The sequence below is a fragment of the Salminus brasiliensis genome, chromosome 16, assembly GCF_030463535.1.
Source record: "Salminus brasiliensis chromosome 16, fSalBra1.hap2, whole genome shotgun sequence".
Classification (NCBI taxonomy): Eukaryota; Metazoa; Chordata; class Actinopteri; order Characiformes; family Bryconidae; genus Salminus; species Salminus brasiliensis.
In genome coordinates this window covers 7,654,784-7,774,047 of record NC_132893.1, presented here as the reverse complement: position 1 = coordinate 7,774,047, position 119,264 = coordinate 7,654,784, and the positions used below count along the sequence as shown (strand labels likewise).

The 119,264-nt window shown below is 40.6% G+C and overlaps 6 protein-coding genes across 16 annotated transcripts in view; 3 read left to right on the top strand and 3 right to left on the bottom strand.

Moving 5' to 3' along the window:
* Window positions 1-3,483: 3,483 nt before the first annotated feature.
* clip1b (CAP-GLY domain containing linker protein 1b) lies at window positions 3,484-29,849 on the bottom strand. Of its 7 annotated transcripts, XM_072658418.1 has the most exons (23): window positions 29,446-29,849; window positions 26,377-26,533; window positions 25,800-26,284; window positions 24,063-24,187; window positions 23,770-23,965; window positions 23,274-23,471; window positions 23,078-23,181; window positions 22,885-22,945; window positions 21,234-21,338; window positions 20,449-20,574; window positions 19,727-19,843; window positions 18,531-18,588; window positions 18,218-18,274; window positions 18,024-18,178; window positions 15,445-15,507; window positions 9,608-9,714; window positions 7,237-7,357; window positions 7,038-7,090; window positions 6,272-6,332; window positions 5,903-6,059; window positions 5,769-5,821; window positions 5,553-5,665; window positions 3,484-4,624 (listed from the first exon to the last, which is right to left on the bottom strand). In XM_072658418.1, the coding sequence occupies exons 2-23, from the start codon at window positions 26,453-26,455 to the stop codon at window positions 4,396-4,398; spliced, it is 2,823 nt and encodes a 940-aa protein (XP_072514519.1). In that variant the 5' UTR covers window positions 26,456-26,533; window positions 29,446-29,849; the 3' UTR covers window positions 3,484-4,395. The 7 variants fall into 7 exon arrangements, with proteins under 7 accessions (XP_072514519.1, XP_072514514.1, XP_072514518.1 ...); XM_072658413.1 differs by having other exon boundaries at window positions 18,024-18,274; XM_072658417.1 differs by having other exon boundaries at window positions 7,038-7,087; window positions 18,024-18,274.
* A 1,132-nt stretch (window positions 29,850-30,981) lies between these two features.
* dusp26 (dual specificity phosphatase 26) lies at window positions 30,982-43,722 on the top strand. 3 transcript variants are annotated; one of them, XM_072658331.1, is made up of 5 exons: window positions 30,982-31,225; window positions 31,846-32,007; window positions 33,189-33,400; window positions 34,717-34,745; window positions 34,872-39,676. In XM_072658331.1, the coding sequence occupies exons 1-5, from the start codon at window positions 31,128-31,130 to the stop codon at window positions 34,917-34,919; spliced, it is 549 nt and encodes a 182-aa protein (XP_072514432.1). In that variant the 5' UTR covers window positions 30,982-31,127; the 3' UTR covers window positions 34,920-39,676. The 3 variants fall into 3 exon arrangements, with proteins under 3 accessions (XP_072514432.1, XP_072514433.1, XP_072514431.1); XM_072658332.1 differs by lacking the exon at window positions 34,872-39,676 and adding an exon at window positions 43,635-43,722 and having other exon boundaries at window positions 30,983-31,225; XM_072658330.1 differs by having other exon boundaries at window positions 31,137-31,225; window positions 31,806-32,007; window positions 34,717-39,676.
* LOC140536488 (RING finger protein 122) lies at window positions 43,655-47,392 on the top strand. The gene is made up of 5 exons (XM_072658335.1): window positions 43,655-43,785; window positions 45,223-45,268; window positions 45,364-45,405; window positions 45,483-45,565; window positions 46,062-47,392. The coding sequence occupies exons 1-5, from the start codon at window positions 43,655-43,657 to the stop codon at window positions 46,165-46,167; spliced, it is 408 nt and encodes a 135-aa protein (XP_072514436.1). The 3' UTR covers window positions 46,168-47,392.
* ppiab (peptidylprolyl isomerase Ab (cyclophilin A)) lies at window positions 46,691-51,230 on the bottom strand. Its single transcript, XM_072658334.1, has 5 exons — window positions 51,035-51,230; window positions 48,371-48,401; window positions 48,181-48,269; window positions 47,901-48,073; window positions 46,691-47,168 (listed from the first exon to the last, which is right to left on the bottom strand). Exons 1-5 carry the CDS (start codon window positions 51,101-51,103, stop codon window positions 47,036-47,038), a joined length of 495 nt encoding a protein of 164 aa, XP_072514435.1. The 5' UTR covers window positions 51,104-51,230; the 3' UTR covers window positions 46,691-47,035.
* A 2,050-nt stretch (window positions 51,231-53,280) lies between these two features.
* On the bottom strand, window positions 53,281-91,779 carry zmiz2 (zinc finger, MIZ-type containing 2). 2 transcript variants are annotated; one of them, XM_072658328.1, is made up of 19 exons: window positions 91,309-91,779; window positions 70,887-70,992; window positions 66,728-66,842; window positions 65,216-65,409; window positions 64,203-64,386; window positions 63,334-63,558; window positions 62,927-63,121; window positions 61,704-61,805; window positions 61,103-61,271; window positions 60,560-60,701; window positions 59,309-59,519; window positions 59,078-59,183; window positions 58,800-58,957; window positions 58,548-58,615; window positions 58,289-58,357; window positions 57,732-57,976; window positions 57,404-57,573; window positions 56,931-57,170; window positions 53,281-56,770 (listed from the first exon to the last, which is right to left on the bottom strand). In XM_072658328.1, the coding sequence occupies exons 2-19, from the start codon at window positions 70,934-70,936 to the stop codon at window positions 56,663-56,665; spliced, it is 2,751 nt and encodes a 916-aa protein (XP_072514429.1). In that variant the 5' UTR covers window positions 70,937-70,992; window positions 91,309-91,779; the 3' UTR covers window positions 53,281-56,662. The 2 variants fall into 2 exon arrangements, with proteins under 2 accessions (XP_072514429.1, XP_072514430.1); XM_072658329.1 differs by lacking the exon at window positions 91,309-91,779 and adding an exon at window positions 71,103-71,174.
* A 19,458-nt stretch (window positions 91,780-111,237) lies between these two features.
* Window positions 111,238-119,264, top strand: part of pargl (poly (ADP-ribose) glycohydrolase, like) — an 11,567-nt gene continuing 3,540 nt past the window's right edge. Inside the window, exons 1-13 of one of the 2 annotated variants that reach the window (XM_072659376.1) lie at window positions 111,238-111,479; window positions 113,182-113,700; window positions 113,825-113,911; window positions 114,086-114,175; window positions 114,260-114,331; window positions 114,760-114,846; window positions 116,222-116,382; window positions 116,899-116,978; window positions 117,945-118,017; window positions 118,102-118,177; window positions 118,309-118,456; window positions 118,823-118,901; window positions 119,152-119,260. In XM_072659376.1, coding sequence (XP_072515477.1) covers window positions 113,182-113,700; window positions 113,825-113,911; window positions 114,086-114,175; window positions 114,260-114,331; window positions 114,760-114,846; window positions 116,222-116,382; window positions 116,899-116,978; window positions 117,945-118,017; window positions 118,102-118,177; window positions 118,309-118,456; window positions 118,823-118,901; window positions 119,152-119,260 — 1,581 coding nt within the window. In that variant the 5' untranslated portion in view covers window positions 111,238-111,479. The other variant, XM_072659377.1, reaches the window with a different exon arrangement.

Here is a 119,264-nt window from a genome sequence, read left to right as displayed (position 1 = left end):
GGCTGGCGTTGGGGGCCTGATGGATATGTAAGCAATGAGATGTGAGGGAAAGCTTGAAATGGAAGCCTGAGAACACTGGACTGGACACTTTTTTTGTCAACCTGTAAGATGCTACTCTTGGCATTTGATATTTATTATACATTACAATATAAGTCACAGTTCCAATATTAGCGATGCTTCCAACATGCAACATTAAGGTATCTACCTAACACATCAGCCGATGTGGCCTTGTTGGACAGCCGACATGCTTGGGTCCCCAGCTCCAACATCACAGCTAACAGTCGCCTGTGCCAGCCAACATGGCTTTAAGACTGTTGAGGAGAGAGAGCTTCATCTACCCACCCGGAGAGAGACTGGCCAATTGTGCTCTCTCTGACTCCGGCTGCTGATTTTTCACCCTCTTCTCCATCCTTCTGCTAGTCTAGTTTTAGGGAAAGGATGTTGTAGACAGGAAGTTCTTTGCATGAATGCAGGGAATGAAAAGGAGCAACCCAGTAGAGCTGAATTTTTTGACCATCCGCCATTCCACTGTGTTCTCTAGTCATTCTGTAGTGACATGGCCGTTTGATCAGGGGTGGAAAATGCACTTTATTATGTATTAAATACATTTAATGTTTATATATGCATAAGAAACCCCCTTGCTGGTGTACAGTTAGAGATAGTAGCCCATCTACTGATGTACTTATATTTCTGACCACAGAGCTGATGTTGGGATAAAATCTTTTTACTTTGCCCCCTTTTCGTTTTCCTGGAAAGTTGCCATTTTGGAAATACAAGGTTTTTACATGACAGCAATGCAAACTATCCAACCTTTAGGCCATGGCTACCCCAGCAACACTGCTCTGTCTGATGCACTTGGACCTGTGCTATACAATGTCATTACCGTGCCACTGTCACTGTCACTGTCATACTGAGAATGATTCACCACCCAAATAATGTGGTCCACAGTGGTGCTGAGGGCAGAACAATAGTGGACTAATACAGTAGGTGTTTCTGGTAAAGTGCATCGTTGGTATATACTCTCTTTTCTAGGACTCGTGAGAGTACATTTGGCTATCTGGTGTACCTACTAACCCACAAACTAAAAAAAAACCCAACCCAGTCAGTTCTTTGTGGGCTTTGAGTCTTATTAACCAAGATTTTCCTTAGATTTGTTCTTAAGAAAAGTCCAAACAAAAGCTTTATGAAATATTAATGATGTGTGTTCACAGCTCTGCTCTTACAATGATGGATCCATTGTCCTCGTAAATTGAACAAATCGGGTGTTATGTTAAAACTGCACAAGTGGATTTTTAAGAACGATGAATGAGGCCCTTTGATTGAGACATTAGAACCTCAAACAGGGCTGTTTAGACAGGGGGAGGATGCTGTGGATCAGACTAAGGCTGCACCATATATACAGTGCCCTCCATGATTATTGGCACCCCTGGTTAAGATGTGTTCTTTAGCTTCTAATAAATTGAGTTTTTTTCTAAATAATATAGGACCACGATGGAGAAAAAGAGTAAAATCCAACCTTTAACTCAAGTGAATTTATTCAGTAGGAAAAAAATCCCACATTAAGAAATAATTGTTTAACATCAAATCATGTGTGCCACAATTATTGGCACCCCTGATGTTAATACTTTGTACAACCCCCTTTTGCCAACAAAACAGCACCTAATCTTCTCTTATAATGTTTCACAAGATGGGAGAATACAGATAGAGGGATCTTTGACCATTCCTCTTTTCACAATCTCTCTAAATCATCCAGGGACCTGGGTCCTCTCCTCTGCACTCTCCTCTTCAGCTCACCCCACAGGTTTTCAATGGGGTTGAGGTCTGGCTTGATTCTGTGTGTGGTGAACCATTTCTGTGTAGATTTGGCCATATGTTTTGGGTCATTATCTTGCTGAAAGACCCAGTGACGACCCATCTTTAGCTTTTAGGCAGAAGCCACCAGATTTTGTTTTAAAATGTTTTCAAAGCATTCATGATGCCATGCACCCTAACAAGGTTCCCAGGGCCTTTGGAAGAGAAACAGGCCCACAGCATCACTGATCCTCCCCCATATTTCACAGTGGGCATGAGGTGCTTTTCTGCATACTCAGCTCTTGTGTTACGCCAGAACCACTTAGATCATTTGTTGCCAAAAAGCTCTATCTTAGTTTAATCTGACCGAAGCACATGGTCCCAGTTGAAGTTCCAGTGCTGCTTAGCAAACTCCAAACGTTTGCGTTTATGATTGTGCGTGAGAAAAGGTTTTTTTCTGTGCATGCCTCCCAAACAGCTTGTTGGCATGCAGATAGCGCCTGATGGTTGTTTTGGAGACTTTGTGACCCCAAGAAGCTACCATTTTTGCAATTCTGTAACAGTGAGCTTTGGAGACCTTTTTATTTCTCCTATCATCCTCCTCACTGTGCGTGGTGGCAGAATAAACTTGTGTCCTCGTCCAGGCTTGTTTACCACTGTTCCAGTTGTTTTAAACTTCTTAATAATTCCTCTGACAGTAGATATGGACAGGTGGAGGTGAGTGGCTATTTTCTTGTAGCCATTGCCTGACTTGTGGAGGTCAACACACATCTGCCTTACTTGAATGGTATGTTCCTTTGTCTTTCCCATGTTGAAGAGAAATGGCCTCTGTGTCACGTCATATTTATACCCCAGGGAAACAGGAAGTTGTGAATTACTAATTAAATGTTCCTACATACTCTGATCAACTTCGTAAACTACTGTAGAATTGACAGAAATACTTTAATTACATTTATTTCCTAAGAAATGTTAGGGGTGCCAATAATTGTGAAACAGGTGATTTTATAAGAATAATAATTTCTTAGTCAGGGATTTTTTTTCCCTTAAAATTCACTTGAGTTAAAGGTTGGATTTTACTCTTTTTCTCCATCGTGGTCCTATATTATTTAGAAAAAAACTCAATTTATTACAAGCCAAAGAACACATCTTAACCAGGGGTGCATCTTAACCAATAATTATGGAGGGCACTGTATATATAGTTTCACCATTGTAATGTATGCATGCAGAATAGTCCCATTGCAGGATATGCACTGTCATGCAAAGCAAATTAAATGAAACCGGTCATGCCACAAATTCCTTGATATAAAAGGAAAATCTGCAGTTTCTCATTTTCCATAACATATCTACCAGATATCAGGCCAGTATTTATTCTACTCAAAACATAGATACACATGACATGTTGGATCATTGACTTCTGGAGAAATCTTGTGAAAATTCCTGTATTTTTTTAAATCGCAATTTTCATTGCAGAACAAAATATTGCAATGTCAGTTTTTTCCCCAATAACATGCAGCCTTAATTAAGACCCCAGGAAACCCGTGGAAAAAGGGGTATAATGTATAAAGTTTTAGTGTTCAACATTATGAAATATGAAATTTTCACAACATTTGTGGAAAACCAAATTTCTCACCTTTTAGAAATAAAAGAATTTATATAAAAAAGAAAATTAATAGTCAGTAAATACACAAAACCTGATTTGGTATTATTTATACAGTTAGTGTGTATGCATTTCATGAACAGTACAGACTGTCACAATGTAAGAATAGAACTTAACCATACTGAACAGCTATTACAATTGCTTGCCAATGTGAACAAAAACATACAATCGTATAGATAAAATCTCATTTAAACAAAGCCAAGAGAACCCGCAGACTGTATACAGGTACCTTTGCATAATGTGCACAATGTCGTTGCAGAAAAACCAAAGGTCATTTTTGCAGTTTACCAGGTTACTTTGTAAACGTTGTCATTAATATAAATATTACATCTATACAGGGAGATACAATATGATCCAAACTTTGTGCTTTAATAAATCTAGTGAACAGGACGTAAAAACACTTAAAAAGCCATTCATAGGACACAGTATCATGACTACCTCTTGGTGACATTTATTATAAAAGAATACATTATATACCCTTAAGACAAAGTCAGAGGAATGGCAGTTAAAAATATGTGCTGAATATGTAACAAGGAATGCATTTAAAGTGAGCAGTGCAATAAGTTACTATTGGTCAGCTTAGACTTCTTTTGAGTGCCTGCACTGGAGTGAAAGCTTCCCTGTGGCTGTGATAATGCTCCATTTGGATTCTTCACCAGCTGCTCCAACCAACTCCCCAGCCCGGAATTTAGTCAAATAATGAAGTCACCTAGGTCTTTCAAAACATAAGCTATGCTATGTACAAAACAGTATTAACAACACACAGAAAGATCTCTCACCTGCAGGACAAATCCAACCAAGCAGCATCAACACTCTTTGCCTCAGTTGAGAGGAATGTAAAGAATGCTTGAACGAACAAACACATTTAGCTTACAAAAATAGGAGCTAACTTGTTGAAAGCATTTGTGCATTGCCTGGTTTTCTGACACAGGAAAAGGGTGGGGGGTCTAGAACGTTTGGTCATCGTTGCAGGAGTCTGTCCAGTGGCCGAATGCCTCGCAGATGTCGCAGTAGGGCCGTTCCCCGCTTCGGCTGCCATGGTACGTGCTGTGAGGTGGGGAGTCGGGAGACTGCATTTGGGTGGGACAGTCTTCGGTGTCATGGAGGTCAAAACAGTCACAGATATCACAAAAAACACGTGGAGGGGGTTTCTTCTTCTTCTTAACCTCACCAGGACTGAATGAAAGAGCAAGAAAGGAAATGGGAGAGGTGGGTTAAATGTGAGTGATAGGTTACATTGTGAATGTGCAATCTCAAACTTTTACAAAAATTTAAATACTCTTACAATTCTGTCCTATACACATTATTTACACATTAAACATGTAAATCTATACATAATATATAAAAATATAATATATAATAATAACGTTTATAGCATCATGCCGTGTGGGCCACTTTGCAGCTGCCTGGGGTGTCGCTGTGGCGTGGTGGTTAATACCGGTTTATATAACCAATAATCACAAATTCTCACTATGAACTATTGTGATTAAAAATAAGATATCATCCAGACCTAGTTCAGGTTAACAAAGTGCTATTGAATTAGAAATTTACTCTAAATCTTTCCTGAATATTAATTAAAATATTAATCAAACAATTTCTAGTTTAATTGCAAATTCACCCCAAAAAAACAAACAAAACAAACTGCAAATACTGAAAAAGCTGCAACAAAAACAAGAATTTTACCTTTTAACAATCACCAAGGAGGCCACTGTATTCTGTTATGACTGATTAAACTAGTGCTTTACATATTACCATATTACTAAATCATAAAATTAAATTAAAAAAAAAAACAAATTAGGTGGAAATCCTTGTCACAACAAGTTGAGTCAATTGCGATTCTTTAGGGGACGACTTAACGTATAATGTAATCTTAATTTTCTTCATGATTCAATCTGATTTGATTAAATACAATTTCTCTTTTCATTTAAAATAGGGAGAAATGTTTTTTTGGGTAAAATAACCAGAGCATTATTAATTTCTTGATAATAAATATTATTAGAAATATAATTATAATTAAATATAATAAGTATCTATCATTTCAATGCATCAGTTCAGCTGAAATGCCTTTGTCAAACCATAGTATTTTGAAATAAAGTAAACGCACCCATCATTCTCTTCATTTCCATTAAACTCAGCCAAGGCCATTTTCTTCAGCTTCACCTTCAGCTCCTCATTCTTCCTCTGTAGATCCACAATGACCGAGTTGAGGAAGTTGATCTGATACACAGGAGAAAGAGCTCAGCATATACAGTGAATCTTCAAAGAGACAAAGCACTTCAAAGCTGAAGCTGAAGCAAAAGAAAGGGTTGTTTTTTTCTACCTGTCCCTCAGCGAACTCTTTCTCTTCTCTAAGCTGGTGTAGAGCTGCATCACCTATGAAGAAAACATTAAACATTATTATACATCACTGGGATAATGGTGCATCGTACACAAAGATTCGACAAGCTAACCCACCTGTAGAACCCTCTTCTTGGTTTTCAACTGGCCTGCCCTCCAGCTTTAGCTCCAGGCTTTGCACTCTGCTTTGAAGCTGCACCTTGTCCCTCTCCAGAGACTCCACTGCTGTCTGCAGCGTTTTAGCCATGGCATTTTCCCCACGCAACACTTCAATCTGGAGAACACCATGTTTTAAGGTCAGACAGAACATACACACTTCTAGCTAGGACAAAACATGCTAAATGCAACACAAACAGACACATTCTGACACTGGCTGGACTGTAACCCTCCACCATGTTTAACAGCAGAAAAAAAACTAGCTTGAAATGTACTGACTTTTGCTCAATGTTAAGACTACCCAAGGGTTAAACAAAAGTCAAATCTTACCTCATTTCTTAACGCCTCTAGTTCTTTGTCCCTTTCAGATACCAACATATTGGAATTTTCCCTGCGAAAGCAGACAACGTCTTAGCATTCAGCAAGTAAACCGAGACAGCAATATCTATGTAGATTAAAAGTAAAACAACAGAAATCCGTGCAAACAAGCCCATCATGAGCTCCCCCAATGGAACTCAACAGATTAAAAGCTTAAGAGAACATGCTGAACATATGAGCTGGAAGGCAGCGACAGTATGAGCTATTTCAGGAGGTATTAAGAATAAAGCTGAATCAATTCTCATTACAAAATTAGAGTAATCTTAATTAGCAATGTTTTTATTAAACAAAACATCCAGAGGAACTCATGTACTCCAGAATACAGTGTGAATCCTGATGCAGCATGACGTTTCTTTTTAAGCAATCTCAGAGGAATACAGTGCTCTGTTTTTAGCCTGTCCTTCTTAGGCCTCTCTTCATTTCCCAGCAAAACTTCCTCTTTAAAAAAAGCCTTCTTTCTTTGAACACAGCTGATAGGCAGCGATAAGATCTGGTTTAATATTTTCATCAGAGATAAAACACATAAAAAGCCTTGAGGAAAATCTTTCTTTCCCTATTCAAAGCATCTCAAAGAAACTACACATAATTTTAGCGTTCCACACAAATCCGAGGGCCCTTACAAGACGTTAGTCTCTCGAAATAACAGTAATTCCAGGGCGCTGTAATTATCACTGCATTGAATGAAACTACGTCAGGGGGACACGTCATGGCCGCTTACCTTTCATTAATCTCCAACTGGCTGTTCACAGTCAGACTCAGCTCACTGTCCTGCTGAAAAACGAGAAGAAAATCTATTTCAAGATTTCCAAACTCAACTCACAGATGTCAAAACGGATACTACTCATAAAGCACCAGCTGATAAGATCCTGTTGCCAATTTGTAGAGAGAGATGTAGAAAGCGTGTAGTAAATACACACCGTCTGCTGCTTATTGCCCTCCTGCCGGCTGCTGTCCAGCTCCTGAGCCAACCTCCCATTCTCCTCCTGGAGCACAGCCAACCTCTGTGACTTCTGATTGGCTGTGAGCTTCAGCTCCTCACTGCAGAATGAGAGAGATAATTTTTTCATTAATACAACTATTTGGCACTCATCAAACACTCACGGTGGGTTCAGGAATGCTCGAGACTGTAATGGCTGTAATAGGGAAAATAGCCTCTCTATTGTTGCTACTCTGGACTTGGCACACTGCTAACTGCACTATGTAATTCTGACTGTGTAATCTGCATAAACATTGACTGTGGAGTAATATTTGTGTAAAATACTGTACCACATCAGTCCACATGCTTCTTTCACTTTCAGTGACAGTACTGTTTCTCTCAGCTTTTTCAGACATGCATGTGTGTCCTGTAGGGGAGTCTTGAAGCGTGAATTACACCTTCTGACTGTAGGGGGAGCCCAGCAGCAAGAAATACCAATTTTCATGTAATGCTGCTTTAGAGAAATGCTAAGCAAAATGAATGCTTTAACAATGACCATAGTGTCTTGTGGTGTACATTTTATGTGTCAATATATTTTGTTTTGACAAATGTAATTGGATTTCTTTTCCCTTTTTTTCCCTAATTTGGAGTTGCCAATTATCCCACCTGTACATAGCTACCCTTAGCACTAGCATGCCCATGTAACTGGATTTTAAGGTGAGCTGGGCAATATGGAAACATTTGATGTCACGATATTTAAAGATATTTTTTACGATATACAATATTTATCACAATATTTCATCGTGAAGACAAAATGCACCAACAGCATAACATAAAAAAAAAACTACAATCCAAATAATCTCCTATACTGAGTACCATGATTTTTACTGAAAACATGCTGTGCACAGAATTAGACTGATTACACTCTTTGAAGTTAAATGAAACATGAAGATAATCAGTGCTCTTTAAGCACTGACGATATCCATGATACACTCAAAATAGCATATTGTGTCCCACGATAACAAGATGTAGTTTTATTACGATAAAATATTGTTATATTGCCCAACTTATATTATTATATAATTTTATTGCCTAATTTTAAGTGCTTTTGTATCAGTCTGTATGTCTGTTCATCATAACATTTAGTTGGACAGCAAATGTTCAAGCTTTTGTTCCCTTTAAAAATAAAGACAATGATTTAGTGCTTATTTCTATATAAAATACACTATTAAAAGTACAACCACCAGAGTTGCACCTGAGTTAACATTTTGACTCAGATTCTAGTTGGATGATTGCATGCAGACTCATCACTGTCCTCCTCATGTGTAACCAAGTGGCATTCTATTTTTACCATCTGTGCAGTCTGATGCAGGGTGAAATCCAATTGAGCACGCTTAAAAGGATCGTACAGCATCAGGGCAGAGTTCAAAACGCTACGAGAAAGTCATTTTGAAGTCTCCATGACAAATGTGCAGCTGTGTGTAAAGTAGACAACAAACACAAACTGCAAACACAACAATGACTAATGTATAACCATTACACTCAATACCAATTTGACATGCAAACAAAATTCAACCCAATCCTTCTAAACTAAATGGAAACGAGCAACTATGCGTTCTATACACATCAGAGAACATCTGGCTCTTTCCCAGAGGAGGCAAACCAGCTCCATAGTGTATGAAACAGTTCCCGTTCCTCTGATGAGGAAGCTGAGGTCACAGGCCAGACGGCCACGCTGCGCAGGAGCACGTGGTGAAATGAGAAATGAGCTTACGTAATGCTTCCTGGGAGAAGAGGCTGGGACATGGCTCTGAGGCTTTTAAGAGACCCATTATGGCCCATGTTTTATGAGTTAACTTGATGGAGCAGGACTTGCAGGTACATTCCTACAACACCATGCTACTGCGGACACTGTACTGAACAGGTGCTGGACAAGCCCTTGTGTGGGTTTAGGGATGTCTATGAGATTTGATTAAAAAATGAAGGATGTTGTGGCCACCTGCCCCCTTACGTAATTTTTCATCATTGCGTGACTCACTGCAGCTCATTAAAGCACAACAGACTCAAATATTCTGCAACTGAAACACAGAGGAACCGTAAGAACCGCAATGTTACAATGCTGTTGTAACAGACCTCCAATCACTGAAATGGTAACTGTAATAAACACAAATGTAATGAGAATTTAAGTAATTTTGAGACATTGTTCATCAAGAAATTGTCCAATACAAAGTTCAGCTGGTGTAAAACTAAAAATAGCTATGAGCTATGAGATTCTGATAAAAAAAAAAAAGTAAAAGTCCTTAAGCCCTCATGATGCAACTGAAGTTAAATTCTTGCAGCCCGCACAGGTTCACTATTGAAAAGTGGCTCACATTTCTTTGCACAGGCTTCCTATGCGCTGGTTCTCAGAGGTGAGCTGCTCCTTGGAGAGACTGAGCTCCTCCTGGTACTTGGAGTTCTGCTGCTTCAGGGCTTCAAGCTAGAAGAAAGAAGATTTGAAAGAGACAGAGGACGTCAAACAAGCAAAGTGGGACAGATTAATGACATGACAACATGTTCAAATGTCAAAAGCCAGACATACTGTAGATGTGTGTGAGCACAAGAGCATATGAAGTTCACAGCGGATATATATATATATATATATATATATATATATATATACAGAGGAGCTTATTTTCAGCTTAGTCAAATGGCTTTTACTTGTTTCCTTTTTCTCTCAAGACCCGTAGTTCAATCCAATTTAACCAGTGGCCGACTTGAACAGCTTTAACAAACTGGGTCTATGATGCATTCTACACACCACATGCCATGACAGCAACTCAAGTCAATAATTCATTTGATTTCACATTCAAACAATCAACAGTGTTTTGATCAATGGTTTGTTACTCTGTTGCATGTTATAAATCAATCATTTTAGCCATTCTTTTTTCCATTGAATTATCCTTACTCATCTCCCTGCATCACTGTATCATAATCTGTTAATATTAAGAAAACAAATTGGCGGCTTTATGTACATATTCAAATACTCAAACACAACTATGTTTATACATTGTGATTCAAAGGGTCCTGGATACCCCTTCTAATGCACTCATTGCAGACACAGATGTGCAAATACACACACTTCTTGTCTAGCCCCTGTTAAGGAGTATTGCCAATAGAATAGGACTCTCTGGAGCAGATAAACATAAACCTATTTGCACCATTCCTAATACCAGAGGGGTAGAGGGGGGTCTAAAGGGGTATAGAGGGGTATGAAGTGGAACTGTGTTATCTTGAATGATGGTGCTAGATCGAATACTTTTTCTGACCTTACTAACAGTCTTGTCTCTGAATATAATCAAATCCTCAATGCTCCACAATCTAGTCAAATGCTTTAGTTGAAGAGAGTAAAGTCAGTTACTCTTGATTTTCGAAAGAAACAACAAATGAGCGGGTCAGGTGTCCCAACACTTTTGCCTATATAGTGTTTATGAATACACACACACATATTTATATGTATATAAAGGTATATAAAAAAGAAATTTGGTCACTATCACACAAAAACCTTGTAAAAAAGGTTGTAAAAAATCTTGTATCTAGAAGGAAAAAAACTTCTGGACTTTCAATGCAAGCATTTGGGAGCGTTTTTTATTGGTCCTTTTATCATGAAATTTACAATATACAACTAAAGAACAACTGCCAGATTCAAGCTGTTTCAGAAAGTGAAAACGGCAAAAATAAAGAAAAGTAAAGACAAGCTTTTTGTGTGACAGCAATATGACACACATGAATATACAGTAAGTACCTATGTGTAAAGATGTCTATCCCTAAACATAACCTGCAAGCAAAAAGAAATGACACATGGTCAGACACTGCAGACTGCTACTTATTTTGTCAGTTTTTCTTTCTACAGTTGGAGCATTTCCGTCCTGTAAACACACAACTTTGCAACCCGTATTTTTGAAATCCCGTCTACAATCAGCACAAGACTTCTGTATCACACATGCCTCTGCGTTTTCTTCCACAAACTACTCTACACACACATTCTCAATCAATACCCTTTTCCCGCCGCTTCACATCACAGTATTCCAAACTGAGGCACAACAAGCCCGCCATTCAGAGTACATCCTACTCCACGCTAAGCTCTACTCTGACGGTGCAGTACCTGAAAGTGGGATGTATACATGCTTCCTGAGTAGCTCTGGTGCAGGGCTGCCACATCCATGTCTGTATTCTCTTCACGCAAAAACACCAGCTGGATCAATAATGCATTGCCCTCGACCCCCTGCTGAGCGAGAGCGAGCGCGAGAGCGGCAGAGCAGCTTTCCTAGCTGTTGTCGTCCGAAGCACTCACATTCACACCCACTCTGACGTGATCTGTGGGTTCGGCTTTATTATGTAAGCGCTGCCAAGCTCCTCCCTCCCTCTATGTTTCTTTCCCCCTCCTCCCAGTCCTTATTCACCTTCACTGTTCCTCCATCACCATTCCCTGCTTTTTCGCACATCAACTCTTCGCCCTCAGCTCCTGGGCATCCCGTCCTGCCACTGCATTGACACTCAGCACCTGTTTCTCCTTTCATTGTGGTCAGCCTCCATATACCCTTCACCAATCCACTGATAGTAGATTTTGATTCACAAACTCGAGTCACTCCAAATTCAGCTTTGTTGTGCTTTTTTGCACCTCCCCCTGATTTGGCATGTTTAACCCTTTAAAGCTTCTGCACCATTAATGTGATAAATAATTAGTTATCTTAAACATGTATTAAATAATATCCAAATAATAATGAAATAATATCTAACTAATGAATAATGAGAATTATTGTAATTAATCACATAAATAATCAAATAAAATCAGATGCATGTTTTCTGCCCCCCTGGGAGGATTATCTGTGCACTGCATGCACCAGAAAAATACATACAGATTTTAAGGTTGAAACTAGATTGAGACTACTTCAGTCAAAATTTAAATGCAACTTGGAGTATAAGGGGTTAAACAGTTTTGTGTTCTTTAAGGGTTTATGGGTTACTTATTTATTTATTGAAAGAATTGGTCAGAAGAATTTTTGGCAATTATCTGATGGTTCAGGCTTTGAGGGGTTAACAGACCTTCACTACCAGCAGCGTCAGAATATCATGGATTCCTAAATCTTACCTACAAGACGGAAAACAGGCTGGTTTAAAAATCGAATGAGAAACAAAATGAGGGGGGGATGCAAATTCACAATTGAGGGCAAAAATTAGGTTAGCACGTGACAGCTGTCTTCACACACATAAGGGCTCGCAGCTTTTAACCCCCAATAGTTCTGCCCAGCCAGGCGTACAGAGGCAGGCAGCCACTATGCCTGACGGTAGCATGTGCATGATTGCATCGCGCCTGTAGAGAGCTGGCGCAGAGAGAGAAAGAAAAGAAAGAGAGAAAGAGAGAGAGAGAGAGAGAGAGAGAGAGAGAGAGTGGGAAAGAGTATCCAAAGCTGAGCCTCAGCAGTGCAGGAGCCATGCTCAGTCAAAATGCTGCTGCTTTAGTGTCTAAGAATGGCTCGGGCTGAAAGCTCTCTTAAGAAGGTAATCACTTTAATCTGATGCCGTACTTCAAGATGAAAGCCTCATCCAAACTCTGAATGAACATGATTTCCGTAATCTGAACACGACTCTCATACCGATGGAAACGTGTATTTCTTTAATCTTGCAAAGACTTTTTAGTATTTAGACGGACGAGGGCAAATTCTGTCAGTGGGTGCATACTATGACAGTTATCCCAGAATTCTGTCCCTGGAAGTGTATCACCGCAGTTTTTCAAAATTCTGTCATTGACAGTGTACTACCACAGTGTCTCCAGAATTCTGTCACCGGCAACATACCCTACAGTTTCCCCAAAATTCTATCACAGGAATGTGCCATCACAGTTTTCCCAAAATTCTGTCACTGGCAGCGTACCACCATAGTTTTCCCCAAATTCTAACACCAGAAGTGTACCACTACAGTTTCCCCAAATTCTGTCAATGACTGCATACCACAGCAGTTTTCCCAGATTTTTGTCACTGACAGCGTACCACCACAGCTTTCCCAAATATCTGTCCTTGTCAGCATACTACCAAAGTTTTCCCAAAATTCTGCCACCAACAGAGTACCACCACCGTTTTCCCAGACTTCTTTCACAGGTACCACAACAGCTTTCCCAAAATTCTGTTATTGACAGTGTACTACCGCAGTGTCCCCAGAATTCTGTCATCGGCAACATACCACTACAGTTTCCCCAAAATTCAATCACAGGAACGTCCCACCACAGTTTCCCCAAAATTCTATCACAGGAACGTCCCACCACAGTTTTCCCAGAATTCTGTCACCGGCAGCATACCACCACAGTTTTCCCAAATTTTGTCATCAACCCCAAAAACCCAATAATAACAAATACAAACCCTGGCATGTGTTCAAACAACTTTAAGAACAAAATAGTGGCAAACACCATCACCTTGCATAGCTATTCCAGCGATTCCAGAACTATTCTAACAGAAGATTGGTTCATGCTTATGATAAAGCTCCATCTGATTTGTTTTAAGGCTTCTTTCAACTTCTTTAAAAGTTGGTGCAGCTCACGTTTTCTTCAAACAAATGTGGAGAAAACAAGGGAATGAATCTGCTACAGTGGGAGACCCTTACCAGTACTTGTTCTTAATGATCATCCTGTGCAAAATACAAAGTAAACCTTTTTAGATGATAAGCTGAAAATACAGGCAACATCTTTTAGTAAACTAATCAGAGATTATTTTTTAACAGGAGACTAACATGCTTTGTTGTAAGCACAATTGTCCTTGAAAAAGCCTACATTAGTCTGGTGAAAATTATTCTGGCAACTCTCCCTTTGGTTACTGCAGAAATTGTTTGTCGTTTACGAGTACTTCAAGAGTAATAAGGGTAGAAAGTGCCATCTTCCCACCCGGACAGAGCATGGACAATTGTGCTTTCTCAGACTCTGGCTGCTGATGGCAAAGCAGCATGGCTCGAGATTAGAACTCACAATCCCTGGGCTATCGTGGCAATGCATTAGACCTCTTATTAAAAATACTTTAGCATGTATACATTAAAAATCATAAATCAATAATTTTATCTGTTGCCTTGCCAAATAGCACAGAATTAAGAACATCCCTCTGATTATGTCTCCGTACACACATCTATAATCTGAACTGTTCTGTAACAAGTGCCCAAAGCCCTAAACTTGATCTTAAGTTCCAAAAAGATAATGCCATTTGTACTGTGGTTGCTATGATCAAGCACATCCCAACCTTATCAACGTCTCAGTAACAGACACTGGGGAGAAACTGATTATTTTTTATGAGCTCCAATGGCAAGCAAATGGTGACTTTTTCAGACCTATAGGAGCAGCAAAACCCTACAGGCTGAAGTCATCCCGCATAAGCTGAGCCTTTTTGAAACCTTATATAATCACACACGAGTGTACAAAACATGCTTTGCATGGAGCTGGAAGGCGAGCCGTGCACAAGTTCCTGACACATGCGAGTTGGGTAACAGCTGTGTGACTGCTTCGTTATGCTACTCATGGAGCAGTTTCATTCTTAATGGTTCAGTTAACAAAAAAGCATTTCAAAGCTTGTTTTATGGCAAGTTCAGCCCAACCCATAATATGAGCTCAGAAGACAGCTGGGATTTTACATCATTATTTTAGTGACATTTAGAGAGAATGCGTCACTTGAGGATTATACAAAAATCCTGCATAATGTCATTTATACTCAAGCTACCTACTTAGTTTGTAGTCATAATTTTAATGAATAAAAATAATTGATGTTTTAGGTGAACGTGGGTTTACATTTTGTGATTCTCTGAGCAATTAGTAAAAGAATACAGAAGTTTTATTACTATTGTTTACTTGTGACAATGTGTCAATACCAACAGAGAAATGCTTAGTTTGCTTTTAATGTGCTGCTCATGTCTAATAATATTCCTAGTTCTAGATATATGACAGCTTAAGGGCTTTTGTAAAATACTTGTGGAATAATTGTGGAACACCCGCCCTAGACTAATAATACGGTAGGCAGCTCCAGCATAGAAAACTAGAATGCACTCCAAGTTCAGGCCAATGATCCTCAAAGAACAACCCTTAGTCACAGCATATTATCACGCCCTTGAAAACAAAACCACACATGCTCCCCAGAAAGTCAACCTCACTTGGTAACAGGTCTGGTTATCATAATTCAAAAAGTCATCAGTTCCTTACCTCTTGGTGCAGCTCTTCAACTTTCTGCTTTAGACATTCCAGAATCTCTGCAGATTGGGAATTCTGTGGGGACAAGAAATCTCAGCATTAAAAAAAAAAAAACATTCATGACAGGTCATACTTGCCATGCTGAATGTATATTTCATCTGTCATAACGTAACACTGTCTTATGTGCTCAACACTTCTTTTTCCCAAAGCAACATCAGGAAATCACAATTTTGCATTTCAATGTCATCATGACTGTCAAAAAATACAATAAATAAATTGTATAATTTACAGTAAAATAACAAGTAACAAGGACAGTGAAGAAATATTTTCTTAACACTGATCATCGTAATTAAATTAAGAATGGTGAATGAAGCTATTAGATCTTTGTACAGTAGTTTTTACTTTCAGTTTGTTGACCCACTTCCCGGCACAGTATTAGCTTATTATATTAGGTTATATCAGGTTATTAGCTGACAAGCTGGATCGGGTGTGTTGGTAATATTTGCAACTAGGCAGTGTAGTGGGTCCCCAGGTCTGAATCTTGAAACACTGTTCTGAGGCACTACTGGTTACTCCTTAGTTACTGTTCTCTTTGACTGGCTAGGTGAAGCAAATGACATGCAGTGTTTAATAACACAATCAAATGTTTGAAGAGTCAAAAGTATGTGAGTTTTAAATATTCTTTCATGTTAAGATGTCAGTTACTACTGGCCAAATTATTGTTACAATGGTTAATATTACCATTCCCAAAAGACTTTCCCACCTCACTAAACACTTTTATTTAGAGACCAATATCACACCCTGTTACCAATCTGTTTAGCATCTGCTTTCCATCTAGTAATAGCATGGGGTTTCAGTAAATATTGCAAAAAATAGTTTCTGAAACAAAATTATCTGAGAGGGTAAACATGCTATGCTTTGCAGACTAGGGTGGGGAGAACAACAGATTATTAATAACAGATGAAAATGTAATTTACCAGCTTCTTTAAAGTTTAAATGATGTCACTCAACCTGTATCACATCACTTAATGTGACAGAAATAGGTTGGTGTGACAGAGTAAAATATAAGGACACAAATAAATAATAATACTGTAATTTATGTTTTTATGTTACATCCACATGTGTAGTGTAGTGAAACCAAACTATATCTGAGCAGAATTTCAAAACTTAGATCTTTATTTCACTTGAAATACTTGAAGTCCTAAAGTATGTCTCTAATAAACTACATCAAATGTTTCAGACTCAATTGGCAATGTTTCCCTTACTTAGAACTCAAGTTCTTAAAAATCTTACAACAGCACCCACTGGACATATTACAAAGTTTCACATCCATCTAATTGTTTCCTCAGTCCTTTCATTTCTCAGAAGCAGAAGGACAGCGCAACAAAGCTTCGCTGTAATCTGCTGCATGTTCTCCTTCCAAATGAAGTGTGCAAAAATGCCAAGTGAATAAGCTCAGCTCTTCAACTACATCCAACTACAACCTAATCCTTTTTAACTTCAAAAACTAAGCTGATCCTGATGACATGCCTAGATAGTTGACAAGAACATCAAATTGATGGTATGTGTTTGTGATGGTAAACTAAGGGTCCCCACATAGAAGCATAAACATTAGTTGGAGGATGCCCACTTATGTTTATGACTTGGTATAACACCAGTCCTTAGGAGTGCCACCTCTTTACTGACTAACTCTGAATTCAGTGTTATAGTTACAGATTTTAAATTTTAATGTTAAGAATGGCCCACTAGAATCCTTGAAATCCCACAAGCTCATTAAAGGTTAAAATCTTTGTTTATATTCTAAATCAATGGTCTATAGTATAACACCTTTTATACATCTACTTTTTAATGCACACTAATAATAAAGTAATGGATAATGAAGTAGGGATTTCCCAATCTAATGGATCGGATATCAGCTATTTTAATTCCAATTCAGTTCTGATTCTTTGTTTTAACAAGAGCGTTCAAACACAAATATCAGATCCATATCAGCTGATAGTCAGGATTAAGAGACTTTGATTAGAACATTAACTTGCCTGGGACATTCCTAGTCAGAAGGGGGTAGTGCAGTGCAACTTACAGTCTTTGTAAGTTCAGAGTCTAATAATTGCTGTTTATTTCGTAATGTTTATTTCCTTTTTGGCCAGAAATATTTTTGTACAAAGTTCAAAGTTCTAACCCTTCAAGAACCATTAAAACCACCAATTGAGACTCCTTAATGTGCTTTGCCTCCTTGCCTTGTCTTTGATCACACCCTGAGTGTTTAATAACATTAAACACCCCAGAGACAGCACATGTGAAGGGTGTGTAATGAAAATACTGAAACAGGATGCAGAGAGGTCACTGTACAACATGGAAAACACAGCAAACTGAAAAAACAGTGAAACTGAAGTGGTTGCTGTTTGCTTGTGTAGCCATGAATACAAAGACCTATTCTACACAAACAACACTAATTCCTTTTGAAGGTCCAGAGCAAAATCTGACTCACAATTCCTAAAGCTATAAAAGTCATGTAAAAGCCACCTAAAAGTCACCTTTACCCTAAAAGCTAAATGCCTCTGTTCTGCTCTGGTTTTCAGGACACTTCTCACCTGGGCTTTGTCTTTGAACAGCTGCAGCTCTGCCACCTGCCGTTCTAGCTCCGTGTTCCCCTCCTGTGCTTTGCTCAGCTCCTGCTCCATTTGGCCTAATTTCTCTTGCAGCTTCTTATTTTGTCGCTCGTGCTCCTCGTTAAGTGTCTGCTCCTGCAGCTGCCTAGAGGCCTTCTCCTCCTCCAGCTTCTCCTTCTCATTGCATAGCTGCTTCAGTCTCTCTCTGTCCGCTTGCATACTCCTCTCCATCTCTACAAGCACAGGCACAATGCAGTGATCTCTCCCAGCACCATGCACACCTTCTGCTCAGGTCGGCATTTGAAAGTGTAAACAGGACACAAATATGATCCGTGGCAACGGAAAGTAGAATTATTGTGCTACTGTTACGCCTTATCTAGTGGTATATGCAAAAAGACCTACTGTACACATACAGAACTAATACAAAAAACCTTCAAACACTCAAACAGTTCAGATGTTTCAAATGAGGCATGGAGGTGTGCTGTTTACCTTGCATGGATAGTGCTGTGTTTTTACTTTCTTCAGATACCGTCTCAAGGTTTTGTTTCTAAAATCAAACACAAATAAGCTGAACATGCTGGTCATGCAGGACACATCTAATACAGTTAAGGCAAATCATTTTAGATTCCTCACAACCTGGACACAACCTTTTTCGACTCCTCTCCCCCAACAGGTGCTTCAGAACCCAGTATACCAAGATGTCTAAAGTTTCTTATCTCTGCTAGAAATTTGCTAACTCTCCCTGCGTCACATCCAGAACACTATTGCTGACAATTTCATACCCATAATTGATGTACACTACTGTTGTTTGCATTGAGTATTTTTGTCTATGAATTACGTACATTATTTGTAAGTTATTGTCCTTGTATGGTTGGCACACACATGTATATATTATTGTATACTGTGTTGTGTACCGTGGTAGTGTGTGGAACAAATGTAACATTCTTGACTTACAGACTAATTTTGTATTCCATTGGTTTGCAATGCCATTGTGCGTGTATCTTGTGTTAAGTAGGAACGGTTCGGGCGCATGTGAACTGTGGAATAATCAGTTTTACTGCCACTGTTACTTTTTGAAGTAATAATTCTCTTATTCTGGACGCAGAGCTGCAGTGAAAATACACAGACTGAGCAGCTGTCTGTCATGTGAATGGAGCATGTGGATAAAACACTGTGCCACGAGAGCCATAGGGAAACACACTGGACACGGCCACACATCTGCAGCACCATCTCTCTGGTGTGTAAGTGGAGAGTATTTATATTAGTATGATGTGTGGGAGTCTGAGAAAAATCCTCAAGTATGTCAACCTCAGAATGACAGACTCCACTTTTAACTTTTAATGTGGAACGGAACAAAAGAAAATAAATTACTTGCAAGAGAGAGGCAATCACTCCACTCAACCACTACATCACAAACGGACCACGTGAAAATAAAAGTCTCTCAAACAAACGCAAAAAACCTTCTCACATTTACTGGTTTACTTGCTTTGACATTAAATTGCATTGTATCATCATTTTTGAAGAATAGAAAACAGCAAATCATTTACCAAACTGAAAATACAGTCATAATGTCCTTTTTCCATATGGTGCCATGTGGACACTGGCCAGGAGTCAACATAAACTAGAAACTGTAAATCCTGGATAAAATTGAATTAAATATTCTTTTAAAAAGGTAGCATACATACCAAGTCATTTAGCTCATGTTGAAGGGAGGCGTTCTCCTGATCAGAGGAGCTGAGTTTCTGCTGGAGAATAAGCACCTCCTTGTGCCTGGCTTCTAGCTCACTGCTCAGCTCCTTAACCTGTAAGACCAAAATACATATTGATCAACAGATGGTTTAAATTATCACCAGCACCACAAGAAATAACTTAAATTCTAAAGGAAATCACATTAAATTAATTTCCTGTATTGATTATTATGCCTGCTACTACTAAAGCTATGTTCACACTGCAGGTAAATTTGGCTCAACTTTGGAGGACAAACAGTAGACACCAAAACCAGCACTGTTCAACAGAAAAAAGATATGAACAATACAAAAGAGTCAGTGTGAGAAGTCAAACAGTAAAAGGTCTAAATGTCTAATTGTAATGGATAAAGAGACCTGATCTGAGTAAAGTTCCCTTTTGTTTTTATTCTATATAATCTGCTGGACTGATGATGAAATTGCATAAATTGTGACCTGTTTGAGGTTTTAGCTGCATTTCAAATTTAACACATTATATGTAAAGGCACAAATCTAAAGTCAAATTGTCAGATTCAGTGGGTGTCAGGGATTTTTGACGTTTTCACTGACACAAAAAACAGATACATGTCAATTTAAGCCAGATTTGGGCTATTCTGGGTAACCTGCAATGTGAACATAGTTGACTGAAGCCATGAACCATCAGTGAATGAATAAAAACAGACCCTTTTGTCCTGTAATGGAGGAGAGGCTGATCCAGCTTCTGCTCGCTGAGATCGCAGGCGTAGCTGCAGCTCGGCCACTTCCTTTTCCAGCTCCATTATCCGCGACCTCTCAGATACCGTGGCCACCTACAACATAACATTTACGAATTGACATCAACAACTTAGCACTATCAAACACACAGGTCATGGCCAGTAGTGGTATCCCACACTGGTTTCACTGTTCTTTACATTAATTAACATGTTTGCCTGGATGTGCTTGCACTACAGTTTAGGGGTTTGGACAAATACTATGTTGATTTATGAACTTCATATTTCACACTTATAAACCATTGGGACAAACAAAAATTCTATGTAGATTTTGGATGGTTATAAAATAGTATTTGGTATATTGTCACAGTCACACAAAAACCTTGCATTTCCAAAAAGGCAACTTACAGAAAAAGGGAAAAAAATCTTCTGAACTTTCAACGGAAGTGAATGTAAATACACTTTATTGCTAGGAATTTTTGGAGCATTTCTACTGATCCAGATGCAAGGTTTTTGCGTGACAGCGATGAAATAGTAAAACAGCAAAAGCATTTCTATTATGGAATGCATCCTGGGGTTCCTGCCATCTTGTCAAACACTTTTTTGAAATGGAAACTCCAAACCTACCTCGCTCCATCATGCAAACAAAGGCAAAATGTGACAAACACACGAGGAACTGACACGAGTCCCGAGAGACAGCTCATGCAAACTCGCTCGTGGAGACGCCTGCCTTATTTGATAGTGCGAGACTGAATTACCCTAGTATCCTCTAACTCCCTCTGGAGTTTATCAGCTTTGGTCTTTTCAAAGAGAAGGCTCTGTTCGAGCTCCTTAATGTGGGCATGCTCCAGTTTGGTCTGCGTCTGTTAGTAGAGAGAGGAGGGGAGAAAGAGAGAAGAGCAGTGCTGCAGTCACATGCAAGCCCAAAGCCAAGTACGAAGAGCCTCGCGCAGGCCTTGACATCATCCTCTTCTATGAATGAGGACAAAGAGAGCGGTGGCACAAGGGCTATGTGAGTGTCAACTGGAGATGAAGGAAGACGTCTGGAATGGTGGAAAGGGGTGCGGAGAAGCCAGAGCAATCCAAAAGAAATCAAAGACCAAGGCAGCAGGGAGGAGCCAAAAGTGGAGACCAAAATAAAAGAGAAACAAGAAAATGAATGAACTAATGAATGAATGAATGGATGAATGAATGGATGAATGAAAAAGACAAAGACATGAAGGAAACATCAAGTTGATGTCTCTAAAAGAACATGTTAACGTCTTCTAAGACAAATTTATTCCAGCATTAACTATAGCATTACTGAGCAAAAAGGAAGCAGAGTTAAATGCCTTTCTTTTTGAAAAAGGAATAGTGCTGTAAACATTTTTCCATGTAGTGAGTTATCAAATATAAAACTGTGAGTTTGTGTAAAAACGTTTTCTGTATGTTTCTCTGAATTTAAGAGCATTTTTCAGTTTGTTTGAACAATTTTGAACAAAAAATAAATAGGAAAAAACCCACCTTTCCACCTAATATGTTAGATTAGGCAAATAAACTGTTGTTTTATACATTAAAATATGCAGATTTTCACTTACAGAGTCTACACTGTGTCATTTTGGTTACCAAAACAAAAACATTTATATGCAATGTAAATTATTCCAATTATTCCATTAGGAACCCATAGAAAGTTCTATGCTTGCACACATTAAATGTCAACTGATAAGACACTGATCATACTGAACAGAATTAATAGGTAATAGACCACTATCACACTTCTGCGTTCATTAATGCGGAAACGTAAATAATAACGGTCAGCGCTCATCATGTGTCAAATAACAACGCTCATCATGTGTCATCCTTAACGAGTCAGCCAATAAAACGAGAGGTAACTAAAGCGGAGGGACCACAGGGCTGAGCGATGGGACAGGTTATCACAGGTTTGTAATTAAAAATGCTAAACCCGATGGTAGATGACAATTCTTTTAACGTTAATTCAAATAGATATCAAATTGATACCTTGGTAAATAGTTCAATGCAGAAAAAACATGCTGTGTCTCTTCGCTAGTTTTGGTGTTCAGGGCGCTTGCAGGCGTGCAGGGTCACACATCACACATTATTCTGAACTTTTGTGTGATGTGCTTTCGCCCATGTTGCAGGGAGTTCAAGACAGACGAAAGTTTGATAACTCTACTCAGAGCCGGATAAGCCAATGCAGTGACTGTGATAAAGGTCTATTTTTGGTTAGTTTTTGTAGTCTATGGCCTTCTGTATAACATTAAATGATAGATGGTAAATGATAGACACTGCCAAATACAAACATCAATCAATTAAACAAATACAACATTTTTGATTACGCAAATTTGAATAAAATGTTTTCTCATAAAAATGCATTTAATTGCAAATTGGGAAGAGAGAGTATCAGTTTACCTCTAGATCACCTTTGGTAATGCAAGCTTCCTCTACACGAAACTGAAGATCCTCTACTTTCCTGTACAAAACAAAGGGTCCTTCATTAACATTTTTTTGTTTCCATTATCAAAATGTAGAATGAAAAACTCAACATTAGAATTATCTTATTTTAAAGTCCTTATATCCATGTGCCCCCAAGGGAATACTTCACCTTTTTTCCTCTTCTAGCTGATTTAACAACTCCACTTTTTCCCTGTCTGCAGTCTCCACAAGCCTGCGCAACTGGTCCAACTTAGTCTCCATCTCCAGGGCATACTTGAAACAGAAACACATTTGACTTTGAATATTATAAATAACCACAGACCACAGAAATAACAACATAAACAATCCATAATCTAACAGCTAACCTGCTCCTGGCCTTGTCTGAGCAAGACAAGTTCCTTCTGCACCTCTCCTGCATGGCTTGTGGCTTTGGCCACCTCTGTTCTCTCTAGATCTCGCTCAGCCAGGAGCTGTTCTATGTGCTGCTGCTTCTCTTTCAGAGCCTCCTGCATAGCCGTGGTCCCCGAGATCTTCCGATTATAGCGGGCTGACGTCTCTGTCAACTAGGCAAAGTAAAGGTCCACGTAAGAGTGGTAATAGAAGCATGAACAGAGCATAAGACATAAAATTTAGGGGCAGATGTATTATGGTTTAGTCAGTTTAGCTAGTAGCCTTTAGTTCAGTCAATACTGATAACATGAAAAACTTAACAAAATTAAAAGTTTTCAAAGATTTTTTAACTTTTTTTTTTTTTTTAACAAAACTTGTTCATCAACATTGTAAATGTAACCTAACACCAGAATGTAAGATCTTAAATGGATGGAACTGACCCTAACAGTAGTTTGTGTGACATAGAATTACCAGGCCTGCACGGCTGGGTTTGCCTCCTACAGAGGAGGCAACGGAGCTCAGGGTGCTGGCAGAAGATGCGGTGGGGCTGTGCTGAAGGGTAGACCTGCGCCTTGAGCTTTTGGCTTTACTGGTGGAGGGAAAGCCAATGCGGGTCACTTTGTGCGTAGGCGCAAACAGGCCATACTTTGGCAAACACTGGAAATATCTAGGAGACATAAATAACATTAAGTTATATGTTAGGGATGCTAATTTAAGACAACCACAAATGTTCATGTTCATGTTCTTAAGTAGCATTGCCATACCTAGCACCAGCGACTGCTCCATCGTTCTTTCCAAGAGGCTCATCAAGCTCCACCCCACACCACTCGCCCTTAGCAAAGTCAGTCTCACCAAGGAAGCGCACAACACCTGCCTTTGTTCCTCCAATCTGCACAAAAGCAATACAAATGGATCTGTTACTCATTTAAAAACGATATACTTCACACAGACAATCGCCAATAGCTACTTCTCTCCCAATTTAGGTTTCTCATAGCCAACTGCCACCGTCTTGTCAACCGCCCATCTCATGATAGCTAACAGTCGTCCTCAAATGGCTAGCATTGCTCTGTATCAACAGGGTGGGAGGAACCGTGCCAGCATTCCTACCCGGCCACAGATGGCAGTGACATCGCTATGAAACACAGGTCTCTGAAAAAGAACCTTGTGCTGCACATTTAGAAACACTGTCTTAGCTGGGTGAGTTGCTCATGAACCACTGCCAGCTTTTAAATGAATCATGAATATTTATTATCTTTTCTTAATACAGACAAAAACCTGGGCTAACACTGTGCCTAGAGACACAGCTCTGGTAGTCTCACTGTCACTCTACTAATCATTCTACTAAAAGAAGTCCTTTGTCACCCACACAAAAGCGTTTTATGTTTCCTGATGTTTGAAAATGCTGTGATGAATCACAGTTGAGGGGGTAGACACCAGCACACATACAGTGTGTTTCTCACTGGACATTTCATTTTAAAGTCTTTTTTAGTCCATAGTGTATCACGTTAACTTAAGGCTCAATGTCTGTGGTGACCTACAGAAGGTATAGATAAAGTAAGTATCGCTCTATCTATGGTGAAAGCTTAATGCGTATTTGCACAGACTATTTAGTTAGTTGACTCAATAATCCATCATTTGAAACTGTGGGTTGCAGTCGACTTGACCGCTGTATCTGACGTACAGGGGTAAAAAAGAGAGTCTAGGTATTGTTTTTTCTACTAAACTCAAGGCCCAACGTTTTGTTTTTTGACAGTGGAAACACTACACTGCAAGCTGTGCAAGATATACCCTTGTAAGCCAGTCCGGGTACATTTAGAGAACGGCTGCGTGTGACTAAACAGGCTCATTTGACTGATGCACAAAATGACCAATCACAGACCACTGAGCATTACGCACCCACAAAAATAAAACAACTCACATTACGCTGGAATGCAATGACTAGTTGACTACTTTTTGCATGACTAATAACCGTTAATACTATGCAACCCTTACTGTCCACATCACAAAAATAATACAAATAAATATTTCTGTTTTTTACTGGCAGTTGTTCTTCGCATTATGTCAAAATTTCATTTTAAATGGACAAATAGAAATGCTGCAAAATGATTTGGTAAAAATCTTTTTACACTGATTTCCTTTGAAATTTAGGAAAGTTTTTGCTCTGCTGTAAAGTTGCTTTGCTGCTTTGAAGATTGTTATGTAACAAAGATGCTTGGTTTATTAGTTGGTATATGAAAATACATATATACTGCTGGTTCTCAAAAAAACTCTACATACTAAAGTACAAACTAAAAGTAAAAATGCAACAAGCATTAATACAGACTAGAATTCATTGTACAACGTGCAATGTACAAAAGCTACAAAGCTGCTATAAATGTTCTTGGTATATACCCCACATTGTGTCCTTGATTTTTATTGTTGGTTTAATAACAATTTAAATGTACTGATTCCATGTGCAGTCACCCATTTTCAGTGTCTAAGTGGGCTAAAACAATCCTTACCAGCACACGATCTCCCAGCTTCAGCTCCCGTTTCCCCTTCTTAGCCGAGTCTGTCTCAGACAGGTTGGTCGCAGAACCACTGGCCACTTTGGCCAGGTTGGTTGAGATCTTGCTAGCAGTGGCAGCTTGACTGTCAGTAGCAGCGGGGACCGCAGAGGACACCTGGCCAGAAGAGGCTTGCGTGCCATTTGTCTCACGTTCTGGGACCGGAGTCTTAGAGAGTTTGGAAGGTCGGGTGAAGATACCTCGTAAGTCCTCACACTGAAAGTACCGCACTCCAGCCACAGAGCCATCATTCTTCCCTATGGGTTCATCCAAAACTATGCCTGCCCACTGGCCTGGTGCGAACTGGGTCCCGCCGATGAACTGAACATAGCCTGGCTTATTTCCGTTCACCCACACACGTTCACCTACAGAGAAGTCAGCCACTGAGTCATTAACAACAGGTGTGGCTGTGCCTGGAGATGTCACGGCTTTTGGAGTAGCTGCAAACACAAAGAAGAATCCAAAAGTTACGAAATCAAACAATATGTGCTTACTTTACACAGAAACTTAAACTCTAAGTTTACAGTCTTACCTGAGGACTTGGCTGGTACAGCAACAGGCTTACCAATCTTACTGGGCGGCTTAAGACCGCTTGGCTTCCCTGTACTCATGTTGCCCTGCCCTGTGCATGTGCTATTCTTGCAGGGAATTGGGGAACATTATCACTTTTCCAACATAGGGAGATATTCCTTGAGAGGGAAAATAGCAGTAGTCAGAATACATGAATACAGTCATGTGAAAAACTTAGAACACCCGATAAAAACCTTTGTCTTTTTTTATATATATATACATATTTTAAACATAATGACACTTGATCTTCACTTGAACAATATGGGACATGAAGGGAAAAGAAATGTATTTTAAAAATCAGTTGTAAAATGTAATTCATTGAAATGCAATTTCCTTGTGAACATTTATTACTACTTCAGATGGCTTAAATTAGAATGAGAATAGAACTAGAATCTTTCAGAAAGAAGTTGTAGATGCATGACAGTCTGAGAAGGGATCTCAGAACACTTAGAAATCAGCTGTTCCACTGTCCTCAAAATAATTTACAAGTGCAACATGGCTGAATCAAGCCATTCTAGCAAGTTCAGTCCAACAGCAGACCACAAAATGTGTAAAGAGGTCTCCAACAATCCTAAAATGTCATTATGGGGCCTACAGGTAGCTCTTGCCGCAGCTGAATTTACAGCATCTAAAGTGTGCATCACTTATAACAATGTACTTACATTAAAGGCCTGCATTAGTGACAAAAACAGTGTAAAACAATCTGATGTTATATTTACTTACACAGAAGATACTGATCAAACCAACAGTTGGAAATTAGCAAGATATTAATTAATAGTACCAAGGTACTAGAGTCATTACGTAAGTCATTGTGTAACAATAATAATTAGGGATGCACTGATACCACTTTTTCCTTTCTGATACCAGATTTTCAAGTATCTGCCAATACTGAGTACCGATACTAATAATTGTTGAATGGCTATAATACGTAAATACTTGTTAAATGGCTATAAATCCTGATGTTTATAGTTTTCCACTTTTTAAGATATAATAAGATTGAAAGAACAGCATGTACTGTTTGATTAAGTGCACATTTGGAAAGTTACAGAGCTATGAAATAAAAAAAAACTGCCACAATGCAGAAACACGTGTAAGTAAAAAGGCATAATCTTGCCCAGCTTCACCAAACAACTTTTAACTGGTTTTTAAAATTCACATTTCAGAGAAGAAACAAAAAAAACGTATGCATCAATTTTACATTACTTGTCTCTACGTAAAAGGATACTTAACTTAACTGGTTTCAGAAAAAAAAAAACACAAACATTGAAACGGAAAGTGCTGTAATGTAAAAGTAATTGTTTAATGGTAATAACTGTTTATGACTGGCTTTTAAAAGTTGTTTAAATGTTTGGTTTCATTAAAAAGTATGTAGACAAAAATGTAGGGCATCATTAAACTTCATGGTCTTGGTGCTCTCTACTGCCGATACGATACTGTGTGTAAGTGCCAGTATGGGCGCCGATACTGATAGCACTGTTTTATTCGTTTAACACGTGGTTGGTGTGGCGCATAATATCGCCTGACTAAGATAGCACTTTAATAAGCAACAAATCTGTGTGAAGATTCGAAACAAGTCAAAACAGTACAGACTACAATCATCACAATGCAGACAGATACTAGATTCTAAGAAAAAAGATAGGGCCAAATCTTTTCGCGACACATCTACTGAATAGCCAGGGTCTAATTTGTTGTGACATTTCATTTAAATCACCACATCTTGGATTTACTTCCTTAAAAGCTTTGATTTTTGGGGTTAGTCTGTAATTATTTTGCCACTGTATAATACATTTACATTACATTTATGGCATTTAGCTGACGCTCTTATCCAGAACGACTTTCACAGTTACTCATATTACAGAGGAGGGCCAATGTAGTGTTAGGAGTCTTGCCCAAGGACTCTTATTGGTGTAGCGCAGCATAGTCACCCAGCCCAGGAATCGAACCCCAGCCTCCGACGTGGTGTGGTAGCTCAGCAGCAGGTAGTGGTGTTATATCTGTTGCGCCACACCAACCACAATAATACTGACCTAAGGATGTATATTAAACAGTACAAGTAAAGCTGTTTTTTTCTTTTAAAGTGAAAATGTAAAGTTAATACATGTTCACTGTTTTATGCTTGGTTTTGGCCTAAAATGTATTTTTAAACATTCAGGGCCTTGTAAGACAACACAGTACCAATAACAGTGTAATTAGTCTGATTGACCACTATTGTACCATCAATAATATTACATATTAAAATGATATTTACTGGATGTTTGGGATAGTAAAGCTGAACACATTATTATTTTAAACCTCATATACAAGGATTTTGTAAGCAGAATAGTACCAAAGGAAGTGTGATTAGTCTGATTTACCACTACTTTATTAGTATCAATATTACATGTAAAAAGTTGACTAGTTGTAGGCCAGTTTACTGGACCAGTCAGAGTAATAACACTTTAATAAAGCTGTACACAGGACACCCTCCATATGAAGACTTGAATAAACAAGTCAAACAAACAAAAAAAGACTACCATCATGCCATCGCCATACAGATGGATAGTCGATTCCTTAGTTACAGAGCAATGATCGCATAAAAAAGGAGGTAATAAATAGTCAATAAGGTGTAGATTAACACCTGACTCTAGTTTCCATCGTCTTAATGTTGAGGAACTGACAGCGCACACAGACACACACACACACACCGTGGTCTCTCTCTGCCCACACCAAAACAAACGGGACACCGAGTCTGCCCGTTTTAGTATACCTGCATTTCACCTAGGCTAAAAGCTTGTTAACAGTTATGATAAATATCAATTTTGTGTGCGGAACTCTTAACAGTCTTAATAATGCTGCCATTTGAACTAGCTAGCTATCTATCTATCTAGCTGCAATAGACGATGCTATCTGGCTAACCAGCCACGTAACCAACCCCTGAACACGATCATTAAAACCACTGTGTTGTGGACGACTTCGCCTTTTCACTATTTTGTGCTAACCGCTAACGTTACTTTAGTAGAGCTGTAAAAAAAACACAGCTCCCACATCTTACCTTTAATGCCAGGCAGCACCCCACCCCGCCAGTGCAGGAATGTTATGGCTACATCCCAGTGGAATGCTCCGCTGTTTAGCTAGCTAGTTATTCCCACACAGGCCACTGAAGGGTGAGGCCGAGCCCGAGACGTTACGCTAGCTAGCAGACTATGCTATGCTACAATGGCTATGCGAACCACAAAGCTCCATCCTCTCACAGCCCCAACCAACCCGCCTCGGACTTAGCTTAGCCTAGCCTAATGTGGCGCAGAAAGTCAGGTTAACCTCGCCACAAAGGTCAGGTTATATCTTTGCTTGAAAAAAGAAAATATGAAATCGAGACATTAAAAACATTCACTCAGAAAACTGAACTGAGCTATCGATCCATCCCCTGCACCGCCAGCTAGCCGCTGCCATGCCCGAGTCACGTTGCTATGACAACAGACGAGCTGCCAGCACCAGTGTTGTGTTGTTTGGGTTTCCTACCTGCATTAATGTAAAGCTCCAGGACAATTATTATTATTATTATTATTATTATTATTATTATTATTATTATTATTATTATTGAGTTTTGCATTGATTTTATTAGCTACCTAAAAGTCAAGAGCATTTTACAGGTGCGGCGGTTGTCGCTAGTGGTCGCTAGAGATGGAAACAGCTTGTACACAGGAGGGCGTACAAGTACAACAAATGGCACATTGAAGGGGAAAGGATTGGACTATTATTATATTATTATTATTATATTTCACACAGAACAAAGTTACGTGGTGCTTAAATATATGCATTATCATGGCAACAAAAATAAACAAAAACAAACTAATTAATTGTAATAAAAAAAAACATACACACACCTTCATCATACATCACGTCTCCAGACAGTTGTGATGATAAGTGTACATACACTCATTAGTTCAACAACTTCTCAGACATTAAACTGTTAAGGTTTAAACAAGGTAGCTAGCTAATTCAGAATAGTTTGATGTGAAATACTGTAATCCAGAGAAGCTCACAGAGTATATATCTATAGCTACAGAATAGTAATGAAGGCACTACCTGATGCATGGGACACTGTTCTGTACTAGTTTTAGAAAGGACTGGCCTAAGATGCAGGACATATAGCTGAGGCAAAATTGGAACAAAGTAAGCGTAATCACTGTAAGCACTAATTGCTGTAATTTGCCACTACTTTATACTTTACCATTACTAATATTACATACAAAACTCAGAAGCGTACTGGTGGGTTTGAATAATAAATAATGTTACTTGACTATAAAGAAATCCGTGTTTTTACATTTCTCTACAATCAAACCACCAGCCTTAATGATTCTGTTTACATCGTAAAGCCTAATTGAATAATAAAAAAACGATGTAATTTCCCGTTAAAGGGACGAGTTCCCCCATCTTGTACTGGTCCTGGATTGCCCCTACCATACAGCACCTTCGCCGTGCCAATGTTAGTGTTTTTTAATTCTCCAACACACCTATTTTAAGATCGTGGATGACACGGTAATGAGCTAATGGATTAAAATAGGGAAAACCATTAAAACACTGATTGGACCAGAACGACCAGAGCTAGGTGACAGTGAGCAATAATAAAACGTCGGTGTTGTCTCTTTAAATCCGACCTCAGTAGGTGGGCGTTTCTCCTGCTTCTCTACAGGCAGCAATGACACTACTTAGACAAATATGACTCACTGAAATATGCCGAAATATTTCTTCGCAAGATATTATCAGAAACAGAAAGTGCGACCAGAGGAACTGTTATTTCGTGGCGTATTTTGGAAAGATCCGAATGGAAGGTAGGCTGGAAATCGTCTATTTTTTTCCTACTTCATCTAGCTACTACTTTAACAATGAATGAATAGCGATGGAGCAAGTGGATTGTCCAGCTTATTACTATTGGTATTTACGCTGGACCTCGTTTTTAAACGATTATTTTATAGTCAGATGTGGAAACACGAGTATTTATCTCATAATTCACCCCAGCACATTCCAGCAGCTTCCATCCATTGTGCTGTTTACATCCACTCTGCAGTGGGCCTCGCTAGCGGGATAGCTGCATTTGTCATCTTTTCAAAACACTATTGCCTTTTTATTATATTGTTTACTACACAGTGTAGACTTAACTAGGTCTGCTAAAATCCTCAAATATTCTCAATTTATTAACTAAAAATAATTATAAAAAAAACATGTATTATGTATTATTATACATGATACGTAATAATATATATATGTAATAATATGCATTCTGTATTCAGTTCTATATTCATTTATTAATATTTATACATTTAAAAAAATCTCGTATCCTGCCACCTGTTTGTAAAGCTAAGGAAACCCTTTTCTCCAGGTCTGCTGTTCTGCTGTTTATTTTCTTTACAGAGTTCCACTAAAAATCACCACAGATGGCGTTTATGTCCAGATTCTCACGGTCACGAAGCAACTCTAGATCTCCAAGCAGAAGGGAGTCAGATAAAGGGTCACCAGTGTTAACCATTGCTGAACTTGAGCGTCTTCTCTACACGGGGAAAACAGCCTGCAATCATGCAGACGAGGTGTGGCCCAGGCTGTACATCGGTGACCAGTGAGTATTTTAGTGTTCCTAGACCTTCCTATACCTCAGATGTACAAACCTGTTGAGTCCAAAAGTCTAAAAGTGAACTACTTTACTTATATTTAATCAGTTTGTCAGTCAGCTTTAACATTAAAACCACCTGCCTAATATTGTGAAGGTCCACATCGTGCCCCAAGAAATATATCTCGGACCCTTTGAGGTATAGACCCCATAAGACCTTTGAAGGTGTCTTGTGGTATCTGGCACCAAGATCAAGTTAACAGCAGATCATTTAAGTCCTGAAAGTTGTAGGGTGGGCATCCCATGGCCAAGAGCTGTTTTTCGTTTGGTGGTTATTGATTGATTGATTGATGGCTATGATTGATTTATTTGGTGGTATTGCTGCATACCAGGAACATTCCACAATACCTGCCTGATGTTTTGGAGATGTTTTGACCCAGTTGTCTAGCCATCACAATTTGGTCTTTGTCAAACTGGTGTCTCAGATCTATCTGTCTAATCTAGGGCAATAAATGCATCAACAAATACTGATATCTGAAGCTACTGATTCTAAATAAATCAAGAAATCAGTGTGGAGCATAAATGAATTAAATATTTATTTATATTGCACAACAATAATAGCTGTTTCTCACCTGATATTATGAACAAAACAGCTAGCTAACAAAAACTAAACATAAAGATAGCAATGAGGTCTAAAAAACCTGTGCTCAAATTTAGTCTATAAAGTTCATTTAAGCAATATAAGGACAGCATAGAGCAGCATGACAGGTCACCAGCAAAAAACAGCGTTTGTTGTGTTTGGAAATGTGTGCTGCAATTGTTTTCATTTTAATGGAATCATAGGTAATATGAATATGGTGTAATATGAAAGTAATGCTAGATTATTTGGGTGTAACTATACAAAAAGGAATGACTTTAAAACAGTTTATAGCATTTTCTTTGTAATGCTACATTTAGATTTGACACAAGAAAAACTAATAATTTAACACAGGGCAATATCAAGAATGACAGGAATGTCCTTTGTGTTAAGCTCTGTGTTTTCTTCATTTTTGATGTTTTTCACTTTGACTTTTACATCCATTTAGAAGTTAAGAAAGTGTTTTCTTTATTATAGCTTGTAACATTGGTGTGATTATTGTGAGTATTTTTGTCTTTATGACAAAAACTCATCTGGTTTATCATTCTTTCAGAGACATCGCTTCAGACCGGCGAGAGCTTATAAAGCTTGGGATCACACACATTCTCAACTGTGCACAGAGCAAATGGCGGGGCGGGGCAGAGTACTATGAGGGCATGAACATCACCTACCACGGCATTGAGGCCCATGATTCTCCCTCCTTCGACATGAGCGTCAACTTCTACCCTGCCGCAGAGTTTATTCACAAGGCGCTCAGCATGGGAGGTTAGATCAAATTCAACACATGACCAGATATTTTTTTAACCCTTTAAAGCCTGAACCATTAAATAATTGCCAGACAATGCAATGCATTTGGAGAGGATGTGTGCCAATGGTAGCCATGAAGAATTGTCAGACACAGCTGAAAGATCTAGTCGGCTGTGTGACTGTGTGGCAGTGTGTGACTGAAGGTTGTGGTGTGCATTTGTTGTTGGTGTGGCGTTATCAAAGTTGTGAGTAATCTGGCGAAATCCTGTGAAGTGAGCTTGGAGGGGAGTGGGTCTGGAATACCAAGTGGGTTCTGAGCCTTCCGGAGGTGTTGTGGGCTTAATTCTGATCACTGATGAAGAGAGATGCCTACCTAAAGACCCCTTTAAAGAGCTTGTAATGCAATGGTTAGTAAACAGATAAAGGGGATGGTGTGTGGGTTGTTTATCTGTTCTTGTAGTATTTGATTATAGTATTGAATTGAATCGTTTCTGTAGGTCTGACTACTTGGTGGTTGAGACAATGGACCAGTGTTACGCTGTGCTTCTGGATCTTTAAACATTGCAACATTAAAGTGCAAAGTATTTGGTAGTTGGTGTGAGCTTATCCCAGCAAAGCACTGATAGAGGGAAGTGCCTAGCTGATTACCTTAATGAAGAGGTAGTAATGTAGTGGATAAATAGAATAGGGGTAACCCCAAGTATAAGGTACAGGATCTTTTCCTGTAGTATTTCATGTGCATGTAAAGTCCTGTATTATGTACCATATTTGATACACTCGGAATGTACAGCAGGTTTTTTTTAACAACCTAAAATACTGTTTAACCCTTTATACTCTAGCATAATCAGTAAAACAGTGTTTTAGGTTGTTTTTTAATATACTATATGTTCTGTATGTATTTTTGTGGTGCACAAATAACATTGCAGGGAGCAAAATATTTATCTTGATTTGTTTTCTTATTTATATTATATATTATTATTTATTCTTTATTTATTTATATATTTCTGTTATAATTTATTTATTATTTCATCATTTATTTATTTAAAATATGACACAGGTGACTTTAATAGGTCACGTTGAATTTGCTGAAAGGTTATTGCTGAGCCTATTGCTGAGTGTTTTCATAAACATTTTTTCATAAACATTTTAAAGTTAAAGGTTTAGACTCTAGGTTTAGATCTGTTGACGCAGACAAAGTAAAATGACTATGAAAGTATATGAGTTACATTACAATTTAAATAACTGTGTAACTACATTCAAGGAATATATTAATGTGATAGTAATAGTTTTGTGTGTGTGTGTGTGTGTGTTTTTGTGTGTTGCTTGCTCTGCAGGAACGGTATTGGTGCACTGTGCGGTTGGGGTGAGTCGCTCAGCCACTTTAGTGCTGGCCTACCTTATGATACGTCAGAACATGACTTTAGTAGAGGCTATTAAGACTGTCAAAGACCATCGTGGTGTTATCCCTAACCGGGGTTTCCTCCGACAGCTCAACGGCCTGGATAGCATTCTCCGCGCCAGCCGCAGTGCTACATGAAACCACTGGTAAAGGCTGAACTTCGCACTAAAACCCTTGCCTTGGCCAGTGCTTGTTTTAAAACAACAATACGAGTGTAAGAAGTATGGTACAGTAATTCCCACTGTTGTCCTGTGATCAGTAGAAATGCCTTACTACATTAAGACCTCTTGAGGTGTGCATACTGCCTTATTCACTACTAACGTTTCACGGCTCACATGACCACGTCACAGAGCACTTCCTGCCAGTTCATTTTGACTTTTCTTTGAGCGACAGCCACAAAAGGAGCCCCCTTAAGGCAAACCAAGAATCCAGTGCATTATAGGGACAATGGTCCTGTGCATGCCTAGCAGTATTACTGCTATATCAGTATATATCAATACTGTGCAAAAGTTAAAAGTGCAAGTTATTCATTTTCCAACATTAGATTTGCTAAAAAACAAGAAAGCATAACATGTATTAACAGTAAATCCCACCGAAGCCTCAGCAGCTATATAATATCAGATTTTCAGTATTAAGGGGACAAAAAAGAGGTTTTAGAACATGTCCTATTCAAATGACAGATGATTGGTTTGGGTGAGGGGCATCATGTGGGAATACTCCTCTATCAGGTCATGTTACTCATGAATATTCATACTGACCTTGATAAAACTGAATTGTCAGTGTGTGATTTTAAGATGACTAATGGCGACCTGCCATTAAACCTTTCATTCTGACCCTTCTGTCACTGTATTCACCTGTCTATCCTAGAAAGTACCTCAACCTTAACTCACCTTAAGAATTCTTTCTTTCCACCAGCTTGTGCATTTTCAATCTACCCCAATTTAGTAAGAAAATTCTGGGAACCCTGCAGGGGAATGCACCAGCAAGTGAAATCCATGATGAAAGCTGCATAGTGTTTCTGGTTGCTAATGCCCTGGAGCCTAAAATTGAATCTGTTTTCCAAATTTTCAATACAGTTTCACAATTGCGGCTGTTTTTAGACTGTTATAGCAGTTTCACAATGATGTTGTTATATTATTATATTATGTGTTTGGCGCTAGCGCTGTTTGATTTTTTTAGTAAGGGCTTCATGATCAGTTCCACGTCCTTTCAGTCCTTCAGCGTTGTGTTGTCTTCTGCTGTTTATCCGATGGGGGGCAGTTTTAATGGTCTACCGGGTCTTGCATGGCAAGTCCCATTTTCTCTGGATTATTCAGTCATTTTTGAACGTCAGTTTAGCTCATTTTTATTTCACTTAGCTGATATATAATCCTCTCAGATTATGTCTTGAAAAATTAATAACTTGTACTTAATGGGCGTATTGACTGGTAATTCAAGGTGGTGAAGACTGATTGGTGGCGAATTTTGCACAGTACTGCATGTTTTTTTTATTATAAAACAAGACAAAGCTCACTATCAAAGAAACAAGGTTTGATATGTAACAGTATCCAAAGAAACACAAAGTGGAAGCAAGTATGGGACCATTACATTAGATGGATGGAACGTCTCTTCAACCCTTTCCATAAACTTACATATATTTGTATAAAGCCCTCCAATATTGTGCTGTGGAGCAATGAAACTGCGTTCTCTTGACCTTACTAATGCTCTCGCCACTGAAAGCAAATCAAATCCTCACAGCAGTGCTCCAAAACTGAATAAAGAGCATACCCTGGAGAGTAGAGACAGTTACTTCAACAAAAGTCTTTTTAATTCCCTTAAATTCAAAATAGGTAAATGAGCAAGTGTCCCAATAATTTTGATCTATGCCCAAGCAGTGGCCCTATTTGGAAATATGGAAGGAGAAGCTTTACCTAATCATTATGTTATACTTATTTTGCAAAGAAGTATTGCAATATTTGTTGAGTTTTTCACTCTCAAAATTAATTATCTATTATAATTAACATCAATTTCATAGACCCTACAAAACTGTTCATAGTAGCTTCTGCCTTATAAATAATAACAGAATGAAAAACATCAGGTTAAAAAAGTTAAAATGTCCATATATTGTTATGAATCTCTGCAGGTAAACAAACTGACCCTAGCAGTACCACATCATCCCACTAGGAGACCAAAGCCCCCTGGAGGAAAACCACTTACCTCCTGGGCCCTGTTTTGTAGTGTTAAGGTCATCTTAACTGGTCATCAACCCTTTAAGAATCATCTTTGATCTCCTCTTTGAACAAATATCTGCCATTACTGACATGATTACAGTGCATCCCTAATTTCAAACAAGTCAGTGGTTTTCCTGGTCTTTTCTAAGTGCAGGGAAATGTGTGGAAATGATTGTCCATCAGGGCTGTGTACTGACAAGAACCTGGTGATCTGATGTGTATCACGATACAGGGGTTACGATTCAGTATATTGCGCTGTTGTAAGCAAGGTGATACACACACCACCATGTGCATAAAATCTGAGTAAAAGAAAAGTTTACAGTGGATTCTGAAGACAAAGTACAACACTGCTATGTAGTGGTCAGGGTATAAACACAACACAAAATTAACCATTGTCTGCCACCAATCTTTGCATATAAACTATTAATAATAAATCGATACAGTATTGCAAAACAGTATATCACTGTACTCAACTGTATCAGTATATTCTTACACCCCTTCTTACACCCCTGTTGTCCATGGTAATTAATATTCTGTCACAGATTTGGCAGAGAGAGAGATTTGGTTAAAAATGCTGTCATATTCCTGTGAGGTTCATTAACTTAAGACACGGTATCATTTTAACATGATTCAGGCATCATTTATGCAACTGTCTTGGTGTTTTGCAGCTCCTAATGTAGCAGTAATGTGGCACATTTTTGTACTGGGTGCACGCAATATGACACAGATCTGCAACAACACTTCGTATCTAAGACTTTTTGCTATAAAGCAAGCAAAGTTTCTACATTCAGTTGCAGTATTAGAGTTTTTCCTCTTAAAATCACCAGGAAATGTAAATTACCAATGAATTTTATAATGTTTTAAATGTAAGTTATCTTAACAGATGCCACTGTTAAGTGTTCAGTGTAATCAGGCTACTACTAGTCTTATTACTGTTATTTATAGTATGTGTTTATTTCTTAAAATTCACCAAAACAAACAAACAGACAAAAAAAACATCAGTGTTATGTGTAATGGACTTGAATTTAAGGAACTGGGACCACTAAAACCCTGTACGTCGATAAGTGGAACTCTACTGCACACCAATCTGTGTCTTGAACAGTTTCTCTGCACTCTTAAACATCTTACAGAGAGAAAAAAACTGATCTCATAGAGTAGTGGTTATACTCTGTGTGTGCACGTATATGAACGTAGGTGTTTCTAAAACAGTGAATCAGAGTGACAAATACCTCAGCTGTGCTGTTTCACCGTGTCAGTATTTGTACCATGCTACGTTGTTTAGTCATCACCCGGAAAATTTAGATGTTGTTAGTTTGCCACAGAGTTGTGTAGCGTGAATAAGCCTGGAAGTTGTTATAGCAAGTTGTTAGAATTAGAATTGTGGTCGTAAACTGTAGATCTCTTTTTTTCAAGTGTCTTGTGAAAAGTTGTGTAACATAGTTGTTTATGGTGTTGTAACAGAAGGACATGTTTATGTATGTATCGTATGTACCATATGAGATCAACTGTTTGATTCACAAGCCAACCTGCATGATATGATAAGTCTTAAAGGGCCCATATCTTACAATTTAGCTGTATTTCTTTTTTCCCTGAAGTTCATTTACCTTATTTGGCTTTAGGGACCTGAACTTAATTTTGCATTCAGTCTATTTGTGTTACTGTGCCTTTAAAGGAATAGTTCCGTAAAAAATCAAGTTACAGGATTTATCATTTCCCGCACATTCAGTTCATCAGCCAAGACTTTTCTGATATCTAAAGTTTGCCTTTGTTTGTGTAGAATGGGAGATGCTAGGCTAATGTTGCTAACAAACACTGGATTTAAACTGTCACCAAGTTCATCTGCTATTTCAGCCTCTCCAGAACACATGCACATCTTAACAAGTTTTGCATCAAATTTTTTACAGATGAACTGAATTGGTGTAGAACAATGTATGATGTATATAGCCATAGAACTGGGCAATATGACAATAAGTTATCGTATTGTGATACATTTTGTTACCATGTTACACAATATGCTTCTATGAGTGAATTGTATATATATATATCGTCAGTGCTTAAAGAGCATCGATTATCTGCCCGTTTCATTACAAAGAGTGTAATCAGCCTTATTTAATTAAATGGAGTGCAGAATATTTAGAGTAAAAATCACGGTACTTATGGGAAAGTATGGAGAGTATTTGGATTGCAGTTTTTTTGTATTTTACGCTGATATGGGTCCTTTAACTATTGTCATGAATCCAACTTATCCTTAGAAAGTGTTACCCTTAAGAATGTCATCGCTATCAAAAGCAGCTGGATGCTGTTTTAAAAACTTACTAAAAACCAGCATCTTCTGATCCAGTCTAACAAAACTGCCTACATCTCTCTTTATTGATACTATTTGTGTAAAACCAGGACTTTCACTTCACTTTTAGCTGAAGAATGACTCATTAGCATACCTGATCACATCTGAGGTAAAATAAAGTATTGCATTGGGTTCAGAGTCTTGGTGCTGTATGTAATCTGTCAGTGCATAACGTTGGTATTATATCTGGATTTCATGTTGTGTGGTGTTCTTTTTTGTGCCTGATTGTGTCCTCCCATTTTAAAATGACCCTTTCTATAGCTATACTTGAATTATTTTTGATGGATTTATTTTTTTGTATTACTTGGTCTATCGTAAATAAAATCAAGGACAAAACTGAAGGGTGAATTCTGTTTATTTCAAATACATGTTTATTATTCTTAAATAATTATAAATAAACACTTATGTACACCTACTCGTTCATGCTCTCATTCAACAGTCTGTAGAGTTTACTCAGAATGGTGTTAAAAAGAAAACACATCCATGATACCAATTAATCCAATCCAAACATTTCGAGGCATTATGTGATGCAATCATGTCAACATTAGATTCCAGGCTTTGTATTTAGTTCTAAATGAATTAATGTGACAATAGATCTTTGGGGCAAGGAGCCCCCCAAGGAATGAGACAAAAGGCCTCTTTTAGCATATTGCCACAGAAATATTATGATTTTTTATTATTTAGTTAGATGTACTTCTTCTTTATTTATAATCACAGAATGACTAGCTAGCATAAATACATAATCATAATAATAATAATAATATTAATATTAATATTAATAATAATAATAATGATAATGATAATAAATGTTAAAAACTTTTTATTTAACTTTTTATTGCATTACATGTAATTAATATAAACATAATTTGTATACTTTTAATGTACTTATACTTTATACTTTAATAACAGTGATTGAGCCTTTATTGCTTATAGAAAGCTGTGTAAGCAATGCATGTTTAATTGTTAAAACTACAGAATAAACTAGTTGACTGAATTACAATAGGAATGACATACAAATAAATCAACATAATCAAGACTGTGCATATTAGTTGCCATGTTCCCAGCATGCTCTGCAAATCACAGTTAACTGTAAAATCCCACATTTCTTCACTTCACTGATAAGAAGCCTGATTAATATTTTACAGAATGCAACTATACAGTGTAAATGTACAGCACTTTCATTGGTTATAGTTTATGTGGATCCATTTTCTGGTTTTAGACAGTTCACTTATAGCTTTCCAGTTAAGGAAATGACTTAGAATTGGCCTTTGTTTTATTCCCATCTGCCCATCTAAACTTCCTCTTTCCAGGTAAACACTATGTCTGACAGCACATCCATTTCTGTTACACATGGTTCATATAATGCTACTTAATGATCCTGCTTACAAGTTAATGCCTCTCATAAAAAAAACTAACAGTATAATTAGATTAATTATTATATATTATATATGATGTATTACACGGGTTCTCTCCTACCACAGACTGAAACCAGGTTTACACATAAGATAGGGGAAATTTTAATAGAGTTCCCTACAGATCTTAGGCCCCGTTCACACATATACGCACAAATCCATAGTTTTCAACAGTGTTAAAATCTCTGTGTGAAAGAACAAAATCTAACATAAACTAGATGGAGCAATGACTGTATATCACTGCTGTCCAATGAAAACCATGCATCTCCATTTTGGTCCATTTTTTGTTCAATAGTTTGAACCCTGTAGCTGCTCTGTACACGATGTGAATAATTCTGGATGGACAGACCAATAGAAATGCTTGAAATGACTTGGAATAAACTCTTATTTTACAGTGACTTCCATTCAAAGTTAAGAAAGTTTTGCCTTCTTCTGTAAAGTCATCATTTTGGAGATACTTCCTTTTCATCGGACAGCGATAAGAGCAATAGTGAGGTCAAGACATTGGCTGAACACCACCCCACCTCAATCCTAAATTATCCCAAAGGTATTGGATGGAGCACCACCACAGTACCACTTTAAATGCCTGGCATTAGGCATGGTGCCAGTAGGTTCATAATGATCTGCTCCAGACAGTCCTATTCTGTTGTTAATATCTCTTTACAGGAACTACATTTACATTTACATTTACATTTACGGCATTTAGCAGACGCTCTTATCCAGAGCGACTTACAAAGTGCTTTGCTATTTACCCAAGAAAAGCCTTAGCTAGTTAGAATAGACTAATAATACAAAAGATACCTCCAAGCTTAGACATTGCTAAACACAAGACAATAAGGCGACCATAGAACTATTCGTCCAACCACTAGTGTGAACTAGTGTGTGCATTTGCACATCTGCAATGGAGGCATCTAAAGTAGCTGAATACATTCATTAGAAGGGGTGTCCAACTTATGGATATCTAAAGTATGTGTTTATCTTGTTTCCCACATACCAGTGAAAAGTAGCATCATTTTGAGTAAACAGATTTTTAAAAAAATGCGTCACATTGATTTATTATTATTATTATTATTATTATTATTAGCAGTAGTAGTAGTAGTAGTAATACATTTAATATAGATAATAATATTAATATAATAATATTTCATCAACATTTATATTTTTATATAATATATTAATATTAAAATAATATCAATAATAACTAGTTGTTAACGCTAATAAGACATCATTAATATCATTGGCTACCAGCTGGCGAACTGATCTAACTGGTAGCCAATCAAGCTCTGCTTGAGGGTGTAAAGGCTCCAGTCGTTCCGCAGGGAGGCGGGACTTGTCGCTATAGGGTCTCTACGGTATATCCAGCCTGCCCGTAGATACGGATCACAGACTTAGCGGTTTCACCAGCAGGCTGAGGCGTCGTGACAGCATCCTCCGTGCTGAGGTCCAAATGGAGGCGTGAGAAGGGGAGACAAAGGGCTTAAAACTCACCTCACTGTACAATGCCTCACTCTGGAAGATACCTGAAGTCTGTGGTGGAGAATATAGACCAGCTTCATCAAATTCAACGATAATGGTGAGCTTTTTGGAGACATTTAGGCTAACATGCGAGGCAGGCAGTGAATGCGCTGCTCTCACTGGGCATCAAAACATGGTGCTCTGCAACAGTTTCCTTTCGACTCCAGGTAGAGAAAGAGAGAGTACAGATTACAGTGTGGTAGAGCTTTTTTTTTATATTGATTTTAACCTTTTTTTTTTTTTCCTAGCCTCCTATTTAAATGCATGTTCATTGTGGTGTAGAGTTGCTGGCTGGTTTAACAATTAAATATATATATATATATATATATATATATATATATATATATATATGTAAATATATATAGATATATTAGTTATCTACTTGTTGTTTTCACGTAAACCTGTTTTTTATTACTTCTTACTGCTTCTTAGAAAGTCGTCTTTCCCCCAGTTCCACTTTAGTTTTTAGTCATTCACATTTAGTTCCCCAAATCCTTAGCTAACACTTATGCTGAAAGATGCTGATTTTACTAGTAAGTAGCTACTTCAGGAGGGTTTTTTGCTTTTCTACTTGAGCTGTTTTAGTAGCTAGTTCCTTTTCTCTCTCTATGTTTACTTGTATTACACCCACCTCTGAACACAGGCGTATTTATAGGTCATTTAAAGGTGAACTCCACTGACTTTTTAAAATATGTGCAGAATTACATTATTAGTTGAGATGTACAAAACAAAATAAAAAAGAAGAAAAGAATACATTCAGATTGGTTTGGTGTTAGCTATATATAAGCTATTCCAGACTTGTCTAGTGAGAATTATTCAGCGTGGTCATTGTATTTTTAAATATTAGTTTGACAGTACTAATCATTTGTAAGATCCGTGAAACGGAAACCAATACTATTTTGGTTCTCAAAAACTCATTTTATTCATTTATTATTTTTTTTTACATGTCCTTCATTTATTAATAGTGTTTATGCAAAGATTGGTGGCAGACAGGGGTTCATTTTGTGTTGTGTTTAAACCCTGACTGCTAGACCGCAGTGTTGGACTCAGTTAGTCTCCAGATCCCACCGTTCTGATTGCAGAAAAAGACGACTTCATACATATGATGGTGTGTTTTTTATACTATGACAGTTTTCATAGTATTTTATATAAAAAAACAAAAAACGCAATGCATCATATTGCTTACACTATCGCAGTATATTGCAGTATATTCATATATACATAAAGCCAGGTTCTTGGCTATACTCAGCCCAATTATGCTGGCATAACACTTTAGCCAAGACTTTAGCCAACCAGCTAACCATTTTTTGTTGTTGAAGAAAAGCAGTCCAGATCACACGTCTGGAAGGTTCATGTTCTGTGTCTTTTTCAGGGCACCTTACCATTCAGGGGATGATTCGCTTTGAATGCACTATGCCTTCAGTCGCCTTCCAGGATCTGTTTTTGAATATCTACATGGGCATCTTTGGCACTGGAATATTCGTCTTCGTCCTGAGTCTGATATTTTGCTGCTGCTTTATAAGGTAGAGGTTAATACCACATCAGCCTACATCGTGGGTATTGTTAGATTTTCTAGATGTTTCTAGTACCCCAGCATTGTTGCCTATTACACATACATACATACATACTCTCCCTCCTGACAAACTCTTATCATTTGAATAATGCATTTGATGGACAGCAAGTCCGGGGCAGAGAGGACTTCCTCTGGCCTGAAGTACTTCCTGTCTCAAACAATTCATGAGCAGATCCTATCATTCCTCTCTTTGTTCCTGGTACTATTTATAGCATTCTGTGAGCCTGTGTGTCTGAAATCAATGTTTTGTTTTTCTTCATAAATAGAAATCAATACAAAGTGTACAATTAGGATTTTATTCGTCTGAGAGCTACAGCACTTGCAAACAAACAATAAAATGGGGACGATAAACGTCTTACAAGAGTACATGTTTGAAATAAGTTTTTAGAATAAATACATCTTTAATTTTTACAGATTTTCATTAGTCTCAGGGCGGATGCTGCCTTTAAGTCGTGTTGGAATCGTATTTATGAGATGAGTGCACATGAATGCAAACACCAGTGTCATATTTACTCGTTGTTTCAGCAAGACTAGACTTTCTGTGTTGGGGGCGTGTCAGTATATAAAAAGGCTAATAATTGTATTTGATATTGGTTGTTTTTGAGTTATTTTGCAGCAACACATGAACACTGCAGTCTAAAATCTTTTTATTGACTTACTCTCATCCACACTGTAAGTACACACACAGTCACTGTCACATGAAAACCTTGCATCTCATAATGTGAACCTGGCAGTTTTATTGTGTCATGATGAATGGACCAATAAGAATCCTCCAAAATTACTTGGAATTAAATTTTTTTTACACCACGTTTAATAAAATTTCTGTCTCTCTACGTTTTTTAAACTTTTATTCCAGAGATACTTGGAGATACTTTATTTGGAGATATTTGAAATTTGGGCATGATGGCGGTGATTTGTGCGATACTTCAATAAATTAGTGGTGTAACAGATCACAGGTAATCCGTGATTAAGGATAAACCAAAATGTCTGAAAACCAATATTTTCAGACAGTTCTCATTCCGTTGTATATTGTTATTTTAGGCCGCATTTTTCACCAACCGTTCTTAAGAATGTCTTTACAAAGATCTTGAAATTCACCAGTGTTTTCTTGTTTGGAATTTGTTCAGTTTACGAGGACAATGGGATCCATCATTATAAGAGCAGAGCTGTGAAAAATTATGTAGTTTAAAAATCAGAAAACAAATCTAAGAAAATTCGTACATTTTACATATAAAACCTTGTCACAAGTAGTGCCCAGGGAATAGAAGCAGGGTGCTGGTCAGTCACAATGCTGTTTTCTGCAGTGGTTTGCCCTAGAATGGTCTAATTATATGTCTGTTCTATGCATTCCTGTCCTCATAATTCATTACATTGTGCCTCCTTCCAGTAAATTGCGACACCAGGCCCAGTGTGACAGTTACGGTTACAAAGTGGTAAGTAGCATGCACTAGAACAGCCTGCACTATATTCATTAAGCAATGATGAAATATTATGTGTAAACTCTTATGAGTCTCTTTATTTGTGACAGGTCGTATTCCGAGGTGAAACAAAGCAGTTGAATATTCATGGGGTGAGTGGTTTTCTGTGCATTGATTTGGGGTGATCACCTTACATTAACTCACCATGTTGTTCTATCTTCTTTCCCAGCAAACCTGTGCTGTATGTTTGGAAGACTTCAAGATTAGAGATGAGATCGGGATGTTACCTTGCCAACATGGATTTCACAAAAGGTACTTGCAGATATGGATATGAAAAAGATTTTATTTCCAAGGAAGATGTGAAATGCATTAGTCCTTAGGTGGCTCTTACAGGTAATGTTGGCAATAATCAGAAAACATATCTAGCTTTGGGTCAAATTTTTGTGTCTTAAGATATGTCAATTAGATATTGTCGCCGTCACGCAAAAACCTCCAAAAATAGCAATTTTACAGGAGAAGAAAAATCTTCTTAACCTTCAATGGAAATCAATGTAAATACATTTGATAATGTAAAAAACAACTGCCAGATTCAAAAAGGTGAAAAACTAAAATGAAGTTGCAAGGTTTTTGCCAAATAGCAAATGTACGTAATCGTTATGTTTTACTGGATTGATCTAGTGATAATTGCTGTACTATAAACTTTGCTTTTCTCAGAGGTTCAAATAAAGTCTAATTTAATTTAAATCTTTTTTTGTTTATATTTGGGTATGTTGATGTACATTTCTAACACTGGGTATTGTTTCACCAGGTGTCTGGTGAAATGGCTGGAGGTACGCTGTGTGTGCCCCATGTGCAACAAACCACTCGCTGCCCCTGCAGAGAGAATTGCCAGCATACTGGATGAGTTGGTGTAAAGGGCTGCCATTACCAGTTGCTTTAGTCAGGCTTTCACAGTCCAGCCACCATTTTGCGAAGGGAATACGTTCAAATCTCTTGATTGTTCTTTGTTTAGTGGAGGTTTAGACCGGTAGCTGAGACTTCACTCTCACTAGACTGTTTACACAGTTTTTGTATATTCCACACTTACAAGTTTTTTTTTTGTCATATATACATTATAAGGGCATGTATGCCCACGAAGTCCACAGTTTTTCCAGGTAGCTCGGTCAAACCCAAATATAGGCTACAGATGAACTGTTTGTGGTAGTTTTGTGAGTTTGCTCCACCTATTTGAAGCAACGCCTGCATAAAGAAAAGAAACTCACTGCCCCTAGTTCACGTGTGTATGTGTGTTCCCTACTGCAGATAGGTCAAATGCAGAGGACAGTACAGTGACAATTACTTGCACCTTTACCTTTAGCTTAAGATTGCTGTGTAACATCTTGTTTACACTGCTCCCTGCTGGACTACAGGAAGAACTGAATAGCACACCACCAGGGCCAAAATCAAAAGGATTTTAATAACATTTGTTCCCTGAACATTCTAGAGGACATGAATCATACTTTGTGGTTTTGAAGGCCTTGAGGATACTAAACCTCTTCAACAACAAACAATTTCTGACCTACTCAGAAGAAACAAATATACTAAAAAATAAAAATAAAACAAAATAAAAATCTTGTTCCAGCTTTAAGATTTGCTTTGTTAAACAAATGTGTTACTTATAATACATAAAAAGCCATGATACATGGAACAAGTATTTCATTAAGGAGAGGAATGGCTTAGAAAAGAAAAGAAAAAAAGGAATTAACAAATGAATGTTTTGAAGGGGTTGGGAGACAGCAATCTTTAAAGCTGGCCGCAGTCGGCGATGAGGATCTTAGCAGAGCATTTGCCGCTGCGGTTTCCCTTGCTTTCAATAACCTTGACGACATCATGTCCACCAACGACTTTCCCAAACACGACATGCTTGCCATCAAGCCTGTTTGTAGACAAAAGACAGACATCTGGGAATACACTTCTGAAATGATGCATTCAGTAATGTGTATATCCAGCGAGTGTCAAAAAGAGTTGCTCAAGTGTTGCTTCTTGTAGTTGTCACTGATGTGTAACTAGAAAACAGTGTCCCCATCTGACCTTCATGACTGTGTGATATTATTGTATCTAATCATTTTAAATGACCTCAGTAAACTGCTTCTCACACAATCTTCTCTGCGGTCCCTTAGACCTCCTATAGTAGTTGGTTTTTCTTTTCCACATATTTCCCCAACAAGTCCCACAAAATCTCCTTTTCTCTATGACATCTGAAATTCCTCACGCCTCAGCTCACTATATCGCTTCAGTGATGTGGCATCTTGCATTGTCTTATTGGCGTGACCAAGGCAGTGTTTGTGGTCATCCACCAAGAGAGAGAGGATATATCCATTTAAACATACACATCCAAAACAGATGTGACCGTGAATGACAAGCACGAGCAATTCTTTTTGACTACCAGAACCAAGAACTTCTACTACAAATGCATGTAGGACTGCAGAGGCCCAGTGATTTGAACCTAGAATGGTTTTCAGACAACATTGTGTATTTACAAATATTATTACTGTGCATCTTTAGCATCAATATCAGTCTTGGCTAAACTGCTAAAAGCAACAAATGTTGAGAAATTGTAAGGAAGTAACAGCAGCACCACAGGCCTAACAGCCCACTATGTCCTTACCAAGCAGTATCAGCAGTGCAGATGAAGAACTGGGAGCCATTGGTGTTGGGTCCTGCGTTGGCCATGGACAGGGTGCCGAAACCAGAGTGCTTCAGGGAGAAGTTCTCATCTGCAAACTTCGAACCATAGATGGACTTTCCACCAGTCCCGTTGTGATTTGTGAAGTCACCTCCCTAATGCAGAGTTAACAGTTCAGACCATAGTTCAGTCACACCTTCTGAAAGTCCACTGAATCAACAGTAATGAGATGAAAAGAACAATTTTAACTTTCCCAGCTCACCTGACACATAAACTCTGGGATGACTCTGTGGAAGCCAGAACCCTTGTAGCCGAAGCCCTTCTCTCCGGTGCACAGGGCTCTGAAGTTCTCTGTTTGGAAGTTAACAGGAGTCAGCACACCCAAAAACGAATCATTTTAGGTGCTTCATTTTTGTTAACAAGAAAGCAGACTCAAAACAAATGATTCTTACCAGCAGTCTTGGGAACCACATCAGCTCTCAGCTGCCTCAGCATTCAAGAAGAAGAGAGAGAGAGAAAAAAAGATGATCATCAACGACCATTTGTGGATCATGACCCAATAGCTCTACTATTTGATCTGCCTCTTGGACTGGGAGCTGACACCATAAGATTGAGATTGATTCCACACAAATATTTTGCTGTTGCTGTCTTTATATACTTAAAAAAAGGAGGTTCTTGTACAGGTACTTGACTGTACTTCACTTTGGACAGAGTTTAAAAAAAAAAAGAAGAAAAAAAAGGTGGTCTGCAGTCAAACAGCATGGTCAGTGTGGAAACATCTACCCACTCGAGCTGAATCTGGTACAAAGGTCAAATAGAGAACATAATCAAAACAGACATCTTGTCGCTTGTAGGCTCAAATGTGGTGAGGTGAGAGCATAACACAACCCACTGCCATCTCTACCACCAATCACAAAATGATGTAGTATAAAGATGGTGGGTTCGACCAAACTGGACTGAACAAGGAGATGTGGTAATTACTCAAATCTAGCCTGAGAAACCACACACTCATGCTGGGCTATGTGGTGTAATGTTAGCTATGCTTCTTTTCCTGTTGGGTAGTCAAGGGTTTGAGTAGTTGGACACCATAGCCTATTTTTGGATGCTTATTTTAAGTGAAGTGCTTTGATTCAAAAATTCCTACACAACAACAAACAATTTCCTACAAACAAATTCCTACACTTAACGCTATTGTGATGGATAGTATGAATGGCAATATGTCACAAATCTTCTCCCACCTTATTTGATCTCCTGAAAACACAAGATGTCAGCTTATAAAAGAATTCCCTATTTGACACTAGAAAAGCTTAACTGTACAAGACTCTCTACTTAAAGCCATTAAGGTGTCAAATAAAGAAGGCACTTGGAATCAGGTCGCCCCATCTACCTAAAGCTTTAAAACATTTCAATTTGATTAACTTTTTTTCTAGCACTAACTTATTTACAATCAGTCTGGATCAGTACTTTTATTTAGTTAATACACTCAAATTGCATCATTAGTGGATAACATAGCTCTTCCCACCATAAGCCACACCCATCAGCAGTCAGTCACAAACTGCTCTTCAGCCATCTTTTAAAAAATCGTTAATTTTGGACCCCCACATATCATCTTGGGGCTGTACGGTTTATACCCTCGTTTATGTTTTTGTGTTTCCCCTAAGAAAGTTCATTAATGGGCAGCCTGATAATAAGATAAGATAATCCTTTATTAGTCCCACAGGGGGGAAATTCTCAAATGAAATGGGACGAAATGTTAACAATTTAAAACCTGAACCATCACATAAATTCAATGCCAATTCTGATTCTTTAAAACTGAACTATACATTTTACTTTCTGACCAATAATAAAAAAATAACTTTGTATATAGACTTATTTTGTATAATATTTGATTAAAAATAAATAGACACAACCCAAACTGTTTAACCTTTCTATTCCATTTTACTCAATAAATTATAAACTTCTAATCTGTATCTGCGAACCTAAATTGGTGCTAATCTGTATGATCTGTATGTATTGTTCTGGTGCATGCAGTTCACAGACAATCTACCAGAGGGCGCAAGAAACATGTATCTGGATTATTTTATGTAGTTAATCATAATAATAATAATAATAATAATAATAAAAAGAAGAAAATTATTTTTATTATTATTACTATTAAAGTGATGAATTATTTTATTATCATGCTGATACAGAGGTCTCAAAAACTCACTCTAGGCTCAGATTTAAGGGATTAAAGTTAAGGGGTTAACATGACCAGAAGTACCAGCCTAGAAAGTTGAACTTTACATGGTGCGGCAGCAGCAGCAGCAGCGTAACTGCACGACCATTTAAGGTGGAACCGAGAATTTGGAGGAAGCAGCTGGACAGCAGGATGCACCGTTAGTGACAAATCTGCAACAACGTATTTCTTACGCAAGCTCAAAGAGGTTAAATAAAATAAAATATGACTTTGTAATTGGTTAGTAATGAACTCAATCTAATGGCAATTCAAAATGGCATCTTACGCAATGAAAAACAAATGAAGATGGCGTCCGTGTTTAGGGGAAAAGTACCACACTTAAAGACTCACAAATAGTTTAAGAGGGTTTTTAAGAGTGCAGATCTTTAATGAGCAATAATTAAGTGTTATTTACTTGCATGGCTTTATAATCTGCTTCAGTTCACATCAGGACAGTGAAATCTAGCTAGTTAGCTATTAACTGTTATGTAATCACGACAACATAAACCGGCAAAGTTAGAAAATCAGGTGATTTAAAAATCTTTGTTTGTTTGTTTGTTTGTTTGTGTAGGGGAGCTGCTGCACACTGATGACCTTATAACGTGGCTTTATTTACTGTACCTTTCACAGCAGCTTAGCTCTCGCAGCACAGATTCATTTAAAGAATAGCACTGTGTATAAACACACACACACACACACACACCGCATATCCGGTCAGGCTACCCATCTGCTCAGCATCCTCATAAATGGGAATCAGCAACAAGTTAGATACTCACAGCCAAACACTCGATTTTAGTCACTTAACAACTAATTTAGCGAACTTGAGCTTAATCTTTTAGCCATGTTATCTTTGAGCATGTAGGGCAAAGCATCAGCACGGCTACAAACCATCGCTCACCTCCATCACAATCCTCCCTGCCCTTGTGCCATCGATGGTGATGTCAAAGAAAACCCTAGGGTTGCCCATTGCTGAACACAGACGTCTTCTAGTTTAGTCTTTAATTAAAAGTAGACTGCGAGTGATGACCCACAAAGATGCCGCAGCTCTTGGGCAGACTAAACGTCAGCGCAAAAAACTATATATATGGAAGTAGCACGGAAACCCCTTTTCCCCTATTGGAACCTATGAAGATGAGGCAGCGCCGAGCGACGTGTGGCTTGACCAATCAGAGAGCGCGCAGCTGAATAAATTACGACAGAGTTCTCAAATCTGACGAATCCTCCAGGTCAGCAAAGTTCGGAAGGAGCACCGCGGATTGACAGCTGCATCAGCCAATTGTAGCCGGTACATATGACGACACTCACTTTTGACCAATAAGCGTTGATTTAGCGGAGTGGGCGGGCCTCGCTGTTCGCGCGGTCAGTGATGTCTGTAATGGCGTAAGGGCGTCGGCCGTGTACTGAATTCGCCATTATGGCACTACCGTGCAAACCGCTGCGGAGGCTGTTTGTGTACAAAGGGAGGTCTTAAAACGAGCTGACTTCACTGAAAGAATGCGTCGGAGAGACATACGTGTTCATTCCCGTTTAAACTGGCTTAAATCCTGCTGAAAAAATTAGAAGCCAAGCGATGAAAACATGGTGGTTGACCGGCTGTAATAGTTGATATAGGAAAGCACTTCTGTGGAGCTCCTTTAGATCTCATAAGAAAATCACATGTTAATCCTTTAAAGCCTGAACCGTCAACAAGTTGCCCGAAAATACTCTTTAAAAAAAAAAAAAAAAAAAATTAAGAGTGTTTTTTTGACCTACTGAAGCATTCAGAAAATAATAATTTAAAAATAATAATTTTAAATATGACGTTTATTTTGTATATTTAATACAAATGGAATTTGTTCCTCACAGCAAGTACACAACATTGTTTAATCCCTTAAATTAAAATGTTACTTACTTTACATTATTTATTTAAACGATCACTTATTCAATTACTATTCAATAATTGTGTAAATTATAATCAGTAATTATTGAATTTTCACACTGATGTTGCAAGGGTCTCTAATGAGTTCAGATATGTATCAAATATGATACACTTGGTTTAGAAGAGTTCAACCAGTTCACCTAACCTTAATGCTGGAGAATATGTCACGAAACAGTATTCCTCAGATAACCCAAAGGTGAGGAGTGACCATTACACATGTCTCTTAGCTCTTCTCCTATTGGACAGTCCAGACTCTGGGCTAAACTCGGCGATCTTGCCTCCTTCTCTGCATATATTTATTCCTTCATTTTCCAGCATTTTATCTCAAATAAGTTATATCAGGTGTGTTGGGAGCAGAGAGAACACTAAATTGTGTTTTCTAGGTTTGGATAGATAAGTCAAGCCTGTTCAATTAAAAAAAAAAAAGAGCAGAGGGACTTTCCTATTGGACACTTCTTAACTTCAGGATAAAGTTAATTAGGGTTGGCACACAAAATGTGCCAGAATTCAAAGTTTTCCATTTTAGTCTTACTAATGTAGTTGAAACTGCTTTGTTTTATCTAATCAAACTATTTGTAGCTCATGTAGAGAATGAGTTTGCTTGCTTCCATGACCCTCAACAACAGCAGAGTGCACGGTCGGTGGCATATTTAGACACTAATTAGCACTACAATGGAGAAGATTAGGTTCAGCTAATGATCTGGCATCAAGGGATTTTACAGGGGCTACAGTATTAAACATGAGGAGTTTTCAACCCTCCTCCTGGAGTTCTACCTTCCAGCAGGTTTCAGCTCCAACCCAAATCAAGGCCTTCTCGAGACAATAATGGTCGGGATCAGGTTGGAGTTAAATAGGAGTTTGGGTTGGTGCTGAAGTCTACAGTAGGGTAGATCTCAAGGAGCAAGACAGGTGACCATCATTACAGATCTCCGGGGGCCAGAGAGCTTGAGCCAAAAGGTGAGGACTGTCCAGTGGGCACATGCTTCAGCTCCACTCTTATTGGACCTTCTGAAAACACCTCCGACTCTCTCAGTGTAGGCAGTTTCACTGGGCTTGTAATGCCAATAGAAATAGGATACTAAAGACCCACTCAGCTCAGTTTTGTGGAACTGTGCCAGCATGAATCCGTGGTTTCAACTCAATATCCAGCAGCTGCAACATTCACAGATAAGCTCCAGGTGCAGTGGGCTGGTCACAACTTGGCAAATAATGCAAATGAAACACGATGGGGCTTAAGTCTTTACTTAAAAAACATAATGGAAATATTTCACATCTTTAGAAAAAAACAAAAAATGATTTCAATTTTACAAGTTTAATTCAACTGTTAGAACTTAAAGATTCACCTACACATGACAAACATTTTTTTGAACAGTTTGATTAACAGTAAGTGTGACTTGGTGCTGGTCTCAAGGAAAAGTCTCTCAGCGCTCTTATTGAAAACCTTCATAGTCACAGATCTGATGGGAAATGAACTGTTGTTGTTTTTTTTTTCTTCTTCTTTTTAACAAATTCATAAACTTTGCTAGATAACACACATAAGAGAGATGCATACAGGTCCACCAATTATCTTTATAATTATTATAATAACAATAATTATATAATCAAAGATAAAATTATATGATACACAAATGTCTTCAAAAACAATTGCACATCCAATAACTCCTGACACTCCCTGGATTGTTATGATACAAACTGCACATAGCTGACCGTGTCCAGAGAAAGCGGTCATAAATAATAAAATAAGACGAGACGAGGCAAACGGGGTGGTAGACTGTTCTCCTCTCCATCTGTTCTCCTTCGCAACTAAACTGAAAGGAACAACAGGAACTAGAAGAGCAGGTCTGACAAAACAAACGTTTGACATAGTGTTTAATCTGTGGGTGTGTACGTCTGAGCGGTCTATCATCATGGGGTAGAGAGTGTGTGTGAGAGAGAGAGTGTGTGTGTGTGTGTGTGTGTGTGTTCACATCTGTAACAATAATAGTCCTATATCTGTACATAATTTCCAACACCGCTCCCCGAACCGTTCCACGTCAGTAACAAGTTTGGGCACTGCTGTAAGACCATACCACCTGGAGGCCATCACCACTGCAAACGTGAACGCAGACGCGACAGAGACAAGACAAAAAACAGACGTCGCACTGGGAAAGTTGAGGACCTGAATGCACTCTTTTGAGAGTTTTAGCGAGCTTCTGTGCGTGTATGTGTGTGATAAACCCTGTCCGCAACGTGTGATTTGGGTTGCTTGTGCTCTGCGAGACCCCTCCTCTGCGAGACCTCTCCTCTCTGTCTGTTTGTTTGTTTTTAGACTCTGTTCAACCAAATCCGTTGTGCATCTGTCAAGTCCTCATCTTAAAAGGGGAATTCCAACAATTTTGCATGGTCAAGATGTAAACAGTCATTCGGAGAGGGTTTGGTACGGAACGCTCCATTATAGAGAAGCCTAGAGTCAGAACCGCTCACAGTGGTGGTCAGTGGAAGCAGAGGTCTGAGAAGTTGAGTGTAGTGGCCTTCAACCCTGCACCTGGAGAGCTACCATCCTGCAAGACTTTGGATCAAACCTCAAGCAACCCATCTGATCCAATTAATGACTGCCTTTAGAAGTTCACAATTGCCTGAACAAGGGGTGTTCAATTTGGGTTGGAGTTCAAACCAGCAGAGGTGTAGCTCTTCAGGAGGAGGAAAGTTTGTGACCACTGATTTAGCGCCTCTAGAAGCTGCATCGATGAAAAGTTATCACATGAAATAATTATAAAATCAGATTTATCAGTATGTCACCTTCAACATTACATCTTTTCAGTCACATCAAAACCTTGCACCTTGTTGTAGAAGGTTTTATTTCAAGCCATTTCTGAAAATTTCATGGACACGGATTTGACACAATGTGCCAGATTCCAAAACTCCTGCCATGTTCCAATTATGTCAAAAAAAGTGACAACTGTTTGCCCAAAAGAGACGATATAAACACGTAGAAAACATGTCTGGGTTCAGTGGTCATTTTGCATAGTAAATCAAATGGCTACCAGGTTCCACACACCACCACTGTGAAGTCGGTACGATACTTTACAACAAACCTTTTCACCGCCTAATGACTATTTCCACCTTAATGCCTCAGTCATGCAAACTCCGAAACATCAGCAGAATTCCCACTTTTCTAATGAAAATCTCTTGCATATCCAAAAGCAACTAGAATCGACCCTCACAAATGAGAACGTGAAGACGGCAAACGATCAGAATCAAGGCTTTGTTCCTCGTCTAGTCTTGGCTGTGATATAACTGATCAGCACTTGAACTTGTGCTAACAGGGCAGGAAGACAAAGTTGTTTAAGTAGAACAGGGGTTCAAAAACAAACCAACGATTAAGGAGTCAGAGAGCAAGGAGTGGAGTGGATGAGCGTGTGCTAGAAAGACACTGGGTGTAGCTAGAGGCATGTGTGCGCATGTGTGCTTCTTGTAATTCAGTGACCAAATTTCTGCGTTTATCTTGCGTGAACACACTCCCAAGGATTGTACGTTTTCCGCCCGTCTACAGTTGCTGCGGGGTAAATGCATTTCTCTGATGCCTGCCTCGAGACTGAGCCTCCCTCTACCCCCCTTTATGAAGGGTTTGGCAAAGTTCTGCGAACAAACATTTACAGTACATTCCTTTGATGCTACAACAAGATAGGTTTCCTGATTGCATCTCTAAACACCAAGGTGAAGGACACGGGCATGCAGACCATGTGGAGGCGTCTCCTAACACAAAGCATAAACTGACTCTTGGACTTCAAGTAAAGTACAAGTTTGTGAGATCAAGTAATGATGAAGACCTGTAGGGTAGGGCGCTAGCTTACTGGTGGATTCTTCTTTTTTCCTTAGGTGTTTTTTTTTTTGTTTTTGTTTTTTTAAACCTGTTGAGGTAAGGCGTGTCTGTGTCTTATGTGTTTTGCAAGGTCCATTGGCATTCCCAGCATTTACTTGCATTTAGCTTACGACATAGGCAAGAACTATTTTGGCTTTCCCCTTTGTATCTTTCTTAAAAAGAGCTTGTAGCTTTTATCGAAATTCGGTCCTCCTCCTTTGTTATCAACAAACGGAGGATTTTACAGAACGTCAGTACTACTTTACACTCGATTTAAAATGTGATTAAGAACAAACGTCAACGGGCAAATTGCGCAGCGGCTTCTGCCCTCCTCCCGACGCACTATAATTTACATTAAGCACAAGTCTGACAGATGAGGTGCTTTTCTACAAATGGTTTTTGCAAGAGCTGGAAATATGAAAAACTCTTCCAAATGTAAAAATAAAAAAGGGAGGGAAAAAAAGCAAAAAAGAAAGAAAAAAAACAAACAATAAAATCTTTTGACATTTAACAGTTCAGAGGCAGACTAACAAAGGTTGAAGTTGAATTAAAATATCTTCTGCACCTTCCTTGCCATGAGAACGACTGCATTCCAGTCTCCAAGGAACATGGCGGAAAAAAGAATAATCACTCAAAACATCTGCAAGGATTCCCAGCCCTGACGCCTAAACCTCCTCATCAGCGTTCTGAGAGTATCTAGGGCAGGGAGGTATATTTTTCAGGACGGTGTGGCCAAGCTGGATGTGGTGTGGGAGCAGTGAGTAGCCTCAGTTGCTCTCAAACAGTGAGAGCAGGTCATCATTGCTGTTGTTGGGCAGGTCTGGAGGACCCAGGTAGGACAGGAGCTCATCCGGGTTCGTGAGCTCTGGGAGCAGCTGGAACAATAAAGGCGAGAGAAGCCATTAGAATAAAGGGCTGTTATGCCTGAGCATCCAGTGCCACCAGTACAATACATTCTTCTGAACTATGACAAACATGAATTCCCATAGTCTTCTACGTGGCACAGACCAAGACATCAAGCTCTCAAATACTCACATCGAGGGCAGGCTCCGCAACATCTCCTGGCCCTCCAGGGCCACCAAGCCCAAAACTGTCTGTGTGCAGCCGGGGATTCTGAGCAGAGTTACGTGAATGCATGGGTCCTCCTGGGCCACCCAGGTTGGAACTACCATGAAGGGCTTGATGCTGCTGCTGTTGCTGCTGCTGCTGTTGTTGTTGCTGCTGCTGCTGCTGTAGAGGGTTGTGGGATGGGTCCATGCGACTAGAGTGAGGCATCTGTAATAGAGACGATGGAGAAAAGGACATTGAATACACCAAAAACAACCAAACAAAACACAACTAAAATAAATCAATATACATGCTGCTAGCAACTGAAGTTAACTGTAGAAGCTAAACCTAGAGTTTCAAACTATGGACATCAAGCTATTGACCTTAAACATGTCAGCTTTTTTGCAAAACGGAGATCATACAAGGTTGCGATCTGTAATCTGTAATAATAGTGGAGCTACCTGTCCAGACATTGGGTGCCCCACAGGTTTCTCAGGGGTCAAGAGCCCACTCGGCAGGTCAGCCTGGTAGGAGAGGGGTGGTGGTCCCGAGGCAAACTCCCCCAGGGTTGGTGTGCCAGGGGCGTTGGGAAACTCCGAGAAGCCTGGCTGGTTAGAATATCCTGAACCAGCTAAGAGATGAGTGAGTGAAAAAAGTAACGTCAGCATCAGAAATAAAGGCTAAAAAGGTTTTAGGTAAAATTTTTGAGGAACCAGTTTGTTTGCTAATGTAGTTTTATTGCCTTTAAAGCAGGTCTTGCTCATCACCCAAAATATACAGTTACAATACCTTGGCTGGGATAATCAGGCGTGCTGCTGCTGCCACCTTGTGGCAGGGACTGGTAGGGCGAGGAGGCCGGGCCTAGCGCTGCAATCATCTCCATTACACTGGGCAGGATCATGTGACTGGGACTGAGGGTGCGACAGCGCTTCAGAGCTGGACCGTCTGGATCCTCTTTTATGTGCAGGTCTGGCTTTACGGGGACCGGCTTCCAGCTGCACACTGGGTCGATGGTGATCTCTTCATAGTCCGAACTTTTAAAAGGGTTTAAAAAGAATTTTGTAAGAATGTATTTGTTTTTTTTATATGTAATTACCACATACAACATCCATTACAAGACAGGCCAGGCGAATGCTGTGCTTTGCTTAGAGGTTAAACCCTTAAATCAAAACTTAAATTTGTTATTTGTATATTTGGTTGCCATTCAGTTTACCAGATTTTGTGGGGTGCCACAGGGTTCCATTTTGGGAGCTATGAATGTTATGATAGTAATAACATGTAGGCCTACATTCAAAGTCAAAAGTATTTAAATGGTTAAATTCAAGTTAAAAAGCACAAATACTTACTTTTGGATATAGATGAGAATACCCAGCATGTATTGATCCACTTCTAGCCCTTCCAGAAGAGCAGTCTTACTGTAAAGAACAGGAATAACAACAAACTGTTAATGGACTATGCTTGAGTTTGTGCCACTTTAACCTGACATGTAAATGATACTCAAAAATATCTTGTTAGACAACATAACAGCTAAGCCAACATGAGATGGCATTCCAAGAGCAGACTTTTCAAGGTTAAAATCGAATCAGAAGAGAACAAAGTTCTTACTTGCACACAGGACAGCGCCAAGTTCCTCTCTCACAGTTAAGCTGCAGGTAAGACTCCAGGTCAAAGCACTGTGGGGGAAGCACAGCGACAACTTCAATTACTAAAGCATGGTCTTACTTTAAAAAGGTATAATTACTTACAATAATTATTATTTTCTGCTACAATTGGTCTGGTTGCTTTCTAAAAGGTACTCCTCCATGTATTTTGTTTGCCATCCAGAACAACGCGAAACTGGTGGATTCACGTCCTCACCTGTATGTGTCTGCAGTCATGGCCTCGTGCAGGAAGCTGGATGCGGCGGAAGGTGATTGGACATTTGAGCGAGACCTTGATGGCTGTCTGCTCCACGCCATCCTCACCGTTCAGGCCAGGTGTTCCTGGAATTGTCCCACTGCTGAAGTTCCTCTTGACTGTAAGTAAAGGAGTGAGACACAAATTGAGCGATCACAGTGTAGTGCAGTGCAAGTGTCAAAGAGTTATAAAGGCAAGTACAGCAAGAGTGAAGAGACAGTGGTAGGACTGAAACTCACTCTTTGTGACGCAGTGCTCAGCCGGCAGGAGCCTCTTTTTCATCAGGCCCTGCAGCACAGAGCGCACTGAGGGCCGGTGGACCAGCTGTAGCACGAACAGATGAGACTAGAGAGTGGGAGAGAGTAGAAAAGAAAAAAAATTACAAGCCATATAAACAGTTAAAACACATGCAGGGCTGCAGTTCAGCACAGCTGATGCGTTGGAACAAGGAAAATCTGCAAAACACTTACGCAGCAGCAGGCGGTGACTGTGATCTGGATGGTGTTGCGCCCTGGCTGGCACACTTGTTTCAGGTAGAGGGGCTTGTGGGAGGTCTTGTTGTCACCGCGCTCGATGGTGAGGGGCGTGGCGTTCACGCTCACCTGCACCGAGGCCGGCCAGTTAGTATTCATCTGCCGGTCCTCATGATGGTAGCACTTAAACTGCAGCTCCAGGTCAGGCCTAGGAAAAAGAAAAACAGAAATGGGATCAATCAGTAGAAGAAACTATAAAATAGCATATTTCTATTACTATGAGCAGCAATCATGTACATCCTCACAGCTTCCTACACAATGCTACATACCTTAGTGTGAAGGTAGCACATGATTCTACTGTATCTTTTTTAAACTGCCAGCAAAGCAACATCACTGAAGAACTGTAACTGCCAGTACATCAGACACCTATTTTCTCCTAGCATCATGCAGAATACTGGAGAACCCCCCCCCCCGAGACAAAGTGGCTAACTGTGCTATTGAAAGTGCTGTGGCATCGGCATCGTTAGGGATTTGAACTACCAATTACTCGACAACAGCAGAGACTTGGGAGCAGTGAAACGTATGCTTTTTTTTTTTGGAACATATGAATACCTTGATGAACACTCAAAATCTGTACAGAGCAAAAAGTCTCAAATTATATTTATAGTATGTGAACAAACACCAAACATGCATGAGGCACTGATCAGCCACTAAAACCACTAGCATAATATTGTGCAGATCCCACTCATGTCCTTAGAACGGCCCTGATGCATCAAAGCAAGGACTCCACAAGACCTTTAAGAGGTGTCCTGTAGTATCTGGCACCAAGATATTAGCAGCAGATCCTTTAAGCCCTAGAAGTTGTGATGTGGGGACTCCATTAGCATCAGAGAGCCTCAGGTGTCCATGGCCCACCACTCCAGTTCACCAGTTCTCATTCCTTCGACCACTTTTGGAAAGCTGTCCAGCTCAGATGCCTGATGTTTTGGAGATGTTTTGATCCAGTCGTCTAGACATCACAATTTGGCTCTTGTCAAAGTGGCTCAGATTATGCTAGCTTTTTCCTGTGTACAACACATCAGCTTTAAGATACTGAATGCTTACTTGCTGCCCAATATATCCACTCATTGACAGGTGCTGATTGGCATACATAAGACAACCCGCTATGAAAATGTTTTTTTTAAACATGCTGCAAGTATCACAGGACCATGGAAACCAAGACTAATGTGCTGAACGGTGAAGTCTTACCTCATCATGAGTGTCTTGTAGACCGAGTCGCGCAGCTGGAAGACGTGGTTGCTGACGGCCAAATTGTGCTCCAGCCGGAAGGGCTCCAGCACTACCCCGTCCCGAACAGGAAAGGTCAGACGCAGGTCATCGCTGGGGTTCCCTAAAGGCAGGATTGGAGAGTACAGAGTTATACTGAGGGCTAAGGGCACTTTAAGGGATAGTTCATTTAAATGTCAACATCACCAAGTTGTTATGGATTTCTTGTTTGCAAACAGCAGGATTAAAAAAGCGGATAAGAAAAGGCAGTAGGGCAACAGAAGATTTAGCCAACAGAATTACTGTCGATTCAAATAGCCTAAGGTAACCTGGCAAGTCTGGATACAAAAACAAACCAAGGTACTGTTTTATGGACAGTGTTTTATTGGCATGTTTACAGACACATGTATGCCTTTTTATCTCCAATGAAGTGGTGTAAAGTGTGCAGTAATTGCCATTCAGATATTACCTCAGACTGCATAGCAACGCAAAGGATACTAGCTCCAGGCTAGCATGAAGTGGTACCTGTAGGGGGCTGCATTGAGTTGATGTTGGGCTTGACGTCAGGAAGGAAGGGAGACTTCACGTCCTGGCCAGGGGACATGTAGGGCGGCATGGAGCTGCCTGGGGTCATGGGAGGAGTGGGGTTTCCTGGGAGTGGAGAGCTGGGGTATCCAGGCATTGCTCGTCCAGGCTACAAAATACAAAAGGATTATGCATCCACTGCAACACTGGACCCATTAACCAGTGTGATTATTCAGAATCGAAAGAACTCATTTTCCCCCAAAACACTCATTAATGCTAATAAAGAACAAAAGCTAGCAAGGGTCAGATTAGTCTTGTGCAAACAGAATTAGGGAAACCAATTACTACTGGCACTATTTCAGTTTCCTCACATATAAGTATTTGTGCGTGAGGAGCTCCTTTAAACTAATTCTGACAGAGCATGGGCCCTGAGTAACAAAGTCCAATCATGGTGCTCCTGAACTTGTAAAACATTAACCAAAAAGCCAAGTCACTTGGAGCGCTCAGCGGCCTATGGAAACACACAGCAATATCAAACAGCAAGAGAGAAAGAGAGTGGAAAAGGGAGAGTAAGAGAGTGAAAGAGAGAGAGGACACTGACCCCATTCACAGCTGCTTGGTTAAAGGTGTTGTACCCTCCACCTCCAGCCACTCCTGAAGCCAGGCTGCCATGGCTATTGCCTTGCCCATTAAACTGTTCTGCCTGGGAAACAAAAAAGCCATTTCAATGTCATTCTAAATGAAACCTTATTAAATAAAAGACATTTTATACTTAGAAGTGCAAGGCTTTTGTTGTTTGTTATATGTGCTTCTTGCTAACAAATGCCTTTGTCATCAACCTTGGTTGGAATGAGTGGCAAAAAGAAATTCTAATTTTACAGAATTTTCCACTGAAACCAGATAGTTGATCGGTCGAGGCATACTTAAAGTGAAAAGTTTGCTCCTTTTGGTTTAAACTTTAGCTACAAGATCGACATTGCTTACAATAACAAAATGCCAATAGTCATTCTAATAGTTTCTGTAAACACAAGCCCACACACACACTTCTCTCAAAGTGCTCAAACCACATTAAGGTTTTCAGTAAGGTTGCTTAGACTAGTCAGTGTGGTTTAGAGGACAGTATGACTGTAAACCTATATTTAAAAAAACCTTGCACCGTGTAGACGATTGCTGCAGCAGCAACAGCGCTGGTATTTACTGAGTATTCATTACTTTACATTTACTGAATTAGAGAAATTATCAGTGTCCACTGTTTATATGCCAGTCATGGCTACAAAACATTCTGGGTGACTACGGATTTCCAGTGATTGATGCCAGGGATTTATTTGTAGCTCCAGCAAAATTTGGACTCCAAACATGATTTGGCTGATCAATTGCAGCAATTGGAAAATGTTCGCAACATGTTATTAAAAGATAAGCCAGTGCACGTATTGAGCAAAGGCTTTATTTCTGCATTCATATGTGTAACACCTACACACAGCGGTGACTGATCTTTCGCTTTAAGTGACATTTCCAAGATCTTTTCAGATGTAGAATTCAATTCACTGCAGCAGCAGTAAGTATCAGATTCTAGGGTCTCACTCTTACAAAGCAGCAGCTTGTTCGCCACAAAACACAGAAGCAAGAACCTGCTCACCATGAAATCTGATAATGCTAGCATGCCACAGTGTCAAAAGCCACTTGCAAAGATTCTACATAAAAGCAAACTCTGAGAATGAGTCGTCAAAATAATCCTGGAGAAAGCATCTGACACTGCCAGCAAGGCTGTTCAGGGGCCTCAGGGTGTGAAGACCATTAACTGAGGCTGCTGGTTTGCCATCTCACCTTATAGTACTGGCCTGGGTTTCCTGGTCCTGCAGGATACTGGCCCATGTTGGCCTGCTGGAGGGGCATTCTGTGGCCTGTGTAGGAGGGCGAAGGAGCAGAGCGCTGTGGGCCTGGGCCGTGGTACTGTATGGCCTGTCCGGGATATGGCCCCGCAGCCCCCATCCCAGAGCCATACTGCTGCCCTGGAAACCCCTGCAAGACAAAACAAAATAATAAGAAGATTGAACATCTTGGTTTGTGGCACTCCTAAGGGCCAAGCCCAGCAAAATGACATTTTAATAGATATCAACAAGGGCTGTGTGGCAGAGTGAAAAGAATCTCTATTCTGCTAAGCTTTCTAGTTCTATTCAAGAAGAAATCCCTGCTAAATGCTCAAAAATACTGGAACACTCATCTTCACTAACCTCAGAGTTGTAGGGGCGTTTTAACCCCTGCTGGTGTCGCGGCGGGGGTCCCTGCTGGCCACCTGGGTAGCCCGAATGCTGGGGAAGCCGCTGCCCCTGTGAGGCATACATTGGCCCCATGGATGGGGGTCTGGAGCCTACCATGCCAGAGGGAGCCATGGTGGGTGGGCCACGGGGTCCGGAGTGGGACAGGAACTGGGTGTTGTAAGAGGAAGCACCACCCATCTGTGGAGCAGAGAGGAGAGTTTATTATTAAAAAAAAAAGAAAGACACAGCCCCACGCCCATCAGCACTGAACAATGGCTGGAGACGTGCCTGCTGCCAGCAGCCAGGGATGACAAGCTCTGGGCACAGAAAGGAAAACAGCAACTAGGTCACCAGCATGAACAATCAAATCTACCCTCGCCATTGTGGTTATGATGTGGCGTCTACATACTCACTGTCCAACATTTAAGTCTGCTCTCACAATGAGACTGGGGAGAGGAAAGCAAAAGGAAACATCCCCCTTTTAATATTAATTAAAACCATGTTTCTGGAATTGAAATTAGGCAATCTGTTTCGCGCCAGCAGGGGGCGAGTTTAACGCTCTACGCTGGATAGATCTTCACACAATGGCACACTAGATTTCAATTGCAGTGCATTCGCCATACAAAAAAACTGGAGCTGAAAGCTGTACCCTTCAATCAACAGGAACCTGCCAGACGATGTGTGTATTTAAAAGCATCAGGATGGTTTTATTTGCCTGTTTCTGTTCATTGTAATGGGAAACCGTGTCCAGAAGGATTTTAAGCCAAGTGTCAGTGGCATTTGTGTGATTAGCCATCTATTAACAGCTGGGTAAATTAAGACAAACAGGCAATGCTCCTTACAGGCCCATAATTCATCTCTTGGTTTTGCTTCTCCTGTATCGCAGCGACAGTCGCGGTGGCGGTTGCAGTTGCTGTCGCGGCGGCGGCGGCCACAGCAGCGGCAGCAGCAGCCTGGGTGAAGTCGGTGGGGGGGCGGACTCCGTGAGGTGGCATCCCAAGGGAGCCCCCACCGTTATTAGGGTAGCTAAAGCAGAAGGAGAGAAACACACACAAACACATGCAAACAAGTCATTCATGGCATCTAACAGCTTCTCCCAGCTTCTCTATTTCAGCGTAACATGAGATTAACACTGGCCACGCTGGAGAACATGGCCAGAGGCGGTGTGACATATTTTGCAGAGGAACAAGACATGAACGTGGCCGATTATGCGTGTTGCTATGCGGCGTAGTAGAAAGCCTGATCGTTGCTATGTCTCACAGAGCGGGAGCAAAATGAAATGTTCCGAGTCAGTGATTCAAAAGATTTATTGCTATGCAAATCACTCCTGGGGGAAAAGACAACACTGGTGTGTATGAACTTGAGTGCGAGTATGTGTGTGTGTGTACGTGTGGGCAGATGAGTGAGTCAGTGCAGGGGCGGGACTCCCTCTCTGACACACACAGAGCTAAGAGTGCGCTCAGCCCCCGCACAATGACGCTGGACTGGTGCTCTGACGTCACCCTGCTCCCTCAACACTCAACAGACCTAAACATAGCCCCACACTTACACAGCCAGAGTTACAGAGCAGAGGTGAGCTCATCATTAGGACCAAGTCTTGGCAAGAACCTGGTGATACGATACGGGTTATAATTAAATATATTGCACTACATATTGAAGTTGTCATAGTATAAAAACCACGGGTATCCAGTGGTTGGGGTTTAAACGCAACACAAAACTAACCACTGTCTGACACCAATTTTGCAGTTTGAGAATCGATACAGTACTACAAAACACAATATCACAATCATATCATCAGTATTTTCTTACAAGCCTACACAACATCAACACCACCAGCATGGTAAGCTGCTCTTACCTGCCGCCATATGCAGGCCCCGTTGGGTAGCCCCCGCTGGGCCGGCCGTACATGCCCTGCTGCATGTAGCCCTTGCTGGGCTCCGGGTAGCCCTGCTGCCCCATGAACTGGGGAGAGTTCATGCCGGGGCTGTTGCCAGGCATCATGTGACCTCCAGCCGAGTTACCACCTGGGCCCATGGGAGCGCCAAAAACCTGAGAAAAGTGTGGAAGAGTGAATTCTGTACTTTATTCATTTGTCTGACATTAATTTGGGATCAAACACCTCGTTCTTCACTGAGTGATCCAGACAAACATATCTGGATCATCATCAATGTACCGATAATTATAGGCACTGACAATCAATAAGTACATTTTCACTTTTCTTATTATTTCTTTCACTTTACAATCATGAGTGTTTGGTATTATCCTATTAGGATTTTCATCAAAAGGGTAAAAGTATGACTGTAAGAAAAAAAAACCCAATACAGGTCATCAACATTAGCTAACCAGCTAATACTGGAACATTTACTGTGTTATAAATCAGTCCCTAGCCACCAGTTACACCAAGGCAGTGGCTACATTTACGGTGCATAACCTGTCTGCCACTTACCTCAAGTTACTGTTCGAGGAAGGCCGCTAACAGGCTAAATGAACAGGTTAGCGCCCCCAATAGTTTTCAAAGACAGACATCTAAATCAATGTAAATCACTGGAAATAACTGTAAATCTGCAACAACGGCTTGAATGACTAAAAAAAAAAAAGAAATACGCATAGGGGCGTTAATACTAAATTACCATTAGCGTCATGCAGTCTTAGAGAAGCTTTCTGCTTTGTGTGCTAGATGCTACTTTTGTCACAGTCAATGAATTTTTGCTGGTTTTCACGCCAACAATGTGAATCTGGCAGCTGTTCTTTATGTGGAGTCACAAATTCCTGATGACCATAATATATACTTTAATTTGTCACATTTTCATCATTAATAAATACATGTATAATTGTTTTGATTTTCTATCATTATGGAGCAGATTGCTTGTTTAAAAAAATGTTTTAAAACCTTTCATTGAAAAAAAGGTTAGTCATTTTTTTAGATCAACATTGCTCTGTACTACGATCCATGATCTGAAACGCACTTTATTTAACATGAAGCAGGCTTCAGCAAGTAAAAATACCATCAGACATACAGCAGTGTTTTTTATTTCTTAATTAAACATTGTATGTAAATATATCATAAGAAAGACTCTGTTGCTCCCTATGGTGTAATTGGAAACTCCCCTCAGTGATTTTGACTTTGACCCAATTTGAAGCTGGCAGCTGTTCTTTACAGTGCGACAAATTTCATGTCAGACCAACAGAAATGCTCTAAAATGATTCGGAATATTGGAAATGTTTACAATCCATTCAAAGTTAACACCCCCCCTTCTCATATAAACCTGCCATTTTGGAGATACAAGGTTTCTAAATCACAGTGATTAATTATCTCTGTTGCCTCGCAGTCTTACACTCTCAAGGATGAGGACGGGGCCAGGCTTACCTGGCTGGGTGAAGGACTGGTAACCCCCCACACTGTGGTTACCACAGAGAGGGAGCCGGGGGGCTGGTTGGTGCCTTGCTGCCAGGACGCTGGGTCATAGGGGTAAGAGCCGTCACTGTAGGAAGAGACAGCCAGGATTAGGACCAGAGAGAAAAAGAAAAACACTACTAACCACTACCCTTTCACTCTTCTCCCCCCTCTTTCTTTGTAGTGCTCACTCTGTTCCCTCTGTACTACGAGACCAGGCAGGTGGCAATGCTTGATTCACAGCCGATTCGGTTTTGCCGATCATACTGCGGAAACCTAAAGCTGGTAGGGAATGACATGGTGGGATTTTTTATGTTCATGTCTTTATGTGATACTGACATATGGTGCTAACGGAGTGAGAGATGCGGCACGGGAGAGAGGGAAAGAGAGAGAGAGCGCGCTTATAGGAGAGTCTTTGTGTGACTTGAATGTGCCACAGCCACATGCTCTAGAGGTGCTCGGCACAATGTTTCCATGGCGACTACAGTCACTTAGAGACAGGAAAGAGTAGCGATGCCAAGGGAGGGGGGGTGAGAGTGTAAGTGTTCACGCTTGTGTGTGCGCGTGTGTGTGTTTGAGTACCTACTGTTTTCTGTATAACTGGATCAAACCAGATTGGTCCCATTTAATCTTTCCAAAATTAGCCAAACTACATTAGACGCAGCTCTGAATCAAAGCGCGGAAAATACAGCTGGTAAAAATTAGCAGTGTGTGATTACACACGGCGCATGTTGCCACTGTGCGATACACACAATATTAATACCGTGACTAACAAGCATTCCAAAAACAGAAAATAACTGAAAGGCATCCAATTAGGTTCAGCACAGAGGTTCAGCACTGTTACTATTCGGCTTAAGCATCGTGTTGAGGCGCTACTAAAACGCTTGGTTGGTATGGGCATAATTTCCTTTTCATGGCACAAATGAGTAAGAACACCACCCATACTGCAAACGAATCTTGTTTACTACTCTTAAACACCAGGAATCAGTAAGTAGTAAGCAATTCAAGTAGACTGGGCAAATATCAAATGTGTCTTTAAACTAATCAAATTTGCAGTGAATGCTAACCAGGGAGGTGCGCTCTGACCAATTTTGATATTCAAGCATCCACAAGTGTAATCGTCAGTCTGTGCGGCTATGGTTGGCTCTAGTCTCTAGATCTTTCGTCTGTCAGACTCGACAGTTGGAGAGAGGCGAAGACTCCAATTTTTGGCCTCCCGAACGGGTTTTAGACCAGTCTGAGCATATCAAATGTTCGTCTGAGAAGCCAACATCTGGCTTGCACATAGGGTAGAGGTGGGCGATATGGTTTAAAAAAATAATAAAATAAATAAATATATAAATCACTTTTTTTTTACGATAGACGATATTATCTGCACTATACATGATTGCAGACGAAATGCATTAGTGGCCAAAGATTCTACTATAAAGGTACTCTCCTGTACTGAGGACAGTGATTATTTAACTGTATTTAAAATCTGCTGCACTTTATCCACCAATTAGACTAATTACACTGTCTGTAATGAAATGTGCAGTTTATAAGTGTTCTTCAAGCACTGATGATATCCTTAATACACTTCCTTAATACACACGCTTGTTTAGGGGCCTGGTTCTGTTTAGAGTCAGGCTGTAGCTATGTAGTGGATGATCAAGTCATTTAGTGTGAGATTAATATTTGGATGACTTTGAAGGTCCTCTAGGGAACCCAGGGCTTTAGCACGAAAAATGAGGGGGTAAAGAATAAGAAAAGAAAAAAAAAAAACAGTCACCTCAGTCAGAATTGGCACAAGGCTGTAGGCTTTTAGTGCTTTTAGAGATCACACTCGGGTTGGTAGAATTGGCTACCACTCAAAAGTTAGCAGCAAACAAAAATACTTGAAACTGAAACACATTTGTGTTATAGGTTTAAACATGTCCCAAGGAAATTTTGAGGTGTATTTAGGATCATCATCTTTCTGTAGAAGACCTCCAACTCATCATTCTCAGCTTAATTTTTAACAGATGTTTTTACAGATGTTCCCTGTGCCATTGGCTGCATAACAAAGCCTGATCCATCTACCCTAGTGCTTAACAGTTGGTGAGGTGTTCTCTCCATGAAATTCTGCACCCTTTTATCTCCAAACATTGTCTCGCTCATGGCGGCCAGAGTGTTCCATTTTAACTTCAGAAGTGCATCAGGACTTCCAAGAAAGTCCAAGTCTTCCAAGATTTTTGTGCAGGTGTTGCTGCATAGTAGAATAGTGCACTGCTACTCTGGAGTCTGCTGAAATCAGCTGAATCTGCTAGGTCTTTTGTATTTAAACTAGGGTTTTGATTTGTGCCTTCCAGCAATCTTATGAGCAGTTTTCTCTGAATGCTTTCTTGGTATTAACTTGACCTTAACTTGACCTCCACTGTTCTTGTTTACTGCGGTTTCTTAATTACATTATGAACTAAGGAAACAGTGGTCTTATGGTCTTCTCCTGCTTTGTGGGTATTGAATATATTTCATTTTTCAGAGACCGCTGTTAAACAGCAAAGTTCATGGTTGCTTATTGTTGGGGCAAGGTTTGACATGTCAAAGTATTCATAAAGCTTTAAAACTTGCATCACCAGGCCTTTCCAAACCTTGACTGGAAAACCATAACCCTATCAAGCTAATTAAGCTGTGGGACCTTGGTAAAAGTTACATGAGAGCGCAAATGTCTCAGGCTACTCAAACTTTTGCACTGAACTCTTTCAGCTCCTTTTATCAAGACAAAATACAAGACAAAAACAAAATCCTAATCTTGCCTAAAATGCTAAAAATAATGTTTCATCGTGAACTTCATGATTGTTTTTTTTGGAGCAACCAGGGGAGCTCAAACGTTTGCATGGCACTGACTCTCTGAAAGGTGAAGTCAGTTTTTACTGGCTAGCCTTCATTTAAACTCTGATTACTCAATTAATTGGCAAAATTATTACTACATTAGTGAATTATTAATACAAATCAATAGTGACCGCTCTATATAGGAGCCCTGCCTCTTTAAGACTAGAAAGTCTACAGTGCTGCTGGACGCTTTTCCATCCAGCTTGACCTGCAGCCCTTCACCACTGGCTCATGGCCCACAGGATATTGAGGTTCTACAGTGGCTCTGAGCGACGGCCTTCGGCGGTGGGTCGTCATCGCAGGGTTCGTTGTGAAGCTTAAAAGAGGTTGGTTTGTTGGCCGGATTGTCCACCGGTAGCTTAAAGCATTCCATGGCAGGCTGAGGTTTTTCTTCAGTTCCTCTGTAGAAACCACCAGATGCACCCCCCCCCCCTCTTAAACAGGAAACCGCTGTTCCGGAGCCAAAACCCCAGGCGCCCAATCAGTGGTGAGCGGACGGCACAGCCAATTGGAATTCAGATCAACAGTGTGGCAGATCAGAGGCGGTGCAAATAAGTGAGGGTTCAGCATGCCGTTGATGACTAGCAACAGCCAGCAGAAGACATTTTCAGCATAAATTTGGTTCAATCAATTTTATTTTGGATGTTTTGGGCTGTGTTTTCGCAATATTCTAAAAACAGGTTGTGAAATGTGTGCACAAGTCCGTTTTTGGGGTTGCATCTCTGATACCCAGGATAAGTTAACTTGGGAGGCTGCTACTTTTATTCCATTTTATATTTTTGACTATATTTATGGACATCACTGGCGGCTTAGAATGCAGCTGAGGCAAGCTGTGCTTCTCAAAATAAACAATATCACAAAAAGCAGGAAAATGAAAAGATCAACTGAATGTAGACACATCTACAGAATCTCAGATGGCAATTTAGTCTGGTGTTGTAACTCTGGTAATTGCTAGGTCTTCTGTGGAGCTCTTTCGCGACTGCACTGAAACCTAGATGTCACCAGAGAAGTTAGAAGACGTCACCAGCGCGTGCCTTTTGAGCCTTCTGGGAGCGCTGTGTTCAGTGCATAGAAACGAGTGACAGATCAAGAGATTTGAGTGTGCTGTTTCAGAGGAAGAGGTATGTGTGTTTGAGTGTGTGGGTGAGTGCTGAAGACACACTGTACTGGTACATAAAAAGGGGTTCAGACAGTTTGTTCACAAACACAAAAAACAAAAACACACACACACACACACACACACACACACACACACACACACACACACACACACACACACACACACCTGTGTGGCGTTGGAGGCAGGGCAGGTTTCATGGAGTTGATGGGGTTCATCGGAGGAACGTGGGGGTCAGCAGGGAACCCCAAATCACCTCAACCTGGCAGGCAGTCTAAGAAAAAGATAGAAGAGAAGACAGAGAGGGGCAAAGAAAGAAAATAAAGGTCACTTTGTTAGAAACAAAAGGTTGCTTTTCCCTTCTTTCTTTCCGTTATGACTCACTGAGGAGTGCAAGTCGTGCCATCATCTGCAGCGGCGCTGTGCAGCTTCTCTTTGATTGCTGCTGCTCAGCCCCACAGGCACAAGGGGTTAATCACCAAACGCCCAGCTCAGGCACGCATATCTCTGCTCACCCCCACAGCTTCGATAACACGCGTTTCGCAAGCATTCCTCGACTTGATCCCACTCCACCAATCACAGCTTTTTATTTCTGAAAATAAAGAATAAAAGATAACCCTTCCCCACACACTCGTACAGTGTTCACCACAAAGCAAGCCTTTCCAGTACAACACAATTCTCTCCGAGCGTTTTTTGGAGAGGTGGGGTGAGGATGGGCTGAGAGAGGAGTCAGGTTTTTTTTCTGCTGGAAAGCTCAGGAAGACAAAAGGCGAGTCGTGGGAGCTGAGGGGAACAGAGAGAGATGGAGACGATGTGTTCTATAAAATGATTTTTTTTGTGGACAAGCAAGCACGCCCCTGCTCCAAACACCGCTGACTGGCTGCAGATTTCTCCACTCCACCAAAAAGGGGTGGGGGGGTGGGGTGGGGATGAGGGGGCTATTTATAGCACTTTGATTTCAAAAGGAAGAGAAAAATGCAGTGTGGAAAAAAGGCTGAGGATCTCATGCCTGGCTGTCTGTGCGATTTGAGCCCTCCTCGAAGATAATGCCTTCAACCTCCATCAATTATTCAAAGTGACCAGGGGAGCTCATTTGGAGACAGAGAGAAATGGCTCATCCTGATCTGGCTTTTTTTGAATGTGGCTTGTGGTTGATATTTATTTTATATAGCTATGGCTTGGGCATGTATGGCTGGCACAGGTACTGCTGCACTTATCTTTGTGCATCTTGATGTAACTGTTGAAGGCAGTAGCATAATGAATTCTGAGGTGTATAGGAACATCTAAGGTCCAGTATTGGGCGGCGCTTCATCATACAGCAAGATAATGACCCACAAAATAAATAAATAAATAAATAAATAAATAAATAAATAAATAAAGTTCTTGCCAGTCACCTGAATTAAATTCAACTGGACATGCGTCCCACAGGCTGAAGGAAAAACTAAAGGGAACGACGCCTTGAAACAAGAAAGAACTGCATTAGAAGCTAGGCAAAGAATCACTATATATACTCTCAAACTGTATATACTCAAAACCTATAATACATTTACACACACACACACACACACACACACACACACACACCCCTCATATAAGCTTTACTCTGCCCCCTCCTTGTTCAATACCTCTGTGTCTGTCTCCAATCTCCAGGGTAAGCACCATTAACAGACATGCTAATTTGCTGCCAACATCAGTGCCCGTCACCCCCCCCCCCCCCCCCCCCAACGCTCTTCTCTCTTCATCCTTCTCTCCCTCGTTCTCCATTCCGTTTCCCTCGCCCTCTCCTTTACGGATCTAGGTCAGACACCCTACAGCTTTGAAAAGAAGGATGGAGAAGAGGCTGGGGAGGGGGGTGCGGAGGGAGACAGCACGAGTCACTCAAAGCTGTGGCGGAGTTTATCAGAGAGATAGGGACACCTACAGGGATAATGAGAGGATGGGGGAGAGAGAGACAGAGAGAAATTGTGTGTATGTGAGAATGTGTGTTTGTGTGTGTATGTTTGAGAAGAGGCAATGAGATCCTCCATTGTGGTGTTTTGATCACCACTTGAGTGAAGCAGGCTTAATAATATTAACATGCTTAGGCTGGCCCCTTTTTCATTCACAACCCCACACACACACACGTAGTGTTTGTTCAGTTTCAAGTCTTTGTCCTCCTGTGCTGCAGCGCCGCAGGAGTGCATGTACTACAGCTGTTGCTAGAGTCGGTGCGATACCCGTTCTTTTACGATGCTGATATCTCAAATGTACGGTCAAATCAGATATTTTTTTGTCTCAACACGACAATTATGTTATGGACTTCAATGACCCTGACCGCTTTAGCTTATTTCGATATTGCCCTTTGTGTGATTATTTATATATAGACACTAAAAAGTATAATAAGTTAAGTAGCTCCTGAAACTACTGAGTGTGCAGTGTCACGCCAGATTTCTAACAGGACTTGATCAAACTCCTTCAGGTTTTACATTCAATTTCTGATCTAGCCCAATATAGTAAGACATATCCTCACCCCGAACAATATATACATTAAGGAGGTATACATGTTTTACAGTGAGTGTATCCTTTAATGTATTTATGATATAACAATACTGGAGTACTTACAAAAATACAACGCAGAACAGAAAAATCAATTAACAGAAATTTGATTAGTATTATTATTAACATTACATTTTTACATTATTTACCACAAGGTTTGTCGGTTTGTTACCAAAAACTAATGGCAAAAATAAAAAAAATCAAATCAGTTGCCTACTTAAACAATACGAAATCAAACAAGGAACAACATTAAATTAACAGACTGACAACTGCTTGTTTGGAGTGAAAATGGGAAGACTCTGGGTGTAGTGTTCCCTAATAATACATTATACAGTATTGTTGTCAAGCAAAACCCTTTTTTGAGTTTTTTCGCTTTGAGACAACGTTAATCTGCCAGTTGTCCCTTTACATTGTATAAAATTCTATGATGTACAGGCCGATAGAAATGGTCCACAAAGACTTTGAATACAATCTTTACACTTAAAAGTTAAGAAGGCTTTTCCTTCTCCTGTAAATTTGTCATTGTGTGCCAGTGACCATATGATACAGTGAGGGGTGGGGTAATGGTATTTTGGCCAGGCCAAATCATACACAGTCATGGGCCACACTTTAGGCAGCCAGCTATTAGACCCATCACAACTAACTGGCTGGCGGGCCGAAACGCCTGTGGCTAATTAGGCCAGCACTTGAGAAAGCCAACCTCTGCGGTTATTAGCGTCATATATTAGAGAGCCCCTTCAGCGAAGGAGCAGCCATCCAAACAGGTACTACATACAATTACACTAACGCATCTGCCAGCATGGCTTCCACGAGACACTGCAGCATTCTTTCTCTTCCCCCCCTCTTGTAAAACCACACGCGCTGGCTTTTGAATGAGGTGCTCAAAGCGGCGACATAATGCGCACCACTTCTGTCAAGCATAAGCGCTGAAACACACACACAGAGGCTGGTGTGTGGGCACGGGAAGCCACAAACGGCGGTTTGGTTCAAGTCTACGTCACGGAGACGACAAAGTAGGCATACACACAGTCTGGCACCATGCGGCCAGATCTCTCTCACACACACACACACACACACACAGACTCACAAACATTTAAACAAGTGGATCTTATTTACGAGCCCTTTGGTAGTACACTTTAGCATCCCCCATCTCTTGCTCTCCCTTGTGTGTGACGGACAACTGCACAAACTGTTCTTACCCTGGAATGAACAGAACACACTGTTCTTTCTTGTACTCAATCTCTTTCTCCTAGGCTCATTTTAACCACCTGCTCTTTTCCTCTCATTTCTCTCCTGGCCTGGCCTGCCTTGATCTGGCTGTGCCCTCCCTTCTCCCCCCCACCCCCCTCCTCAAACACCATGCAAAGCACCACACTCCCTTAAAAACATCTCTCCCCCTCTTTTGCAATCTCTCCACTCCATTTTCCATTCCCTCCACGCTTTAATTCCCTTTTTCTTATTTCCCTTCCCCTCCTCGTCCTCCCTGCAGATCGCAGGCTGGGTTGCTGGGTTTGCCCACAGAACAGGAAAGTTCCGAAAAGGGGCGCTTTAGCCAGGGCGCTGCTGCAGGGGCGTGGACCTTACAGGGAAGGCTGAACTTCAGCCAAAGAGTCTAGCATTGCTAATAATGCACGCAATCTAGCAGAGCCCAGTCAAGTGTTCCTGAAATGACCTTATACTCGTCTCTGCTAGTTTTCTTCCTGAGCCATGTTAGCATTTTTCAGATGAGGTAATTCCTTTAAGGTTCCCAAACGCCTCCACTTTTCCTGCCAGCAGCACACAGAAGCCCCGCAGGCCTTTTGATTTCTGATAGGCCGGAGAAATGGCCATGTGTCAGCGCTCTTAAAACCGAACTGCAGATTCAGCTCTCCGAGGGGATGATGCGTTTGAGAGCGTGCAAAACCACGGACTGAAGCAGAATGGAGGCCAGGTCAGGAGTGGGAGACTTAAGGAGGGATCTGATACTCAGAAACGGGAACAAAACCTTGCTCCCGTTAGTGAAAGGCAGCGCCAGGACGGAGCTTCATGACTTTTAATTACAGCTTTTACCTGGGAATTTAATGCCAATTAAACTGGATTAAGGGTTTCAAGTGTGAACCCAAACCGGAGTCGAAATCCCAGGGAAGTTCCAGCAATTTACCTGCAGACGACCTAGTACAAGGGTGATGACCAGGAAGGTTTGTGTAAACAGAAGCTGAAAAAATTGGAAAACCAGTCTAGGTTACAGTCGGAAATTTTCTGTGGCAATTTAAGGTTTTAGAGTTACATAAACAACTGAACACCATGCTAAGGACTTTACATCTTATCTTACAGCTTATCCGGACGGTCATGCCTAAACAATAAAGGTGTGCATCCTTTAAGGTCTGCATGTTTGAATGACTCAAGGCCCAAATATTACCTGCAAAAGTAACCCGGCAATTCAGAGCGTGAGTATTCAGAGCGTGAAAGGGATTTTACCATGTAAAAGGATAAAGGTAAAGGTGCACGTATTCGCCAGTATGTGGCCAGTAGGCTGATAAATCGCAAACACTAGTCTAGTCAAAATAACGAAGACCTTCTGTTTTTCAAAATGGAGGACATTTCTTGAAGCATCAATAAAAACAGTGTGGGCTAATGGCTCGCTTGAGACTGCTGTCCAAAATCTCCCATTTGTCCGCATGCCAAATGGGGGAGCGACTTGAGTCACATGACCAAGAGGCTGCCCCTCCCCCCTCGTGGCCCCGGCTGGGAGGAGTGGAGCCCAGAGGCCGAGAGAGCTAGTGCGCCAGAGAGACACAGAGAAAGAGAGAGACACAGAGACGGGGGAGGGTGGCCAGTGGGAAGGGGGATTAGGAGCCACAGGAAGGCTGGGTCTGATAACACATTCCAGCACACACACACACACACACACAATTTGACCACACATTTCAACACTGCTACTTCACGGTTCTGCAAGGAGCACTGCAGAAATCATCAGCAACGTCACTGCAGTAACCAGATTCCCTTGTTAGAGAGGAAAAGACTGATCAAGATAAAAGGAACAGATCCAGCTCTCAAAAGACAAGCTACAGGCAGCCTGCTAGGAACAAGGAGAACGGGACACCTTTGCATAAGCATACAAACAGAGAGGTGGGAAGATACAGATACTATCGCTCACCTGGGAGATGAGGAAGATAAGGAGCAGGAAAGCAAATTACTGCCAGACGCGCTCCGACACCGCCTGCCAAGACTGCCCTTGTGCGCCGGCAGGGATCTGAGGTGTTTAATACCCCAGCAAAATACATCATTTGCTCAGGAGGAATTTAAATAGGGTATAGAGCCACTGGATGTGCCACTGTAATCAGGCTCGTAAGTGCTGCGGTCTATTCACACCGGAGGGCCGGGTTAGTTTTAAGCAGAACGGAATTGACAACGCGCCACCTTGAGGGCATGTAAACCCGAGCACTGATTTAAAGAAAACAAAACAAACAAGCTCTGAAGTCGAAAAAGAAAACCAATTCCTCGAAAGAAGAGCAAGACCATGCATGCTAACATGCCCAAAATGAATGGAAGGCAGTTGCCTCTACTTAGCATCTTGCCATATCTTCCCGAATTTTACCCTTTAAAATCTGATCTCAACTCATTAAAATCCTACATGCTGAGAGGTGATGGCCAGCGTGCGCATGAGTTAAGGGGGCTGGCCGAGTGAGCGTCAGCTGTGTTTGCATAATGGCCAGGCCTGCGTTTAGCGCTGTTTGCTTTTCTCATACCTACAGGCCTTGTGGGCCTCGTAGCATTCATCCAACACCTCCCTTTGAATAAATTGATCAGCAGGTCACCAGCAAGTTACAGGACAAGTTCAGAAAGGCGAATTGCAGGAACAGAGCAAAGTCAGATTCTGTGTGTTCGGTGACATCTCTAGACAATCACTTGATATGGTGAATACAGTCCCAAGTCCTAAACGTTGTCATGACACTGCCAGCATGGCATTTTCTGAGCATCTACATTTCTTTAGACATCTGTAAGTGGTTTGTAAGTTTGTTTGCGTCTGGCTGAGAGGCAACGAGCCAAGGCCGAGTAGCTGTGGCAGTGGAGTGGAACGGGCCGGGACTATCTCCACTCAGCACATTTAATGGTGCAGTGAGGGTTCTCTCTAGGTCAAGCAATCCACCCTTCATCCCGCTCTTGGTCTCTCACTCAAGTCCAAAGTTACAGAGGATTACTCGGCCTCCGCCCATGTCGCCTTTAAGCTAAAGTTGAGGCCAGTAAACATTGAAAATATCATACATGCCTTTGTGTTCCTCATGTGTAGGAGTGGCTTTGGCTTGTCTACTTGCAATAAAAACCCCCCCCCCCAAAAAAAAAAAACACAACTTGCTTCAGTCACAGGACCAGGGCTTATCCCATTTAGACAGGAACTGAGAGTAAATTGAGGGTTAGTAAAACTCCAGGGACTAACAATGACAGGTAGTTGTTGGAACTGTGGATCCTACTATTCACCTACACTGTGATCCAACAGACCATTTACCAATTTCTGTACATCAATTTCTCAACCATAGTACCGTACCAGAACACCTGAACACCAGAGAAACAGGTAAACGAACAGTGCAGGAACTCCACAGCTCCAAAACTAATTTTTTCCCTCCTGCATGAGCCACTTTGAATCGAGCAGCCTCGAATGCAAATGGAGTCACATTGTATTGATTCTCCTTTAACGACTTTGTCACAGCTCTGACTGTCCTTTATAAAAGCAGCGTCGGCTGGTTCGTTCAAGGGCCTCTGCTTGATAAACTTGTCTGACTTCAACACTCAGTTTCTCCCCCTCCCCTTTCCCTCTCCCTCTCTCTTTTGCGCTCTCTCTCTCCCCTGCAACGTGACTCACTGTGCACACAGCAGCGGCTCGCTCTCCCTCGCTGGTGTAGAGGGGAGAAAACAGGTTGACTGACTGATGGTTTGCCTGATTAACGGTGACAGAAGCACTCGATGGAGACTCGCACACAGACAGCTTACTGCTGGCCTGCCTCACTGACAACAGCCACATTATTCGTCTAATAACAGAGAGAATGGCATGCAGAGCAGCTATTGCAGGCCAGCAAAAGAGCCTCGCTTGGCCATCCAAGCACAGAATGAGCGGCAATGGCAGTGTTTTGACTGTTGTTGCTGCAGAGGTTTCAATGCTGGGAACGGTCCAAACACAGTTGGAATGCCTTCTTTAAAAGACAGTGGCAGAGCATCTTCCAAAAGAAGGTCTTCTCCAACAGCTGGTCTGGTGTTTTAGCGTTGTGCTTTTAAGCTGAGTCTATACACTGGGAATGAACAGACTTGTATAACAAGCTCGACCTCCTACATGGTGACCAGCCCTGACAGGTAAAGTCACCTTCACCAAGCTTTCTGAAGGAGATGCCACAGTTAACAAAAGCTTGAATCCCACACATCGATACACTTGGGGCCTTCCTTTGGATGCCCTAAACTGATGCTGCACCTCACCCATTGAGAAAGAGATCAGACTAAACATCCCAGAGGGAAACGTCTGCGTGCGTCTTCTCCTTTTCATTTATCCGAGGAGCTCTCGAGGGTGAGCCCAGGACACTGTTCACATGTGTGGCCTCCAGGCTTAAAATAGAGCCATCAGGATCCATCCATTCCGCACAGCTTGCAGTCAGTGAGAGAAGCGCTTGTGGAGAACATCAGCCCACGATCCATACAGGGCATTCACTCCACTTCAATCACACGTGGAGTGAGCAGGCAAGAAATCTATTTGACCCACACGGAGGCTTGACTCTTCATTCTCAGATGGATGCCACCGTCTGTATAGACTTTTGTGGAGAACACGCGGCGGCTACAGAAGAGAGCCAACGCATAGCCAGGCACGGTGCTGCCCTATTGAGGACCGTCATCTATGCAGGTGCATGAATGCGTTCTTTGTGCGATCCCACATTCATGCAGTTAACGTGATTGCTGTGTAAGAGGAGCACCTGAGAGATCAGAGGATATTCAGGAAATGCAGCCGTCTTTCTAGGAAGCAAGAACTTTACACAGCAGTCTGAGTCCAAGCTCAAGCCCTGAATTTCCCGGAAGGCGGCGTGTGCTGTGGTCAGAACGGAAGCGTTGGCCACAGGAAGAGCCGGTGACGCAGAGTACACGTCAGAGTGCCAAGGCAGCGTCACAGCTGTGGGGGCTCTACATGCCGTTCTAATGTGTGTCAGAGAGAGAGTCCAACCCCTGGACTGACTCACTCCATTGACACACATACACTTATACGCTGCATGCTCTCCCAAGCTCATGCAAATGTTGCCTGATCTAGTAGCCAGCATATTTGCAAGTCCTTGACAAACACAGAGTAAAAGCTGGCAGTTTAGAGAGCAGGAGCGGTAGAATTCATGCTAGAGTTTCACATTTTGCCAGCAACTGGGGTGGAAGGCAGTTGGGTGGAAGGTTGTCCTATAACTCAGTAAACATTTACATTTATCGCATTTAGCAGATGCTCTTATCCAGAGCGACTTACAAGGTTACTTATATTACAGAGGTGGGCCAATGTAGTGTTAGGAGTCTTACCCAAGGACTCTTATTGGTGTAGCACAGCATAGTCACCCAGACCGGGAATCGAACCCTGATCTCCCACATGGTGTTGTTGTAACTCAATGGCAGGTGGTGGTGTTATCTGTTGCCAACCAGTAAACATGTACCAGAATACCCAAAAGTAATGGGCACCAAGCAAGCCTTTCCTGCGAATTAACATGACTTTGAAAAAGATCTTTACAAAAGGCATAACAAGCATTTCACATAATTTCATGGCTACTTACACAAGGGCCCTTTAATTCCGGTCCTGGAGGGGAGGCAATGTCCAGCACTGTTTGGAAGCACAGTTCCTTGCAGAAACACACCTACTAAACCTGCTAATTAACAGAGGAGTTGGACAACCAAGGGTGTTTAAGCAGAGAAATAAACTGTGCTGGACATCGAGCCTTTGGAGCCAGCAAGGAGCAAATAGTTGTATATATCCCTTTTTAAGTTACAATATATTATATATATATATATGATATGAGAGTTCCCATCAGACTTCGACGGGGTCAAGAGTCAGCAGAGCAACCAGAAACTTCAAGTACTAACTGTTTTATCTGTTCTCATCAGCAGTCAGCTGATTTCTCATCACCCTGCCGAAGGAGCGTCTGCCTTCGGTCCCCTCAGACACGGACACTGATAGAGCTGCGTGTAAGCAGTGCTGCGGTTCCTCAGGAGCCGTACAGGGGATTTGGCTAGGTGTCATTCAGAAGACTGATCTCTCTACCTCCTGGATTGTGAGGTGGGATAGGTGAAAGATCACACGGTTTACATGGTCCTGGAAGTCACAGCCTACACTAGTCTGAAAAGTCAAAAAAAAAAAAATAAAGAAATCTACCTAAAAGTATTAAATCAGACATGTTTGCTGTCAAAGGACTAATCATTCAACATACTCTCAGCCATCAACAGCTTTTTGAAAGTTAATCAATACAAAAAGAGAGTTTTTGTCAGTAAATATTCATCTGATTTACCTGACTGAATTCTTTGAGCACAGTTTCAGCTTATTTCATTTCACTTTCAGCCTGACATTACTGGCAGAGAAGAAGTCAAACAGTGTTGCAGGGAATTCTTAGAACATGGTGTTAACAGAGGCTTTTGTATTCTGAATGTTAAAGGTTAACATTTAACCTTTAATAGGAATTTTTAAAAACCCACCAATCTGGGTGATACAATCATCAAAAGCTAAACCGGAGCAGTACAAAAAACAGAATTCTGGAGAAACACACACCATTATCATTACTAGCGCCTGGACCGCGTCCATTTTGATCAAGTAATACATTACCATTTCAAATAACAGTTTGCGTCACGTATTGCTTGGCTTTGTACAAGGCTGTAAAGGGTGAGAGCGCGATAGAGACGCAGCACTAATGAGGCATCTATCAGGACCCACAGTGTCCCCGTCACTGAGTACAGAGGATCCATTAACCTGAGTGACCTTGCGTGGCTGATTCTACTCTGCACTAAGCGGCCATGCCGGCCATGCCCGAGGAGAAGCCTCGAGGATGAGCCCATTACCGGCAGCTTCTTCAGCCGGCCAGCTGAGCCTCCACCGCACCAGCTGATCACATGGGCTCTCCAAAGGGCGGGGAAGGGGCCGTGTGCAGGGTCAGAGGCCGTTTCAGCAAAGGGTGCTTAAAAAGCAGGCTTACCCTGCGCTGAGTATTTCATGCCAAGTTTTTCTGTGATTTGAATTTCATTTCCAAAGCAAATCTTAGTTGTGGAACAGTAGTACTAAGCAAATGGTTCTCCAATTGGTGGGAGGCACAACTAAGGTTCACACAGTTTCTTGTTACGTTCCTACACTGTCCGTCAACAGCTACACATTGTGTGCAGCAAAAAACTTCTGAATATCCAGTCAGAAATGTAAGCAAAGCTTCTAATCATACAAATGGTACTCTGATGGAAACGAATAGGACAAAAACGCAAATACACAAAGGTCATGGAACGTGAGCCCGCCCCCTTTCTTGCTCTTCTTTTGTCCTTATAATGATGAATTGGTCCTGTACCGTCCTCGCATGGGGAGGTACGCCATATGGAGAGTGTGAATGATGACATGGAGTGGTTTTCTCTGGTGGCTAGATTAGAAGGAAACAAGCTTATTTAGGGAGTAGCCGCGTGGCAGGGCAGAGTGGCGGCGAACCTGCGTCAGAGCCAGGCACAGCGCTGATGGGAAGATTAGACAGAAGCCAGCACTGCAGATGAAAACCACAGGAAAAGAGTCTGACAACAAGCCGAAGGTTTCAGCATCTGTGACTGCATGAATCTGGGCAACAAATTAGCCTCGCCGGGACAAGCGGCTGTTCACTTGTGTAGCCTAATCGATTTTAAAACGCGTTACTGCCAAATTTATCTACTAGATAAAGTACTATACTACATTTGATCTTTTCAGGTTTGGGCTTCCTTTTTTATATTTTTATAATAGCCACGTGACTTTTTTATTATTATTATTATTTATTCAAACTCAGAACTCTAAAGACTCTGAAAGACTATAAGACAACACAACATTAGAATAGCGGAAAGTAAAAGGGGTCTAAAGGATTACAGACTGCAAGATTAGAAGCGTTCCGAACACAAACACAAATGGTGTCTCATGTGGAGCACATCTCAATGCCCGAAGGAAGCAAGAAAGCCAAATTAAGACACAAAGCACTTAGCATAACCGGACACTTGAACCATTTGACAGCATCTAAACCTTTTCATGAGCGGCTTTTCACCATCACCAGCAACCCTTTTCCAAAGTATGTTTTACAAGACATAAAACACATGATCTAATCCTTCTTATCAGTACCAGCTGTCAGCACAGTAAACTAAAAATAAATAGCGGATCGTGATTAAGAATGCGTGGGACATGTCTCACATTGCATGGGCCACAATGCCACCCCTTTGCTAGTAGTGAACTTGAAATGCAAACATCTCTCCAGTTTCAAAATTTGAAACTGTAGATCGTCAGCACCTTCTCATTTACCATTGTACATGCTGTACATTCTCACAAATCAACTACCTTACAATAAAAAAAAAAATAATAATAATAAAAGACATACACTTTTCAAGACGTACGAGAGTTAGCTTAGCATATCCCATAAAGTAATTCAATGACCAAGGCCAGGTGGAGGAGAATGAAAGAAAACCATTAGCCACTAGTTGTCCATCTGAACACCCTCTTTACTCACATTCCCAAGATTCCTAGCAGCTGGTAGAAAGGTACTCTGCGCCGACCCCCGTGACCCTTGTGCGCTGATATCCAAGACAAAGTGTCTTTTCCCCTCCTCATCTTTCAGAAGAATCAACAGTCCTCAGGCCACAGTGCCTTCAGAAGCAATTTGGGTGAGTGGTCCAAAAAGCCTTGTGTCCTATAGAGATCAAAGCTGTTCCTGTGTACCCAAACATACCGGGGGAAGCGAAAGAACATCAATTTGCAGAGCAAACGGCAGCTGTTCTGAAAGGGAGAGTTACCTGCCCCCACTGCACTGCACAGACCACCCCTTCCCCCAACCTTGAGAGTCCAATCCTCAAATCTCTCTTCTGGCCCTTCCAAATACGCTGTTTTAAAAACGGGCTGCTGAAGAATACTATGTTGGATTCCATTACATGAAATTTTACAAGATGCACTTTGGCACACCACTTCACAAAAGCACCACTTGATCTAAAGGTTCCTCAAGTTTTATACAATGTTTGCCACTTGCCTGCTGCTGTAGTTTCGTGATGCAGAGCTGGGCACAAACAGTCGTGTCTGGGTTTTCCACGTTACTCTGGGCATGGGAGAGTGTGTTAGGAAGCCAGGCTGCTGTTGGGAATGCTAATCATGCAGGGATGGCCACAAGGCAGTTCGAGCGCGTCTCGACACCTTGGCAAGCCCTCTGCCTGTGGCTGCAGAGCTTAACTAACAAAAGAACGGCAGCGTGGAATCTGGTTGAGAGAAGAAGCTGAGCAGAACCACTGGCCTGTCATGAACAGCTGCGTCTGGCTGTGGCAAACACACTGAGGCAACAGGAACGTGAAAAGATGGTTTGGAGGGTGGACTTATCCGGGTCGATGACCCCTGGCCTGTTTTTGATCCAACAGAGGTGTGTGTAGAGGAGAATAATGAAGCAGTGAGTTCCGAAGGATCTTCACCACACGCAAAGCCAGTCAATAGGAGGTCGGCCATTTCTGCTTCCATCTGTCTGACAACATGCTGGCTGCAAGGGGGGAAAACAGGAGGCAGGACATGGACAGATTACACAGACAGCGCTATCTGATGATCTCCAGGCTGTTCAGTCTCACTACTACCACCCGCCTGTTAACACTCATGTTGATATCTGAGCAACACTTCAGTAGCACCGGTGTATGATCACCTCTGTGACAATCGGGATTGTGGTTTTACACTGATATGACAATCCTGAGCTGATGCTAAAACTCAGCATTTCCAGGTCTTCATGTGCTCTAACTCATTAATGCATGAGAACAGATTTAACAAATTAAACAGCTCACAGTAGAGCAAGGCACTCTACTGTGATAAAGACCACCCAGGTCAAGACAATCTGTGCACAGCTACACATATATGTACAGTTGTGCCCAGAAGGTTACACTCATGGACATTATGGAAGGTCATGGAAATATCAGGCTTTTAAGGATTTCTTTGAACTGCTCCTTTTCTGCTCCAGAAAAAGTTACAACATACACGTTCAACAGAAAACAGTCAAGAATTTGAAGCGCAAGTATTATTCTTTTAACTCAAGGTGAATATATAACAAAAACCTTGACCAGACGCCCTTGTTAGCCATCGACAAGCTTCTGCTTGAATATCTGACTACTCTTCAATTAAAATTCTTGGTTTCCAAACACAGACTGGTTATTAAACATGAGTCCACACATCTTCAATAAAGGTTGAGGTCAGGACTTTGAGAAGCTTACCCCAATTACTGTATTTCTGAGGTAATTTTGATGTCCTGTCGGAACATCCAATTGTGTCCAAGTTTCAAGGCTAAGGTTTTCGTGAAGAATTCTTTAGTAATATTTCAACCAATGCATCTGCAGAACAGCCCCAGAACATGTTGCTACCACCACCATGCTTAACAGTTGATGTAGTGCTCTTGGGGTTTAATGTCAGAAAAACCTCTGGTCATTGTGGTCAAACAACTCGCTGCAACTCACTTGGCTGTGGAAAGGGAGACTAGTCTACCAGCTGCTTCTAGTTCATGTTGGGCCTGTCTTGGTGCTTTCTAAATCATTTCAGACCATCCAAACCCATTTGTTTTTAGCTTAGGGAGACAGTTTAGGTCTTCTTTCAGACTTCGGCACAGTGACTACACCTTCCAATAATTTGCTTCAGTGTTCAATGGCTTAAATCTTGGAATTAACACTAGACAATTTCCATTAACTATTTCTTTAGATTAAAGAAACTCTCCAACTCTCCAAATTCAACACAAAATGCGACTTTTAAAGTCTCAACCCCTCAATTATTCAACCCCTTCATGACAAGCATCTCTAGTACTTAATAGATCAACCTTCTGCTGTTATGACCTGCTGCAAATGTGATGCGTAGCCAGACACCAGATTCTGGCAGTTTTCCTGGGGAATTTTAGTCCATTCTTCATGGGCATTGGCCTCCAGTTCACGAATATCCTTGGATTTGCATGCTGCAACAACCTTCAAATCCCACCAAGATTTCCAATCTTAAAAGGACTTCTTCTGAAACCAAGCCATGGTGGACTTTGAGGTCATGCCTTCAGCCTCCTCACAGAAGGCATGGTGACTAGGATTTCCTAATACTTAATTGCGTCCATCTTGCCCTCTACATGCTGCAGGTTTGCAATGCCAGAGAAAGCAAAGCAGCCCTTGCGCCATGGTGCTCTTTTCAGCATTTGCTTCATTCTTTCATCCTCCAGACATACCTGGCCTGACGTTCCAGCTTTGTTTTAATCGCTCCACAAAACAGAATCCCAAAACCTCTGTGGCGGATTTATCTGGTTTTAAGCTGAAGCTGACCTTTCTTGTGCTTTTGGTCAGTAGAGCTGTACAGGCATGGAGACCTTCAGTGTTTAGTATAAGCCTTATTGTGCAAACAGAAGCCTCAGTGCCTGCTGCCACCATTTTTGCAGGTCTTTTGCAGTCACTCAAGGGTTTTTGACCATCTGTCTACTCAGGAATCTGGTGACAGCCGGTGATACCTTCCTCTTTCTACCACGTCCAGGTAGTGCAGCCAGTGTTCCTTTAATTAAGAACTGGCAAACTTTGCTGCACCTTTGCCATCTTTATACATTCTTTCTATACATTCGTGAAGGCAGTGATCTCTTCTTAAAAGTTTTTCTTGTCACAGCCAGTAGACCCCTAGCCAGTCTAGGTACTTGAGTTTCATCTCAAGCACACCTGATTTGCAAAAACATGCTCTTATGAAGGATTCCATTCATGGTATTGAATGATTGAGACTGCAGTCATCATTAAAACTGACATTTTTGTTCTAGGAGTTGTGTTGAGCTATTTAAATTGGTCTTGTTAGATTGGATTGTAAACTTTGCTAATAACTCTAATCTGCAGTGGGTGTTGAATCATTTTGAGTGCAACTGCAGACGATTAAGTTATGTTGTAAATAAGAATAAAGAAGGACTCATTACAGCATTGTTATTACTGGGAGACAACTTCAGCACAGTGCAGGATGTGCCCTTCAGACACCTGTAGCATTAAGCTACAATTATGCCGTTTTGAAATAGACCTATTTGGACATTTAAGGGTTTGTTCACAAGTGGAAACTCGCCCTATTAATCTGAATTGCCAACTTAAGTAAACTCACTGTTGCAGTCAATTACTCAACGCAGACTCACTCATCCAAACAAGTGCCTGTCTGGGAGGAAAGACAGCAGTTTCCACAAGACAGAAGAGGAAAAAGCCACTTTTGCCTTCATTTTAACAAACCAGAACACAAGTAACAGCTACAACAGGTATACAAAAAGACCTCCACATCAAATCAGGCCCAATATTAGAGCCCAATTCTTCGCCTCCTAGTGGATAACACAGCATGGAAGAGAATGAACTGAACATAGCCTCTTCCGATCACACTTACAGCTCTGCTATTGATTAGATTGATTTAAGCTTCAACATCTTAATGTTTAATGATGGACAAGCCCCTTGCTCTGCGGTCATATGATCCCATTAAACCCTCGAAGAGCATCCCTTCCCTGAGCTGGGGGTCCCGTCTCAATACAGTCCATGTGTGTGTGAACAAGTGGGACATTCCTCGGAAACTCAACCCGGCTCTATTAACTATGACAACCACAAACCGAAGCTCAGGCGCAGAACTTGATATAATTTAAGCTTCACACTGATCCTTCCCACACACCCACAATAGGCTGATCCGGCCGGGCGGTCCAGGTTGATTATTTCAACACTGCTGGCATCACACAGTCTGTGGTTATAAAAAGCGAGCTCAGACGGCACTCTGCAACAGCACACAAGCAGACATAGGCACGAGGACAAGGCCATGAGACACAGAGAGATAGTGCCTGTTAGTCTTTATGCTCATGTCGTCTCTGTGGGCGGTGCACACTTGCACTTGCAGTTTCTTTTTGACCTAAAGCTCAGCACTTACCTCAGGGCCCCCCTCCCCACAGGGCCAGTTCAGGTCCCAGGCATTGAAATGTCCATAAGAGTCCATATCAGCATCTTGAAGCTTTATTATAAAACAGAGGTAGGAGTACATTGTAACATGAATGTTAAAAGACCCTGAATTGGAAATCCTATGGTTCCTTTTTGCTTTTCTTTCACCTACAGCAATGAAAATGATGACAAAGACAAAACCACAAACTAGATGAAACCACAGCTAGGCCTATATTTTTTATCACACTCTTTATTACTATATACATATACTGCATGCGTCGCCACTTCGGAAATTCCTTATCAAGGTTTCGATTTTGTTCAAACTGACAGCTATTAGTAATGAACTTGAATCTTAAAGTCATTTCCCGATTGGTTTACTCCTCATGGGTTTCATAAACTGCCTGAAGTCTAATGTACAGACATGTACATACGATCAGTGAGTAGAGACAGAGCGTTAGCTGTGCTCGTTTGATGGATAGGTAGAATGACAACAAATGAACACAGTGAGGCCATGCGTCCCAGAGAGCTAGACATGACCATTCTGTGCCGAGCCAGCCAACACCTCCCCCCACTCCCCTGCCGAGACCATAGTACCTAACCCAAGTGCTTTGCTACACCTACACCCATCAGTCACCAGGTGTCTATTCTCTTAAATGTAGGGCATGCTAAGGGTATATATATTGTATATAGTTACAAAGGTGAATTCCAATGAATATATAAAATTATATATTAGATATAATAGTTACATTAACATTAACCTTTACTGTTCAAAGACATAACAGGATTGTCAATGAAATGCCAATTAAGCTCCTCATTTTCTAGGCATGACTAGGTGTGAAGGAACTGTTCCCCGAAAACATCATCCATTGTCCTCATGTGCAAGCCTCAAATTAAATTACCATTCATCCTTTTGTTTCTTCTCCTGAGCTCCTGTTGACACATCCTTTAAAAAAAATGCTGTCTTCACACTGCAGCTCTGGGCCAAGGTCAGCCGTGGTGTTTGCACAACCCAAGGTTAAAAAATAAAGTAATAGATTTCCGGGTAAGCTGGCTCTATTTTAAAAAGCTGGCCCCTTCCCACCAACACATGACACACTAATTGATGTGGCCTATTAATAGTCAGTGTTTGCAGAGAAGGTAGTAGACATTAGCGACTCAATTAAGATATGATTAGGAGATTATAAGACTTCTCCTCTTTCCTAAAAGAGGTGGGGGACAGCAGAGGGAGAAAGAGGGTTAATTTCCAAAAAACACTCGAACAAACTGGTTACCTCCAAAAAACAAAGAAAACTGAGCCTGGCTTAACATCCCACAAGAGAGCCGGTCGAATAGGTACAGCGCTCGTTTTCAGGACTTGGCCTTGGCTGGAAGGCAGAAGCTTCAGCCACTTATCAATAATTTACTAAGCCCTTACGGCAAGAGGCGCTTTTAATAAACATTATCTTGACACTGGGAGGCCCATATAATACAAGAAACGCGTCATACATGATCAGTTTGTGCGACCTTTTACTTTCCTGTGTGGTTTCGTGCCATTGGCGGCACAGTGTGGAGTATGGGGGGGTGTACCAAAACACAGAAGTTTTGAAAACATCTAAAACCATTGATAGAAAAACAGGATGACAGAAATCCCACCTTGAATGGAAAACGTGCGACCAGGGTTTTATTAGAAAGTGTTTCAGCAGACGGAAGGTGCTTAGGAAGCATATTAGAAGCTGAATGGGGTAATTCACGCTACAAGGTGACTATTTTGGATAATAGTCGACCAATTTGCGGTAGGAAAGGTGTGTGATAAAGATGCCAACTTTCTTTTTTTCCTTCCACTGAGTGCTTCTGAAGGTTTGAAGGCTGCATTGGTGATAGAAGTGGGGAATATGAAGGTATTTTTCTTTTTTGTGAGTCCCACAGGGTTTTATTTTTGGGTGAAAACTTAATTATGTTAATTTAATTATGTTAAATGAATTATGTTAATTATGACAGTTACAAAAGTAAAGAGGTGTAAGGAGATACTGCAGTACAGTGTCTGAAATGTTGACCGAAGACTACTGTATTTACAGTTTGTACTTATTGCACCTTGGAAAAATTTAATGTCTTTTTGTGTATAATGAGTCCCCTTAAAGCATTGTGATGTTATATTTTGCTATATTGCCCACTCCTAATTGGTGACAGTGGAGGAAAAAAAAAAAGAACAGCAGGAGCTCTGAATTCATGTTATTCTCTTCGACTGCAAACAAACCAATTGTGTGCACAAGGAGAACCAGGGCATAAGGAACGGGCTGCTACTGCTTCTTTTCACAATCTAAAATGAAATTGATATTCCAAACCTTGTACAGCAAAGATAACCACAAACATTGTGCGTTAGGTCCTTATCATGAAATGTAAGCGATATTAGAGGAAGGAGCTTCCAACGAAGGGAATGTGAACAGGGGAATCAAAGTGGCCACAATTTGACCCTTAGAGAAGGCATCTGTAGCCTACCTGTTCTCTGACCCACAAACACGGAGTCCATAGTATGAGGCAGAGCAGGACATTGGCTCTGTACAAGAGCCTCACCATCTGTCCATGTTACCTCCTGTGCCGTCTTTTTGAGCCAGGCAGCACTGGCCCGAAACCCAACCTGGGCTGGCGTTCTGTAGTAAAACCCTGCAGAACACAGCAGACGCCATTTATAGGGTGCAGGTGATCTCACGCTTACTGTCCCATGGGAAGAAAGCAAGTTAAATGTAGCCCTGCCCGAGTATTGCACAACGTAACGCCCAGGCCAAGCGCACCCCGCTGTTTAGAGTACCACCAACACGTAGCTCAAGTGCCCGGGTGGAGTGTCCATGATGATGGTAATGTGGAGGCATTGTGATGCATGTTAACCCCCTGCCTTTTCTCCAAACTTCCACACCTACCTCAGCTGCCAAACCATGAGAATGAACTGAAACAGGGGTTTAGGTCAGGGTTTTACCAAATATGCTGCTTAAACGGCCGAAACTAGGGTTTCCCAAAGGGGCAGTCCCTTTCTCACCGACCTCTTACCATCAGATATTTAACCAGGTATGGTTCAATGACCTAAGAGGCCCATTTTTAAGGGGTGTGTCAAGTCTACATGTATAATGAATGCAACAGAGGCAAAGATGGTTGCATAATAAAACAGTTTCATAATATCTGAGTCTGTCCAAACTTTCACACTGGGACCAGTAACAAACCACACATAAAACCTGTTCTGAAGCAACATATATAGCCATTGTTTTCGATTATAGCTAGTGATCTGAGCAATTACACCACCCCAGACCAAATACTAAAGAACCTGACAAAACACTGCACCTACAACTGCCATAATAGCAACCATGGCCCACAGCTTTTACTACTGCTATCACTAATACACCATCTTGGTTAGATTATTCTGGGCAAAAGGAGGAAAAGACTGTAAAACACAACACTAAGAGCTGAAAGGTAGCTAAGCTTTGCGTGTAAACTCCTTAAACGTGCAGTTAGATTTCTAGCACCCACAAACATAAGAGCACCCATGTATCACCACAACAAGCCCTGAGAAGAGGGAATTCGAGGCATTGTTGACATAAAATCCTATAATATAGCTTAAAGTACCCATCCGAAAATATGCGAGCAGCACAATTATCAACATTACACGCCTCAGTGAAACCACGTCTGCATTTAATGGTGGTGAGACGAAAAAGATCCACAGCCTGTGCCATTAAAACGACCTAGCTCAACGAGCTAACGCGAGCTGCATGCTAGTTAGCCAGCAGGCTAACTTCCCCGTTCATATCAACCAGCGAAGCTAGCAAAGGCTAGCGGCACCGTTAGCATGAAGCTAACCAGCCAGTAGCGAGCATGAGCAGCCGAATTGTAAAGTAAGAGCCCAACAGAAGAAAATATCGACGATTACAAACGATATCGCTCGGATTGTGCGTGCTTTACGCCAGTAATTAGCTAGCTAGCATTAGCTACAGCTTCTTACCTTAGGACTCCAACTGCCCGAGGTTGCTCTGCTCGCTGATCCGTGTTCCGCGGTAGGAAAGTCGGATACCTCTGCGAAAAGCCACCGCCGTTACAAGCAGCTAAGCGACGCCTAAATCTCTCTTCTCCTTTTTCAGTTCGTCTCCGTGAGCGTTTTAGTCGAAAGCTGATACAGTGACCGGTTATCGTGTCCTGGTTGTAACTTAAAATCCATCTAAAAAAGGTGAAACGAGAAAAGGAGGCTATATTTTACGAGTTCCAGCTCCAGCCGAAGCTGTGTTGTGTGTTACGGTCTCACGGCGAGCAGCATAACAGGAGGAACTGGAGACTGAGCTCCGGATCGATGTGGAGTCTGTAACGTTACCCCCGGCCGTATTTTCCTCGGCTCGACTGCATTCCTCCCCTCTGTTGCACAATGAGCCGCTATAATTTATTCATGAGATCATGGGGATGGAGGTGCTCTCTGTCGGAAGAAAGAGAGGCAGTTTTTTTTTTTTTTTCCTTTTTTCTTTTTTTGTCACTCACCCCCTCATCGCCCTCCCCAGCTGACTCCCCCCTCGACGGCTTTCAGACCAGATTAGCTGATCGTCCATCGAGAAGGTTTGCTGGGGATGATGAGGATGATGAAGATGCTGATAATGATGAAGATGGTGTGTGGGTTTTGAAGTCCCAAATAGGATAAATGGCCCGATGGTACAACTCAAAATACAGCTTATTTTATGGTGAAAGATCATTAGTAATGATTTTTTAATCAATTACTATAATCAACTCTGATTTCGTAAATGTAGTGATAATTATTTAGTAATTATTATTAAACAAGCAATTACTATAATAAGAATAAAGTTAGATTCATTGAAAATATGGTCAGTTTTGGTGATATAGCTGAAAATAAAAAGTGGCATATGGTAATGGCACATTCAGTACAGGATATTTTACTTTACATTTACATTTAATTGAGTTAAAATGTGAAATTTGACCAGGTGTCTGCTGATTTAATAAAATATCGCAATAACAAATACATATATATGATTTATATAGTATAACTGTGTGTGTGTGTGTGTGTGTGTGTGATTACAATTATAAAACATTCTAAAATTATATGATAAATGTTGATATAAAGATTTTTTTTATGAAATTCAAAACAATAAATGAAATATGTGCAATTGTGTGTAATTAAGCTTGTATAAGAGTTATTATGGTGCTGTAGGCAACAGGCTTACTGCATTGATTCAAGTAATTACAGTAAAATGTACATTACAGACTGCATGGCACCTTGGTTTCACAAGAAACATGAATCAGCTGTATGAATCCCCCTCTGTAGATAAGGAGGAAGCTAAATGAATGGTCTGGACTGCCACACAGTGCAAAAAGAAAGGTCAAAGAAGGTGAGACACTCTACAAAGGGACTATCTACAACTGCCTGTGAATGTCATGGAACACGTTACTTATGTTACAGACTTCCCAGACTTGTGGTTTAACCACAGACCTGTTGTCAGTGGAGATTTAGAGGGAAGACATTTACTACATTAGTTGTAGTTCACATCTTTTATGTATGTCCATATGTATTGCCAATGGAATATAACTCTCTGGAGCAGATAAACATGAAACTGTTGTCACGATAAAGCCCACTGAGCTGTGGAGCAGTGGAACTGTGTTATCTGGGATGATGGTGCTCCATCCAATATTTTTGAGATGGGTTGGGGAGTTGGGGATGAGGTGGGCTTGTCGCTGAATGCAGTCAAATCCCCACAGCAATGCTCCAAAATCTAGTAGAAAGCCTTCTTGCCTGGACAGTAGATAGTTATATAAGTTAGAATAGAATATTGCTTCTTAGGTTGCTAACTTGCATTATACTAAACACGATATGCTAAACACGAACATTTCTGTTAATGTTGGAGTTTTTTTGCCATTATTTTTGAGAACTAAGCTTGCCCCAGTTTGTAGCTAGCTAGCTATGATGCTAAGGCAAAGCTATGGCTTCCTAGTTCGTGGTTGGATGTTGGTCATCCAAATAATTAAAAAAAATTATTCCAGCCAACATGCACATGTGGGGTGGTTCCAAGCAGGCATGGGCACTAGGTGGGTTCCAAGCGGGCATGGGCTTTCAGTTGTTACATGCCTTTTAACTGGGACCCTGTTGGCCTTCCCAAATGGGACACATTGTTGCAGTCTACCTTATTCTCACATTTGTCCCATCTAGGCTCTGTGTGCAGTGTACAACCCAGATGGGGCCATGTTTAACCTTTCTTGGTCTCATCACTGACCCTGGTGGGCATCCATATGTGGTCAACATGGGTAAACATAGAACCCAAGACAAAACTTTCTGGTTTCCAGTTGGGCTCCCCATACAGGCCCTCCAGCTGGGATGGAGCTTATATGGATTTTATGGAAGAATGTATTAAAATATACAGATGTATAAACATTAGTTGTAATAAGGTGTTGTTCTACCAAGAGCTGGAATAACATTCATCCAAAAACTAATCCCTCATTTGACATTTTGATGAAGGAGGTGGAAAGTCTGTGACGTTGGTCCGAAACATCCCATAGGTGTTTAGCTGAATTAATATCTGGTAACTGCGAAGGCCGCAACATACAGTACTGTGCAAAAGTTTTAGCTACCTTGAATTTTTTGGCAATTCAGTCCTGAGACATGTCACCAGTTGTAATCAGACTTTTCCAACTTTGGGGCTAACACTCATTAAACATGAGCTCCTTCAAATGAAAGCATTTGAAGGCTATAAGATAGACAAGCATTATTAGGAAATGGTAGGTTAGGGGAACTGTGGAGGTCAAGATGAGCTCTGGAACAGGAAGAAAACTCTGAGAGAACTGCTTGTATGTTGGTTAGTAAGGCAAATCAAAACCCCCATGTGACTGACAAGAACCTGCTTGAATGTTCTTAGAGTCAATTAAATTTTCTCTGTATACGTTTTATCTACATATCATATCATATCTAACTTACTGTTGTTTTCTATGTTTATAAACAGTTATGAAGGATATAAAGACATACTTCTGTCTGCATGACAATAAAACTTATTTCTGAATTGGAAATGATGGAAATTCTCCATGAGCAAAGATGGATTATTGTTCAATCTGCTGGAAACAAATCCAGCTCAAAATTTCCATATTGTGATTTACAGGACAAACTATTTAGAATTCACCTGCCACTTAATTTTGTCCATGGTGCTTTATAGATCTATTGTAAATTGCTGTATTTAGGTAGAGAGAGGTACAGTGGACATTGGTTTCTTATACAGTAGTAATGCTGTGGAGACCACATTTTATTGTAATTAGAAAGCAGTTTCCACTTTTTAAAAAATCTAATTTGTGAAATGTATGCTAAAGTAAGAAAACAACACAGTTTACCTCTCATAGGCTTCCATGTGGCATAGAATGAGAAAGCACAATTGCTTTTACACTGTACCACTAATACAGGAATGCAATATTCTCCAGTGGTTGGCTATTATTAGAATGTATGTAATCTGAGAACTTTCCCTGGGACTATTTCACTCAGCATTTGTTTGCATGTTGTGGGTAGTGATGTGTATCTATACACCAGACTTTTCACTTTCCTTACACAGACAGAGAAACACTGGTAATTGAAGCTAGCACGTCCAGCTATGAAGCTAAAATAGGTAAGTAACAATTTTATATGGCTCATTCTTACAATGTTGCTCCAGTTTATTTGAGGTTTGGGGCATTCGTTTATGCACCGCTCTCTTAAAGTCCCACAACAGCATTTCGATTAGGATAAGGTCTGGACTTTGACTGGACTAGGTCTAGACTGACTAGGTCATTGCAACACCTTATTTATTTTCTTTTTCAGACATTCTGTTGTAGATGTGTTTGCTGGTGTTCTTGGGATCATTGTCCTGTTGCATGACCCAATTTAGGCCAAACTTTGGCTGTTGGATAGATGGCCTGACATTTGACTCTAGAAGACTTTGGTAAACAGAGGAGTTCTTAGTTGACTCACTGACTGCAAGGTGTCCAGATCCTGTGGCTGCAAAAAAAAGACCAAATCATCATTGCTCCAACACCAACTGCTTGACAGTTGATATGGGGTGTTTATGCCGATATGCAGTGTTGTTTTTCGCCAAACATGGTGCTATGTAGTATGGCCAAACATCTCTAGTCTGTCCAATGGATATTGTTCCAGAAGTCACAGAAGTCTGATGCAAATTTAAGCCTTGCCATCATGTTCTTTTTCAAAAGAAAATGATTACTCCTGGCAACCCTTCCAAAGTAGCCATACACATTCAGTCCTTTTCTAACTGTACTGTCATGAACATTGTTATGTTAACTGACGGTCTGACTTTGGAGTGCATTTGCTGGGACGTCCTGGGTATGTTCTAAATGTTTTCCAATTGTGAAAACTTTTTCTTACTGTAGAATTACAGTCTTCAAATTGATTGAAAATGGTTCCAATCTTCTCTAAGATTGTTGTTGATGTCTATTCTCCTTGGCATTGTGTTAACGCACACCTGAATGCTCCAGACTAACACACTTCCAAAACGTATGCTTTTATAGAGGTGGAGACTCTGAATGCTGATGATTAATTAAACAAGGGAATTTGATTAGAGCCACCTAGATGCTATTTACCCTCTTTCCCTTCATTGTTACCCTCTTTCCCACGTGTTGTTTATCTGAGGTAGTATTTACCTAATTTTATGGCCATCTGATATGTAAAGCCATAGAATTTAAAGAGGGTGTTTGTTTTTTTATATGACTTTATGCCAAATTATTCATTTATAATGCACACGATAACCCACGGACCTAATGTATTTGATCTACATGCAGTTCTGTACCCTACAGGAAGTTATTTTTTGCGATGTACCTAATTTTGGAAGGGCACATGTCTCACACACAACTCCACAATGGACAAAGGGGATGTGCCCTACTAATAAAATAAAACAAATGTCAAGTTTGAATTAATATCTGTTGTGATGTTTTTCACTTTTTGACATCATGTGAATGATGTTCTTTACCTTGGATTACAATTTCATGACAAATTGATCAATAGAAATGCTCCAAAATGAAATAAATTACACTGACGTCCATTAAAAGTGAAGAAGCTTTTTCCTTCTCCTGTAAATTTGTCATTTTGGAGACACAAGGTTCTTGCATGACAGGGACAATATGGTGGTCTCTAATACTGTGTACTGTGTCCACTCTTTATGCTTTTTTTTATAGGGTTTCCAGGGTTCTTTAATGAAGCAGTAGTTAAATGTATACATAGAACCATGGCAACTGAAAGAACAATTTAGATGCTTATAAGCTCCCCAGATGAAAAAAAAATAGTCAGCTTGCATGTATAGAGTGGTAGTAACTTCAGGTGGTGTTAGACGAGGATGATCAGGCTTTAAATATGTCCGGAGTGTGTGACGGGACAGGAAGTGGGGGTACAGTGCATTGAGTGTCTCATTGCATGTGTGGAAAATGGGTTGCAAAGCAGACATTAATGATCAGCACATTTTACAGCTTGTGAATGAAAATTGCTGAATGAAATTGCTTCTAGAAGTCAACACAGGTCCTTCACGACCAATTTCTGCAAGAATCCTCTGCAGGGAACTGCATACCATCAACATATGGAGCAGAGTGGCATGCAAGATGCCTTGGCTCACTTCTGCTCAAGAATGACAAGAATTTCCTGTAGATTAGGATTTCTGCTACTGTTGATTGACCCGTATGACCGTACGCTTCGATACACCTGCAAATTCAGCAACAGCTAACATTTCTATTTGGATAATGACCTTCTTTATAAGGTTCTCAGTTATCATTTTTGTGGTTATAATATGCAAGCCTATGTCTGTATGTTTATTCCCCTTACACACATTAAAATGTGAAAGTTAGGATTCCAAGGGGATCAGCAGTTTATTGCTGTACCACTATGGCCCGGGAGTCGCAAGTTCGAATCCCAAGCCATGCCACTTTGCCATCAGCGGCCGGAGTCTGAGAGAGCACAATTGGGTGTGCTCTCCAGGGTGTAGATGCGGTTCTCTTCCCTCATCACTCTGAAGTAATCCTGACCAACACAGTTGTCTTAGCTGGTGTGGTGGAGCAGGGGACCCAGTGCTTTCCTCAAGCGTGTCGAGGAGACATGTGTTAAGTCCTTGTAATCCATATTATAAACTTATTAATCAGGGTTCATAAGTATTTGGACAGTGGCCATTTTTGTAATTCTGCTTCTGTACACCGCCACAATAGATCTGAAAAGGGGCCATCAAGATAATAAGTGATGGATTTGAGATATTCACCAATAATTCAACAACATTTAAACATTTTAGTCATTACTGTCCACATACTTATGTACCTGCCTGTATGTTTTTTATCACTGTAATTTACATCACCTTGATATAAAACCCCTTTTTCCTCAGCCATAGCTACTGGAAAATATCAAGTAGGCCTCTTTAAGTCAATCCCGCTCCGAGTTCCTTTGTTTGTCAAAGCCTCGCTTTTCTGCTGTGGCTGTAATTGATATTCCTTCCTTGTTCTGTCTTGTTAAGATCTCACAGGGCAGTGCCATATCTGCAGAAAAAGAGGAAAAGAACTGCCCTTAAGACATTGAGTCAATAAAACAGACACTTTACCATGCCAAGAGGGAACGGGCTGCTCCACTGTGGTTCAGAGGGGGGGAGGGAGAGATGTAGGCTGGAAGGAAAACTCGTACATCCAAAAACAAAAGACCTCAATGTGTTACTGGGTTCAGTCAGCCTGGCTGTGGGAAAGAAAACACACACCATAAAGCTGTAGTTACATAAGATAAGAACTCTGGAAGGTGTATTAGCCTCCCTTTTGTTGTCCCCCCCTGTGCTGGGAATGGTACATGCCATGCCGGTGGCAAGAACATATCATGGGAATTATCCAGCAGAGAGAGACAGCAGGAGAGAGAGGGAGAGAGAGCGAGCGAGCTAGAGCTAGACTGAAGCTGCTGAGAAAAGAACAATAGATCTGCAGTCTTGATGAGCGTGACTGAATGCTACTGTAGAGGTCTGGAGCCAGACAAGTGCTGTAGGGAGCGAGTGAGCGAGCTTGGTCAGAGGAGCAGGGAACAAAGGGAGTCAGCTGACCAGCTGACTGACCAGGTAACAAGAAGACAAATCAGAAGCCGTTCAAAGCATCAAAGATTTCTAATTTTCTATCCGCAGAAGAAGATAATTAGCTGTTTCCTTCCCAGCTACCAGTTAATGTGTATCAACTCTATTAAGAGGTTCCAAGAATGTCTGGAAATGTGTAAATTATTAATAGGATGCACCTGATACATAATATTTAATGAATGTGACATCAGAATTTATTTAAACAAGAGTATTATATAAAATAATTTGAATCCCAATTTACAAAATGATTTAAATGATGTTTAAGCTTCCATAACTTTTTGAAATGTGAAAGGCCCATAATTACTTGTGAGAACAAACTGATAAACATTGCTGGAACTTAAAAAAAAAAAAGTTCAATAAAAACATTGTAGAGATGTCCAGAAAACGCAACGTTCAAAAAAACGTTTTACTAACCAAAAACTGTTAGCTGTGTCACACACTCAAAGCTCAGTGCACATTAGCCGGCCTATGCTGTTACAAACAAAGATGGCGGATTCAAATAATCCAAACACGAGTCGTAATAACGAAAACAGCTTCGTTATCCCGCATGTGTGTGTGTGTCTGAGATCAGTCGGCAGAAGTGCCTGCATCGCTGCATGAGGCCAGCACAGTGAGAGGGGGAATGGAGGGAGAAAAAAAAACAGAAGGAAAAAAGAGTCCGACTTATGCTCAGCAGCTCCCTGTTGCCCTGGAAACAGGTGCTGAGATTCTTTGCCTTTTTCCCCATCTTTCTCCTCGCTATCGATGTCAGTGCCACCTCCCACCGCCTCCCCTCCCCCACGACCTGCCGCATCCAACCCCCCCTCCCCATTCTCATCTACTGCAGTCATTTAACAATGTCACAGGCCAGAACAACCAACCCCCCCCCCAACCCTACCACCCCAACCACCACCAACACCACACATACACACACACACACCAACCCCTCCTCCTTTATTCCCCACTCCACGAAGCACATAGAGCACTGTATCGGGGTCAAACAGCACCCTGCTATTGATCCCAATGAAGGCTAGGGATCTAGTACTACGAGGCTAAAGCACCAGTCCAGACCCCCCTCTGGCTAATCTTTTCACAAGAGCCACTCAGGCAGGCGCACGCCCCCGTTGGCTGAACGGACAAAGAGGTATCTCGCCACAGAACAAGCGGAAAAACAATCCCTGCCAGGAATGGGTGATGCCTATCTTTAAAATAAAATAACACATCTTAGCCACGTAAATGCAGACAACGGACTATACTCTAGCTGAGCACTTTATCAGGAACACTACATTAATACTGGCTAGGGCCACTATTTGCTCTTAAAACAGCCTCAATTCTACTAGATGTAGAGAACATTCCTTTAAGATACTGGTCCATCTTGACTTGATTGCATGCTGTTTTATTAGGAGCCTTCCATGTGCCGAATCTCCTCTTCCACATCCCAAAGGTGCTCTACTGGATTACTCTACTGGTGTGTTAAGAGACTGGGAGTAGTCGTTGGAAGGTAAATTGTGGTCATGAAGGGATGCACATGGTCAGCAGAAACACTGAAATAGGCTGTGTCATTCAAGCCATGTGTTACTGGCCCGAAGTGTTCCCACACTATTATATCACCTCCACCTGCCTAGACCGCTGAAGCAAGGCAGGCTGGGTCCATGGATTTTAGCTGTTGATGCCTAAATTCTTAGTCTACGTCTGTTCACCTTAGCAGAAATCAAAGTTTCATCGTACCAGACTACATTTCTTCAGCCTTCAGCTGTCTATTTTTGGTGAGCCTTTGCTTCAGCACTGCAGCCTCAGCTTTCTGTTCTTGGCTGACAGAGGTGGAACCTGCTCTGCTCACCACAGTTGTACAGAGTGGTAACCTAAATTACTGTAGTGTCCATCCAGACTGGTCAGCTCCGACCAGTCTGGCCATCCTTTGTGGACCTCTCTTATCAACAAGGCTATCTGTCTAGCTGCTCACTGGATATTTCTTTGGATATTTTTATTCTGAGTAAGCTCTAGAGCCCGCTGTGCTTAAAATCACAGGAGAACAGCAGTTCTCAGACCAGCCCGTCTGGCATCAAAATACTGAAAATCACTAAAATCACATTTCCCCCAGATTCTCATGGTTAATGTTGACATTATTTGAAGCTGTTTGGCCTGTTTCTGCATAATTGCATGAACAGCACTGCTGTCGTATGGGTAGCTGATTAGATAATTGCATGAGTGAGAAGGTGTAAGGATGATTCTAATAGTGTTTGGTAGCAGGGGTACTCCCAGGGATTTTGGGCAACATAAAAAGATATTACACTGAGCCCCACAACTCCAATAATCGTTCCAACCCCCATTGGACCTGCTTGAAAGGATATATTTAAAAGCCTTAGCATTAGAAATTGGAGATTATTGGCATGAAAAATAGTAGGATCTGCCATAGTCTGGTAAGGTGTAAACAGTCATGTGTTAATGTAAAATGCTGAGTTATAGAGACATTTAACAGGCCAGAGTTGTAATACAGGGGTGGTGAACAGTATTACATGCCTCTAAAAGGTACATCACAGAACACCATTATGCTAAATAATTATAAATATGCTGCCAGATGTCTGAGACAGTGTTTTCCAATCATTATTTGTGATCATGATGTTTTTTATTGTTTCACAAGGTAATAAACAACAAGGGGATGGGGCAGCAATAGTGATGAAAGGTATAATCATCATCATAGACAAAAATAAGAAAGGAGGAAGTGTCTGTATTCAAAGTATACCTTGAAGGAAATCCAGAACAGTTGTGAGCTTAGCATGGGTTGAGCAGTACATTCAAGAATTCGCTGGTCACTGTATTTGTAGAAGCACAAAGTCTTGGTGAAGTCATGAATGACCAGTTATCGTTCTTGACTAATCTGCTAATCGGACATGCAGATTTCTGGAGCATCCAGAGAATTCAACCTTTACCCCTCTAGAGAGGCCTCCTTGTCACTGCAAGGCTCCCTTCTACCTTCTTATATGCACCCTCAGGCCCCTGCAATTAATCCAGGATGCATTGACATGAATTGTGTTCAAAGTTTCAATGTTCAGCCCATGTAGCTGCCCACATCAGATCCAAAACCCTGACGCTGGCCTACAAACCCAAGATTGGACTAGCCCCTCTGTACTTGATGGCAATGGTCAAAAGATGCATGAAAGGGCAAGCATCCAGACTTTTCTCTGTCCTGGCATCGTTATTTGCAATTAACAACCCAGAATTCCATGCAAATTCAATGTGTGATCCAATTTTGTAGGATTGTCTTTTCAGCAACAGGAAATCCAGAAAACAGTAGTTTACTCTGTATAACCCTTTAACCCCATATTGGATGAGGTTATCATTCAGGAGACACAATTATATTCAGATATTTCTAGAATTGTTCCATCAGGAGACATTCCCCAAATATATGTAAAACTGTTTCATGGTGGTACATATATGACGGTAATGGATAGTTTGGAGATGTATTCTAAATCTTCTATGGGGCATAAGGTAAGCTCTGTGAATAACCTTGAAATTAAGAAGTTGATGTGCTAGATTTGTTGATTTTTTTATCTACAGTTATACCAAATAGTTCCCAATTCCAGGGCATACTTTAAGGCAGCAAGCCCCCTGTTCCATAATGCAGTAACAGAAAGTGGTTTTGTAGAAGCTTTAATAAAATGTATATAATTTCTAGCTACACATCTTCTGGAGGTGGTGGTATATGTGGTTGAATCCAGTCCACCATTGGATGAGCAGCTATATGAGAGCCCCATGAAACCCCATAGGCTTTAAGAACTGCTCATATTCACAAGTACACACAATAAGTAGAAGCTGGCAAAAATAATGTTTTTCTTTAAGGTCTGAAAAGAGCAAAGACCTTCACAAACATTAATACCCATAAAAGACCAAGAAGGTTGAGTGAAAGGTTGCGCACCTCTAAAGAGGTTGTAATTATGCCATTATAGAGTAGTGTGACAGATATTGAAGGGGCCTCCCAATGTGTTTTTTTGAATGTGAAACAATACAGCCAAATTTCAAATCAAGACTTTTAGAAGCAGTACTTGGAAATAACAAATCTTGTAATCAGTGTGGCCTTAGAATAGATTCAGTAGCCTCCATTTCAGTAGGGACTGTTTTAGATGCTGTGTCAAGCCAAGACTGTAATGCTCTTATTTGAAAAGTCAAATTTTGCACAACCAAGCCACCCAAAGATTTCGACTGATTCTAGGATACCAATTATTCCATATAACATTTGAAACCATTGAATCATGGAATTCCCCTTTTAAAGAAAATTGTTAGTATCGCTATGGTCATGTGAGCTATCAATACTTCGGTTCCACCCCCTTTCAACACCCACCCACCCCCACCAAACAGCTGGCACATCTCGCCCAAATGCCTGAGCTGCACCAAACTGATGGATATCTGTTAATACATTGAGAGACTTAACCCAGCTGCTGTTTGCCCTGCATTTCCCTTAACCCCTTGAAGCCTAGCTTTATTATTTAGTTATCAGACCTAACATACAAATTTGGTTTGGTTTAGCATATCTTGTGGAGTCCCACCTGGTTCTGTTTTAGGGCCTATGAAACTGTGATATCAATTATGACAGTAATGTTGTTATGAAAGTGATGATGTGTGGGCTTTACATACAGGAACTTAGGGGTTAAGCCAAAGCACAGCGTCTAAGCACAGCCCAACACGTACGTTGGAGTTGGGGGTGTATGGGTGGGGGTCCTCCAGGGATTGAATGTTTGATTGCGTTTTCTGGCCTTTTTAAGTCAACACTGTTTTTCAAGCGCCCCACATTCCATTGTAGTGACTTTCTCTGCTGGCCTGGAGAGGAACATTCCCGGGAAGTGGCTGACCGACAATAACAGCAACGAGGGGGGAGAAACAGAGAGGGGGTGGGGGGTGGGACAGGACAGGGTTGGCTGGATCAGAAAGAAAAAAAAGAAGCTGTTCTCTTCCACCTTTGCTCAGTCAAAGCAATGACACCCCAAGGCTGCAGCACTGAAAAGGCATGCTTTCTCAAAACCTGCGTACTGATGCACAGAACAGCTCTGGCAGTGCTGACGCTGGCCTGCAAAGCCAAAAATGGACCAGCCCCACTGTACCTGATGGGGGTGGTCAAAAACCGATCCATACAAAGAGTGTTCAGAACAAATATGGCCAGGCTTGACCCTTGTCCCTCAAGATGTATGGCAGTTGAAGTCTGTTCTGGAGGTGGCAGGACCAACCTTCTATGGAATATAATATAGAATATCATTTTCAAGAGTACTTAAAGCAACAGCATTTATGTAGCATTTATAACTTAAAGTACCTCCAACGTCATTTTCAATGGCTTGTGAGAACTGCATAGCTCTGTGTAACCCATAAATGCTCTACCGCTTCAGTCTATATGCTTCTTTCACTTTCAGTGACTGTTCCTTATCTCCCAGCTTGTCCAGAAATGTATATGTAAATGTGTCCTTTAGGCATAGCTCAAAGTTACACTTTCCACATGTAGGGGGAGCCCAGGAGCAAGAAATACCAATTCTCCGTATTGCTGCTTTAACTGACTTTTGCATCAGTACTGACTTTTGTCTTTGGCAGTATCAGTATGAACAGTATCTAAGCTTCGGGTATCTTTTGAATTCTAGCCTATTCAAATCAGCCATTGATATTTTCTGAACAGTGAGGCACTTTTGTAAAGCGCTCTGGATATGAACGTCTGCTTTAACGGAAATGTAAATGTAAATGTAAAGACTGGCAATTTCTGAGAGTAAAGAATACACTTCACATTGCACAATCTTGGCTCGGTCAGCATTTTCAGCATATACTTTAAACAGCTGCGTTTGCATTACATCTGTGAAAAGTCACCTCAAAGGAGGGAGGGGGTGGGCTTGGTGCGAGAGCCTGCGGATGATACACAGCGGCGTAACTCAGATGGACGTTAACAGCCACATCAGCCCGAGCGAACGCCGATTGAAGTGGACGTTCTGTCCCTCTCAATCACACTGTGGCATTCCTAATTAGGATGAAAACAGAAAAGGGCCCAAGAGAAAGTATGTCAACCCCGAATGCACTGACCCCCCCCTACCTTCTGCTGAAATGGAGAGTGTTGAATGTACACCAAAATTAATCTGTGTTGTAGTAAATACTGTCAGGCTGTAACACAGCTCTGACTGTCTGTTAACAGGCAGCACAGATGCCTTAGACGGTTAAGTGAAGACTAATCCAATACTATGTCACTGTGAACAATACTATGTCACTGTGTACTATTTACTTAAAGGGCCTATATAATGTTCCACAGACTTGTAATAGAGAACCTAACATCTCTGTTGTTGCTACACTGGGCTTGAAAAGCTGCTAACTGCATTTCACTGTTCTCACAAGTGGGTCATTTGTGCGTACTATTCTGTAATATTACTTTACCGCCTCAGTCCACAAGCTTCTTTCACTTTCAGTGACGGTTCTGTATCCCTCAGCTTGTCCAGAAATGTATGTGCAATGTGTGTCCTTCAGCAAAAAAGCAAGAAATTCCAATTCTTACATAATGCTGCTTTAAAGTACACATTCAGCCCTTTTAGATTTTAGTTTTTATGATGTCACAAAAAACAACATTTACATATTCAGTGTACAACACCTTAGCTCCCATGCTGCAGTTATGAAGAGTGTTTTCACCTGTAGGGCTTTTCGAATGAGGCACAATACAGGGCAGCCTTGTTTTCATCCTTGTTTATACCAATCAGCCATAACATTAAAATGACCTGGATAATATTGTGAATGTCCACCTCATGTTGCCAAAAACAGCACTGACCCATTGAGGTATGGACTCCACAAGACCTCTGAAGGTGTCCTGTGGTATCTACAGTGGGGAGAACAAGTATTTGATACACTGCTGATTTTTCAGGTTTTCCCACTTGCAAAGCATGTAGAAGACTGTAATTTTTATCATAGGTACTCTTCAACTGTGAGTGATGGAATCTAAAACAAAAATCCAGAAAAATACATTGTATGATTTTTAAATAATTAATTTCCATTTTATTGTGGGAAATAAGTATTTGATCATCTATCAACCAGTAAGAATTTTGGCTCTCACAGACATGTTACTTCTTCTTTAAGAAGCCCTCCTGTTCTCCACTCATTACCTGTATTAACTGCACCTGTTTGAACTCGTTACCTGTATAAAAGACACCTGTCCACACACTCAATCAGTCAGACTCCAGCATCTCCACAATGCCCAAGACCAGAGAGCTTTGTAAGGACATCAGGGATAAAATTGTAGACCTGCACAAGGCTGGGATGGGCTACAGGACAATAGGCAAGCAGCTTGGTGAGAAGGCAACAACTGTTGGTGCAATTATTAGAAAATGGAAGAAATGCAAAATAACGGATAATCTCCCTCGGTCTGGGGCACCATGCAAGATCTCACCTCGTGGAGCATCAATGATCTTGAGGAAGGTGAGGAATGAGCCCAGAATTACACGGCAGGACCTGGTCAATGACCTGAATAGAGCTGGGACCACAGTCTCAAAGAAAACAATCAGTAACACTCTACGCCGTCAAGGATTAAAATCCTGCAGTGCACGCAAGGTGCCCTTCCTCAAGCCAACGCATGTCAAAGCCCGTCTGAAGTTTGCAAATGACCGTCTGAATGATCCAGAGGAGGAATGGGAGAAGGTCATGTGGTCTGATGAGACAAAAATAGAACTTTTTGGTTTAAACTCCACTCGTCATGTTTGGAGGAAGAAGAATGATGAGTACAACCCCAAGAACACCATCCCAACCGTGAAGCATGGCGGTGGAAACATCATTCTTTGGGGATGCTTTTCTGCAAAGGGGACAGGACGACTGCACCGTATTGTGAGAAGGATGGATGGGGCCATGTATCGTGAGATTTTGGCCAACAACCTCCTTCCCTCAGTAAGAGCACTGAAGATGGGTCGTGGCTGGGTCTTCCAGCATGATAACGACCCAAAACACACAGCCAGGGCAACTAAAGAGTGGCTCCGTAGGAAACATCTTAAGGTCCTGGAGTGGCCTAGCCAGTCTCCAGACCTGAATCCAATAGAAAATCTTTGGAGGGAGCTTAAAGTCCGTGTGGCCCAGCGACAGCCACGAAACCTGAAGGCTCTGGAGGAGATCTGTATGGAGGAGTGGGCCAAAATCCCTGCTGCAGTGTGTGCAAACCTTGTCAAGAACTACAGGAAACGTCTCATCTCTGTAATTGCAAACAAAGGTTTCTGTACCAAATATTAAGTTTCTTTTTCTGGTGTATCAAATACTTATTTCCCACAATAAAATGGAAATTAATTATTTAAAAATCATACAATGTATTTTTCTGGATTTTTGTTTTAGATTCCATCACTCACAGTTGAAGAGTACCTATGATAAAAATTACAGTCTTCTACATGCTTTGCAAGTGGGAAAACCTGAAAAATCAGCAGTGTATCAAATACTTGTTCTCCCCACTGTAAGTAGTTACATCCTGTAAGTACTGAAGTGGGGCCTTCATGAGCTTCAGTAAGCTTTAAGGTTGTCCTTCCGTGGTCCTCCTTCTGTGGAGCACTATTGACCTGCCTGATGTTTTGAGATGTTCTGCTCTAGCCCCCATAATTTGGTTCTTGTCAAAGTGTCTCATTCTTATGCTTATGCTTATGCTTATTTTACTGGATTCCAACCCATCAACTTCAGAAACTGACTGTTGCCATTGGAGAGGTTCCATTGGAACCAGATAATCAGTGTTAGGCACTTCACTTGTCATTGGTTCTAATCTATTAAATACAAGAAACGTGGAATATGTGCCCTTCAAATGTCTGCCATTAATATAACAGATATCTAATGATGTTCTGCTACAGATTTGTAGTGATTACATTAAATGTCTCGTTCTGATTTCACACAATACCCCAAGGACATAATGTCATTGCACTGGTTTTATGCCTGCATCTTAAAGATCGTCTAAACTGGATGCAGTTCTATACATTCTAGAAGTTTGAACCTAGAGGAGGTCATTTAATGCCAAATCTTCCTTTAGAAGTACCTTGTTCACAAGCAAAACACATAACAGAAATTATTCTTTCTTGTTTTTTGTAAATAGAAACATGTAAACAGGTAGCTATATAAACTAAAGATAAATCAAATATAAAATATTATTTACCATTAAAATAATAGTTTTTTTATTGTCCGGACAATCTGTACATTTACCTGCACCAATTTAGGTTACAGTAGTTTGACCCCGCCCACTCGAAACTTATTAAGAGAGTTTCAGTCCGGACTGCTTTTTGATTGAGACACACTATAGTAAGGCCCAAAAGACCAGAAGGAAAATGAGTGGTATTGTCCATGCCTAGAGTGTAGGGAACGTTTTCCCACATTTTTCCAACAGAAACCTCTTTGTCCAGTAATTGTAACAAAAACAGCCTGTTCAAGTGTAAAGGATAAAGAGTGAATTACGAGTCATTTTGAAGAAGACATACACGGACATAATGTGGAAAATGGAATACAATTGGGAAAATGATGTTTTTAGACAAATAAACCAATAGGAGAATACATTCATGGTCATGGTATAAGTAAAGTAAAGTACGACCATGGTATAAGTAAAGTAATTAAAGTATGTCATGGTAGAAGTAAAGTAGTAAAGTAAGCCGTGACATATATTAAGTAAAGTAAATCATAGTTGAAGTAAAGTGATAGTTTGTAATGTAATGTAATTAATGCAAAGTAAGTAAAGTTTGTCATTGTAAAAGTAAAGTAAGTAAAGTAAGTCATGGTATAAGTAATGTAAGTCATTGTAAAAGTAAAGTAAGTCATGGTATAAGTAATGTAATTACAACAAACTAAGTAAAACAATCATTGTAAACGTAAAGTAAGTCATTGTAAAAGTAAAGTAAGTAAAGTACGTCATGGTATGAATAATGTAATTAAAGCAATGTAATCAAAGTAAATCATTGTAAAAGTAATGTAAGTCAAAGTAAGTAAAGTAAGTCATTGTAAAAGTAATTTAAGTCATTGTAAAAGTAAAGTAAGTAAAGTATGCCATGGTATAAGTAAAGTAAGTCATTGTAAAAGTAAAGTAAGTAAAGTAATGGTATAAGTAATATAATTACAACAAACTAAGTAAAATAATCATTGTAAAAGTAAAGTAAGTCATTGTAAACGTAAAGTAAGTAAAGTAAGTCATTGTAAAAGTAAAGTAAATAAAGTACATCATGGTATGAGTCATGTAATTAAAGCAAAGTAATCAAAGTAAATCATTCTAAAAGTAATGTAAGTCAAAGTAAGTAAAGTAAGTAATTGTAAAAGTAAAGTAAGTAAAGTATGTCATGGTATAAGTAATGTAAGTGAAGTAAGTCATGGTTTACAGAAAGTAAAGAAAGCACGTAAAGTAAGTACAGTAAGTCATGGTATAACATTTGTCACTAAATGGGTTAATTAAGAGAATTTCTGCTGGGCCGGTCATGCTTTAAACTGATTACTGTGAGCTACTATACTGTATAAACACACACATATAAACACAAGAATGCTCAGACAAACTGTACACGTTACACCCAAGTGTATATTTACAGCAGATTGGGGCTTAAATCTACCTCAAGTGATAAAGCCCCAGGTTTGCTGATCATGAGTGCTGTACAGTGGATAAAGTTTATTGTGAATATGAATACCCACTTGGGCCCTGTTTAATAAATATGAAATTTTATTTTAGATATATAAGAAAACACAAATTAATCGATATTCCAGGCTTAAGTGTTGTAGCGGAAAATAAAATGTATCCTATCTTTCGCAGACTTGTTATTAGAGTGTTATTACTCAATAAATCAGCAATAACACCAACCTTATAAGGTCCACAGGCATGATGGGATAGTTATGATTTAACCATGGCTGTTGGTCAGAGTTGCAGGGACAAGGCTGAGACCTAAGATGAGAGTCCAATCATGTGAGAGTCAGAAAGTAGAGAATCACTACAGAAAAAAAGAGAAAACCCCTCTGGGAAGAACCATCTGACTCAAACAGGGAGAGCTTTTCACATTTAAAGTGGCCTGTTGTTCCACTGGCCAGAGGTGATTCTCTATCAATGGCGTCCTGCAGAGGGGGTCAGAGGACTTTGGTCGTTCCAAACAGTGAGTCAGCGAGGACAGGATTCACTCTTGTTAGCGACACATTTTGTAGACCATGTACTGCTTGGACTGGGGCTAAACCGAAAAGGTTTATTTAAAGAACAACTATAAAAAGAGAGTTTGAGGTACTCAGGATGTCAACACGACACTATTGAGTGGTTGCAGAACATCGGCACTCACAAATTTGCTAAAAAAAAGTTCCCTCCAAGAGGTATGAAATAAATGACACATGGCAGATGTGGCGATACTGGCCATGAATAAAACCCCTTTAAAACAGGGCTGCCCAAGGGGATGTTTGATTTGACCCACCAGGAAGACGGCCTAACCATCCACTCTCAACCAATAAGAGAACTTCTATACTATGTATAAATCACTGATATGTCTTTAACTAAAACTACCTTTTGAAACTAAAGTGGCTAGTAAGTAGAAGGTAGGTGTTTCTAATAAAGAGGCCAATAAAGCACATCATAGATGTGGCCAGTACGTTGAAGCACAAGGTAGGTGTTTCTAATAAAGTGACCAGTGAGTTCAGGAATAAGGTAAGTGTTTCTAATAAAGTGGCCAGTGAGGTGAAGTACATGGTAGGTGTTTCTAATAAAGTGGCCAGTGAGTTGAAGCGCAACTTGGGTGTTTCTAATAAAGTAGCCAGTGAATTGAAGCATAAGGTAAGTGTTTCTAATAAAGTGGCCAGTGAGTTGAAGCGCAACTTGGGTGTTTCTAATAAAGTGGCCAGTGAATTGAAGCATAAGGTAAGTGTTTCTAATAAAGTGGCCAGTGAGTTGAAGCGCAACTTGGGTGTTTCTAATAAAGTGGCCAGTGAGTTGAAGCATAAGGTAAGTGTTTCTAATAAAGTGGCCAGTGAGTTGAAGCATAAGGTAAGTGTTTCTAATAAAGTGGTCAGTGAGTTGAAGCGCAACTTGGGTGTTTCTAATAAAGTGACCAGTGAGTTGAGGAATAAGGTAAGTGTTTCTAATAAAGTGGCCAGTGAGTTGAAGCACGACTTGGGTGTTTCTAATAAAGTGGCCAGTGAGTTGAAGCATAAGGTAAGTGTTTCTAATAAAGTGGCCAGTGAGTTGAAGCATAAGGTAAGTGTTTCTAATAAAGTGGTCAGTGAGTTGAAGCGCAACTTGGGTGTTTCTAATAAAGTGACCAGTGAGTTGAGGAATAAGGTAAGTGTTTTTAATAAAGTGGCCAGTGAGTTGAAGCACGACTTGGGTGTTTCTAATAAAGTGGCCAGTGAGTTGAAGCATAAGGTAAGTGTTTCTAATAAAGTGGCCAGTGAGTTGAAGCATAAGGTAAGTGTTTCTAATAAAGTGGCCAGTGAGTTGAAGCATAAGGTAAGTGTTTCTAATAAAGTGGCCAGTGAGTTGAAGCATAAAGGTAAGTGTTTCTAATAAAGTGGCCAGTGAGTTGAAGCATAAGGTAAGTGTTTCTAATAAAGTGGCCAGTGAGTTGAAGCATAAGGTAAGTGTTTCTAATAAAGTGGCCAGTGAGTTGAAGCATAAGGTAAGTGTTTCTAATAAAGTGGCCAGTGAGTTGAGGAATAAGGTAGGTGTGTCTATTAAAGCGGCCAGTTTGTGGGTGTACAAGATAGACTGCATTGTTAACAAACCTGACGGTTGAGTGCAAGCAAAGCAATGGCTCCGCTGATCAGCCCATATTTGCACACTAGCGCCATCTGTTGGCAGAAAGAGTGAAATGCACGATGACGTGTAGTCTTCTTCAGGTAACTCACGCTAGTTTGCCTTGAGCCTAACACGAAAACACTAGTGTCGAAATTAGCTGAGGAAAAGGGCTTGCAATCAGAGGAACGATCAAATGTTTTTTTTTATGAAAGCTAGAGACCATTTGTGTAGGATTTGTAGACCAATTTCTGTCAGGCGAGCTCCGTGGCTTCAGTAAAACACCTCCTCCTCGTCCTCGTACTTTCACATTCGATATAATGCGATTGGCTTCACGTCCTGTCGCTGTGCCGAGCAGATTTCCAACCACGGTCTCCTCACACAGCTGAGCCTATAGTGAGTAAATAAAGTGTATCGTTTATTTCTGCTGGGTTTCTTCTCTGGGAGACTCCTCGGCGTATCCTGCGTGAAGCTAAAGGCTTAGGTATAGCTCGCCGTAGCATTTCGGCGAAATCGAAAGCGGGCATTGGGAATGGCTCGTCTGAAACCTGCTGTCTAAAAAGGCATTTAGAAGCTTGGTTTTCTCAGTCTCTCACTCTTTCTCACTCCTTCTCACTCTTTCTCACTCCTTCTCACTCCTTCTCACTCTTTCTCACTCCTTCTCACTCTTTCTCACTCTTTCTCACTCCTTCTCACTCCTTCTCACTCTTTCTCACTCCTTCTCACTCTTTCTCACTCCTTCTCACTCTTTCTCACTCCTTCTCACGCTTTCTCTCATGTCTGCATCTCTGCTGGCTCCCCACAGTGAAGTGAGATCTGTGGTGAGGTTGTCAGCGTCTCTTGCAAACAGTATTTTGAGGCTAAATATTGTGTAATATTATTATTATTATTTTTTAGGTTAAATACATGCAGAAATGCACCTTTCAGCGGACGCTTGACATTATTTAACATCACTGTTGGTTTATTAAAGTAATTAATATTAAAAAAATGTTATTTAAAATCTTTTTTATATCTTAAAAAATCTTATATTTTTTTTAAATATCTTATTACGGTACACATTTTTGTAGAACTTGGTTGGCCAGTTTTGTAGAGAAAGTTTTCCTTGACCTGAGCAGAATTCCACCCATTTAAAACAGGGGACACATCTGCCCCCTGGCTCACATGCACATAATGTCCCACAGACGTTTTTGGATGTGTTTGAAGAGAGCTGTCCTTTCTTTTGTTGGAAATCCCCCCAAAAATATAACTGCATCTGCTGAAAGAACAAGGCTAGATATCGCACTGCTTATTAAATGGGTGCATGAGCTGAGGAGTGTCAAGGGTCAGCTGGCTAGACCCCAAAGCCGCCACCAGATGGAGGAAAAGAGCTACCGCTGAGTAATGAGGTAACAGGGGCAGAAGTCTCCTTCACTATGGCCCTTCGTAGACCCTGGCCCATTACTCGCACTCATGGTGGCTCAGAGGTTAGAACTCCAGGCTATTGATGACAGGGTTGTGGGTTCGATACCCAGGCTTGGCAAGCTGCCACTTGAGCAAAGCCCTTCACCATCTCTGCTCCCCAGGAGCTGGAGTTGGCTGCCCACCGCTCTGGGGGTGTGTGCTCACTGGGTCAAATGCGGAGGACACATTTCACTGTACAGATACTTGCACCTTACTTTACTTGCACCCTTTTAGGTCCTAGGTGCGCAAGGCCATAGGGTGTCTCATTTCTTTCAAAGTGTTCGATGGCACCCCCTATGAGCACTTGATGCAGCCCCTTTTCCAAGTCTGCATTAGATCACACTGCATTAGATCACACATTATATTCTATTGGCAGTACTTCTTGACAGGGACTAGACAAGCTGTGTGTGTGTATGTGTGTGTGTGTGTGTGTGTGTGTGTGTGTGCATTTGCACGTCTGTGACCCGTGGATGTCAACTAAAGTAGCTGAATGCGTTCGTTAGAAGATGTGTCCACAAACATTTGTATATATGGTGTATGTTTTAAGACAGTTGTCACTCACCACTAAAATCTGTGAAGTACTTCTTATGATGTTTATAAAGGTTAGATACTGAAGTATGTTGTGGTTTGAGAGTCTCTCCTCCGTTTCCCCCCATAGATGACTCGTAGAAATGACAGCTCTCAAATGAAGAAATGCCTCACCCACCAGTCACCAGGCGACAGTTCCAATAAAGCTGACTCAAAAGTAGCTGACCAGAAAGGAGCAGACTCGAAAAAAGCAGGCTTGGGTGGAGCTGACTCGACAGGAGCAGACTCAAAAAAAGCAGGCTTGTGTGGAGCTGACTCGACAGGAGCAGACTTGATTGCAATGGGCTCAAATGAAGGATGCTTAAGTAAACCAAACAGTACGGCCTCAGTCTTAGACAATGTGGGGGTGAATACATCTGACTCAAATAAAGCGAACTCGAGTGGAGCCACCTCAAGTGGAGCATCATCAAAGGAACAGTCCTCAAAATGCAAGCACAGTCAGTCCTCCTATGGGGAAGCCACAGACCTGGGGCCATCCTCCAACAGTGGGGACAAGCTGGGAAACCTCAAAATGCTGAAGAGAGAGCCAGAGTGCCATATGGAACTGGACACTCTGCGCCCTAGACAAAATCACACCGTGCTTATAGATGTAAGGGCCCTCATGTTTGAGCTTTTTTTCTTATCAGATTGTGTCATCTAAAAATCCACACTCCAATTCCAGTCTCTTATTACTCATTTACATGATCATCCATGTAAATTCTTTGTATCAACAGACAACCAAGTTTAACGACAATTTACTGATTCCACATGAGGGTAAACATGCTTGGGACAACAACCACGTGAAATTACTGCCACATTTTGTAAGTCTGCATCTTGTTACTTTTATCTTTACTGCACATTTTACTTGGAGGGTTAAAGGTGCACTATGAGAAAAGCTGTATTATTACATTTTATTTATAAAGAATCAAATAATGTATTACATCTGTTTTTGCACACATTGTTTTTTTAAATAATGATAGGTTTTATTTTTATAGCCAAAAAATGAACCTCTGTCTCGCTGGCAAGTCACAGAGAAAGCCTTACAAGGACTTATCAGGGGAAGTGCATCTGTGAAAGACGTAGAGGTACGATACTCTATAATACAAATACAAATACACAGTCTTTACCTATTGTAATATGTGTTGGATGTTGTTCTTCTGTTGTTTTAGATGGCCATTATGTCGTACAATCGGGCATACAAGAAGGAATGGACTTTCAATGCCCTGAACAGCTATGTTCAGGTTGGTCATGAATATGGATTGTTTTATTCTTTGTATATTAAGCACCCTTTCCTTGCGTCTACTCTTATTGGTCCCTGTTTTATCAGAAACATCTACTTTCATAGATATTGTAGGCTGACTGTAACCCATCTGTTGCTGCACAGGTTATCAGCCCCCTCTACCCCATTTATCAAAAAAAAGAGACCACCGAAAGACACCTGCTGATCAGATATTATTTAGGTGGTCCATTCGCTGTATGGCAGCATGGTAGTGCCATGCTAGCATGTGTTGCACAGGCACACCTGAAAAAGTCTACTTAATGAACTGCCAGATATGTGCCTCTATACGCAGATATATAGTGGCATCTTGTGTTAACTTATGATATATAACTATATATAAAATATAGTTATAATAATAATATATGTTATATTCCTGAATTTGTTCACCAGCAAGTAAACAAGCATGAGAACAACTTTTCCACCGTGATCTCAAAGATGGCTCGACTGGCACTGCAGCTGCAAGATCAAATCAAACACGTAAGATTTTGAATTGTGAATTGTGTTCATGTGTTCTAGCTTTATTGATTACATGTGATGACCGCCTGTGTAGGTAGACCAAATTCAGACAAGCTTTTGGCTTTTTTATTATTTTGCTCCATAGCTTGGCAAATATAAATATACCAATTTGGTATATATAATGTAATGACATGAAATGAATATCCTGATATGGAATTTATTTTTTAATATATTTAAACATATGACATAGACATTTGATCTTCACCTGAACAATACTGGGAGATGGAGGTAATTAACTGAAGAAATGTCTTAACTGAAGAAATATATGAATAAAAATACTATTTTCCTGTGAGGAAAAGTTTGAACGTATTGGGTGCACCACATTAGCTGCAGATGATTAGAACATCATTAGAGGAGATTTTGGAGGAGCCTGTCTTATTTTAACTTTAGACAGTTAGTCTGGTTTGTAAAGTGAGTGTTATTATCATGGTGAGATCCAAAGAGCTTTCTGGGGCCTTCAGAAAGAAGATTGTAGATCCAGATGAGTCTAAGAAGCAATTGTAAAGGTCTCAGAACACTAAGAAATCAGGCCGTCCTAGCAAGTTCTGTCTAACAGCAGACTACAAAATGTTTAACAAAGTCTCCAACAATCCTAAAATCTCATCATGGGATCTACTGGTAGTTCCGTCCACAGCTGAAGTCAATATACAACATCTACCATTAGAAAGAGACCACACAAACAATGTTCTGTGATGGAACGATGTGCTTTGGACAAATTAATCAAATAAATTATCTGGACACAGTAACAGAGGACATGTTTGGCGTAAACCACACACAACACAAGAACCCATATCAGCTGTGAAGCATGGAGGTTGAAATGTCATGGTTTGGCCTGCTTTTCTGCAGTTGGGCCTTGAGAGCTCTCCAACATAGAACCGACTAGGAATTCTTTATTGTTTTAGAGGACGCTTGACGAAAATGTAAGACCACATGTTCTAAAAACTAAAGCTAAAACATCACACAGCTGAAAGAATTCTGCATGGAGGAGTGGGACAAACTTTCTCCTAGTTAATGCCAGAGACTGGTAAGGCTATTAAGACATAGGGTGTCTTAACTTTTTTCCCCCAAAGAAGATTGCAAAAAATTGCAAGATTGCAAAAAAAGATTTATTTGTTTAGTTATTGTACCTACATCTCTTAATATTGTTTAAATGAAGATCAAATGCCCAGATGTTTACATTACTGAAAAAGACAAAGGTTCATGGGATGGCCTAAATTTTTCCACATGTAGTCAAAAACTTGTATTTCCAAAATTGTAGCTTTACAAGAGAAGGAAAACACCTTCTTTGGCCACAGTTTGCAAACAGCTGTATGATATATATTTATCTTGTGCACAGGCCATTCCTCTACTGAAACAGAAGCACAGCCATGCCATAACATTGTCCCAGGTCCAGATCTCCTGCCTGTTGGCCAATGCCTTCTTCTGTACCTTCCCTCATCGCAACACCACTAAGCCTGACAGCGAATATGCCAGTTATCCCACCATCAACTTCAGCAAGTATGACTCCCTTCTATATTGTGGTGTTTTTTTGTGGTGTTCTTAATGATCTGAACCCATTTCCTCTCAGCTGAGGGTGAAGCTCTCTGTAACTTGAACTTATACGTACAGTTGTTTGAACTGATGATCTTGGACTCTACAATTGTGTTGAAATGGCTCCAAGAGACATTCCTTGCTTGTGTGAATCTGTGATCATCCTTCACAGAGCTTCTTTCTAATTGTACTGTGTTTGTTCATTCAATGAGTGCAATCCAACAAACACTTTTTATGTGGCACAGAGAAGCTACAAGCTGTAGCCAATCATGATCACTGATGGAAAGTGAGGGCTTAGACTTGGCAGGATGAGTTTTCAGCACCTCTAAATTTTAAGCTATGTGTAGTAACTCATTCTGCCCCAGAAAAAGAACAGTTCAAAGAAATAATTGAAAACCCAGAATGTCCCCCAACCACAACTATATATGTTTGTATACTTTAGGTATTCAACCTACAAATGTGTTTTTTCATGTTCTTTCATAGCCTGTTTGGTGACTCTTCTATGCGGAAGATACAGAAGCTGAGAGCCCTCTTCCATTACTTCAACACTGTAACTGATAATGGTAAAAAACTTAACTCAGCTTTTTGCTTTTTTCTCCTAAGCTGTACTTCCTTCCAGTAATACAATAGATTGTTGGAAAAGTGTTTTGTACCAAAAGGTTTCCTTGATGTGCAGTGCTGCAGATCTATTTAACGTGTTAACGTATGATATTTAATTATAATTAATAAAAACACAAATATTCAGTTAAGCATTATTATAAAGTTTTATTGAGAGAAAAACACTAATATTAGTATACTAACATTAATTACAGTTCCAAGTGTGTAAGCTGTATCATAAGATTTTGATTACAAATGACATTTGCACAGATGGTTCCATCCAGTATTATTTTATATTTTAAAGTAAATTTTAATGTCAAAAATTCATAATTTCAGCCATCTTAGCCAGTCTATGAAAACTTGAATATACTTTGTATACTAGTGTGGGCCTGTTGTGTCATCATCATTCCATGGGCAGGCTGATTATCTATTACAACCCAAAAATTGTCCATTCACATTCTGTATTTGTTAAAAAAATGACCTTACCCACTGTATAGTTACAATATCCACAAGTAAAACCTTACTCTGTTGGGCTACCAGGTTTGCTTATTGCATGGAAGTAATCTTAGCCTAGAGAGATTAATCTTTTCCTGGCACTTGTTCTCCTGGTTGTTTAGCTGGTTGGATGAGGCTTGTGGGGCACAATTTAAAAAAAAAAAACTTTCCTGACCAGTGGTACTTGAATGGAGTTCTTAAGGGAGTATTTTATCCAAAAATGAAGAACTTATTAAACGATTCACTGGTACAGGCCAGTTGTTGTTTAATTCTGAAACTTGGCACTTCTCCAGCACAGAGGTATATTTAAGCAAGAAGCATTTTTTTCAGTTAGTATTGTTTGTCACAATATTTGAAACCATTTGTGATAGAGAAATCATTAGTAAAGTGCTTGAAGGGGTCAATAGTTACTCCTGGTGTGTGCTGTTGTGTAATAGAAACAAGACCTGATGGACTGGTCACTTTTGAAAGAATCTGCATTCCACCAAGTCAACTTCCCTGCTGGAAAACGTAAGTGACTTTAGCTTTAGTCTACAAGGTCTAATACAACCACAAATGAAAGTCTTCGTTCTGACGGTTCATTTTGATTTTTAGGCAGTTGGAGACTCTGACCGACCTTCAGGTTTTTTCAGAAGGCTGCATTGAGAAAGAGGGTAAAGGCATGCTGCAGGTTAGGCTTTTATTTTGCACATTACATTATTTCCTAGACAGAGGAGGCACATTTGCTAGCCCGCTAACCAGTGAGACCACCATGTTCCACCTTTTGCACATGATAACTACTTTCTCTTTCATACTGGACAGGTGGATTTTGCCTCCAAGTACATAGGTGGAGGGGTGCTGGGCAATGGACTTGTCCAAGAAGAGATCCTCTTCCTTCTGAGCCCAGAGCTGATTGTGGCCAGGCTCTTCACTGAGAAACTGGGTGACAACGAGTGCCTGAAGATCACAGGTAGTAGCCAAACAGCTCAAAATAAGCATCATATACATTTGTAAAATAAACTTATCTGACAAACTTATTTCTTGGTTACACATACCGTTGCGTTAATAACAGCCACTGCCCTGTCAGCTAAGAATTACACCAGTATTTTGTGATCCTTGAGTTTACAAGTTGAACTGGGTGCACATTTTACCAGTTGTTCTAAATGGAGAATTGGAATTGAGGTCTGGTGATGGGGTCTGATATTACAGAAGAAGGAATGCATGCGTGTTTAGCTTATTAACGTATGCAGGCTAATGGGCAGTCTGCAAGTCATTGCCAATGTTTGAAACCTGTGCTTTTTGCTTGTTGATGAATTCTGCCCTCTTTCCTCTTCAGGTACCCAGACATACAACACCATCTCTGGCTACAGCAATAGCTTTGAATGGCAAGGTCCATATACAGATAACACCAAAAGGTAAAGAAGCATTGCATGCAGTGCTGTGGGGAGTTTACTTTAACCAGTGCACTAGCAACACATGTTATACCAAGATGCAGAAAGGGAATATAGTTAGCATGCTGATATATGAGCATTGTCTAAGAAATGGATGACACTTTTGGAACAGCAGCTGTGGTTTAGCTATTTTTGCTCGACATATTCATCTATGTAATGACTGTTATATCACCATTATGGAAAAGGTTTTACTCTAAGTGTGCTTCTGTTACAGGGACAAGTGGAAAAGACGCTTTTGTCAGATTGTTGCCATTGATGCTTTGCACTTCAGGGACTTCAGGGAGCAATACACTGAAACAAATGTGATGCGAGAGCTCAACAAGGTCA

Excerpts from the sequence above, each read along its gene's own strand:
- clip1b (XM_072658413.1), bottom strand. The coding sequence starts at position 26,455 with ATGAGTACAGGGAAGCCAAGCGGTCTTAAGCCGCCCAGTAAGATTGGT. Across the intron at positions 26,285-26,376 it reads TGTACCAGCCAAGTCCTCAG|CTACTCCAAAAGCCGTGACA; the intron begins GTAAGACTGTAA and ends TTGTGTTTGCAG. Across the intron at positions 15,508-18,023 it reads TGTTCAAAGACAAAGCCCAG|AATTCCCAATCTGCAGAGAT; the intron begins GTGAGAAGTGTC and ends TTGTCCCCACAG.
- dusp26 (XM_072658330.1), top strand. The coding sequence starts at position 31,829 with ATGGCGTTTATGTCCAGATTCTCACGGTCACGAAGCAACTCTAGATCT. Across the intron at positions 32,008-33,188 it reads AGGCTGTACATCGGTGACCA|AGACATCGCTTCAGACCGGC; the intron begins GTGAGTATTTTA and ends TCATTCTTTCAG. Across the intron at positions 33,401-34,716 it reads CAAGGCGCTCAGCATGGGAG|GAACGGTATTGGTGCACTGT; the intron begins GTTAGATCAAAT and ends CTTGCTCTGCAG.
- LOC140536488 (XM_072658335.1), top strand. The coding sequence starts at position 43,655 with ATGATTCGCTTTGAATGCACTATGCCTTCAGTCGCCTTCCAGGATCTG. Across the intron at positions 45,269-45,363 it reads ACAGTTACGGTTACAAAGTG|GTCGTATTCCGAGGTGAAAC; the intron begins GTAAGTAGCATG and ends TATTTGTGACAG. Across the intron at positions 45,406-45,482 it reads AGCAGTTGAATATTCATGGG|CAAACCTGTGCTGTATGTTT; the intron begins GTGAGTGGTTTT and ends CTTCTTTCCCAG.
- ppiab (XM_072658334.1), bottom strand. The coding sequence starts at position 51,103 with ATGGGCAACCCTAGGGTTTTCTTTGACATCACCATCGATGGCACAAGG. Across the intron at positions 48,074-48,180 it reads TCCCAGAGTTTATGTGTCAG|GGAGGTGACTTCACAAATCA; the intron begins GTGAGCTGGGAA and ends ACTCTGCATTAG. Across the intron at positions 47,169-47,900 it reads TGCACTGCTGATACTGCTTG|GCTTGATGGCAAGCATGTCG; the intron begins GTAAGGACATAG and ends GTCTACAAACAG.
- zmiz2 (XM_072658328.1), bottom strand. The coding sequence starts at position 70,936 with ATGAACCCCATCAACTCCATGAAACCTGCCCTGCCTCCAACGCCACAC. Across the intron at positions 59,184-59,308 it reads CAGTCACCGCCTGCTGCTGC|TCTCATCTGTTCGTGCTACA; the intron begins GTAAGTGTTTTG and ends CCCACTCTCTAG. Across the intron at positions 57,977-58,288 it reads ATTCTCATCTATATCCAAAA|TTCGGACTATGAAGAGATCA; the intron begins GTAAGTATTTGT and ends CCCTTTTAAAAG.